Source organism: Eptatretus burgeri, chromosome 4, assembly GCF_056783735.1.
Source record: "Eptatretus burgeri isolate ZD-2024b chromosome 4, Ebu_testis_v1, whole genome shotgun sequence".
In the NCBI taxonomy this organism is placed as follows: Eukaryota; Metazoa; Chordata; class Myxini; order Myxiniformes; family Myxinidae; genus Eptatretus; species Eptatretus burgeri.
The window spans coordinates 80836646-80963620 of NC_140964.1; the positions used below are offsets into that span (position 1 = coordinate 80836646).

Below are 126975 nucleotides of genomic sequence, written 5' to 3' on the forward strand. Positions count from 1 at the left end.
TGTTGTGGCATGGTTTTGATTTTCGAAGTTTTTTTTATTGCCAGAACGCCGTGTTATTTTCCAAAGAAAATCAATTGCTTCCCACTGGTGGGACACCAAGCATTTGGATCTAATTTCGTATTCGGAATTGAATACAAGTTGGGATGAACATGGTGCTTTTTCTAACCCGTTGCGACGTGTTGTTGCAGTGCAAACTGGAACTGCGAGATGTGAGTCAAGCTATCGATCACGGCACGGCCTTCGGAAGGATCGCATTCGCCTGCCCTCGAGTACAGGTAGGACATCCTTGGTTCGACTGAGGTTTTATTTAAATATATAGAAAAATGTATGATGAAATCATTTTCAGTATAACTTGGTGTAACAGCACAAGTAACAAAGCTTTAACCTGTTTCTTGCTCTGTAAAATGAATTGAGGTGCAATTACCACTTTTTGGTCTCTGTTAATGGTAGTAACACGGATTGGGTAAAGTCATTTCAGCGTTAACCAGCCACTTCCATACACCGGTCCTGTCATTATGAATAAATCACAATGATGTCACTCGTCTAGTTAGGGTTTTTTTAGTTTCTAGTTTCTTTTTTTTATGGTTTATTATCAATTTGACTTGCATAAGATGCCAAGTGTTGTGTTGTACATTCTGTGGAAACATCTGCTAGGGTACCCTGTGTACAAACAGATGTGAAAAGGCAGTGGGTGCAGTTTTTACGTCTGTAATGAACGAACTTCACAACCCCATCACCATCCTCCTTGAGCTGTGATATTGTAGCAGCCTTCAACAGAAATGTACCAAACAAGATAGTGCTGTTGCTGTCGTGGAAGTTGATCCATGGCCTCTCGTATGCTCTTCTCCAACCAACCAATCCGTAATACAGGCAAAGGTTAGCAGGGCCTGATCGATTCCCATGAATACATGCTTGGAGTAAAGTCTGCAATGATAAAAAAATATCCATACACACAATGCATGTTAATGAATTCCCATCGGTGTTTCCAGTTGTCCAAACCTCTGGTTAGCTTCTCTGGAATTGGAATTCCAGATAAGGTTTTGTCATTGTGCACTGTTCGTCTCCTATTTCGACTTCTCCGGCCAAACCCTTGGGCTGATCCGGCTGAAATTTGGCAGCAACGTTCCACTCCTGACTGGTAACGGGGATTGTAAAGCTCATTCCAGTCACGTGACTTTAAGTAGGTCAAAATGGCGAACTTTGTAAATTCCTTCAAAAATCTTCTTCTCCAGACCCACCAGTCAGAATGCTACGAAATGTTGGTTATAACATTCGGCCAGGGCCCAGATAAACTTCAGGGCCAGAGCTCTCATCTATGTCTCACGTTTTCCTAACCTCTACTTTTTGATCCTGACCATGTTCATCGGCAGGTTTTCCACAATAAGTAATACAGTACTACGAGCCTTTTATTGCCTTCATCTTCTCTGATCATTTCAGCTTTGCATGCCCTTCTAAAAATGTGGTCCCCAAAGCAGACCCAAGAGAGGCGAAGGTTGACGGGTAATTTGACCATTATCCGGTTCTAATGCAATTCCTGCTCACATCTCGAATGCTGTAATTTCGCAAGAGAAAGAATCATTATGATGATCATGTTGGCCAAGCTAACAATCAACAATGATGAACTTCTACAAACACTCTGCATATAAACACTCTGCAAACACTCTGCATTTGCTCTGCATAAAAAGGTACAAAAACATATCCCTGCAACGACAGACCAATCAGCCTTCGACCAATCATCAGCAAGGTTATGGAATCCATCATCGCTTCAGACACTAAATCCTTCCTCTTCTCCAATGGCTTGATTTCTGATAATTTGGTTTCAGACCAGGTCACTCTACCCTCGATATGCTGCTTCTGCACTCCAAACAATGGATGGAGGTCCTCAATGTCGGACATGAAATCAGAGCCATCTCCCGAGACATATCACGTGCTTTCAACACGGTTTCGCACCCTGCCCTGCTCACAAAACTCTCTTCCTATGGTATCCAAGGCCATCTCCACTCATGGCTCGCAGACTTCCTCTCCTGTCGCAGCCAACGTGTGACCCTAAATGGAGTTCTGTCATCCCCTCTTCCTGTCCAGGCTGGAGTTCCGCAAGATAGCGTTCTGGCCCCTGTTCTTTTTCTGGTTTTCATCAATGATCTCTCCGACTGGAAAATCCTCTTTATCTCGTTGCTGATGACTCCACCCTCTGCTGTACCATCCGTCATCCCTCAGACCAGAAAGCAGCAGCTTCTTCGCTCTCTACAGATCTCGATAAAATCACAAACTGGTCCAACACGTGGAACATGTCTTTTAATCCTGACAAATCTCACACTCTCAGTGTGTCTCTCCAAAAGGATCGTCTGGAACACCCCCCCCCCCCACCCCATCTACTTTCTCAACAATCGCCTTGAAGAAGTCCTTTCATTCAAGTTTCTGGGTCTCACTAACTGCCATGATCTTTCCTGGGAAAACCACGCATTTCCAACCTGGCCTCCAAAGCCAGTCACCGACTGGGCATCCTCCATCGTGCAAAGTCCTTCCTCAGCCCACCTGAGCTCCTGACCACATACAAAGCTTTCGTCTGCAGCCTGATGAAGGACTTCTCCCCTCTGGGCTGGTGCTCCTGCCTCTCACCTTTATCGGCTTCACGCTGTAGAAACCAAGGCATTTAGGATCATTGGTATCTCCCTCAGTGAGGCTGAGTCTTGGGGTCTCTCACTCTCTCACCGCAGGCAGGTTGGTGGTCTTTCTGTCTCCCACCATCACCTCTCCAGTCTCGCCCCCCTGCTCTTTTTCTGCAATATGTCCCCCCCCCCATATTTCTGCAGGGCGATCAAGGTCTGCCAACAACCCCCTTCTGGTAAAACTACCAAAATCACGAATCACTGCTCAACTTAACTCTTTCATTCCTCTTTTTCCCCACCTTTGGAATAAACTCCCTCACCCTCTTCAATCCCCTACTTCCCTCCAGGTCTTCAAAACAGCTGTTCACCACTGTCTCTTATTTTCCCCCATTCAAAACCACGATCTTTTCTACCCCCATTAATCCACCCCAAACCAACCTCCTTCAAATTCCCTGCCTTCCTTCCCAAAAGTTCCCTGTCATATAAGGTCCTGAAAGTCCCTGTCATGTCCATCTTGTGTACCCCGTGTTCCTCACCCCACCCCATCCCTCTCCCTTCCACAGATCTCCTAATGTCTCTGTTCCCCACTGTTTTGTCCTTCCCTCTCCCACCCCTCTTGTCTCCTGCACTCCTTGTAGTGCGTTGTGTGCTAGCTCTCATACGAGCCTCGACAATGGAAACAAAAAATTAAAAAAAACTCCACAGCTTTGCTGGCCAACACAGAAGCCAAGCTCTTCTCTTCTGTTGTTTCCGGTGTATTGATGAGTTGTGTTTTCTGATGTATTGATAAGTAGTTGTCAAATTAATGTTGTATTTATTGCCAGAGAAGAAATAGTACACTGTATATCGATTGGCCATTTACCTTTGCTTATTCAATTATTATCTCTTCTAGCTCCCAACCATCCAGGAGACAATGGAGAACCAACAGCAAACTGTGTTGACCCCTCTGTTGAGCCTTGACACGCCTGGCAAGGCAACAGTTGAGGTGGTCATTGTGGCAGATCCTGTAAGTACAAGGAAGTAGTATATGGCCAGAGCTGGTGTGGAAATGGTAGTTTTTTTAATGAAGTACAAAAATATAGCGGAATGTTACACCCACCCCCCACCCTCCCTGCTCCATCGTTCTTCCCTTTTTTATTCATGACATGCCAGCAGCTCTCTGATGCAATCCGGCATAACTGTTGCTCCCCTCAAAGCTCTCGTTGCTTTGGGGAAATAAAGCACACTCATCTCCACACCCTCAGACTCGGGCGTTCTCGTCCCTCCTGCCGTTCCTCCAAACAGCTGCCTCTCCTCTCGGGGGTAATTCTTGCTCTCTCGGCTTTCATGTCTCTTTCAGAGCAGCTATGACAGTCAACTGCCTCTCTGTGTCGTCTGCACTGCCAATTGACAACCGCGCGCGCGATAACCACCGATCTGGCCTCGTGCGGGCTGCATGAGCTCCCGTGGTGAGGCAATTGCTGACTTCCTGAATGCCGTTTCATCCCGACAATCACCTTCTGTGATGACGCTAATGGCTGGCTTTCTTGATGCAGATTCACCACACCTGCACATTCTCATGACTTGAGCTGCAAAGCTCCCGTATGCGCTTTGTAAAGACATGCAAGCAGAGTAAAATAACATTAAAAACACACAGCCAGGTGCTTGAATAGGGGAGGACAACAGTCGAATAAGAAAAAAGCAAACACCTCACTGTACATACGTAACGCATATCTAGGACACAATTAGTACTTCATGCCGATCGAAACAAATGCTAAGAAATATGTCTATCGTTCTACTAAACAGTTTTATTAACCCCTAAAGATAATTCCCACAACAATACATTTTAATTATTTTTCCCCAAATATATGTTGTTCGTCTTTCGGCTGCTCCCGTTAGGGGTCGTCACAGCGGATCATCCTTTATGATCCACATACTGATTTGGCACAGGTTTTACGCCGGATTCCCTTCCTGACGCAACCCTGGTCGCCTCTTACGACACAGGGATAAGGATTGGGTTTCACCATGATTCTGGGCTGCCCTACACCCTCTCATACCGTGGCCCAGCGCAGAGCTCCCGTCCTCAAGCGATCCTCCAACCCAAGCCTCCGAGTAGCCGGATTACAGGCGCACGCCACTTCGCCCGGTTTTTCCCCAAATATATCTCCTCTTTTAATTATATAATCAGTGATTTTGTATTTTGAGTTGCTGAAAACTTAAGTCTCATTATTATTTTTGTCTTCTACCCAACATTTTATCTAAATATTGTTCCAGCCGTCAGACCTATCACAGTGACCGGGTTCGAATCTGACGTGTCACGTCAAAGCGACCACAACAGTCGACCACTTCGAGACTTCCCTGCCAGATCTGCATCTGAAATGTCACGTTACCATGAAGATTTGGAGTCCCAAAGCAGTTCAGTGTTGTGCCAATAAGGCGTCACGTGACTGGACCTAATTTAGGCCAAGCAATCTAAGTCATGTGACGCAGTTGTTTAAGTTGTGTGGAGACTGTAACCAATTATTTCCCTTAACAGGTCTGTCAAACCACCAAATGAAGCAGCCACCACAGCCAGAATTCAGACCTTGTTTGTTTAATGAGCAGGAAAAGACGGCACGGGAAAGGAAACAAAAGAAGCGATACACAGTAATCGACAATAAAACAAGCATCTGAATCCACAACCGAACATGCGCACCCATGGTAGCAAACAAACGAACAGGATATCTTAATTGAATTATGAAATTCTCCTGACTTGGACCACACCACGACGGCATCATACCTGCCAACCCCGAAGGGCATCCAGCAGTTCATATGAGGCAAAGTCAAAAGCTGTCATCAAGCAGATGAAAAGCGAAGCTACTGACCTGGTTTCACCTTTCTTCGGGCTCATCAGGGCAACATATCGCTGTTCCATCCATTTGGTGACTTTTGAACACAGTGCTTCAGACAGCGCAAGAAGGACCGAAAGGATGCCGTGCTGCACGTCGAGGAAGGACCAAAAGGATGCCGCATGGCATGTCAAGGAAGGACCCAAGGGGGCTGCGTGAAAAGCAATGGTAACGTCGAAGCTCGATGCTGCACCTTGCCACCAGCCACGCTTCCAACGTTCAATGGCTTGGATCGGATCACAGGACCATCCAAGAGGAGAGCAAGCGGATCGAGAGACATGCAGCCATGGTGGAGAGCAAAATGGGGCTATAAACTCCCGGACCAGAGTCCAGAACAGTGTGCGTCTGGGAATGAAGAGGTCGAATGAGCTGGTGTCTGCATAATGAACGGAGGACTGGTGAACAAGCAAGAGTGAGCGAAGTTCAGTGTCAGGTAGACGGACCATTGGCGGAGAGTTCCTGGGCACGTCTTCCAGACATACTGACTTACGCAATCTTTCTGTTCTATCTCTGTTCTACCTCATCCCCTTTAGGCGCACGAGCATCAACGCAAAACGCCAACTGTCCTTTTCAGTGTTTACTGATTGTCGTACCTCATGCCATTTAATCCAACGCCACACACATTCACTCTTTCACCTCTCAAGACACTTTACATTACACCTTATTTTTCCCTCTCCCCACCATTATTTAGACCAACCTAAGCCGGCCGGCTTACGTGCGGGTGAGATAGAGGTCGCAAGCATGCCCCGTCTTCTTCTCTCCTCTCTCTCTGCCCCTCTTTCTCCTGGATTCCCAGAATTACTGTGGCGTCCGTTCGTATTTGTGACAAGTGATTGATGAGGGGCTTATATGCATAGTATAATGATTTCTCAATTGTGATACTGCTTGTACATACAAGCTCTTTGTTAATCATTATAAGCATTTTCCAAACTGTCTGGTTGTCAGCTTCTATTGATTAAGCATCGTGTGTAGTAACAGGGAGATCGTCCCCACCGTTCCGACATGGGTTGTCATAAGCCGGTGTGTCGACCTACTGTAACCCTCGGCCGTATTTTGATTGAGGTGACATGTCAGGAAGCTCAGTCTTTATTTGGGGTGATTTAATTTGCAAGGAAAGTAAAGTGGGATTTGGACGCTGGGTCCTACCTAAATTATGCATCTCAGATGACATCTGTGGTTACTCAGCAACTCATCGTGCTGCAGAGTCATCCGCAGTTCGTCTGCTTCAGGGTCGTCGGCCGGCAAGTGCATCCGAGCACTCTCCTTGCGATCCTTTCCGGAGACAAATCCGTTACAATAACTTCAAGTCTGGTGTCGTCATCCCGGCAATGATCAGAAACTTCAATGGTGAAAATAAAATTTTATTTCCATCAATTTTGTTTTGCACTTTTAAATTGCCTTTCCAGCTGAAAACCCATTATTAAAAACTCTGTTCTGTGCAATAACATGTGATACCAAACTTTAAATGTTGGTGTCTATTTCTATAATTTCAGCTGGAGAGGCCATGTCATCATTTAGTTTTGTCAAAGTCACATTACTTGGTGAGAGCAGGTGTCAGAGGCTTGCTGATTATGCATAAGAGGTGTGGTCTGGGTCATGTGATTACTTCAAATCATATGCCTTGTCGTTGTCGTTGGAATGAATCAATGGACTGAATGCCTTTTGCATGCATGTTTTTATTTCTCATTATTCATTCAAATTGGTTTGTGCTGTACATATTTATTTTGTTCTTGACCGTGCAGGATGGCCATGAGATTTGCTTTGTTGGGGATGAGAGCTTTCGACAGCTGTCTTACCCTGATCCCACTGCTGATCACATGCTCAATGAGGTATGACTTGTGTTTGGGAAACAATTTTAAAAGCTTCTTGTTACCCTTTCACCATGGAGGGGGAGGGGAGAGGGAGGATAGCAGGTCGTGCGACTGCACTTGAGAGTTGAACCATTAAATGCTGTTCTGTGGGAATTGTTTTAAGTAGGCCAAATATGTCCCTGTGACTCTGCCTTTGAGGTCGTTTCATTTAAGAGTGATTGGCCTTGGGCAAATGATGTTTGTGTTGATTTGTGAATTTTAATTTGAACATTTGCTTCGATAAATTGCTGTGATTTGCACGAGGTAGTGAGATTAGATGGAGTTCTTTTGCCAAACAACATACTGTTATGGCCACTGGTACAGAGTGTATTATGAGGGGGTTAATTCTCGTTTCTCCACCGAAGAACCGGACCTGGGGCCACCGCTCACAATTAATTGTGTGGTGCAGTGGGTTGCTTAACAACTACGAACGCTAATCAGTTAACCATGAGCTCCAGTGTCCACCGTCTAATTTACCGTTGAACTAGAGGTCACGTGGCCTCCTGACCGGGGAATGCGCCCTCGGCGATGCACCAATCTAATCTTGATTAGATCTTAAGTAGGGTGGCTGAGCGTTTACCGCTGGTGTACACTGACTATGCCGGGTTAATTAGTTTGGGAATTACCTCCCAGTCCATCTGGGTTCGGATAATGCTGGATCAATCGAAGGAAATGACAATCACGGACAGGTAGAAACGTCAATGAGGAATTTGTTATTAAGAAAAATAAACAAACTAAATAACTTTTTATTTCCTTGTGGTGTAAATGGATAAATTAAAGTCAATCAAAATAATCTCAAACAAGTATTTCAACAAGCAGTTATAGAGAAATGGACAAAGAGCAGATGCTTATCACTATGCCTTACTTAACAATTAAACACTAGACAAGGGTACCCAGCAGATCATTCAGGGGGAAAAGAAATCCGGTCTCGGCTTACCAAGGCAGAAGTCATCGTGCATCTAATGAAATAACCCAAAATGTGAGCGTGCCTTGGTCCACTGCCAGCGCCCTGCCTCGCCGTGCACCCAGCCGCAAACAGTCTCGAACACCAATCAATGTCACATCTTCACCCCCAGGAACCAGGGACGCCAAGAATCGGGCACGCCAAGAGCCAGCTTCCGAACAGAACCAGCAGGAATGGTCCAAATGTCACCAACCGTCAGGAGCTATGAGGAGCTGTAACCAACGGTCATGAGCTGTAAGGAACTGTCAGGAGCTATCACAAATTGTCAGGAGCTGTAAGGAACTGTCACCAACTGTCAGGAGCTGTAAGGAACCGTCAGGAACTGTCATCAACTGTCATGAAGGCGGACCTCCCATCCTTTTTATAGGCCACCAGTGTGGGCGAAACCTCAAGCAGACTTCAGCCAAATCCAGTTTGCCGATTGGCGCATCGCTGCACATGACCTCCAACCGTCAACCCCCACGATCATTCCTTCTCCACCATCGAATAAGAAGCAACTCCAAATTAACACAGGCCTGGCTCACGATGCCATGTTCGGCGCGCTGGACGAACGCCAGACAGCAGCCATTTGCCGGAATTACCGAGCAAAAACGTGAAGCGCTCACAAAACATCAACAGCAACCATCACTTCCCCGTTCAGCCCGACATGAGCAAGAGCCAGTCAGCATCCATAGAGCTGCCGAACGGGGCGTCAAACGTCGATGGAAAGTGATGGATGTCAAACGTCGATGAAAGAGGTGGATGTCCAACGTCATTGGGAAAAGGTGGATGCCGGAGGTAAATGATCCACAGCCATGCTTGACCGTCAGAATAACTGTACAGAAACAGCGTGTGGTGTGTTTCATAAAATGTTCTGTAAGTCCAAAGCGTAAATAAATCGTCTATTTCCAAGCCAATGTGTCTTGGTGGAAAGGGGTAAAATGAGTCTGTTGGCCTAACGGCTATCTCTCGCGTGCATGAACGGTGAATATCACTCATGCGGAAAATGAAAACCGGCATAAAATCATACGTCATGAACGTGTCGTAAAGAAAGAAAAGCAACCTATTCTTTGCCCTTCTCCAACACATCAAAGAGTTAGAATCCCACCAGACAAGGGGATGGGTCTATTTTGAACATGCATTTCTGGAAATAACTGTCTGAGGGCCTGGATGTTGTGTGCATTAGTCGGATCCGATTCTGAAATCCATAACAATACTGCATATCATCAAAGTCGCTATTTAAGGTACAGAATATAAACGGGCCTCTTACCCCTCCGTACGAAGCAGCACTCACTGGACTTTGTTTCTTTCTCACCTGAGAAGGTAGAGAAAGTTCTGTCCAGCTTCGAGCCTACATCGTTAATGGGCCCAGATGACATCAGTGCCAATGTTCTCAAATCCTGCTCTGCAGTTCTTGCTTCTCCTTTGTCTTCCCTAATCAGTCTGTCCTTTAGCCTTTAGCTGCTCTCATCTGTCTGGAATTCAGATAACATTTTTTGTCTCTTTGGTAACATTATGACGATGGCCTTTCATTCATTAATGACCTTCATTGATGACTTTATTAATTACATGAATAATGATTTCCTTCATGATTTTAATAATAATCCTTCATTAATGTCTAATGACTTTATTAAATACTTCATTAATGACCACTTGGTGGCCTCTCCTTCATTAAATCTACTCCTCCTTCATTGATGACAACAATTAGTCCCTCAGAATCCACTACTCCTTCATTAATGACCACAATTATTCCCTCAAAACTTACTAACTCATCATTAATGACCCCAATTATCGCCTTAGAATCCACCGCTTCATTAATGACCATAATTGTTTGCTTAAAATCCACTAATCTTTCATTAACGATCCCAATAACCTCAATTATTCCAGAAACATCTGCTAATCCTTAATTAACTACAATGGGCACTTTATAGAGAGCACACCTCCGCCAGGCTAAACAGTTTACGTTTTGTATCCCACTGATGGGTTGGATCTGGATCTGGATCTGGACTTGAACCAAAATCAAATTGGCTTGTTCTTGTCACATACACAACTCATCCACCTAGCTTTGTCACAACTCGTCCAACACGTTTTGAAATATCATGCTATATATCGTTTTGGGCCCATCTCTCAATGGTGAAGAACCACTTAAGACATTAAAAAAAAAATTCTCGTATCCCGCTCCGAATTTGGATCGTCACCAAAATCAAAACGATTCATTTTTGTCACACACCCATCCTGTTCACTAATTTTCGTCCGAATCCGTTCATAACTTTCAGATATCGTGTTGCATATCGTTTTTAGCCCCATCACTCAATGGTGAAGAATCACTTTAAAAATTCTTGGATCTGGATCCTGATCTTCCCCAAAATCGAATCAATTCTTTAAGGCAGCGATACAATAAAGGTTTTAAGGCAGCGATTCTTAACCAGGGGTAAATCTACCCCTCAGGGGTAAAAATAAATAAATAAATAAAAATCCCATGGTTGGGGGTAAATATAGCAAAACTGTATTTTCTCTTTTTTTCAATATTTTTACGTAAGTATTTATAAATTATTTTAAAATTAATTTTTTTATTTACTTTTCTTTTCTTTTTAGAATTTGGCAATGTCAAAGAAACCTACTTTCCTGTAGTCATACGTACAATATGGCTTTAACTTCACTGTTGTGAATGGTATGCAAAAATCTCCGTGTCTGATATACTCAAAAGTTATTGGAAACGGTTTATTGAAGCCTTCAATACCCATCGTATATTGAAAGGTTCAATATACAAACATCGTCTGAAGACTGCTCATCCTGCCCATGCAGCTGATGACCATGCTGCATCTGAGGTGAAGAGAACTCGGTTTTAGAGCTTCAGGAACACTGCCCAATCTTGGGTTCGTATCTGAGAAGAAACCTATGCTGGAAACTTCCTATCACATTGCACTGAGGATAGCAAAAGCAAAGAAACCCCACGATATTGCTGAGACGTTGATTAAACCTTGTGCCTTGGACGTGGTGGGACTTGTATGTGGGAAAGAGGCAAAGCAGAAGATCTGAGACATCCTCCTCTCTTACGACACTATTCACCTCCGCTTTGCCAAAATGTTTCAAGATACTAGTCATCAAGTTGTCGACCAGATTAAATTGAGTCCAGCAAAAATTTCCATGCAACTTGATGAATCGTGTGATGTTTCCAATTTTGCACTTCTTGTATTCGTCCGTTACATCCATGAAAAAGAGCTGAAGGAGGATTTTCTCTTCTGTGAGGCTCGCAAAAAGATCACAAAGGCAGTTGACATCACGCAGAAGGTCGACGACTTCTTTGAAAGGAACAATCTCACATGGGACGTCGTCGGTTCAATTTGTATCAATAGAGCCCCAGCCATGATGGGAGTTAGGTCAGGCTTCACTGCACTTGCAAAACAAATGGCACCCCATGTGATATCAACTCGTGTTCTTCGCAGACATGCTTTGGCTGCAAAACCCCTTCCTGAGAATCTGCAACTGGTTTTGCAGAAAGTTACTGAGGCTGTTAATTTCATTTGTGCCCGAGCATTGAATCACCGCTTGTTCAAAGCTTTCTGTGATGAGATTGGCTCTGAACACTCCATTCTCATGCTTCACACTGAAGTCAGGTGGCTTTCTTATGGACTTGCTGTCAACCGCGTGTTCAAGCTCCGTACTGAAATGGAACTTTTCCTTCGTGACCGGAATTCAAAGCTATGTGAGAACTTTGCTGACCCAGTGTTCATTGCTTCTTTAGGATACCTTTCAGATATGTTTGGGCTACTCAACCAACTCAACGAACAAATGCAGGGCAAATCAGTAATCATTGTTGAAGCAGGTGAAAAGTTGAAGGTATTCCAAACCAAGCTGGACTTGTGGGCACACGACAAGTTCGCTAAAGTAATTTTCCAAACTTTGATGAGATTATCGGCAAAGAACCTGGACTGTTACCTGAGATCATTGAGGACATCACTGCACATTTGAAAACCTCGAAAGATCACTTCACTGACTACTTTGCAACAGACATGATTTCTCCAGAGAGCTGGGTATTGAGACCGTTCACCACTGATCTGACTGAAATGAATGATGACAACTCAGCGAAAGAAGAGCTGATTGATCTTCAAAACTCTACTGGTCTGAAAGACGAATTTGAAAGAGTGGGAGTGGATTTTTGGACGAAACTGACAGATTCATTCCCACTTCTCACTCAGCGTGCCTTCCAAGTAGTCGTTCCTTTCGTCACCACGTATCTATGAGACCGGATTCTCAACCCTGGTAGCAATGAAGACAAAGGCCAGGAACTGCCTGAAAGCAGACGATGACAAGCGAGTAGCATCGTCATCAACAACTCCTCGATTAGGTAAACTGATTGAGGCGAAGCAGCAACAATGTTCCCACTGATACTCCTGTTGTTGGTGTTTTTGATACGGTGGTGGTGGTGATTGATCAAAAAGAGAAGAAAACAATACATTGCACTCGTATCACAGTGTATTATTGTACAATACTTGGATAATAAATGCTTTGCTTTTCTCTTTTTATTTTTTTCGTGCCAAAATTGCATTGGCCAGTCGATGAATTTAAATGGCTGGTCATGTTGAGCCTACGGGGTAAATTGCGGAAGAAAAGTTAAGAATCCGTTTTAAAGGTCGTGCGAAAAAAAAATTTGGGGAAGTTTACCGCCGTTGATGCAGCGTTTTTGACACCACCTTATTTAACACATTACAGTAGTTATCCGTGCCAGAGCCTGGTGTTGGCGCAGTGGTTAGGGCAGCGGCTTGGGATCCAAAAGGACCTGAGTTCAAGCCCCGTTGGGCCACTGAATTAATACACCAGGGGGTTGACTCAGCCTGTCATCCTTCCGAGGTCGGCAAAATGAGTACCAGTGTACTGGGCCGGTGTATACCCCGGTTAAAATAGGTGTACCATATCCCTGTGTCGTAAGAGGTGACCAGCGTTGCGTCAGGAAGGGCATCCGGCGTAAAACATGTGCCAAATCACAATGCGGATCATACGGATGATTCGCTGTGGCGACCCCTAAAGGGAGCAGCCAAAAGAAGAAGAAGAAGAAGAAAAAGAGTAGTTATCTGTGCCTATAGTTTGTGTCCTTTAAGCAAGTTTACTGTTTGGAATGATTTTAAATTTTGTTTCACTGCCAGACAGGCAGACACCTGCACAATCTAGAGCCAAAGTACTGCTAAACTACAGGTTCGTTTTCCGATTTGTGTTCAAAGCATAACGTTCACTGAAATCAAGTTGTTCCTCAATCATAAACAGATGTTTGTAGACAAGACAGACAAACAAAGTGAACCAATTGTTTAACCTTGCTTTTCACTTCACGTGTCTGGGGTAATGACCCAATTATTCCCTTCGAATCTACTACTCCATCTTTCATGACCTCAGTTGTTTCCACGTACTTGTGAGGTCTGTCGGGGAACGGTTTTGGCCGAAGTCTTTTCACGAACTGGCTCGCCAGGCCTGTTGTTCAACTGAAGGTGATTTACATAGGAATTTGTAATTTGTTCATGCTGCCGGTGGTAACTTGCCTACTCTTCACGTAAGACACCATTGGATCTTTAACATCTACCAACTAATACTCGCAGACTGTGCTTTTAGATGTAAAAGAACAAATACGAGACACCTGCATGGCTCAACATTAACTGCTATCTGACTGTCCAGGCAATTTTGGCCGTCGGACAAGTGAAAACCTCAATAACTTATAAGAAAGACAGGTCAGTTTTATCACTCACAAGTTTGACAGAACCTGACATATCTTAACCTCGAACGTAGTTGTTCTTTTCATTTAAAGCCACAGTGATTACCAGTGACTAAACGGATCTTTCTAGACCTTACCTAAGGATGGAAAAGTGGAAAATGAAAAAGTAATCTCACACACTTTTAAAAAGTAAAATTAAAAACAGCATTATAAAATCCACGCGTTGTATCAAAATGCTTCCAAACAGCCTCGGTTCATCTCATCATGGTGTGGGCAGGAACCATGCACAGTATTATGTGATTGCATTTTTATTAGCTTGATGTAAATCAACGTTTTCTGTTTTGTGAAAAGATCACATATTTGAAGGTAGAAATCCACTAACTGGGAGAAACCTGACTTGCCTGCTTTATGAGTTTAAATTTGGAAAGTGGGACTTTGGTGTCGGTAAGTACTGTTGGCTACCTTGACTTGTTCAGGTGTTTACCAAAGGACATGAGGCTTTTGGCAAGACTTGGTAATACCAAATGACTCGATTCAAATCCTTTCCTGTAATTCACAGGCGATGGAGGCTGACAAAAGTGACGAGTGGTTTTTGCAGACAGGTAAACAAAAGCAACAGGTGTGAAACGACGCAGAAAACTGAAAAACCTCCGCCTCGGCTTGCATTTTCAGGATCACGTCACCAAACCATTTCCTTTGTATGTGAATATGCTTTTGTGCTTTGTGGCTTCTCTACATTAAACATCACAGAGCTTCTGAAACCGAACGATTTGCAGTTTAATTTTCACGGTTCGATTTGTTTAAATTGTGTTGGGGTCCATCTATTTAATTACGTATTCATATAGGAGAAGGAGGAGATCATTCTAGAAATCTGAAAGGAAAATAAGGTGGAATGATGGGAAAGTGAGAGGGTTAGTGGTATGGGGAGAAGGATGGGAGGAGATATGGGTAAATGGAGTTGAATGAGTCCAAAAATGGTACCATTGTGCTTATGTATAAATATATGACATGGATATCATTAAGTGTTTCTCAAACAATAACGAGTTACACAATTTGATGTCGGTTCTGATGCGAATAAGCAGATTCTGAGCAATGCAGCAAAACACTGAGCCGGTTTAAAATGGATGCAGAACCTTCAGACTTTAGACACTTTGACACAACGTCTGAAAGAAGTTTCTAACTTTCTTCCTGTGTGTAAACTATCAGGTTGGCTTGTATAAAAATTTGGGATATTTTAAATTACCCAGTGGTGGGCAGATGAACCGTCTGTCGGTGTTGGTTCATTTGCTCCACGATGCATGGGACATCTCCAGGATGCGTCAGTCGCATTGCCCCCTATATGTATTACATATGTACTGTATATGTCATATATGGAAGTGGCAAGGAGATGTTCAAGATCCGGGGAAGTACAGTGGCATTACGCTCCTTAGTCATGTCACAAAAGTGCTGGAGAGGATTCTGGACAGGAGGATAAGGAAGAGTGTGGAAATGGAAATCGGAGAACAGCAGCAGGGGTTTAAAAAGGGTAGGAGGAGGATGATGGATGAGATGTTCATGCTGAGACAGCTGGTGGAGAAGAGGTTGGAGGTGCAAGGTGAAATGGCATTGGGATTTGTGGATCTGGAGAAGGCCTACAACACTGTCCCAAGAGAGATGGTGATGACACTGAGACGGATGGGAGTGCTGGAAGCAGAAGTTAGGTTGGTGGAAGGGATATACAAGGGAACGAAGGGAAGACTTTTGGTTGATCTTGGGATGTCTGAGGATTTCAGAGTGAACATTGGTTTGAGGCAGGGAAGCGCTCTCAGCCCACTCATGTTTATCATGGTGATGGAGCTGGTGAGCAGGAAGGTGAGCTTGAAGATTAGTATGGGGCTGAGGTGGGGCGGGTTGCTAAGCAACCACGAGCACCAAATGGTACTGCCAATCCGGCAGGGTTAAACTACTTCGCGTGATACCTTACGTGTGGACGGCCGCACCAAGGGTGGTCTTGTGCCCTTGATGCGTACCCTAATGAACTCACCGGATCAGGTGCAGCCAAGTGAAGCTGCGAGTACACACCAGCTAACAAGAGCCAATCAGTTCCCAGCTCGCTGCGTGTGGACGATGCTGGACCAATAGAGGAAAAGACAGGATGAACTGGGTCCATTCACAATGAGAGCAATTTATTTATAAAGTGAGGAAAGGCATGTGGAACAATAAAAGGTTTTATTACAAAAGCAAGATGTACAGCAAGGGAAAGCAAGGATTGATGAGGTGCGGCAAAATAAATGCAAGTATTTACAACAGAGGACAGTGCAGAGTCACCCGATACTAAACTTCTACAGGCTTATTTTGTACTACCATGACAGGTGCCATCAGACGCATACCTGAGGAAATTGGAAAGAAAACAGAGATGAGAAAAGAACGAAGTGTTTGCCTCCTCTTTTTGTACCGGCGAGGCCGATGGGCCCATGCTTCCCAGTTGCTTAGGAGGAGGGGGGGAGGAAAACCAAGGGTGTCTAAGGTGTGTGGTTAGAGGAGGTGCAATGAGGTGTGCAGTGATTGGCAGATGCGGAGAGGAAGATGTAAAGATGTAGGTCAGGGGGTTTTGAAATGGAGGAAAGAACTTGTGAGGAATAGTCTTAACGTGAATGTTAAGAGGTCTGTACGTGTAAATGTTTATGGTGTAAGGCGGCGTTCCGTCGTGTCTGGCTTCCTTGCTCGTCCAGCGCTCCGCTCCATGGACTCCAAGAACAAAGCGTGGGCCAAATGACAAGAGAAGAGCGGGCGGGCCATACGAGAGAAGAACGAGCTGGTCAGACAAGAGAAGAGCTTTCTTTTATACTTCCCCAGTGGGGACGGCGCTTGAGAGCGGAGCAGGCGGAGTGATGGGTGTTTCCCCACACCCTCAAATGGCGCGTGGACTCGAACCACTGTGTTGTCCGCCCCAGGAGGATTTCGCGCCGGAAATGGCCTCACTTGCTCTGAACTCTGTCACGTGATGTAGCTCCTCGAATAACATGGAGCGAGTGCATTTGCCGGTGCTCTCCGACCACAAACATGTGTTGGACACCAAATTGGTGCTGCAGTTGAGCGGAACGCGGGGTCTATCCCCACGATGTTGAACTGCGCACAGTGCACACTCGTGCCCCGAGCTAAACACCGGAATGTCCAGCCCAGAGCATCTATAAAGGTATGGGCCGCTGCCTTGTCTCCCGCTGGTCTAGAGGGAGGTGGTGAACATCGGTGGTTGAGCGATGGCGGTGGTGGTGTAGCGCAGAAATTTTAGTGCGGCGGGTTTGTGATGGTGATGGCGGTTGTTGAGATTGTGGTGTCAATGGTGAGTGTAGGCGACTTTGAGCTGTGGTCCGATGATGTGGGGATTTTTAGGAAGGCGTTGTGGTGGTTTGAGAAATGTTGTAACATTTGGGTTCAAGTATGGCTAAAGTCTGAGGTGAGCATCAGTTTGAGAATGGCTTGAGGTTTGAATGCGTTTCGGCACTGCATGTAAATGAGCTGTTTGCATGCAGACGTGCGTGAAGGAGAGGTTGTGTGTGTGCGAAGTAAAGTAGAATAGATTAAAGAGTAAAGTAGACAAAGGATGAGAACAAAGACCTGCCGAAAAGTCCAACACAAAGCATTTTGTACCATCAACCCACGAGACATAGGGAAGGGCTATCTAAAACGAGTACTAATGAAATAACTGTCTCGGGACCGCTATGTTGTGGGCTATTGCCTAAAGGGGAGTGCCGGCTTCGCAGAACCGCACCAATATCAAGGAAGTTGAAAGGGAAGGTTTTGATGTTGTGTGTAACGTCGGCCTACTTTTACAGTCTGGAGACGGTGGCACTGACAGAGACAACAACAGAGGCTGCAGGTTTGCGAGAACAACTAGGTCAGGAGGATTGCGGGAGTGAGGAGGGTGGATGAACTGAGGGAGGGGATTGGTGTGCAAATGAGCTTGACGGGAAGATTGGTGATATGCCGGCTGAGATGGGCTGGACACTTGGTGCGGATGGGGGAAGAGAGAATGGCAAAAAGAGCGGATAGGTTGAAGAAGCAACGAGCAAGGAATCCAGACACGACGGAACACCGCCTTACACCATAAACATTTACACGTACAGACCTCTTAACACTCACATTAAGTCTATTCCTCACAAGTTCTTTCTTCTATTTCAAAACCCCCTGACCTACATCTTTACATCTTCCTCCCCGCATCTGCCAATCACTGCACACCTCATCGCAGCTCCTCTAATCACACACCTTAGACACCCTTGGTTTTCCTCCCCCTCCTCCTAAGCGACTGGGAAGCGTGGGCCCATTGGCCTCGCCGGTACAGAGGAGGAAAAGAGGTAACCCTGGTTGAGATTGGAGGATGTGATGAGGGATATCAGTAAGGTTTGGGTGGTTGGAGAGTGGAGAGAGTTGGCTGAGGACAGAGGGTGGTGGAGGAATATTGTGGTCACGGCAGGGCAGAAGCTTGGTGCCATCAGACCTCACCCCTTGTAAAGGGAAGAGGAGGAGAAGAAGAATGTCAAAGACCCACTATCACACAACAGATGACCTGAAGAAGGGTGGACGGAATGCATTTTCAACCCTCTCCCAAAACAAAACGATGTTGTGTTCAATATCACAGAAAACATAGAAGTGCATTAAACTGTGCTATTAAAATGATGCTGCACACACTGACATTCTTGACACTTAAAATGCCATTATGGGTATGCAAATGTGATGGCATCTTAATAAAATGCAGCTATATAGGTGTCTACATACGTTCCGTACATACAGTGTGGTGCATAAGTTCGAGTCTAGTCGGAAATTTATTAATCCAGCTCTTCCTTGCGCAGCTCTTCCTCTGACCACGTTGATTACAACTCTTCCCAATCCTTTTGTGGAAAGCAGTGTAGTGAGAGGACTGTGGTCAGTGCGTAAAGTGAAATGTCTACCCCAGAGATAAGTCCTCCACTTCTCTGTCGCCCACACACATCCAAGTGCTTCCGTTTCCCCCGTGGAATATTTTCTTTCTGATTCGGTCAGCATTTGGGATGCAAATGCGATAGTTTTCTCCGTTTTGTCAGCATGAATTTGGATCAGGACCGCTCCAAGGTCATAATCGGAGATGTTAGTTGTCACTATGGTGTGTAGCTCTGGATCAAAGAGAGCGAGAGCTGGACTACTGACAATCAGTTCTTTAACCGAATCGAAACTTTGCTGTGCTGTGACTGACCAGGAGAAGGTGTATGGTCCCTGCAGTAATTCTCTCAGGGGTTCAATGACCGATGCATAGTTGGGGTTGAACTTCGCACACCATGACGTGAGCCCGAGTAAAGAGCGCACGTCTTTCGGTGTGGGTGCTTCCGACACCGCAACAACATGGGCAGGGTCAGGTTTCAATCCTGTGTGTGAGGTTTCAGTCCAGAAACCCACTCTGATGATTCGATTGGCCCAATTACATCCAGTTTAACGAGCTTTTTCAGTTCCTGTGAAACAGAATCTCTCACAGACAAAGGTAAACGGAACAGCTTTTGCTGGACTGGAGTCACATTGGGTCGCATTTTAACGTGATGAATAAATCCCTTTGCTCAGCCCAGGGTGCCCTCCATGCTGTCACCTGTAACATTTGTGACTGGAATTTGATTTGCAGTGCTTTGGGTGGTAGAAGTGATACGACCATTCAGTCGTTGCATGTCGAGTGCAGCAACCAGGTCTCTGCCCAGAATGGCAGTGCCGCTCCGGACTATATATAAAATTCAGCGGGCGTACAGTAATTCTGGAAAGTCACATCCGCATGCAGGCATCCACGCACAGGTATCGGATTTTTCAGATAGCTAACCAGGTGTAGTTTTGGCTCAGTCAGTGACACATTGTTGAAACATTGCAGGTAGACGGATTCGGAGAGTATTGACATGGCCGAGCCTGTATCTAACAGTAATTCAACGTCCATCGGCTCTCCCCCGGCAGCAGTTACTTGTACAGCGCACGTTATCTTATCAGAATCTCGAGCCCTATTGTCTCCACTCAACACATTCACGTCAGGGACAGTCACTTCGTGAACCTGTTTGGAGCCCCGGCATACTTTAGCAAGGTGTCCTCTCTTTTTGCAACTGTTGTACTGGGCGTCCTTTGTAGTTGGCTGTGTGATTTACAGATCCACATCTATAACACGTTTCCCTTTGAGCCGGTTGAGATCGCTCATCTGACATCCCTCTCACAACGAGTCTCAAGGGTCTCTTGCTGCTCAGCGAATCCTGTGTCTGAACAGGGTGTATGGCCTGTATGTTGCTAGCAGTGCCTTGGCCTATGATCAGAGCCTCTGCCATTGCCGACACAATCTGTCTAGCCATGGTTATAGCTTTCTGTAACATCAGTTCCATTTCTCGCAGTAAACGTTCTCTAATACGAGGCGAGTTCATTTTCTCGACGAGATGGTCCCGGATCATTTCGTCGGCCAGCTCTCCAAACTCGCATGTGATGACAATCTCCCTTAATGAAGCAATATATTTTTATTTTGGATACGTAGTCAAGGAACTCAGGAAATTTGGAAGGAGGAAGGATTGGGGTGAGGTGGTGGTTGGGGAGGGGTAAACGAGGGTACAAAAGATCATGGTTTTAGATTGGGGATGATCTGAGATGGTGGCAAACAGCTGTTTTGAAGACCTGGAGGGAAGAGTGGGATTGAAGAGAATGTGGAAGCTGGTTCCACAGGTGGGAGAAAAGAGCAACGAATGTGTAGAGGTGAGCAGTTATCCTGGATTTTGGCAGTTTAACAGAAGGGGATTGATGGTGGACCACGTGTGCACAGCAGAAACCTGGGGGTGGGGGGGGGGGGGACTTGGTATCCATGGCGTCAAGTTAATCAAGGTGTGAGGCAAGGGAGCCAACCCAGAGGGGAGTGCAGTACTCCCTAAAGCTACGGATGAAGACCTTGTCGGTGGATAGGATTCAGGTGTGCCAAGAAAGGACTTTGTACAATGGAGATTTGACCAGATTGTCATCTTTTTTCAAGGTCTGAACAAAGGGAAGAGGCTTCAGCATTCTTGTCTGAAGAATGAGGGATGTCATGGCAGAGGGTGTGGAGTCGTCAGGAAATAGATAAACAGGATTTTCCAGTGAGTCAGCAAGATCGTTGATGAAGATCAGGAATCGGACTGGGCCCAGAACACTGCCTTGGGGCACTCCAGCCTTGACAGGAAGAGGAGATGAAAGGATTCAGTTGAGTCCCACACATTGGCAAAGAGAGTAGAGGGAATCAGGGAGCCATGTGTGGAGTTGGCCTTGGATTCCTTAGGCAGAGAGTTTGGAGAGCAAGGCAGGATGCCAGACCGTATTAACAGCACGAGATGTGTCCAGAGAGACAGCCTTGGTCTCATGTCTAATCTTGAGGGCTCCCATCCATTGTATGGAGAGTAGAAGCAGCATGTCCAAGGTTGAGTGACCGGGTCTGAATCCAAATCAATGATCTGAGATGAGGCTGTTGGAGAAAACGAATGATTTCATCTCAACCTGCGATAATGGATTCCATGACCTTGCTGATGATTGGGAGTAAGCTAATAGGTCTGCAGTTGAGGGGATCTGTGTTTCCACCTTTTTTATGGAGTGCAGTGATGTTGGCTGATTTCCAAGTAGATTGTAGATGACCTATGGTAAATGACAGGGTGAAATGGGCTGAGCAGCAGCCCTTTTTTTATTATGTAGTACAACAGCAGGAAAGAGAAACGGAGCAGGATTTTCGGATGAACGAGTTGATGCCGTCCAGAGTCAATGGTTGAAAGAACCTTGTCCACCTTCTCAGGTGCAAAAGACACGGAGTCCAGGAGCAGTTGGTGACGACAAGGAAGGATGCACACCATGAGTGAGGGGTTGGGGACGCAAAATTTGGAAGCAAACACAGAATTGAGGCGTTCGGCCTTTTCACGAGCGGAATCGGCTGTGATGCCATTTGAAGTGAGGGGAGGGATGGAAGAGGAGCGCACACCAGAGACAGACTCGACAAGGCACCGGTAAGTTTTAGAGGAGGGAGACAAGTTTGAAAGTTGGTCGGGAATGCTTCTGGAGTACTTCAGTGGCACCAAACTTTCGGAATTTTGTTTTTAACGATCGTTAAGATAATTGTTTTACTAATATTGAAGTTAACTGCGCGGGGTATCATGTTCTATGAACTCTCGTTGGTTTTGGAACACACCCCAGTGGTCACGTGACTGACTAAACGCGTCACGTGCTGCTTCCTTGCTTGATTAGCATCTATCTATAATTCCAGCAATGTGTGTGCGTGCGTGTGTCTGTGTCTGTGACCGCTGTTTCTCGACAACTCCTGGTCCGATCTAATTGAAACTTGCCAGGAATATTGCTGGGGACCTGTGGATGTGCCTTTTCACGAGCGGAATCGGCTGTGATGCCATTTGAAGTGAGGAGAAGGATGGAAGAGGAGTGCACACCAGAGACAGACAAGACAAGGCATCGGTAAGTTTTAGAGGAGGGAGACAAGTTTGAAAGTTGGTCGGGAATGCTTCTGGAGTACTTCAGTAGCACCAAACTTTCGGAATTTTTTTTTTAACGATCGTTAAGATAATTATTTTACTAATATTGAAGTTAACTGCGCGGGGTATCGTGTTCTATGATTTCTCCAGTTGGTTTTGGAACAGACCGCAGTGGTCACGTGACTGACTAAACGCGTCACGTGCTGCTTTCTTGCTTGATTAGTATCTATTTATAATTCCAGCTGTGTGTGTGTGTGTGTGTGTGTGTGTGTGTGTGTGTGTGTGTGTGTGTGTGTGTGTGTGTGTGTGTGTGTGTGTGTATGTGTGTGTGTCACCGTGACCGCTGTTTCTCGACAACCACTGGTCCGATCTAATTGAAACTTGCCAGGTAAATTGCTGGGGCCCTGAGTATGTGCCTTTTCAAGGTTTGATATTAATCAGACAAGTGGTTCCCAAGTTATGGCCATTTATTTACCAAACCAATGACAAGACACGTTGCTGCGTGGGCGTGGCCGATGGGGAAGAGAACCTCAGCCGCGTTCCCCATTACGGGTTACAACGTACGGGCTTCCGGATAGTGATGACTTACTGTATTCTCATAATTTCTCGATTTCTTATGCGCATTTATAGATAAACACAATGCCCCAATCCAGTTGTCGTTTACGAGAGCGAAGGAACAGCCTGTGTGGTTGTTTCAAGGTTTTTTTTTTTAATTTTTTTTTTTTTTTTTTTTTGCACGTACGGCCACGCACTTACGGGCACGTACTAATTAAAAAAAAGAAAAAGAGAGCACGGATAACTATCGGTTGGCAACCATTACGCAGGTTTTGATGGGCCTCCTCCTTCGTTGAAGTTCCTTATAAGGGACATTTATTATTATCTCAATTCATTGTCGAGAACTATTATAACCTCTTGGTCGGAAATAAAATTGTGGCACGTGTTTAATATAGATCCTAGTAGATTTATGGGAAATAAAATTGTGGCACGTTTTTAATCTAGATCCTAGTAGATTTAGGGGAAATAAAATTGTGGCACGTTTTTAATCTAGATCCTAGTAGATTTAGGGGAAATAAAATTGTGGCACGTGTTTAACCGAGATTTTAGTAGATTTTAGGGGAAAATATTCAACTCTCTGGGACCACTGTACAGGAACTTCCTTTAGCAAACTGTATCAGTGCGAGCTCACGCAGCAATGGCGTGGAGTTTGTGTCTTTCTTTGGTAAATGGTACCCTTCCGTCCTTACTCCTGCCGCTCGTACTTCACAAAGTGAGCCAACCGATACATCACGTGTCCGTACGCGGTGTGCGTGCTCTCCGCCGGTGCCCGGTTAAGATACATTGGCCGAGCAAGGGCGTCACAGAAACGGTGATGAAAACGGAACCGCCGAGACGCGGCGACGTTGAGGGAGGAGTGAAGGATGCATTTGGGGGCGGAGTTAGAGGCGGGTCGAAGCAAACGTCACGCCAGAGTTCAAGCGCGAGACTGGCTCAAGGGAAGGGGCGTGCGGTGGATTGGGGACACGTGGTCGGCATGGAGACTCAAGCAAGCAGCGCGGGAGAGGGAAGGGATCCTTTGTTCAACTTCGCCTCCTCTCCAGAGAAGCGTTTGGGGTGAGGAAAAGTAAATATATTTATTTATATGTATATGTATGTATGTATGTATATATGTATATGTATATGTATATGTATATATATATATATATATATATATATATATATATATATATATATATATATATATATATATATATATATATATACATATTGTTGTGGTTACCAAATTCGCAAACCACCATTCAGGTCCCTTAGGTGAGGTATCTCGGTAAGTGCATGTGTAGTTAGGCCCAAACCCGTTGTCTAGTGGGAATACATGTCATTTATACGTGCTGCGACTCTTCAGGATAGCCGTTTTTCTTTTACTATCTTTATTTTGGACCAATCGCCACCATCACAACCACAACAACAACCACCGACCACAACCACCGCTTCACCACAACCGCCACGACCTTTACCGTCACAACTCGCCACCATCGCATCGCCGTCGTCTCGCGCCACTCATGGGCACCGATGCTGGACTCGTGTCGGGCGCACGTTGAACAGCGTGTACAAAATCACGGATTTTCTGCTTCAAAAACGGATCCAAAACGACACACGCCCACTTTTTGCCGTCCAATCGGTGAGCGAGGGGCGAATTGGCCCCGCCCCCAGGGCGATCGATATATGCAAATTTGTGGATCAAAAAGCCTTCACGCCCACTTTTTCTCGGGCCAATGGGGAGCGAGTTGAAAGGTCAAAGGGAGGGGGTCAAAGGCGAAGTTACGGGGGGATAAAAGGACGGTGTTCGTCAGTCAAAGGGGTAGTAAAAGTCGGAACGAGGAAGGAAGGAGTCAGAACAAGTAGTAAAGGTCGGAACGAGGCGAAGGAGTCGGAACAGAGAGTCAAGACTTCGCGGGCGGTGGAGCTGCTCGTCGTGTGCGTTAAAAGTCGGAACGGAGGGGACGAGCTGTGGAGAGGCGGCGAGTCGGACGAAGGGTGCTCGCGTCGTGCAAGGAGCTGCGCGCCCGAGGGAGGCCGGCAGCGCGACCTGGCCGAGGTGGAGACGCTCGTCGCACATAATAAAGATCCTCTCTGCCCCGAGCATCAGCAACCCCCCTCCTGTTTCCCCCCGCGCTGAGATAGTGCGACCAAGGGGGCCCCGTTCCCACCCCCTGCCAGGCACTGTCCACGAGGCCCGCGGGTTGCGGGGCCATCGCCGCTCCGCGTCTCATCACCAGACGGGTAGGCCCGACCAGGTCTCGGCCCCAGGCCTACCTCATTCTTGAGGGTATTTCTTTTCCTTGGTTTTGGGTATGTGTTGTCGGCGCCGTCTGTGAAGTAGAATTGTATAAGTGTTGCCGTGTGCTCGGTAGTCGGAATTAGCTCTGCACTGTGTTTTCACTTTTATGTTTGCTTTTTGTGTAAATGGAATTGTGTTTTCTTTTTTGTGTGCATTTGGTGGAATTGTATTTGTGTGCTTCCCGTGTGCCGAGAATAAACGTGCTTTATTGTTGAACTGTTCTCCCGCTTCGCTTCGTCTTTTTCCCCATTGAACCCCCATCTTGCTTCACGTAAAGGGTTGGTAGTGGGCTGAATACGCCCGATAATTAATCGAACCGTCGAGGTCGACGATAACACCGCTCGGTTATTCTGATAGTACGGAACGGGTCGCTTAAGTAGCCCGTGTCCGAAGTCGACCTGCGGCGAGGTGCGATCGCCCGGTCTACCCTCCGCGTGGGTACTTAGGTAGTTCGAATTTGGCGAGCAACCCTATCCCACGCGGGGGCTGATTGGCTCGATCGCGGTGAGACCGAAAGGTCCACCCGTGACTGGTTCCCGGCGTTAGTCCGAGAGGGTCACGACTGGATTGTCCGTCCGGTGGGCGACGTGCCGCGATTCGAGTTACGTGGCCGTCGCACGCCGGCGGGCGCGAAATCCGCAACACTGGTGTCAGGAGTGGGATACAAATCCATCGCCCTCCTCGAGGCACTGGTATCGGAGAGCGGGACAACAGGCTCTCCTGTCTCCGGCTAAATTCACGGGAATCGGTCCAGGGGTGAGAGAAGCGACCCCCGATTCCCTCCAAATTACGAGCGAGCAAATTAACCCTTCACGAGAAGCAAGATGGCGTCTCAAGGCGAGCGGGAGCCGGGGGTATTAGAAATGTATATGTGTAATAATGTAGAGTCCATGGTCCAGGATGGAATCCCCGAGCAGGAAATGTTGATTGTGCAGGAACACGGACTCGCCCAACTGAACCCAGGGCCCGAGGTGGGTGCGGCAGCGGCCGCGGTGTATGACACCTCCCCCCCCTCTCCACCAAGACCCTTCCCCAACCCTTGCCGAAACGGCTCAGCTGAGTGCATCCAACATGGCCCAGCTATGCGCCATGCTGGCGGCAATGAACGAAAAGATGAATGCGAAAATGATCGAAAAAATGGATGCAAACACAAATGAAATGAAAAACGAAATGAAAGGCATGAACGAGAAGATGGATACAAATACAAATGAAATGAAAAACGAAATGAACAAGCAAATAAACGGAATGGAAGCAAACATGAAAGAAGAAATGAAAGAGCTGCGGGGTGAGACGCAGAACATGGGCCGATGCCTGCAGGCGGGCATGAAGGCCGTGACCAGGGAGCTGGGAATGGCGACTTCACGTGTGGGAGCAAACGAGCTGGGTGGGGGTGCAACGGCTGACAGGCCCGCGGTGGAGGCGGGTGAAAAAATAATTCGTGGAACGTGTTGGGCGAGGGTCGTGACGATGACCGAAAGGGAAAAATTAAATGGGGAGACCAAAACGTGTGAGACGAGACACGAGGTGACGACAAAGGAAATAATAATAGTTGAGACAAGGGAGGTAAAGGGTGAAGAGTTGGCAGTGACGGTAGCCGGGAAGGGAACGACAGAGGAGAGACTGCACGGTGAGGACGGGGTAAGTGACGCACACACACACACGGAGGTAGTGGAGGATAATGGGGGTGAGCTCGCGGAGCGTGTTGGGACCCGGTGCGAGCAGCTGGATGACCTCCTCCAGGAACAAGGGGAGGGAGTATGCCCCCTTGAGGCGAGTCACGACCAGGTGAGTTCGGTCGTGTTTTGCGAGGTTGAGGGGACGAGTGCTGTGGACGGGTGCACGGAGAGCTTGGGGGGTATAGAGGCCCCGGAGACCCTTGTGGGGACACGAATCCCCAGTGTGGTTGTCCCTGTGTGTGTGGTGCAAGGTGTGAGTGCGGCACCGTGTGTAGAAGCGACCCCGTGTGTGGAAGCGACCCCGTGTGTGAGTGGTGTGGTGGCGATGGTGCCGGAGTACGTGCTTCCCAGCACGCCGTGTGTGGATGAGGCACCGCGGGTGAGTGCCCCCACGTGTGTGGATGAGGCACCGCGGTTAAGTGCCCCCGCGTGTATGAGTGAGGCACGGTGTGTGGATGAGGCACAGCGGTTGAGTGCCCTCACGTGTGTGGGTGAGGCACCGCGGGTGAGTGCCCCCGCGCGAGTGAATGCAGCACCACGTGTGAGTAGTATGGTTTGTGTGAGTAGTGAGGCACGCGTGAGTGAACGGCCGTGTGCAAGGTCGCTGTGTGCCAGGGAGACCGTGTGTGTGAGAGAGCGGTATGAGAGGGAGATGTCGGTTGGCATGCGGGAGCACGCAGCCGCGTCTCCCCGTGTGAATGTGATGGTGTGGACTGTGTGCGTCGTAACACGCAGGTATGCGTGGGTGGAATGGAGACGGAGACGGCGACATGGGAGAAACGAAAGCCGAGTAGCGGCTGTAGTTGTTTCGCGGACCGTGCCGGGTTCACCCAGCAGTGAGCACGCGGTTCGTGCTGTGCAACGCACGAGACCACCACGTGCTCGCTTGCGAGAGTGAAGTCCCGGTCCGGAAACGCACGCGGTGGATTTGCCGATCCCGCGGACGGACAAAGTTTAGGCAGGTAAATGGATTTGGACCGGATGGGTTCTCCACGCGATCGTGTGTGTTAAGCTCCAACGGGCAAAGCACATGTGTTCGCGTGGGGAACCCCTCGAGACGTGTGGCTTGTGTTTTTTTTTTTATATGCGCACGGTGACGTCATGGCTGCACGTGGGGTTGGAATCCGGCAGGAGGGGTATCTCTGCCGGATGGTCCCGTCCAAGGAGGGACGAGGAACACGTGCAGCTGCATGACGTCACGGGCAGGTGCAAAGTGCGCGAGCTCTGAGTTGCCGCGCAGGTGCTGCGCATGGGAAAAAAAAAAAAAAAAAAAAAGCAAGCCTCACTTTCGGGTGTACAGGATTCCTGGGAAAGGGGTGAAAGACCCCCTTACCAGGGGCACAGGATGGAAACGAGTTAGGGGGAAGGGTTAGCTTAGCTAGACCGACTTCATGGGGCAGGGGTAAGTCCTCATGGAGTCCGTGGAATGGATTAGTTAGAGGGATTGTAGCCAGATTTAGGTTGGGAAATAAAATGGGATTATTTAGGAGACAGAGACAGACTTTGAATGTGTAGAGGGGACGTAGCTTAGCTACGTAGGTTAAAAGGGAACGTGCTGTAGTTTAAGGGACGACGTGGGAGCACGAGTTAGTTAGGGGAGGTAGTTAGAAGGATGGCAGAATTCAGCGGTGTGTGTGTTGAAGAGTTGGTGAGTTGTGAGGTGAGTACATGGTGAGTGAGTGAGGCCAGCGGGTCTGTGTGTGTGGAGTGAATGGGGAATGCATGGTGCGATGAGTGATTGGGGGGAGGAGTGACTCCCACCCAAGGGACCCCGGGGTCAGTGTAGAGTGAGTTAGCTGGGTTAGTCAAATTGAAAAATGGAGGTCGTTTTGTTGTTGGTGGGAAAGTAGGCTCGAGACCCATTTGGAGGGGTGCAGGAGCCCTGTTGACGGGCTTGGGAGCGTGGCTGCGAAAGGTGAGTATCGCTGAGTGGGTACCCCGGGCACCAGGCTAGTCGGCCGCGGTAGGCCAAGGGCCCATGGGGGGCCGGGATAGAGTAGTGGGCACGGGTGCGCCTGCTTGGTGCGGGGGCCCGGGGCGCCATTAGCCGCGTGGGCAGTGCAGTGGGCACGGGTGACCCTCGGAAAGGGGCCCGGGAGGGCGGCCTGCCACGTGTGCGTTTCAGGGGAGGTGCCATGGGGGCACTGCCCGGTGTTAGGGAGCTGGTAGGCTCGGAGGCAGTGTAGTGCCCGGGGGTGCCATAGCGGGAGATTCGGCAGAGGGTCGTGCCTGCCAAAAGGAGCCACGTGTCCCAGCCAGGAGACCGTGTGAGGGCACGGAGAGAAAATTGGGGGCGAGGCCCGAAATTGTAAGGACACCAACACAGGCGACGGGAATCTGGGTTTATAGAACCAATAGTTTAAGCGAGAGGCGCTTGTTGAAAGCCCCGGGGTAGTTTAGCAGTTAAATGGATAGGGTAGATTAGGAGATGTACCCCTCCGCACCATCCATCCCCTCGCTGTCGTTGTGGGCCGCTGGACCCACTTTGGGTTAGATCGCCGAACTCTGGGGAGGCCATTCTGAGGCTTCGTTGGGCCTCGACACAGGACGTTAGCTCTCCCTTATTCCCCTCCGGGAAGGGAACGTAGGGGTTGGGAGTAGGCTCGGTGACAGGATAGGTTAGCCGAACAAGGACGATAAAGGGGGTTAGGGGACGATTTATAGTGGGGGAGTAAAAATAAAAACAACAAAAAAATTAAGGGGGCTAAATTGGTTTTTCACAAATTAAGGGAGTGGGTATGTACAGTGACAGGCAAAGGCGATAGGTTGGGAGGGAGACAGGTAGGTAGGTCCGAGCCCGCCTTCCAAGTGGCCAGCACCACCGCACTCCCTCCACCAACCTCCACTGAACGGCAAAGGCTGGCCAGCTTCATCTGCTGGCTGTGTTACTTCAAGGCCTGTGCCGGCCCACTTGATCGGCAGCTGTTGTGTTGCTGCAAGGCCTGTGCCGGCCACTTCGTCTGCAGCTGTGGTACTTCAAGGCCTGTGCCGGCCAGTTCATCTGCCCGCTATGTTTGCCTGCAGCGGCCTTCTTCTGCGGGCTGTGTTTGCCTGATCACCTTTGCCATGCCATGCCCACTGCCCACGTTCACCAGCCCCGTTCAATTTTGCTTTGCCCCCCCTGTTCATTTCCATGTGCGCCAGGATCCGCAAGGCAACAGTTTGCAAGCTGCGAGAACTGCCCTGTTGGCAGCTACAACACGGGCCTGCAGTGGCGGCCCGTGCACCGTGTTTGTGTTCATGCATCCATTCGTTGTGCTCATTGCGTGTGCCACTTGAGCTGGCACGGAGACTACGTTTGTGCGGCCCATGCACCGTTGTGGTTCACTGCGTTCAGCTCAAAAGGGAAGGCCTTGGACTGCGTGTGAGCAGCCAGCCACGTTCCCTGTCACCTGCATTGTTTGAGTCAGAGACTGCATGTGGGCAGCCTGGCTCCCTGCTAACTGCTTTCTTTTGCAGAGTTCAATGATCCTGGGCCATGGTTTAGTGTAAGATTTGTAAGTTAAGGTAAGATGTACTGTAAATATGAGTGCGCCCCCCCGGCATGTCTGTCTTAGCGCCGGCAATTTTATTTAAGTCGTCCGTGTGAGTGAGTTTGTTTAGGTAGTTACGCAGCCCTCAGGTTATTTATTTTGGGGACACGAATACCATGAATGTCGCACTCAGGGATCCGTAGGTAAAATGTACTAGGGGAAAACTACACATGATGGCACACGAAAATTTGACGACTCGGGACGAGTCTGTAAAAAGGGAAGGGGGTAGTGTTGTGGTTACCAAATTCGCAAACCACCATTCAGGTCCCTTAGGTGAGGTATCTCGGTAAGTGCATGTGTAGTTAGGCCCAAACCCGTTGTCTAGTGGGAATACATGTCATTTATACGTGCTGCGACTCTTCAGGATAGCCGTTTTTCTTTTACTATCTTTATTTTGGACCAATCGCCACCATCACAACCACAACAACAACCACCGACCACAACCACCGCTTCACCACAACCGCCACGACCTTTACCGTCACAACTCGCCACCATCGCATCGCCGTCGTCTCGCGCCACTCATGGGCACCGATGCTGGACTCGTGTAGGGCGCACGTTGAACAGCGTGTACAAAATCACGGATTTTCTGCTTCAAAAACGGATCCAAAACGACACACGCCCACTTTTTGCCGTCCAATCGGTGAGCGAGGGGCGACTGGCCCGCCCCCAGGGCGATCGATATATGCAAATTTGTGGATCAAAAAGCCTTCACGCCCACTTTTTCTCGGGCCAATGGGGAGCGAGGTGAAAGGTCAAAGGGAGGGGGTCAAAGGCGAAGTTACGGGGGGATAAAAGGACGGTGTTCGTCAGTCGTAAAAGTCGGAACGAGGAAGGAAGGAGTCGGAACAAGTAGTAAAGGTCGGAACGAGGCGAAGGAGTCGGAACAGAGAGTCAAGACTTCGCGGGCGGTGGAGCTGCTCGTCGTGTGCGTTAAAAGTCGGAACGGAGGGGACGAGCTGTGGAGAGGCGGCGAGTCGGACGAAGGGTGCTCGCGTCGTGCAAGGAGCTGCGCGCCCGAGGGAGGCCGGCAGCGCGACCTGGCCGAGGTGGAGACGCTCGTCGCACATAATAAAGATCCTCTATGCCCCGAGCATCAGCAACCCCCCTCCTGTTTCCCCCCGCGCTGAGATAGTGCGACCAAGGGGGCCCCGTTCCCACCCCCTGCCAGGCACTGTCCACGAGGCCCGCGGGTTGCGGGGCCATCGCCGCTCCGCGTCTCATCACCAGACGGGTAGGCCCGACCAGGTCTCGGCCCCAGGCCTACCTCATTCTTGAGGGTATTTCTTTTCCTTGGTTTTGGGTATGTGTTGTCGGCGCCGTCTGTGAAGTAGAATTGTATAAGTGTTGCCGTGTGCTCGGTAGTCGGAATTAGCTCTGCACTGTGTTTTCACTTTTATGTTTGCTTTTTGTGTAAATGGAATTGTGTTTTCTTTTTTTGTGTGCATTTGGTGGAATTGTATTTGTGTGCTTCCCGTGTGCCGAGAATAAACGTGCTTTATTGTTGAACTGTTCTCCCGCTTCGCTTCGTCTTTTTCCCCATTGAACCCCCATCTTGCTTCACGTAAAGGGTTGGTAGTGGGCTGAATACGCCCGATAATTAATCGAACCGTCGAGGTCGACGATAACACCGCTCGGTTATTCTGATAGTACGGAACGGGTCGCTTAAGTAGCCCGTGTCCGAAGTCGACCTGCGGCGAGGTGCGATCGCCCGGTCTACCCTCCGCGTGGGTACTTAGGTAGTTCGAATTTGGCGAGCAACCCTATCCCACGCGGGGGCTGATTGGCTCGATCGCGGTGAGACCGAAAGGTCCACCCGTGACTGGTTCCCGGCGTTAGTCCGAGAGGGTCACGACTGGATTGTCCGTCCGGTGGGCGACGTGCCGCGATTCGAGTTACGTGGCCGTCGCACGCCGGCGGGCGCGAAATCCGCAACAATATATATACATATACATATATATATATATATATATATATATATATATATATATATATATATATATATACATATATATACATATATATATATATATACATATATACATATATACATATATACATATATACATACATCATGTGAATGTAGGTTGGAGGGGAATGTAAATTGAGTGAAGGGGAGGGAGTGGTGAAGGAGTGATATTGCTGTGGCATGGCTGGAAAAAAATAGGTAACCCCTCCCCAGGGTAGAACAATGCACAACCATATTTTTTTGGTTTATTAGGATGTCTGAAGTAGGAAATGGATGGTTGTGAAAAAAATATATTGGGGATAGCATGTATTTTTGGTGGAATTTGTAATTACTAGTGCGGGCCTGTAGGTGCGTACCCGAAGGTGAGTGCCAGTATGTGCAGCCCTCTCTCGCCCCCCTCTCTCGCCCCCCTCTCTCGCCCCCCTCTCTCGCCCCCCTCTCTCGCCCCCCTCTCTCGCCCCCTCTCTCGCCCCCTCTCTCGCCCCCTCTCTCGCCCCCTCTCTCGCCCCCCTCTCTCGCCCCCTCTCTCGCCCCCTCTCTCGCCCCCCTCTCTCGCCCCCTCTCTCGCCCCCTCTCTCGCCCCCTCTCTCGCCCCCCTCTCTCGCCCCCTCTCTCGCCCCCTCTCTCGCCCCCTAGTCTCGCCCCCCTAGTCTCGCCCCCTAGTCTCGCCCCTAGTCTCGCCCCCTAGTCTCGCCCCCTAGTCTCGCCCCCTAGTCTCGCCCCCTAGTCTCGCCCCCCTAGTCTCGCCCCCTAGTCTCGCCCCCCTAGTCTCGCCCCCTAGTCTCGCCCCTAGTCTCGCCCCCTAGTCTCGCCCCCTAGTCTCGCCCCCTAGTCTCGCCCCCTAGTCTCGCCCCTAGTCTCGCCCTTCCTGTCTCCCCCTCCTCTCGCGCCCCCACTCTCATCCCCCCTCTCCCGTCCCCCTCTCTCGCAGATATTGGTCGACAGATAAATGGCCGTAACTTGGGAACCGCTCGTCCGATTAATATCAAACCTCGAAAAGGCACATCCGCGGGACCCCGGCAATATTCCTGGCAAGTTTCAATCAGATCGGACCGTCAATCGTGCAAAAATAAATAAATAAACATTAATTGTGACGTCATTCGTGATGTCATAGCACCGTGTCTTGTCATTGGTTGACAGATAAATGGCTGTAACTTGGGAACTGCTCGTCCGATTAACATCAAACCTCGAAAAGGCACATCCGCGGGGCCCCGGCAATATTCCTGGCAAGTTTCAATCAGATCGGACGGGCGGTCGCAGACACACACACACACACACACACACACACACACACACACACACACACACACACACACACACACACACACACACACACACACACACACACACACACACACACACACACAGCTGGAATTATAGATAGATAGTGCCTGAAATTTTTGTGCGTTTCGGAAAATCATAAAAATGACTTAAATCGTCAATTATCAACCAATCTTCATAATTAAAATGTCATTTTGTACAGAATCAAGAGTATGTTGCTTTCAGATGATCTCAGTTGCTAAATCTGAATCTTTAAGTTTTCAAAACTGAAAAAAACGTGATTTTACTCACTAATTTTATTCTAAAATGCTATCTTACATTTTGTTGTAATCTAATATTTTTTGCTTTTACACTGAATCTCGCAAATATATTTAACAAAACATTCTGTATAAAATGGTCCTGAATATGAAATTCACAAAGAGATTTAATCAAGATCATCACTGTCCAAGTCACTCATCTGCAGCAACAGGGGCTTCACGTTTGTTGTCACATTCCATACCGAGACATGAACAGAAGTCAGTGCAAGGCAATCCTAATGCCAAACAGTGGCACTTCTGTGAAGTCTTGCATTCAGCATCCATACAGTACTTGCGAGTTATGTCTCGGACTTCAATGGGTGCAGCCTCTTTCACATAGTAAACAGGTTGCATGGAAGATGTGTCCTCATCCCATCTCCAGCCATTACCAATTGGGCTCAACTGTTGTGGTTTTGAAACTTCACATTGCATCCATATAGTTAACTGGTACTTGGCACGCAACACATGTTGAAGGAAAGCATCCTCAGTTGGAGGAAATGCTGATGCAGGTTTGTCACTCTTGCAAGCAAATTCATACCGTAACTCATCTAAGGTTGTACATAAGTTGCGATTGGATTTCTTTTTGTTTCCATACAATGCTAATGTGTACCGACGAGCATCCTGTAGGTTTTCTGTCAAATCAGGAGTTGTGCTCAGAGCAGGAAGATCCTCTGCGTATTGAACTAGCTTACTGAAGGCTATCAACTTGCCAATCTTGTAGAGACTACTGGTGCTATCACACCCAGTAAGGGCGTGTGCAGATGGTCAGGCACGTACTACATTTTCTCCTACATTTTGACAGATACTATGAACCGGTATAAATCTTTCCCTATTTGTTGTTTGTCCAGTGTGTCCAGAATGCATGTATGTTAACTTTGGCAGTTTGCCTTCATTTAAATAGTAAACCAGCAAGACTAGGACATCTGTATCATCTGACTTCACTATCAGCCTTTCATGAGATGATGCTCGGTCAACGGCACGAAGAAGCATCCGAGTGTCTGCTTCTTCTTGTGTGCTGAAGAGCCGGAGAAGATTTCTTTTACCATTTGAGTCAATGGTTATATTACAACTGTCTCAGCTTCTGGAAATCCACCTGCAAGAGTTATACTCTGGCCATTGATCAGTCCAGGTGGGTCATCTAGTAATGACTGTGATATGAATGCTGCAAGGTTTGCCTTGTTAGCAGAATTCTTTAGGAAATTCCTGTAATGTGGCACAACTCTGTCTGGAGCAATTACATGACTTGCAACTGCAGAAGTGCCACCTCTGCGTTGTCTTTCTTGATATTTGACACAATGGTGGACATAATAACGATCAAACACAAGGACTACAGATTTGATGTTCCATGAATTATTGAGCAGGGCAACAATTTTGTGTAAGATAAGCTGTGCAATATCCCTGAAAGTGTTGAACTGTGTTTCATGTATCCCTTGGAGAAGTGCCATCCCATCATATATACAAATCCCTTGACCATCAAATGGTGGAAGCTCAAGGATTTCCTCTGTTGTTGATTCCAGTTTACTGGTGAGATCTGCTTTAACACACTTCCTCATGTTGCCATCATCTTAGAACAAGGCAGGTGGGATGACTGCAAGCTCATGCTGTAAGACTGTTTCCATGTTCACATTTTGCTGTTTTGACACAGCCAGAAGCCTTCTAAATAACACTTCTGAATCAATCATCAACTTCTTGGTGTCCTTATCTATGTTAATGGACTTCTTCATGTCTGCAAAGGTCACAATCTTCTTTCCTGTTTCTGGCTCCCAGAATGAAACAGATTTAGATACTGGTGCCAGCCTCTTTTCCATGAACTCTGTGTGCTTTTGACGACCCTCGTCAAGAAATCCAGTGGGACTCTTGGCTACTTCTGGGGACGCAACCTGACCTGTGATGATGTTTACCAGTTCTGAAGGCACAGTCTCTATATCAAATGGGTTCTGACTGTTGGTAATCACATTAACCACATTCTGCACATCAGATTCATCCCTTGCTTTTCCGGCTCTTTCCCAGTTCCTCCTGTGTTCTCTTTCTCTCCGTCTTATCATGGCATAGCACTTGAAAGGCATTGGCATATTCGCTTGTGATATGTCTGGTCATCAACCAACAGGTCATCGCTCCCTTCCAAAGTGTAAGGCCAATAATGCAACCTTCGCTTTTGCCTTCTCGGTTAATTGTCTGCTCTTGTGCTTGGTCGGTGCTGACAGCATTAAATCGGTACATGTCAGACCTTCTGACGACTAGGCCACCTTCACACATATGCCGATAGACGTGTGGATGTTTCACCTCAAGACGTTTCATATCTGCCACATACGTCGGGACATACTTTGCATAATTGTGCCTGCCTGCAGCCCCAAACCAAACAATTGCTTCACACATCGCATTTAAATGAAGTTCCATCAAGCCATCCTTCTCTGCTATGAATCGACGCAACAAGACTTCAGCACCCTCCATAAAATCAGCCCAATATGTTAACGTGGCAGCTGATTCTTCTCTACCAACAGCTAAGAATTCTGCAATAACTTCTGCAACCTCTGGCAACTGACTGTTCATCAGTTCTCTGGCAATATCAATTGCAACTGCATTGTCTTTGACACCACATGCATGTTTGTAGATCAAAGAACTTCTCTTCAGTGTCAGCATTGCGAAGCGATCGACCAGATTGTTCTAACCACATAACCATTGAACTGAAGAAAGTTTGGAAGAGTGCCTCATACACAATTTTGATGCCCCGTATGCCACGTGATACTTGTGTACCCTGCAACATTTGTCTTGCTGTTGCCTCAGCATACACAGATGACTCGGTTAGTAAAGCCATAAGACCACCATCACCAAACAGTTTGCTGAAACTAGCAAGTAAAGCCATTGTTGTATGCATCCCACCAACACGCATTGTCACCTTTCCATCTAAGTATGCTGGTTTGTTCCATAGGATCTCCTGTGCCTTGCTATATTTATCCATATCAGCAGTTACCAAGATGTGATTTTTGTCCAATATGTTCAGATACATCAATGAGTTTGCATAAGATAGTGTAAATGGTTGAGAGGTCTGATGGAGGAGCTCTTAGGAAGGGCATGTATCTAACAGTAGTCACTGGCATGGTATTCTCACAGATGATGGAGCTAAACCCAGTCCAGGCTGGTATTGACTGTTCTGCATCTCTTTCCTGTAGACGAGCTAGTTGCCATAGGAGGTCTTCCTGATTTGCTTCTCTGTAACTGTCCGCATTCCGGCGAACATCGGTAACTGTTACGTGGGCCTCTGATGGCTCAGGTCTGCGTGCAGGTTTTACATACCTAAAAACAGTAAAGACAAGCATGCAACCCACCACCATGTTCTACAAGATCACGAGATGTTAGGAAAGCATTACATTCATTACCACATGAAATGATAAATACATTGGTGGAGAAACCAACACCTTGCACTACTTGGTTAAATGGCATTAAGAAAAGCATTGCACTAACACATTCTAAGATTATGTCACTCTATTGTTATAATAACCAAGCAAAATGATGTAAATTTAGCACCCCCAGCAACACACTGCTGGATGTTTATGGATGAAATACATATTGTTACCTTCGTATGTCATCATTGAGTGTTAGTGCATCGGCAGAAGAGAGTGACTTTTCCTTGACTCGTTTTACTTGACATTTTGAAGCATCTATTGGGCAGCGCTTGTACAGGACTGCAGCCATAGCATGGGTTGTGGATTTGCCGTCAAGGGTCTCTTCATTTTGGTCAAAATTATCAATGGCAGCATCCACCATAATAAGGTCATTCACACTTTGAAGTCCACTTGGAATGTACACGTCTGTCCCTTTTTGGTCAAGTGCAACTGACTTAAGAAACCTCCATACTTCGTCGTAGGACACAGAGTAGCCCAAGTCACGAAGATGATCAACCAGTTTCTTACTCCCAAACAAATGATGCACAGAGATTCCTAAACCAAGACTTATTGGTGTCCGTATTCGCCGACTCTGAGCTACGATATTTTGGCATATAGCAATGATCTTCAGCTCCCAAGTTTGAGAGTCACCATTGGCAAAGCAAGACACAGAGTCAAATGCTTGTTTGCTCACACACCATGATAGAAAATCATACAGACAATCTGGCACAAATTTCCCACACTCCTCTAGCTCCAGATCAAAACTAGATATGTAGTTGTCACTGTCAGTTATATTACTCATATGGCTTCTCAGGATTGCTGCTGCCATATGCAAGATCTGATATTCATCAAGCTGATCTTTTGCTGAATGTAAATCAGAAAACTCAATGTCTTCATCAGTTTCCATGTGTGATGCTTGTTGGAATGCATCACCAATTGTCATGTTTCCTGAACAGACCAAGTCTGATTGTCCACGGCGTTGCACGGAGATTAGTCTGTTTCCATAATAATTTTTTAGCTTTGTCTTTAACTTCCAGGACGAATATTGTTGTGCATCAGTCACCCCTATGTCAACCAAAGTTTGGACATACTTTTCTTTTAGGAGAGAGACAGAGACAGACAGAGACAGACAGAGACAGACAGAGACACAGACTTGTCACAGTCAATTTTTGGGATAGCACTGATTTCTCAAGCTCATTCTGAACAACGTGGAATGCTTTCTCGTGACGAGTCTGTTCTTTGTCAGATGTGGCTGCCTTCGAACACGCTGCTTCAATGTTGCGATCACTGATATAATGTCCGTAACAACTCCGATGATACTTTGCATCAAAGGCAAAGAGGTCTGAATGTGTAAGCATTCGAGTATGAATCTCTTCATCATTTCGTTTGGCAGCTGCTTCCAGAACTCTCTGTCTGGTGGATTTACCACTTCCAGTTGTAATTGGAGTCAATTTTTCTGATTTCTTGTCTCCTTTGCCACAAACAAAACATTGAGTACGGATATTGAAATTGGAGGAATGTGATCTACTGCTGTGCCGCAATGAGGGACTACGTGTAGATGGACCTGCGGCATCATCATACATGTAATTGTTTGAGGAACTTGGATATTTTGCGTGGCAAAGTTTGTGGAAGCTCACATGAATCTCGCTGGAGAGAATTTGGTCTTCTAAGGGTGAAAATAATTCATAGACATCATCTTTGCGTTTCTTACAAACATTCATGATAGTCCTAAGGCCATCTTGGGGTGGATTCTTGACAACAGCACCTCCTCTTGTAAGGGATTTGAAGCACAATATACATTGTTTAGTGTTCAAACGAGGTTTCTTATCAGGAGGTTCACCATCCATTATGCTTTTCTTGTACTGCATTCAATGATGAAAGTTTCTCTGCCCTACAAAGACGAAGAAGGAATGGTAAAATAACAGGGACTAAAAACATGTTCCTTGGAATTGGATTTGACACATACACACTCTTATATATTTTTTTTAGGCAAAACAATACTGTTACAACTTAAGTATGTACTGCCCTTTCAGATTTCCTACAAAATGACACCTTATTTGTGCAAATCGGTTGAAAATTTCAGGTTTAACAGTCATTTTCGTGACTTCGCAACATTCGCCAAATTATTGGAGACTACTAACACAAATCGTGACCAAAATACATGCTATCCCCAAGATATTTTTTCACAACCATCCATTTCCTACTTCAGACATCCCAATAAACCAAAAAATTATGGTTGTGGTTTGTTCTACCTTGGGGAAGGGTTACACTGCTTTTTAGAGCCCTTATGGGGAATGGCCACAGCACTATGAATTGAGCTGAGTCTGTCAGGAATGACTATGGATGGTTGGATGGATGGATGGAGGAACATTGAAAAAGCTTGTTTGAGAGCTGCTCAGATATTCTCCCAGTTTATGAATACAGTACCAACTGGAGGTGCACTCGGTAGAGCACGTACCTCCACCAGGATGAAAAATTTACCTTTTGTATCCACTGATAGGCTGGAACTGGATTCGGACCTGAACTAAAATCGAATCTGCTTGTTCTTGAAATCGAATCCACCAAGTCCTCCTCCCCCCCCCCCTCTTCCAAAATCCCTCCCAACAACAAACTTCATCCTCACCTCCTCTCCACACAGGACTTGCTACAACAAAGGAAAGCAAAGTGAACAGAGGAAGAAGCAAAATCAGAAATCCAAATTGCAGAGATAAATGAATTGAAAACCACTTCCCGGTCGGTGGCTGTGGAACTTGCGTGTTCGTGTGGTTGAGTAGGAGTCGGCTCTCGGTGCACCACTTCACAGGGTCTTGGGGTCACCCCAAGACTCCAACCCAGTGCCACTGGACTGAACCATGCCCGTCCCTCTGAACTGCACTTCTGGTCCAACTTCAGTCTCTTCCTTGGCTCTGCTTCCACCCCCAATCGCCTTCCGCTATTAAATGGACGGATCGAAGCACACCTTTCCCAATATAACAAATGAATCTTATCACTCTGCGTACTCCCTCCTTGCAAGGACTAGTGTTTGCTTACAGGGCAATGCAGGATAATCTTACATTGAATTGACAGGAAGTGGGGAGGAAGGGGATCTAGATCCGTTGGACATGTTCAATCCTAATCTACATCTGCTGTAAACTGACACACGCAAACTCATTCACAATGTACAATGTGCAGATAATGACAGTATTTACATGAGCACAAACATGCAAAGGGCACTTCATCATCAAACATCATTGCACTTCCACTTGTAAGAATTACTGTTTTACTAACAATTGGATAAAGCAACAGCTTGTGGGATTTAAACTGAGGATCCCAGCATTGTAAACTAAGTGGTCACAGAGGAACAACAAATGGGTCAAATCATCTTTAAAATGTCATCGTGGCTTTATGACCTGCACCACCGAAGGTGGACGGAGGTTATGTATGCACCCCTGTTTGTTTGTCTGTGAGCAGGATATCTCAAAAAAGTTGTGGACAGATTCGGGCGAAACTAGGCGGACAGGTTGGGTGTGTGACAAGGACCAATGGATTCGATTTTGGTGAAGGTCTGAATCCTGATACTACAATATTTAAAAAAAGTGATTCTTCATAATTGAGGGATAGGGCCAAAAATGATATGTAGCATGATATTAAAAAAAAGTTGTGGAGGAGTTGTGACAAAACTTGGTGGATGAGTTGGTTCGGTCACAAGAACAAGCCGATTCGATTTTGATTCAAGTCCGGATCCAGCTGTGGTCGATATCAGTGGGATGTAAACTGTTCAGCCTGGTGGAGGTATACGATCTACCGAGTGCCGTTGGAGCTTCCTTTTATTTTTATTCATTTTGAGGGATGTGGCCAGCAGTGCTTAAAGGTGGCATTTGGTGGTGGTCCCAGGTTGGGCCGAATAACCTGGTGGTGGGTCATCTCTTTGCACCACTGTCATCCTTTGGAGATGGTTTATCTGTATGGTACTCATTCCAGAATTTTAATTCTGGTCCAATGAAGGAGCAGCGAGACAAGTCTCGGTACGTATTGTAGCCTGTATGTGTTTCCAAACACCAAGTGCAATACCTCTCTTGCTCTACTTCTCGCAGTTCCTACTCTCCTGTGCTGTTTGTTACATTATTGACAATAAGGAATGTGGAACTGTCTGATAAATTGTTTGGACCTTGTTTATTCTATGTCCTGACATACAAGTTTGGTGCAATATTCAATTTATTTGTTTGCAGTTGACATGTAGATGGTGAAGGTCTGATCAACTGATATGTGGGTCTTGATATGTTTCAAATGTGCTGGCAGGTGGCTCATGATGTTGACACGATCACGCACGAAGCGGGACAAAAGTGGTTGCGTGGTGTTGGAAGGCCGCCGCTTAGTGGCCGATGCTTTGCAAGCTGGTGCCACACTTGAGTCCCTGTTCTACACGGAGCCATCAGCCCTTGATGGGCTCCCATTGACCGACTTGCCTCCAGCTGTGTTTAACCGCATGCGGAGTGCGCAGCTGCAACGCTGGTCAGATGTGGTTGCCTCTCAGGGGATCATTGGTATGTCGAGGTTGTACAGCCCAATTCCAAAGTTATTTTTATTGTGTCCTTGTCTTGGGTCATTTCCTCATTCCTTTGTTACCTCCGCCACAGAAGGTGGACGGAGAATGTTTTCACCCCTGTCTGTCTGTCTGTCTGTCTGTCTGTCTCTCTGTCTGTCTGTGAACAGGATATCTCAAAAAGTTATTGACTGATTTGGACGTAACTCGGTGGACAGGTTGGGTGTGCGATAAGGACGAATAAATTCGATTTTGATGAAGATCGGGATCTTGATCTGGACCCGATAATTTTTCAAGTGATTCTTCAACATTGAGTTATTGGGCTAAAAAGATATATATATATATATATATATATATATATATATATATATATATATATATATATATATATATATATATATATATATATATGTATATATATATATCAAAAAGTTGTGACAAAACTTGGTGGATGAGTTGGGTGGGTGACAAGAACAAACCGATTCGATTTTGGTTTCGGCTCCAGATCCGGATCCGGCCTGTTATTGGGATACAAAGCGTGAACTGTTCAGCCTGGTGGAGGTATACGCTCCGCCAAGTGTCGTTATAGTTTAAGACTGTGGTCACATGAGATGTGTGACATGTAGTTCCACCATTCTGAGGAATATGAATGTCATATCGGCGTGTTTTGTCAGTATAACAGTAGATGTCTTCAAAATGTCCTTGGACCTGACAGCATTGAACTCTTCATCTCAAACACCACATCTGTCTTTCCCAGATGCCAAATAGGGCTACCCATGCCACAAACATCGTTGCCTCCATACTTGACTGTGGGCTCAACAAATCGAGGTATAACGTCTCCGTTGGATCTTCTACCACACCAAGTGTGACCTGCAGTTATGGATTGATGAAACTTGAACTCGGTTGAGTCGAGAACATGCTGTCCTTATTTGAAGGTCTTGCCAAGCATCTCCTTTGACCAGTCTTGTAAAATTGTTTAATTATATCTGATGTTATGGAGCAGCTGCTCACCTGCTACACACCTTCTGGACACGTTGATGGAAATGACCATGGACCATTCTTTGACCGATTTTCTGTTACGTGGGTGATGTCTGCAAGAGAATGTTGATGGTGTTACAGTTATGGTTTGGAGGTGATGAATACAGATTTATTCTTGGAGTTGTGAGCCTTTCAGGTCATGGGCCTATGACACGCCCTTCGTCGTGTTAAACTTCACACTAATATTGACCTCACAACCACAGTGAAGCACTAGATCTCTGGCAATCTGTAATTCCCTTTGGCCATACTTTATGACCATGTTACGGTTGTGGAAATTCGCATTACACCATAAAGGGTCCTCAGGTGAAATATATCAGTATGTTCATGTGTCGTTAGCCCAAACCCGTTGTATAGAGGGAATATATTTGATCCATTCGGGCTGTGATTCTTCAGTAAGTCGTTTTTCTTTTGCTGTCATTAATTTGGTGCAAGAACAACAACGAACATCGCCACAACCAACATCTCAACGATCACGCCATTCACTACACGACGCCAACAATCATGCCATTCACACCACGACGCCACCTTCCACAACTACGCTACCCCATCTTCGCCACTCGCCATTCGACGAGCACCGTGCGGTCACGATCTCCGCGGGATGGATGGGAGGGGCGGAGTGGCAGCGCCGGCCGGGGTGCGAAAGGGCATCTCCCGCCCGACTCTTCCTTCCCTCGTCGTACGGCGCGTGGGGAAGAAAACCAACAACACCTGTGGGATTTTCCCTCCTGCTTTTCCCGTGCTTTGGCATGGGGGAGGTGCGATTTGAGCTGGAGGTCAAAGGTGAAAAAAGGTGGGGGCCTGATTTTGGGGGAATAATTCCTTGGCCCCGAGCCAAAACTGACTTTCTTCATCCCCTGCACGGTGCGGGCAGGGGGGAACGAGAGGGCACGCCCCTTTTTGGGAAGCTTCTAGAAGGGAGGTGGAGCCAGAAACCGGGCGGTGCGAAGGGCGGAGCCCCGCGCTACAAAAGGGGCGGACGAGGAGGGTTCGTGTTCGTCTTCTCGTTCGGGTCGTGAGCTTGTTGCTCCTGCCGAGCCCTCAATCCTCGCGCGAGCCCTGGAATCCCGTGAGCGAGCGCGGAGATAGCGCCGGAAAACCCCGTCCGTTCCCCAAAACCCCGTCCGTGCATTCGAGCGGACCACACGTGCAGCGCGAGGCACGAGCTCGCGGACCACGCCGGAGGAGCTCGGAGTTGCAGTCACGAGAGAAGGACTCCTACACACTAAGGGAAGTCTCGACTTCCATTTCTTTTGGGTTCTGTGTAAACGTATGTGTGGCGCCAGTCCATCAAGTAGAATTGTTTAAGTGTCCCTGTGTAATAATTATATTCGGTTGTAGCTCTGCATTGTGTCCTTGCTTTTATTGTGATTCCTGGCTTGACTGTAATATACGTGCTTGTGTGTGTGAAATAAAAGTTTGCTTGTCCAATTGTTCCCCGTTTCGCTGCGTCCTTTCCTTTGTTTGAATCTCCATCTTGCATCACGTAAGGGATTAATAGTGGGTTTAAAACACCCGGTAACTAATCTGAACCGTCAAGGTCGACGATAACTACGCTCGGTTATCCCTGTAGTACGGAATGAGCCGCTTAAGCGGTTCGTGTCCGGAGTCGACCTGTGGCGTGGTACAACTCCTCGGTACGCTATCCGCGCGGGTACTTAGGTAAATCGACCATTCGGCGATCGGACCCTATTTCGCACGGGTAGAATGCGGACTGAGTTGTGGTGAGGTTAAACCCCCACCCGTGACTGGCTCCTGGCGGTAGTTCCCGGAGGGTCACGACTGAATTGCACGTTCGGTGGGCGAAGCGGCCGCCATTCGAGTCAAGCGGCCGATCACACGCCGGACGGGCAAATTCGCAACAACCGTTTGGAATACAGCTATTTGACAGTTATCCTTATAGGAGATGTCTGCAAGGTCCTCAAGTATTCGTGGCATGTCGTCTTCTCTACTCGGTACACGTTTCAACATTTCATGGTCACACCTAGGTTTGTAGTAGTTTTATGTGCTTTATAATTGTGAGTCTGGAAAGGATATTTGGGATGTAGAAAAAGCTTGTATTTTGCATGACATGAAAGATATTGGTATCGGCAGACGATTAAACACGGTAAAAGATTTGATCCTGGGGCTCAGCGTCATGAGACGAGTCACCCAGATGGAAAAGACAGAGGCTCACCACTCGTTTTCTGTACACATCGAGAGTGTTATTGGCAGAAGCTCGATACGATGAGAGTCTATTCTACTATTGACTCATTTGGTTCAGTTAAAGATTTGAAAAGGAATTCTGACTCATTTTGAATTGAAAATGAAAAACTATTGTTGTACTTTTGTTTGCTGCAAATGTCGTGGCTCGTTATAATGAGACTAGTGTTTTCAAACGTTCGTTGTAACTGAACTAAAGATGCACAACAGGAGGAGGTATTTCACAATCGAAGCACAGGGCCAATTCTAAAATCGCATTTCTCGGATTTGATCCGTCTTGTCGGTATTTGTCCCCGCTGTTCCACTTCGAAGCTCGAACAATCCCAACTCCTCCACCCACCAACTCAAATTCTCCCAATACCGGAGAATCCTGTTATGTGGTCATTCGATGATCATGCATGTAAAGAAACTTTCCATTTTGCAGGGATTGTCAAACTCCCCAAACGTTTGAGTGTGGAGCGACTTCGCCAGCGTTGCCAGGATAACAGGATGGGTCTCAGCCTGGTGTGTGATAACATCCGTGACCCGGGTAACTTGGGCTCTATCATCCGTACGGCAGCTGCTGCTGGTTGTTCGCAGGTTTTGCTTACCAAAGGTGAGACGTTTGTACATGCGATACCTTTATGACACAGGTAACAGCTCATTGCTGCTGTTTGCTCATGTAATCGGTACATTATGATTGCATCCAGTTCTGCCACTTGGAAAACTGTGCACCGTTCTGTGTGGGTTTTCTAAAGTTTTCCAAAATCAACCCAACTCGTCAGTTATTGACAAACTCCTTCTGATGAATGTTCGTGACTTGTTGCTCTTGCTGGTGTCCAAAACAATTTGTCAGTTGTCCACTCTGATTGATCTCCATGCGTGTGTCCCTACACTCTGTACAGGATGTGCTGATGCTTGGGAAACAAAGGTTCTGCGAGCAGGCGCCGGGGCGCACTTTCGCATTTTCTTGCGCCAGAGCTTGACCTGGCCAGAAGTGGCCGTTGCACTTTCCCCACTCTCAGTCGTCCACGTGGCAGATACCACTGTTGTTGGAGAACAAGGGTGAGGTGTTCTTAAGGTGTAAGGTTTGACTTTTTGAAACTAAATGTTGGACTTCCTTGAGGCCTGAATGACTGTCACTGCCTTACCATGCTGTTGTTTTTTTTTTGTTTGTTTTTGTGATCAGGCTCAGAGGTTCAGATCGAGTGCTCGCAATCTCAGAAAATCTTAACAACTCCTCTGATGGTCAGAGTGGTGATGACACAGATGAGAGCGAGCCCAATACATTGTTTCTTAACAGAAAAATGTACCACCAGGTGATTACTCAGCACCTTCTGTGACGAGAATGATGTAGAATGCCGATGGTTTATTATCCCATATAGTGTTCTCTCGGAACCTGACATTTCATATTTGCTTCACTGGATCTGAACTTGTGCTTACTGTGAAACCAAACCGATAATTGCATTCATATATTGCTACAACAGGAGAGAACCTTCAATTGTTTTTTAACCTCCGCCATCTTCGAAGATGGATGGAGGTTACTGTTTTCACCCATTTCTGTTTGTTTGTTTGTTAACAGTATGACGGATTTCGACGAAACTTGGTGGGGGGTTAGGTATGGTCCAAGGATCATGCCATTCAATTTTGGACTTGGTCTCCCCCCCCCCCCCCAAAAAAAAAAATTGTTAGAGAAATTTTTTTTTTTTTGCATTTCTACATGTTTTAAGTGATTTCCAACCCCCCCCCCCCCAAAAAGAAATTGTTTGAGAAAAAAAAATTATTTTTTGCACTTTTACATGTTTTTAGTGATTTCCAACCCCCCCCAAAAAAATTGTTACCCCCCCCCCCAAAATATTTTTTTTTTGCATTTCTACATGTTTTAAGTGATTTCCAACCCCCCCCCCCAAAAAAAAATTGTAAGAGAAAAAAAATTTTTGCAACTTTTTTCAACAAAATTTCGATTTTTTTTTTTTTGCATTTTTACATGTTTTAAGTGATTTCCAACCACCTGCCCCCCCCCCCCAAACAGTTGGAGAAAAGAACTATAACTCTGTCAGCACTGTTGACATCATATTTAATGAATAAGATGTAAGGTTCACTTGAGTGACCCAGCAGTATTGGTGGCGGAGGTTTTGCACTCTCCCGAGTGCTCCCCCTCTAGTTTTTTAATGGGATGGCAGAATAGCCCAGAGGTATACATACCCTCTGACATGTCTAGCCTGGGTTTGAATCCCAACCCAGCTATAAACTGTCATCCTAGTGTTTTGTTGGGGTGAGGCATCAATGTGTGTGCCGTTCTCAGACGGATAGTAAACTGGGTGTCCCATGTGCTAGAATTAATAGGTGGGCTTCAAAGATCCCGACGGGATCTTTCACGAAGTGGAGGCAAATTGTTTCCACCACTCTGAAGAAATGATAAATTCTTGCTTTGACCTGCAGTGGCACTGTATCCGGTCTCCTTGGGTAAAATTGAGGCGGCCACTTCGGGTGGGTGCCTGGAATGTCCTATCCCTAAGAGATAGGGATGGGCCAGGCATCTGCCTGGGGGATGGCCAGACCGAGGCTCCTGGAGTACCGGCAGAAAGCAGTGACTTGCTGTTGCGCATGCCCCCAATGTATGTATGTATGTATGTATGTATGTATGTATGTATACCCCTCTCCTTCGCCTTATCTCCCCCACCTTTATCAGTTTTAATTTTCTCAATTTGGTCCCCATTCTCATCCCCCTCCTCACCATGCATATCTAAGAAGTCAGAAAAAAAACATTTAAAAACTAGAACAGCACTCGGTGGAGCGCATACCTCTGCCAAGCTGAACAGTTTATGTTTTTGCATTCCATTGATCTGCATCTGGAGCTTAACTAAAATTTAATCGGCTTGTTCTTGTCACTTACTCAACTCATCCACCAACTTTTGTCATAATCCATCTACAACTTTTGTAAATATCATGTTGTATATCGTTTTTTGGCCCTATCACTCAATGGTGGAGAATCTCTTTAAAATTTTCGATCCAGATCCAGATCTTCCCCAAAATCAAAACAATTCGTCCTTGTCATACACCAACCTGTTCACCAAATTTTGTCTAAATCCGTCCACAAATTTTTGAGATATCCTGCTCACAGACAGAAAACCAAACAAGGGGTCCAAAGTAGTGTTTAGGGTGTAAAGGTTTTCAGGAGTGTCAGAGATCTATGAGGTCTAAAGAAGATAAATATGGTCAATTGCTCAAAAGGGTCTAAAAGGTCAAAGGGCTTTAAAGGTCTGAATGTCTAAAATGTATGTTTCAATAGTCTGAAATTAATGGACGTTGCCATGGTCCAATAATAAGTAATTAATAGACGTACTCACAGTCTAACTCGCGTTCAAACAGTACGTAATGAGACATACTCACATGGGTCAACCAATGCTTCACCTTAACGAGAGTTTGCCATCCACCTTTGTTTATATATAGATATATATGTAGTTGATTGATTGAAAATTGACCTTTGACCTCAAAAACAATAGGCTTCCAGCTTGCCACTACCTCTTCCAGGTGGTTAAGTTTCGTAAAGGTGGGAGGAGTAAAAATGTGACCTGTAGGCGATTGACAAAGATCGACGGGTGAAAACATAACCTCCGTCCAACTTTGGTGTTGGAGATAAAAATGGAATAACCATGGCAGGATGGAATCCCCAAAAAACAACCAAACAAGGTGGGAAGGAATGATAAGGTAGGGATGGCTCAACAATACAACACCACAATCCTTTTATGGAATGCCATCACGACATGCTTTGACATTTTTGGCAGAGTTGGTGATAGTAACAATTGTATGAAGACGTCTAAGTTGGAGGTGGTTGTAGATTTATAGTGTGGGCTGGTGTAATTGTGTATTTTAATTGTTGTGGGATTGAGATGGAAAAATGTTAAAGTATGTCGTGATGGCATTCCGTAAAAGGATTGTGGTGTTGTATTGTTGAGCCATCCCTACCGTCATTCCTTCCCACCTTATTTGGTTGTTTTTTGGGGATTCCATCCAAATATGTTTTTCTTTTTGTTTTAATGCTTGCTTTTTTAAATTGTTTAATTCGATTGTCCCGATCTGGTTGCCAATGATGTCAGCATCCAGTAAATTATTTTTTGGGTGTCTACATGGGGCGCGGACCTCCGCCCCACTGAACGACATATCTCGTATCTCACTCTTCCTTAGTTCCCTCAATATCCTGCCCAATATTCCTGTCCCTTGTTTCTCCACTCCGACATTCTGCTACCCCATTGTCGTTCACTTTTGGAGTCATTTATTTATTTTCTATACCAACATGGCAGCATTTTTCTTTTCCCACTTTCCTTTCTCTGCTCATTCCCTTCCATTCTTTCCCCATACTCTATCATCTCAATCTTCCTTCCATTCTCTCCCAAACCCCACTCAGCTCCTTTCTTTCTGCAATCGTCATACATTCTCTTCTTTTCCTCAATTCGCTACCAAGCTATGGGTACACAATAAAGAGATAACTCCATGACTATCCTCCTCCCTTCTGTTCATTTTATCAATGTTGGCATTTACAATTTCCTCCCCCTTACCCTGCGTATGTGTAATAAGTAGATGATAATATGGGGTCCCATGATCACATCTATTTACATAAGGAGCTACTGCACGACTTGCTTGAACAAAAGCACGCATACGGTACATGGAAAGGTGGCTTTAGAATTCTCTTTTCAATAACCGGTATGACCCCCTGTAAACCTCAATGAAAGCATCAGAAGACTGTTCTGGGCCCTTTTCCTTTATAAATTACGCATTTTGTCATGCCTTCCAATCCACGACAGAGATTTTATGGCAGACTGTAAGTTTTGCAGGAGACTGAGTTTCATGGGAGAGTTTCTCACTCTGTGCATGCGTAAATGGTGTTCAACAGGTTGTGATGTATTGTGGTTGTATTATTAAAATATATATATATATATATATATATATATATATATATATATATATATATATATATATATGTTGTAATGATATGGATGCGATATCCAAGAGACATTGTTGCTTCCTTGTAGTGGAATCATTGTAATTTCTTCAGCCATTATTGTGCTCTGCTGGATGACATTTATGAACAACTCGGCAATTTTGTGATCTCTCGATTTGGGAGTTTTGTGTGTATTTGATTGTGTACAAAATGTTTTCCCGTGCCACCCTGACTTCATATGGAGATGGAGTGTTACTGTACTCGAGCTAAATAGAAAGCTGATCGACAAAATGGCAATGAAAAGGAAATCTATTTGCATGTAATTTGGCCAATGTGGTTATATAATGAAGACCCCCCTCATTTATCTCTGGAAATTATTTTGCTGTTGTGAGTGATGCTGAAGTTGCTGGAAATTGGCAAAATTGAGGATTGCTGTTGAGCGCTCTGCGGTCAGGGCTTTGTCAGCTCTGCTCGACTTGTATACTAAAAGGTAATGTTTCAATGTTAAAATAATGATTTTGACAGGTTCCTGCTATTTACTGATTTTCCTAAACTCCACCCAACCTCGCTTTTCCTTTGTGAGCCATGGGCATGCAGATCTGGAGCATTGATTATTGGTGGGGAGACGCATGGCATCAGTCCAGAAGCTTTGCAATTGATGGAAAAGACCAACGGATGCAGGTTGTACATGCCCATGGATGCAGATGTGGAAAGTCTTAATGCCGCTGTCGCCACTGGTATACTGCTTTTTGAAGCCCAGAGGCAGCTGCTGAACCAAAGTGCCGAAAATTCATAAAGCATGGATTGCACCCAGGACGATTGGCAGGTGTAGTGCCCTGAGAAGGGCGGGTTCATGGCTCTTGGAAGTACGCCATTCCTTTGCAACAGGTTTGAATGATCGTTTTTCCTTTGTGCCTCAACGGCTTTTGAATGACCATTCTGTACCTGTTTTCAATTTTACAAATGTTAAATTGACAACAATATTGTCTCCTGGTGATCAAATGTCGACAAACCGTGGGGTGAGTATGCTATCTCTGAGTTGTCATGTCAGTCCAATACCTCATTGAAAGTTATCTCTGTATACTCACTCTCCCAATGGTTTATTGAATATATTGTGATTGTTCCGTCATTGTTTGTGTCATTTATTTCCATTAATTGAGATTTAAATCGGGTTCAGCAAAGTTCAGCCAAAGGCTTTTTTTGGAATTGCTCAAGACAAAGCTTTAATATTACAATTTGCCGATGGCAGGTTGAAATTCGTACTCTCCTGGGAAAGTAATGGCAACCGACAGAGTGCATTTCAGGTTAATTCTTAGATGTTATATTTGCTAAATTACCAAGGTGGCATTATCTGTAAATAGGATTTGGGTGGGTGGGTTTAAGTGGATCCTGCCATCACCACGGAAAGTTGAGGTTTGAGTTCCTTTTTATTAAAAAATAAATAAATACAGAAGGTAAGGCTCATTGACAATGGTATAGGAGGTTGATACCAATGGAGGAGCAGAGCGAAACGGGTGGACAAAGAATGTACAAACACATTGAGAAAGGGGTTCAGGGGTTCAGTGAGGGTAGAAGTCGGGAGTGAGTACTGCATACCGTAGATGAAACCACGAGGTGGCGATGGGCATCCGTCTTTAAAAACTAGAGGGAAGATCATAACAAATACAATGCTGTTCCGTTGATGAGAGTAAAATAGGAGGAAGGAATGAAGATGAGTAATCCAGCCTAGACTTGTGGAGGGCACCACACGTGGGTTTCTGGAATAGAACATGCAGCCTGGGAGGTTTGGCGGTTGTGATGCTATCGATAGACAAAAGGAAGAAAAGGCGAGTGGAACAAGTTTTAAAGTTCACAAACCTGCCAGCAGTGGGTGAGAAGCAGACCCTGGGACTCGGCCTCTTGCGAGAGTTTCCAAAAATTCAACAATATTTGGACTCGACCATTTCCATAGAAGCAAGATGACAAGATCAGCTGCACTCACCCAAAGTAGGGAAGCCATAATGATTCATATTGCGCATCCCACTTGATTATAAAATGGATCACGTCCTATGTTCCATCTTGTACTCGAGTCATGCATTTACTATGTACAAGCTCAAGACCAGTTATCTGGAATGTCTGTTGAAATCCTCGAGCCGGCGTGTAGTTTACGCCTGCATGACTCAGACCCATGACCTCGTTTTACATTAAATGCGTTCAGACAGCGATAGAGTAGTGATAATGAATGTTGATCGACAGTTGTTTGGTATATTTCGGCAAGTAGTGATGGGAGATTAAAAAAAAGGTTTCTTTTGATTTGTTTGAAAAACAGGTGAGTACTGTACTTTATTTCTGTATTGGACAAACTGTCCTTTCATTTTAAAAACATTTCTTTGGTGCTCTGTGTTTTCTCGAACAGCTCTAAACACAGACGGCTAAAAACCCGAACTGGTTCGAACCTAGCATTGTCCCTCAGTGTGTACCATATCAGGATATGAGGGCAACTTCTCTGCTTCATATGTGTGGGCACAATACATTTTTGGTACATAGTAACAGGTGGACTGGTTTAATTTGATTGCTAAATTTCGATTAAAACTAGCAAAGTACCCGCCCATAGGCGGGTGCAGTTATGTGTTGAATGGCGTTGGTCCCGTCTCGATCGGATGAAATTGAGAAATTGACGTTATCCGGTGACCTTGACTCCGTGACCTTTGACCTTGACCTTGATCCCCTTATGTCCGTTCCCAAGGATCACATATGCCAAGTTTCATCTCATTCCATCCAACGGTTCGGCCACCTATAAAGGACGAACAAACATACATCCAAACATATTCTGTTTTTTTAGTATAGTAGATAACCGATTTATGGCTCCGGTAATCAAACGTGTTGCCCTTGAGTCAAGCTCAAGCTATGTACCTTATCTTTCCCAACGATATATTAACTTGTGGATTGTGAGAGGTCCTTCATCGTGATGATCCAGTGATTCGTCTCTCACGGTGAGAAAGACTATCACTTTCGAGTGCTAGACTTCAACATATGACGAAGTGATGGCGGAATGGCTTAGGGGGAATGGAAGAATTTTACAACCGTTTGTACAAGATTTCCCAAACAGCAAACTTTCCTTGCATTGATTTGTTGTATTTAAAAAAATAAATAAATCTATCCACTGAAAATAAATCCTTTCCATCTGTTAATCGTTAATCTGGCATGATTACATGGGGGCCTATAGGACATGTTAGACGAGAGGTATGCACACACTCCTCTGAGCTATCTACCTGAGTTGGTTTGAATCTCGACCCAGCTATAAACTGTCATCCCAGTGTTTCACAGGCAGGGTGATTCTTCACTGTGTGCAGTCCCTCAGATGGGTGTTAAACTGGCATCCCATCTGCCAGCATTAGTTGGTGGACATTAAAGATCCCACAGTGTCCTTTGAAAAGAGGAGGTGAGCTATCGTGGCATCCTGAACAAATTAGAATTTCCTACAATTTCTGCCGTTGAGCATCTTGTCCACCCGTTTTAGTCAAGAAATGCTTCTGGATTTGTTGTGCGTGGTACGCTTTGGAACGGGGGGAAGTACTGTACGTGCCATTATTGTTTTTAGATCCTTGTGGAGGATCTCAAAGTCTTACTCACGTTGTTGTTCTTGTGGACTTTTTTGTTTCATTTGTTTCACAACCTACAGTTTTCATCGAAACTTCCTGAAACTTGGCGTATATATGTAAAAATACCCTGCGCAGACAGTAACCATCTCTGATTTTGAAAATTCCTCATAGAAAAAAAGTTATGACGTCAAAATATCTCCGCTAATGGAAATCGCCTAAAAAATTATCTCAAACTCGGCAAGCTTTTTGAATTCTGTTTGCGGGAATCGAACAGGGCATTAGGAGAGATGAATTACCGCGCATATGATACATCACTATGACGTCATATCAATTTTTATGACGTCATTCCTATTTTTTGACATTTTTTTTTTTTGTTTCACAACCCAGAGTTTTCATCGGATCTTTGTGAAACTTGCCATGTATATGCAGAAAGCCCACGCGCAGGCAGTAAACATCTCCGATTTTGGAAATTCTTCCGAGAAAAAAAGTTGACGTCATGATATCGCCGCTAATGGAAATCACCTATACCATTATCTCCGAAACTAGGCAAGCTGTTTGAATTTTGTTTGCGGGAATCAAGCCGGGCATTAGTACAGATAATTTATCGCAAACCGGATACATCACAATGACGTCGTATTTCTTTTTATGACGTCATCATTAAGAGGACGAGGATCTTAGCTTATTCGAGCTTGTTTAGGTTATTTCTCGGGAATAAACTCGAGTAGTTCCTGGTGTCTGGCTGTCTGTTAACAGTTGACTAAAACGTCTTCTTCTCACAAACTACCCAACCGATTATGGACCAAATTTGGTATGACGCATCAGGACAGGAAGGTCTCTTGGGGTTGTGCTCCCCATCCGGATCCACCCATTTGGAGGGGGTTAAGGGGGGAGGGGGAGTTGCCCCAAATATTGGTATTTCATTTGAAAATCTTCTCAGAAACCGCCAGACTTATCCAGACCAAACTCGCCATGAGGCATCGGGGCCATGCCCTAACTTTAAGTTGTTCTCCTCATGGCGTCTTCCCTGGAAAAGGGGCCGCATGCCCCTTCCCCAACATCATTTTCACTAAAACATCTTCTCTAAAACGACCTGAGCGATACGTGTCAAATCCCCCTTTCACCCCACTCCCCCTAATCCCTCATTTTCATCCCGCCTGTTGGGGAAATCACTCACCATCAGTCCCCCACGGGGATATTTTTTTTATTATGACCTTCGCATTCTGCGAAAGATTATGTTTTGGTCGCTGTGTATTTATTTATTTGTGAATATGTGTGTTTGTTTGTTATTCGCATAACTCAGAAAGTATTAAACTGAATTGCATGAAATTTGGTGGGATGATTCGTGAGTATCCAAGGCCGATTTGATTAGATTTTGGGAGTGATCGGGTTAAAGGTCAAGGTCATGAAAAGGTCAAAAACTCTTTTGAGCATAACTTCCTTCATAATACAGCTATCGACATGCAACCACCGCCATATTGTTCCATGACGAGATACCTTTCGGATATGTAGTGTCGGATTTGACGTAACGTCATCGGAAGTGCGTCTAAATGACGTCACAAGATGACGTAAATTTTCAATCTCATCAGTTTTGATCATACCGTTTTGTAGGACTTACCTAAAGGACGTCACACACCAAATTTGACTTCGATCGGACTGACCGTTATGACGTCATTGACGTTTGAACATGACGTTTTTCAATTGTGGCTAAAATGTCCTGATAATTTACATTCAAATATCTATATAATTTATAAAGCAAAGTCTCCCAAATCCAGGCATTAGGATCAGTACCAAAATATCTGTTTATTGATGTACAGGTTTTGCCAATTAACTCTGTAGTCAAGGTCAAACTCAAGGTCAAAATATACTTGTAGGCATAGCTTCAGATCTAATAGAGCTATTGACATGAAACCAACGTTAAAACGTTCAGTGAACTACGAGCTTTCAGAATGGTAGTCCCCGATTGTCCCCGGAAGTGCGTCAAAATATGACGTCATTTTTCAACTTTTTAATTTTTCAGTTTTATCATTCCATTTTGTTGGACTGCCTTCAAGGAGGTTACACACCAAATTTGACGTCAATCGGACTGACGGTTGTGACGTCATGGACGTTTTAAAATGACGTTTTTCAAATGTGCCCGGAAAACAGTTGCGGCGGCGAAGGTATGCGCTCTACCGAGTGCCCGTTCTAGTTATCTCTGCTACCAAAGATGGCCAGAAGTTGTTTTTCGGATGAAGTTTTGTGGACAGGACACTGATTCGATTTTGGTGAAGATCCGGATCCGGATCCTCGAATTTTTAAAGTGATTCTTCACCATTGAGAGGTCGGCCCAAAAATTATATGTAGCACGATATCTCAAAAAGTTATGGACGGATTTGGACAAAACTTGGTGGACAGGTTGAGTGTGTGACAAGGAAGAATTTATCAGGTTTTGGGGAAGATCTGGATCCAGATCCAGCCAATCAGTGGTTTACAAAACATAAACTGTTCAGCCTGGCAGAGGCATATTCTCCACTGAGTTCTGTTCTAGTTGGTAATATAATCATATGTGAGTGTGGGACGTTCAAAATGTTATTCCAATGAAATTCAATAATCCCAAAAAATGGCAAAGTTTAAATTTTTTTGCATATATAATTAGGAAATAATTTTTTTCTTTGTAATCATACAGTATATATTTGATGATAACACAAAGTTGTTTCTTGAATTCGAGCATCAAGTTTTGAGAACCTTTTGAAAGCCATATATACAACAGGCTTGTCATATTAGCCTTTTAATCCTAAAAGCTGCATTATAACCACTGTTTATTTCAGCATGTGTTGTATAATATTATTATCTATTTTTTTTTTCTCACATTGCCATTATGGAGTCGTCGTAGCTTTCATTCCTTTCTGTAATTACAGTTTAATAAAGCTGAGTAAATGACACTCCACTTGAAATTATTGCCCAGGGCACACAGTGTCATTTTAATACTCTCCATTCTCACTGGAATGCCAAAACATTAACATTTAAAATATCTCAACATTTAAAATAAGCAAATCCACATTAAAATTCCAACTGTAGGTACAATTGTGCACGAAAGTACATCCTGTCATGTTTTGTAAATAACCTCGTCATGGTAATACAGCATTAGTTCAAACACCACAGGTGGAAAAGGAAAACGTCAAAAAGAACCCAGAGTTGACGTCTGATCCATGAGGCAATGCTGGTGGCAGGACATACACAATCGCTCTCCCCTCCCCTCCAGGTACACAAACGCTCTCCCCTCCCCTACAGGTACACAATCGCTGTCCCTTCCCCTCCAGGTACACAATCGCTCTCCCCTCCACTCCAGGTACACAATCGCTCTCCCCTCCACTCCAGGTACACAATCTCTCTCCCTCCACTCCAGGTACACAATCTCTCTCCCTCCACTCCAGGTACACAATCGCTCTCCCCTCCACTCCAGGTACACAATCGCTGTCCCTTCCCCTCCGGGTACACAATCGCTCCCCTCCCCTCCAGGTACACATCTCTCTCACCTCCACTCCAGGTACACAATCGCCCAATCCTCCACTCCAGGTACACAAACGCTCTCCCCTCCCCTCCAGGTACACAAACGCTCTCCCCTCCCCTCCAGGTACACAATCGCTGTCCCTTCCCCTCCAGGTACACAATCGCTCTCTCCTCCACTCCAGGTACACAAACGCTCTCCCTCCCCTCCAGGTACACAATCGCTGTCCCTTCCCCTCCAGGTACACAATCACTCTCCCCTCCACTCCAGGTACACAATCGCTCTCCCCTCCACTCCAGGTACACAATCGCTTCCCCCTCCCGTCCAGGTGTGCAATTTCTCTCCCGTTTCCTCCAGGAACACAATCGCTCTCTCTCCCTCTAACCACCTCCCCCCTTCCTTCTCCACCAATTGCCTAATGTGACATTTTAACCCAAACGAAGCCACCACCGAGCTAATTTCTCCAGTTCCAGACCAGATGAGCAACATTTTCTTTGCACCAGCATTTTGGCTTGTTTTGCTGCAGGATGTTTATTATGTAAGGCAAAGCAACCTGTCAGGTCATTTTGTTATAATTGATGAACCTCACTGGCATTTAGAAAATTTAACCCTTTGGTTCTCTGATATGTTCTGTAGCAGCCAATCACACGAACGAAAGCCGTTTGTGTAAGGGAGGTACACAGGTGTACCGGAGATGTGTCCCCTGATTTGAGCATATTGATGAAAGTAATTAAACCTTTAATCAAATAAGCATCCGTGATCTGCTGCTCTCCTGATAAAATACACCCTGTCGTAACATCGTCGTTAAAAGTGTTAAAATGTTGAACGTTTAAATTCAAATTGTAGTTTTGTAATGTGCCACAACATTTCATACCTTTTACCAACTTGAAATGTATCACCAGTATCAAATTAGTTTCGATGATGTACTTTGTAGATAAAATTATTTGATAATCTTGGTTAAAAACGGACCAAAATTAAGTTATTGGTGGTATGGGGTTAATGGTCCCTTTATAATCTGTCATCCTTTATTGTTATTGTCAGGTCAGGCCAGATCAGATTTGTGACTTGTTACAGGTATCATGTAAACCTGTACTAACCTGTTCGATGGTCGGCTTCTCTGCGACTAAATTGTCTCCCCCACCAAGTTTCTTGGTGAGGAGGGTGTTTGGATATGGACACCCAGCAGGATTAAAAACAAAAGATGTCAAAGGGCGGAGGAGCTCCTTGTGAGCCAACGGCCATCCATATCTAGTACCCAACTGTGTCTGCGGACGTCCCCCTGCAGTTGGGTAACTTTTTTGAGGAGGTTGGTGGCAGGATTTGCACTCTGGCCACCGTAAAACCCTTCATTCCGCAAAACATAAGAAAACCGGAAAGAAAATTGAAAACCCATTCCGTGGAAGTACTTCCTGTGCAGCTGCCCTCCGCCGGGCAGCTCACCGGAAGACGGGATTGGGGCAAATTCTTAAGGATCCCCACTCTTTGATGATAGGAAAACCACAGGGTAACATTCCCGGGTCAGATTGTGGGAGAGTGTGTCGGGGTGGTGCTGAGGTGTTTGTGGTCTCATTGGGTTTACCTGAGGCGGTCCCTTCGGGTGGGTGCCTGGAATGTCCTATCCCTAAGAGAGGATGATCACCTGTCTGTTATCATCTGAGCTCAAGCGTTTGGACATTGCAGCACTCTCTGATGTTCAGATACCAAATAGTGGCGAGATCATGGCGGGTGGTTACACCTACGATTGGTCTGGTCACTCTGATGGTTATCATGCCCAAGGAGTTGCTGCAGCTGTGTCCAATAAGCTGACTACAATGATAATTGAGTTAACACCGGTCAACGAGCGTATTATGAGACGAAGGATTCATCACTCCTTGCGTGTCGTTTCCCAGGTTTCTGTATATGCTCCGACTGAGGCGAGTGATCTCACCGTGAAGGATGCATTCTATGCCACGCTCGAGTCTGTGGTTGATTCGTGCCCCAGGTAAGATACTCTTCTCGTCTTGGGGGATTTCAATACATTGACTGGAACTGATAGGGATGGTTATGAGGTGTGTGTTGGACCCCATGGGTCTGGAACTGTGAACCAGAATAGCACTAAGTTCCTTGACTCTGCAAGAAATCATGGACTTAGGGTAGCTGGTTCATGGTTTCAGCGCCCACAAGCTCATCGATGGACTTGGTATTCCAACGCTGGTGGTGTGGCAAAGGAGGTTGACCATGTGCTCGTTGATGGTTGCTGGAGGATGATCCAGAACTGCAGGGTCCACCGGAGTGCTTAATTTCTCAATACCGACCACAGGTTAGTTGCAGCAACTCTGAAGTTACAGCTTAAATCCGGGAGAATGGTACCATCCCAGCCGAGGCTGGATGTTGGCAAGCTCAAGGATGAGAGGGTAGCTGAGGAGTTTGCGAACAGGCTCAGTGGGGATTTGGGGAGTCTGGGTGCTTTGGAGGATCCTGAAGAGTTGTGGAGTGCCTTCAAGACCACCATCCTTGATGTTGCCTGCGGATGTCTTGGAATTCACCGGAGGGCGAAGAAGAATTTTATCTCTCAAGGGACACTGGATACCATTGACCAGAGTCGCATGGTCAGGCTGAATGGTAGAGCTAAGCTGTTCAGGGAGTTGAGGCATAAAACTGAATATTTTTTTCTGAGGGTTGACAAGGAGGCCCATGTGCAAGTAATCTGTGAGGGTGGGAGAGCAATGTCTGTGGTCAAGTGATTCTCAAACTGCTTACAGGGGAATTCGAGCTTTGCATTCCTCAAAGCCTGTCCCTCGGTGTACCGCAGTTTCAGCAGAGGGTGGAGGGCTCTTGACAGAGGAGTCCGAAGTGAAGGCCCGCTGGGCCGGTTACTTTGAGCGGTTGTACCAGGCTGATCCCCCAGATGTTGAGTTGGATGTCAGGGGTGTTACAATCCCTATTGCAAACCCTCTAATCAACTGTGATCCACTTTTGTTTGTGAAAGCTGTGGTGAACCAGTTGAAATGGAGTAAAGCTCCTGGGATCTGTGGCATCCATGCTGAACTTCTCAAGGCTGGTGGAAATGATGCATTTGTGTCGTTGTATGCAGTTCTGTGCTCTGCCTGGAACACAGGCATCATGCTAACTGACTGGAAGGGGGACCTTGTTGTCCCATTCTGGAAAGGGAAGGGTGATCGCCAGGATTGCAACAACTACCGAGAGGTGATGTTGCTCTCAGTGCCGGGCAAGGTCTTTGCTCAGATAATTACTGATAGGGTTCACCACCATCTGCTTGAGCACCAGCGTTCAGAGCAGTCAGGCTTTACACCAAAGAGGTCAACGATTGACCGTATCTTGCTCTTCGGGTCCTCACCGAATGCAAATGCGAGTTTCGGCAGGGGCTGCTTTCAGCCTATGTTGATCCCTGTAAAGCATTGGATTCAGTGAATCGGGATGCTCTCTGGAGGATTCTTGGTCTTCTTGGGGTTGCAACCAAAACTGATCAATCTGATGTCTGAACTATGCTCTGGTACTGAGAGTGCTGTGAAATGTGGTGATAACATCTCTGACTTATTTCCAGTTTTTACTGGAGTTTGTCAGGGGCGTGTGCTTGCCCGCACACTTTTCAGCACTTTTATGAATTGGATTCTGGGGAGGATGTCGGAGAGATCAAGCTGTGGTGCGTAGTTTGTGAATGTCAATATCTCTGACCTTGATTTTGCAGATGATGCAGTCATCTTTGCGGAGACTCTGGATATCCTTTTGGGAGCCCTCGAGGTGGTGAATGAGGAGTCTGAGCTGCTGGGATTGCGGGTTTCCTGGGTCAAAACTGAGATCCAGGCTTTCAATGACATCTTGGATGTTGCTGTCCAGTCTGTACCTGTTTGTGGTGAGGATGTTGAGGTGACTGAGAGATTCACTTACCTTGGCAGTGATGTTCATGTCTCTGCTGGCTGTGAGCCAGAGGTCAATAGACGTCTGGGTTGGGCTTGGGGAGTCATGAATTCACTGCTGGATCATGGAGTGTGGCGCTGTCAGTACCTGTGCGGGAGGACAAAAGTCTGAGTCTTCAGGTCCTTGGTACTTCCAGTCTTGCTCTACAGATGTGAGACTTGGACTCTGACCAGGGATCTGAGATGGAGACTTGATTCCTTTGGTACCAGGTCTCTTTGGAGAAACGTTGGCTATCACTCGTTGGACTTTGTGTCCAACGAGCAGTTGCTGAGAGAGACTCAAATGAGAGTTGTGACCTGCATAGTCCGTGAGCATCACCTGCGGCTGTATGGACAGGTCGCTCATTTTCCTGATACTGATCCTGCTTACCAGATTCTCTCAGCGAGGGAGCCTCGTGAGTGGAGGCCACCAATGGGCCGACCATGTACCTCGTGGTTGCAGCAGGTTGATCAGCATCTCAAGGAGATGGGGATGGGCCAGGCATCTGTCTGGGGGTTGCCAGACAGAGGCGCCTGGAGTACTGGCGGAAAGTAGACACAGCGACGTGCTGCTCTGGCGCATGCTCCCATACCTGACCTGCCTTTAGCATTGAACATTCCTGATCCTCAACAGCAAAGCTCAAACTATTATTGATGGCAATGTTTGGGTGGCTATTCAAATCGAGCCATCAAAACCTGTGCCCATAAAGCTGGGCCATTTTGTACGTGACCTTGTGTATTGCAGTAATAATGCACCTGTTCATTTAATTTGCAATGTAATGAATGGGCAGTTGGATGTCGCAGCTCCCTTGCGGGGTTCTTCGCAGCACAGGAGCACAGCGAGACTTGAGGCCCTGCACTTCAGAGGAAAGTTAGGTGATAAGCAAGTTCTTTCAGTCCGGTCCATGGTGTAATCTTTCAGTATGGTTTATGGTGTAATTGATTGTGATCCTGTCTATCACCCGCTGTATAGCACACTAATATTCACACTGTGTATTCGTCTTGACAATAACAACAATTTGCTGTGGTTCTATAAATTAAACAAATAAATAAAAGCCTGGTGTTGGCTTCGTGGTTCAGGTGGCTGGCTTGGGATCTTAGTGTCCTGAGTTTGAGCACCGTTTTCCACTGAATTAACACCAGGTGGGGTTGACTAAGCCTGTCATCCTTCCGAGGTCGGTGAAATGAGTATCAGTGTACTGGTAGAAGGGTGCAGCATCAGCGGCATAGTCATACCCCAACAAAATGATAGCTGCCATACGCAAGAAGAAGAAGAAGAATAATAAGAAGAAATGCATCTTCAGTGACATTGGGGCAGAAAAGAAAAAATTGTCAAAATGATTAGTTGTAATTATCCGTGGTAACTGACCGACAAATGCCAGACTAAATGACTATTTGTTTTCACTCCTGTCTCTGTCTGTCTGTGACTAGGATATTTCAAAATAATTAGATTTTTGGTGAAGTTCCGGATCCGGATACGAGAAGTTTTTTTTTTTTTTTTTTTAATGTTTTAAGTGATTTGTCACCATTAATAGATCGGGCCAAAAACGATATACTTGTAGCACGATAATCTCAAAGTTGTGGACGAACTGTGACAAAACTGGGTGGATGACAAGAACAAGCGGATTAGATTTTGGTTCGGTTCCAGATTCAGGTCAGGCCTATCGGTGGGGCACAAAACGTAAACAATTCAGCCTGGCCGAAGTAGCGCTCTACCGAGTGCCGTTCTAATTACCTCTGTTTTGACTGGTGGTTTAAAGCAATGTTAAAAGGTTTAATTTTTCTCCATAGAAATAGTCCAATTATTTATTTTCATGAATTACTGCACACACAAGGGTATAATGATACCACCCCAATTAAAGAAATGCTCAGTCATGAGGATCTTGTTATTGGACACATATTTAAAGGTCTTGCCTTAACATTTTCGTACACGGCTGCTGGTCTGTGGAATGAACCATGTTGAACTTATCATAAGTTTTAGGAAAGCTCAAGCGCCAGGCTGTTATAACTACTCCATCACTGGATGTGTAACTGCAGATTGTTTTGATCTCCGATCGATGAGAACTAAAAACTTGACTTGCACTGTGAGCATTCCCACAAGGTTCACCCTTAATCTGGTTCCTGGTTCGATTCCGGGAATGCTCATGTTGGAGTTCAAATGTAACACACAAGTGCACAGAGATGCGCACCTTATTCTTGGAGCAAATGGCACCAATTATGTTTATCAAAAGTCTAATTATTTAACAAACCTTCAAATGCAGTCTGACCAATCGATATCTAGCTTTATCTTTCTTGCCTGCAATTGGCAAACGTCATGTACTGGCAGGCTTTAAATAATCGCCATTCAATTGGAAGAGGAAAAAAATACAAATTTACATACAAAATATGATTGCTTTATCTTAAGGTATCCGCTCGGGATAACCTTGGAATGTCGTGGTTTACACTCTGCCATGACGGATGTTTTCGCACGTTGTGAAAGAGAATGGTGAAGAAATTATTTGAACAACCACAACCAATCACAACACACTAATCTAGCAATCCCCACACCACGGTACAGGCACTCTTTACAAAAACGACATTCGAAAAACGGATAATGAGTAAAGCATCGATGCACTTCACCTCCACAATGTGTGCAAGGTTGTGGGCCTTGAAGTGCTTGTTGACAAAGAAAAAAAAAAAAAAAAGGATCGATCGAAGGCAATGGAAGAGGGAGATCGAATAAAAACACATCGTCGACGGTGACCTGTTGGTTTGGGAACGACGAGGACATGATTATGTCTATCGGAAGCCTGTTGAATGGTTGATGGAGGAGGAAGAATGAGATGTGGCATTGATTCGGCCCTTTGCTCACCCAGCACTAGCAGGCTTGCCCTGAAACTTCATTAATTGTGGAGTTGCATTGTTTCTGCGTTGCCTGCTGCTCTGACAAAGCCGAAGACCTAGAACTTGGCTCGACCTTCAAGCCCGAGCTTGCCAGAACGCTCTCGCATTGTTCCGAAGGATTATTGATCGAGCCCACAGATATCGAGGCATCCACTGCAGGCTCTACATTTTGAAGCACGCATCCCATTTCCTTTGAAAGGCCATGGTTGTCACTCTCTGCTGGAGTGGGGGAAAATGTGTCGTCTGGTTTCGCATTCTTCACTTGTGCTTCGCACTCGTTGCCTTCACTGAACATCTCATTTTCTACGGCTGTTTCTTCCTCAGCAGGTTGATGCGTCGCACATTTAGCTGAGTTATCGAGGTCTGATTTCAGCCCATTGGTTGGCAACTCATTTGGTGCTACTTTTCTGCTGCTCTCCTGGTCGTGCTCCACCGTTGCAGTGCTTCCTTCCATTGCAAGTTTCTCTTCCTGTTCTTGTTTTTCCTTCTGCAGCATGTCCTGCAGGGGGGAAGAAAGTACATTCAACAATTCCAGCAATTAAAGAAACAGGAAACAATCAGAATTAATTTATCAGGAGATATCATTTGGTGAGCATTCACACATTCCAAAACAGAACTCAGGCAGCCAAAGTAACAGAGATCAGTTTGAGCCAACCCATAAGCCTTTGGTGCATTTTGACCCAACCTGGAAGGTTTTGGTGAAATTTGACCCAACCTGTGAGGTTTTGGTGCACTTTGACCCAACCTGTAAGGTTTTGGTGCACTTTGACCCAACCTGTAAGGTTTTGGTGCACTGTGACCCAACCTGTAAGGTTTTGGTGCACTTTGACCCAACCTGTAAGGTTTTGGTGCACTTTGACCCAACCTGTAAGGTTTTGGTGCACTTTGACCCAACCTGTAAGGTTTTGGTGCACTTTGACCCAACCTGTAAGGTTTTGGTGCACTTTGACCCAACCTGTAAGGTTTTGGTGCACTTTGACCCAACCTGTAAGGTTTTAGTGCACTTTGACCCAACCTGTAAGGTTTTGGTGCACTTTGACCCAACCTGTAAGGTTTTAGTGCACTTTGACCCAACCTGTAAGGTTTTGGTGCACTTTGACCCAACCTGTAAGGTTTTGGTGCACTTTGACCCAACCTGTAAGGTTTTGGTGCACTTTGACCCAACCTGTAAGGTTTTGGTGCACTTTGACCCAACCTGTAAGGTTTTGGTGCACTTTGACCCAACCTGTGAGGTTTTGGTGCACTTTGACCCAACCTGTAAGGTTTTGGTGCACTTTGACCCAACCTGTAAGGTTTTGGTGCACTTTGACTCAACCTGTCAGGTTTTGGTGCACTTTTACTCAACCTGTAAGGATTTGGTGCACTTTGACTCAACCTGTCAGGTTTTGGTGCACTTTTACTCAACCTGTAAGGATTTGGTGCACTTGATCCAACCTGCAAGGTTTTGGTGCACTTTGACCCAACCTGTAAGGTTCTGGGGCACTTTGACCCAACCTGTAAGGTTTTGGTGCACTTTGACCCAACCTGTAAAGTTTTGGTGCACTTTGACCCAACCAACCAACCCAACCCAACTTTGAGCCTGTGCACTTTGAGCATTGAACTGTAAGGTTCCGGGGCACTTTGACCCAACCTGAAAGATTTTAGTGCACTTTGACCCAAGCTGTAAGGTTTTGGTGCACTTTGAGCCAACCTGTAACGTTTTAGTGCACTTTGACCCAACCTGTCAGGTCTTACTGGACTTTGACCCAACCTGTAAGGTTTTAGTGCACTTTGACCCAACCTGTAAGGTTTTAGTGCACCTTGACCCAACCTGTGAGGTTGTAGTGCACTTTGACCCAACCTGAAAGGTTTTGTTGCACTTTTACTCAACCTGTAAGCTTTTGGTGCACTTGACCCATCCTGCAAGGTTTTAGTGCACTTGACCCAACCTGAAAGGTTTTGTTGCACTTTTACTCAACCTGTAAGCTTTTGGTGCACTTGACCCATCCTGCAAGGTTTTAGTGCAATTGACCCAACCTGCAAGGTTTTAGTGCACTTGACCCATCCTGCAAGGTTTTTGTGCACTTTGACCCAACCTGTAAGGTTTTGGTGCACTTTGAGCCAACCTGTAACGTTTTAGTGCACTTTGACCCAACCTGTCAGGTTTTACTGCACTTTGACCCAACCTGTAAGGTTTTAGTGCACTTTGACCCAACCTGTAAGGTTTTAGTGCACCTTGACCCAACCTGTGAGGTTTTAGTGCACTTTCACCCAACCTGTAAGGTTTTGGTGCACTTTGACCCAACCTCTGAGGTTTTGGTGCACTTTTACTCAATCTGTCAGGTTTTGGTGCACTTTTACTCAACCTGTAAGGATTTGGTGCACTTGATCGAACCTGCAAGGTTTTGGTGCACTTTGACCCAACCTGTAAGGTTCTGGGGCACTTTGACCCAACCTGTAATGTTTTAGTGCACTTTGACCCAACCTGTAAGGTTTTAGTGCACTTTGACCCAACCTGTAATGTTTTGGTGCACTTTGACCCAACCTGTAAGGTTTTGGTGCACTTTGACCCAACCTGTAAGGTTTTGGTGCACTTTGACTCAACCTGCGAGGTTTTGTTACGCTTTTACTCAACCTGTGAGGTTTTGGTGCACTTTTACTCAACCTGTTAGGTTTTGGTGCACTTGACCCAACCTGCAAGGTTTTCGTGCACTTGATCCACCCTCTTCGGTTTTCGTGCACTTTGACCAAACCTGTAAGGTTTTGGTGCACTTTGACCAAACCTGAAAGCTTTTGGTGCACTTTGACCCAACCTGAAAGGTTTCAGCGCACTTGACCCAACCTGTAAGGTTTTGGTGCACTTTTACTCAACCTGTAAGGTTTTAGTGCACTTGACCCATCCTGCAAGGTTTTAGTGCACTTGACCCAACCTGAAAGCTTTTGTTGCACTTTTACTCAACCTGTAAGCTTTTGGTGCACTTGACCCATCCTGCAAGGTTTTAGTGCACTTGACCCAACCTGCAAGGTTTTAGTGCACTTGACCCATCCTGCAAGGTTTTTGTGCACTTTGACCCAACCTGTAAGGTTTTGGTGCACTTTGAGCCAATCTGTAACGTTTTAGTGCACTTTGACCCAACCTGTCAGGTTTTACTGCACTTTGACCCAACCTGTAAGGTTTTAGTGCACTTTGACCCAACCTGTAAGGTTTTAGTGCACCTTGACCCAACCTGTGAGGTTTTAGTGCACTTTCACCCAACCTGTGAGGTTTTAGTGCACTTTCACCCAACCTGTAAGGTTTTGGTGCACTTTGACCCAACCTCTGAGGTTTTGGTGCACTTTTACTCAATCTGTCAGGTTTTGGTGCACTTTTACTCAACCTGTAAGGATTTGGTGCACTTGATCGAACCTGCAAGGTTTTGGTGCACTTTGACCCAACCTGTAAGGTTCTGGGGCACTTTGACCCAACCTGTAAGGTTTTAGTGCACTTTGACCCAACCTGTAAGGTTTTAGTGCACTTTGACCCAACCTGTAAGGTTTTGGTGCACTTTGACCCAACCTGTAAGGTTTTGGTGCACTTTGACTCAACCTGCGAGGTTTTGTTACGCTTTTACTGAACCTGTGAGGTTTTGGTGCACTTTTACTCAACCTGTTAGGTTTTGGTGCACTTTGACCCAACCTGTAAGGTTTTGGTGCACTTTGACTCAACCTGCGAGGTTTTGTTACGCTTTTACTGAACCTGTGAGGTTTTGGTGCACTTTTACTCAACCTGTTAGGTTTTGGTGCACTTGACCCAACCTGCAAGGTTTTCGTGCACTTGATCCACCCTCTTCGGTTTTCGTGCACTTTGACCAAACCTGTAAGGTTTTGGTGCACTTTGACCAAACCTGAAAACTTTTGGTGCACTTTGACCCAACCTGAAAGGTTTCAGCGCACTTGACCCAACCTGTAAGGTTTTAGTGCACTTTTACACAATCTGTTAGGTTTTGGTGCACTTTGACCCAACCTGTAAGGTTTTGGTGCACTTTGACCAAACCTGTCAGGTTTTGGTGCACTTTGACCCAACCTGTCAGGTTTTAGTGCACTTTGACCCAACCTGTAAGGTTTTGGTGCACTTTGACACAACCTGTAAGGTTTTCGTGCACTTTGACCCAACCTGTATAGTTTTGGTGCACATTGATCCAACCTGTAAGGTTTTCGTGCACTTTGACCCAACCTGTAAGGTTTGGTACACTTTGACCCAACCTGAAAGGTTTTGGTGCACTTTGACCCAACCTGTAAGGTTTTGGTGCACTTTGACCCAACCTCTGAGGTTTTAGTGCACTTTGACCAAACCTGTAAGGTTTAAGTGCACTTTGACCAAACCTGGAAGGTTTTAGTGCACTTTGACCAAACCTATAAGGTTTTGGTGCACTTTTACTCAACCTGAAAGGATTTGGTGTATTTTGACCCAACCTAAAAGGTTTTGGTGCACTTTTACTCAATCTGTCAGGTTTTAGTGCACTTTGACCCAACCTGAAAGGTTTTGGTTCACTTTGACCCAACCTGTAAGGTTTTGTTGCACTTTGACACAACCTGTAAGGTTTTGGAACACTTTGACCCAACCTGTAAGGTTTTCGTACACTTTGACCCAACCTGTAAGGTTTTCGTGCACTTTGACCAAACCTGGAAGCTTTTGGTCCACTTTTACTCAACCTGTCAGGTTTTCGTACACTTTGACCCAACCTGTAAGGTTTTGGTACACTTTGACCCAACCTGAAAGGTTTTGGTACACTTTGCCCCAACCTGTAAGGTTTTCGTGCACTTTGACCAAACCTGAAAACTTTTGGTCCATTTTTACTCAACCTGTCAGGTTTTAATGCACTTTGACCCAACCTGAAAGGTTTTGGTGCACTTTGACCCAATCTTTCAGGTTTTGGTGCACTTTGACTCAGCCTTTAAGGTTTTGGTGCACTTTGACTCAGCCTTTAAGGTTTTGGTGCACTTTGACTCAACCTGTTAGGTTTGAGTGCACTTGACCCAACCTGCTAGGTTTTCGTGCACTTTGACCCAACCTGTTCGCTTCTGGGGCACTTTGACCCAACCTGTGAGGTTTTGGTGCACTTTGACCCAGCCTGTGAGGTTTTGGTGCACTTTGACCCAGCCTGGAAGGTTTTGGTGCACTTTGACCCAGCCTGGAAGGTTTTAGTGCACTTGACCCAACCTGGAAGGTTTTAGTGCACTTTGACCCAACCTGGAAGGTTTTAGTGCACTTGATCCAACCTTTCAGGTTTCAGTGCACTTTGACCAAACATGTCAGCTTTTGGTGCACTTTTACTCAACCTGCAAGGTTTTAGTGCACTTTGACCCAACCTGTTAGGTGTTAGTGCACTTTTATTCAACCTGTATGATTTTGTTGCACTTTTCCTCAAGCTGTAAGGTTTTAGTGCACGTTGACCAAACCTGAAAGGTTTTGGTGGACTTTGACCCAACCTGTAAGGTTTTGGTGCACTTTGACCCAAACTGTAAGGTTTTTGTGCACGGGACCCAACCTGTTCGGTTTCAGTGCAATTGACCCAACCTGCAAGGTTTTAGTGCACTTTGACCCAACCTGTTAGGTTCTGGGGCACTTTAACCCAACCTGTAAGGTTTTGGTGCACTTTGACTCAACCTGAAAGGTTTGGTGCACTTTGACTCAACCTGTAAGGTTTTGGTGCACTTTTACCCAACCTATAAGGTTTTAGTGCACTTTGACCCAACCTGTAAGGTTTTAGTGCACTTTGACCCAACCTGAAAGGTTTTGGTGCACTTTGACTCAACCTGAAGGGTTTTGGTGCACTTTGACCCAACCTGTCAGGTTTTGGTGCACTTTGACCCAACCTGTCAGGTTTTGGTGCACTTTGACCCAACCTGTCAGGTTTTGGTGCACTTTGACCCAACCTGTCAGGTTTTACTGCACTTTGACCCAACCTGAAAGGTTTTAGTGCACTTTGACCCAACCTATATAAGGTTTTGGTGCACTTTGACCCAACCTGCAAGGTTTTGGTGCACTTTGACCCAACCTGTAAGGTTTTGGTGCACTTTGACCCAACCTGTGAGGTTTTGTTGCACTTTGACACAACCTGTTAGGTTTTAGTGCACTTTGACCCAACCTGAAAGGTTTTGGTGCACTTTGACCCAACCTCTGAGGTTTTGGTGCACTTTGACCCAGCCTGGAAGGTTTTGGTGCACTTTGACCCAACCTGAAACGTTTTAGTGCACTTTGACCCAACCTGTAAGGTTTTAGTGCACTTTGACCCAACCTGAAAGGTTTTAGTGCACTTGACCCAACATGTAAGGTTTTCGTGCACTTGACCCATCCTGCATGGTTTTAGTGCATTTTCACCCAACCTGTAAGGATTTGGTGCACTTTGGCCCAACCTGTAAGGTTTTGGTGCACTTTGATCCAACCTGCAAGGTTCCAGGGCACTTTGACCCAACCTGTAAGATTTTAGTACACTTTGACCCAACCTGTAACGTTTTAGTGCACTTTGACCCAACCTGTAAGGTTTTAGTGCACTTTGACCCATCCTGCAAGGTTTTTGTGCACTTGACCCAACCTGTAAGGTTTTCGTGCACTTGACCCAACCTGCGAGGTTTCAGTGCACTTGACCCATCCTGCAAGGTTTTAGTGCACTTTCACCCAACCTGCAAGGTTTTGGTGCACTTTGACCCAACCTGTGAGGTTTTGGTGCACTTTTACTCAACCTGTCAGGTTTTGGTGCACTTTTACTCAACCTGTAAGGATTTGGTGCACTTGCTCCAACCTGCAAGGTTTTGGTGCACTTTGACCCAACCTGGAAGGTTCTGGGGCACTTTGACCCAACCTGTAAGGTTTTAGTGCACTTTGACCCAACCTGTAAGGTTTTGGTGCACTTTGACCCAACCTGTAAGGTTTTGGTGCACTTTGACCCAACCTGTAAGGTTTTGGTACACTTGATCCAACCTTTCAGGTTTTAGTGCACTTTGACCAAACATGTCAGCTTTTGGTGCACTTTTACTCAACCTGCAAGGTTTTAGTGCACTTTGACCCAACCTGTGAGGTTTTGGTGCACTTTGACCCAGCCTGTGAGGTTTTGGTGCACTTTGACCCAGCCTGGAAGGTTTTAGTGCACTTGACCCAACCGATAAGGTTTTGGTGCACTTTGGCTCAACCTAGAAGGTTTTGGTGCACTTTGACCCAACCTGTAAGGTTTCAGTGCACTTTGACCCAACCTGTGAGGTGCTGGGGCACTTTGACCCAACCTGTGAGGTGCTGGGGCACTTTGACCCAACCTCTTAGGTTCTGGGGCACTTGGACCCAACCTGTTAGGTTCTGGGGCACTTTGACCCAACCTGTGAGGTTTTGTTGCACTTTGACACAACCTGTTAGGTTTTAGTGCACTTTGACCCAACCTGCGAGGTTTTGGTGCACTTTGACCCAAACTCTAAGGTTTTGGTGCACTTTGACCCAACCTCTGAGGTTTTGGTGCACTTTGACCCAGCCTGGAAGATTTTGGTGCACTTTGACCCAACCAGTAACGTTTTAGTGCACTTTGACCCAACCTGTCAGGTTTTAGTGCACTTTGACCCAACCTGTAAGGTTTTAGTGCACTTTGACCCAACCTGAAAGGTTTTAGTGCACTTGACCCAACCTGGAAGGTGTCAGGTTTTAGTGCACTTTGACCCAACCTGGAAGGTTTTCGTGCACCTTGACCCAACCTGTGAGGTTTTGTTGCACTTTTACTCAACCTGTAAGCTTTTGCTGCACTTTTACTCAACCTGTAAGCTTTTGGTGCACTTGACCCATCCTGCAAGGTTTTTGTGCACTTGACCCAACCTGCAAGGTTTTCGTGCACTTGACCCATCCTGCATGGTTTTAGTGCATTTTTCACCCAACCTGTAAGGTTTTACTGCACTTTCACCCAACCTGTCAGGTTTTAGTGCACTTTGACCCAACCTGTGAGGTTGTAGTGCACTTCCAACCTGTAAGGTGTCAGGTTTTAGTGCACTTTGACCCAACCTGGAAGGTTTTCGTGCACCTTGACCCAACCTGTGAGGTTTTAGTGCACTTTGACCCAACCTGAAAGGTTTTGTTGCACTTTGACTCAACCTATAAGCTTTTGGTGCACTTTTCCTCAACCTGTAAGCTTTTGGTGCACTTGACCCATCCTGCAAGGTTTTAATGCACTTGACCCAACCTGCAAGGTTTTAGTGCACTTGACCCATCCTGCAAGGTTTTTGTGCACTTGACCCAACCTGTAAGGTTTTCGTGCACTTGACCCAACCTGCGAGGTTTCAGTGCACTTGACCTATCCTGCAAGGTTTTAGTGCACTTTTACCCAACCTGTAAGGTTTTGGTGCACTTTGACCCAACCTGTGAGGTTTTGGTGCACTTTTACTCAACCTGTAAGGATTTGGTGCACTTGATCCAACCTGCAAGGTTTTGGTGCACTTTGACCCAACCTGTAAGGTTCTGGGGCACTTTGACCCAACCTGAAAGGTTTTGGTGCACTTTGACCGAACCTGTAAGGTTTTGGTGCACTTTGACCCAACCTGTAAGATTTTGGTGCACTTTGACCCAACCTGTAAGGTTTTGGTACACTTGATCCAACCTTTCAGGTTTTAGTGCACTTTGACCAAACATGTCAGCTTTTGGTGCACTTTTACTCAACCTGCAAGGTTTTAGTGCACTTTGACCCAACCTGTTAGGTGTTAGTGCACTTTGACCTAACCTGTAAGGTTTTGGTGCACTTTGACTCAACCTGCAATGTTTTAGTGCACTTTGACCCAACCTGTAAGGTTCCGGGGCACTTTGACCCAACCTGTAAGGTTTTGGTGCACTTTGACCCAACCTGTGATGTTTTGTTGCACTTTGACCCAACCTGTTAGGTTTGAGTGCACTTTGACCCAACCTGTAAGGTTTTGGTGCACTTTGACCCAACCTGTAAGGTTTTGGTGCACTTGATCCAACCTTTCAGGTTTTAGTGCACTTTGACCCAACCTGTAAGGTTTTGGTGCACTTTGACCCAACCTGTAAGGTTTTGGTGCACTTTGACCCAACCTGTAAGGTTTTGGTGCACTTTGACCCAACCTGTGAGGTTTTGTTGCACTTTGACCCAACCTGTTAGGTTTTAGTGAACTTTGACCCAACCTGTAAGGTTCCGGGGCACTTTGACCCAACCTGTAAGGTTTTGGTGCACTTTGACCCAACCTGTGAGGTTTTGTTGCACTTTGACCCAACCTGTTAGGTTTTAGTGCACTTTGACCCAACCTGTAAGGTTTTGGTGCACTTTGACCCAACCTGTAAGGTTTTGGTGCACTTGATCCAACCTTTCAGGTTTTAGTGCACTTTGACCCAACCTGTAAGGTTTTGGTGCACTTTGATCCAACCTGTAAGGTTCCGGGGCACTTTGACCCAACCTGTAAAGTTTTGGTGCACTTTGAGCCAACCTGTAACGTTTTAGTGCACTTTGACCCAACATGTCAGGTTTTAGTGCACTTTGACCCAACCTGTAAGGTTCCGGGGCACTTTGACCCAACCTGTAAGGTTCTGGGGCACTTTGACCCAACCTGAAAGGTTTTAGTGCACTTTGACCCAACCTGTAAGGTTTTAGTGCACTTTGACCCAACCTGTAAGGTTTTGGTGCACTTTGACCCAACCTGTAAGGTTTTGGTGCACTTTGACCCAACCTGTAAGGTTTTGGTGTACTTTGACTCAACCTGCGAGGTTTTGTTACGCTTTTACTCAACCTGTGAGGTTTTGGTGCACTTTTACTCAACCTGTAAGGATTTGGTGCACTTGATCCAACCTGCAAGGTTTTGGTGCACTTTGACCCAACCTGTAAGGTTCTGGGGCACTTTGACCCAACCTGAAAGGTTTTGGTGCACTTTGACCGAACCTGTAAGGTTTTGGTGCACTTTGACCCAACCTGTAAGGTTTTGGTGCACTTTGACCCAACCTGTAAGGTTTTGGTACACTTGATCCAACCTTTCAGGTTTTAGTGCACTTTGACCAAACATGTCAGCTTTTGGTGCACTTTTCCTCAACCTGCAAGGTTTTAGTGCACTTTGACCCAACCTGTTAGGTGTTAGTGCACTTTGACCTAACCTGTAAGGTTTTGGTGCACTTTGACTCAACCTGCAATGTTTTAGTGCACTTTGACCCAACCTGTAAGGTTCCGGGGCACTTTGACCCAACCTGTAAGGTTTTGGTGCACTTTGACCCAACCTGTAAGGTTTTGGTGCACTTGATCCAACCTTTCAGGTTTTAGTGCACTTTGACCCAACCTGTAAGGTTTTGGTGCACTTTGACCCAACCTGTAAGGTTTTGGTGCACTTTGACCCAACCTGTAAGGTTTTGGTGCACTTTGACCCAACCTGTGAGGTTTTGTTGCACTTTGACCCAACCTGTAAGGTTTTAGTGCACTTTGACCCAACCTGAAAGGTTTTAGTGCACTTGACCCAACCTGTAAGGTGTCAGGTTTTAGTGCACTTTGACCCAACCTGGAAGGTTTTCGTGCACCTTGACCCAACCTGTGAGGTTTTGTTGCACTTTTACTCAACCTGTAAGCTTTTGCTGCACTTTTACTCAACCTGTAAGCTTTTGGTGCACTTGACCCATCCTGCAAGGTTTTTGTGCACTTGACCCAACCTGCAAGGTTTTCGTGCACTTGACCCATCCTGCATGGTTTTAGTGCATTTTCACCCAACCTGTAAGGTTTTACTGCACTTTCACCCAACCTGTAAGGTTTTAGTGCACTTTGACCCAACCTGAAAGGTTTTAGTGCACTTGACCCAACCAGTAAGGTGTCAGGTTTTAGTGCACTTTGACCCAACCTGGAAGGTTTTCGTGCACCTTGACCCAACCTGTGAGGTTTTGGTGCACTTTGACCCAACCTGTAAGGTTTTGTTGCACTTTGACTCAACCTATAAGCTTTTGGTGCACTTTTCCTCAACCTGTAAGCTTTTGGTGCACTTGACCCATCCTGCAAGGTTTTAATGCACTTGACCCAACCTGCAAGGTTTTAGTGCACTTGACCCATCCTGCAAGGTTTTTGTGCACTTGACCCAACCTGTAAGGTTTTCGTGCACTTGACCCAACCTGCGAGGTTTCAGTGCACTTGACCTATCCTGCAAGGTTTTAGTGCACTTTTACCCAACCTGTAAGGTTTTGGTGCACTTTGACCCAACCTGTGAGGTTTTGGTGCACTTTTACTCAACCTGTAAGGATTTGGTGCACTTGATCCAACCTGCAAGGTTTTGGTGCACTTTGACCCAACCTGTAAGGTTCTGGGGCACTTTGACCCAACCTGTGAGGTTTTAGTGCACGTTGACCCAACCTGAAAGGTTTTGGTGCACTTTGACCGAACCTGTAAGGTTTTGGTGCACTTTGACCCAACCTGTAAGGTTTTGGTGCACTTTGACCCAACCTGTAAGGTTTTGGTACACTTGTCCAACCTTTCAGGTTTTCGTGCACTTTGACCAAACATGTCAGCTTTTGGTGCACTTTTACTCAACCTGCAAGGTTTTAGTGCACTTTGACCCAACCTGTGAGGTGTTAGTGCACTTTGACCTAACCTGTAAGGTTTTGGTGCACTTTGACTCAACCTGCAATGTTTTAGTGCACTTTGACCCAACCTGTAAGGTTCCGGGGCACTTTGACCCAACCTGTAAGGTTTTGGTGCACTTTGACCCAACCTGTGATGTTTTGTTGCACTTTGACCCAACCTGTTAGGTTTGAGTGCACTTTGACCCAACCTGTAAGGTTTTGGTGCACTTTGACCCAACCTGTAAGGTTTTGGTGCACTTGATCCAACCTTTCAGGTTTTAGTGCACTTTGACCCAACCTGTAAGGTTTTGGTGCACTTTGACCCAACCTGTAAGGTTTTGGTGCACTTTGACCCAACCTGTGAGGTTTTGTTGCACTTTGACCCAACCTGTTAGGTTTTAGTGAACTTTGACCCAACCTGTAAGGTTCCGGGGCACTTTGACCCAACCTGTAAGGTTTTGGTGCACTTTGACCCAACCTGTGAGGTTTTGTTGCACTTTGACCCAACCTGTTAGGTTTTAGTGCACTTTGACCCAACCTGTAAGGTTTTGGTGCACTTTGACCCAACCTGTAAGGTTTTGGTGCACTTTGATCCAACCTGTAAGGTTCCGGGGCACTTTGACCCAACCTGTAAAGTTTTGGTGCACTTTGACCCAACCTGTAAAGTTTTGGTGCACTTTGAGCCAACCTGTAACGTTTTAGTGCACTTTGACCCAACATGTCAGGTTTTAGTGCACTTTGACCCAACCTGTAAGGTTCCGGGGCACTTTGACCCAACCTGTAAGGTTCTGGGGCACTTTGACCCAACCTGAAAGGTTTTAGTGCACTTTGACCCAACCTGTAAGGTTTTAGTGCACTTTGACCCAACCTGTAAGGTTTTAGTGCACTTTGACCCAACCTGTAAGGTTTTGGTGCACTTTGACCCAACCTGTAAGGTTTTGGTGCACTTTGACCCAACCTGTAAGGTTTTGGTGCACTTTGACCCAACCTGTAAGGTTTTGGTGCACTTTGACTCAACCTGCGAGGTTTTGTTACGCTTTTACTCAACCTGTGAGGTTTTGGTGCACTTTTACTCAACCTGTAAGGATTTGGTGCACTTGATCCAACCTGCAAGGTTTTGGTGCACTTTGACCCAACCTATAAGGTTCTGGGGCACTTTGACTCAACCTGAAAGGTTTTGGTGCACTTTGACCGAACCTGTAAGGTTTTGGTGCACTTTGACCCAACCTGTAAGGTTTTGGTGCACTTTGACCCAACCTGTAAGGTTTTGGTACACTTGATCCAACCTTTCAGGTTTTAGTGCACTTTGACCAAACATGTCAGCTTTTGGTGCACTTTTCCTCAACCTGCAAGGTTTTAGTGCACTTTGACCCAACCTGTGAGGTGTTAGTGCACTTTGACCGAACCTGTAAGGTTTTGGTGCACTTTGACTCAACCTGCAATGTTTTAGTGCACTTTGACCCAACCTGTAAGGTTCCGGGGCACTTTGACCCAACCTGTAAGGTTTTGGTGCACTTTGACCCAACCTGTGATGTTTTGTTGCACTTTGACCCAACCTGTTAGGTTTTAGTGCACTTTGACCCAACCTGTAAGGTTTTGGTGCACTTTGACCCAACCTGTAAGGTTTTGGTGCACTTGATCCAACCTTTCAGGTTTTAGTGCACTTTGACCCAACCTGTAAGGTTTTGGTGCACTTTGACCCAACCTGTAAGGTTTTGGTGCACTTGATCCAACCTTTCAGGTTTTAGTGCACTTTGACCCAACCTGTAAGGTTTTGGTGCACTTTGACCCAACCTCTGAGGTTTTGGTGCACTTTGACCCAGCCTGGAAGGTTTTGGTGCACTTTGACCCAACCTGAAACGTTTTAGTGCACTTTGACCCAAACTGTAAGGTTTTAGTGCACTTTGACCCAACCTGAAAGGTTTTAGTGCACTTGACCCAACATGTAAGGTTTTCGTGCACTTGACCCATCCTGCATGGTTTTAGTGCATTTTCACCCAACCTGTAAGGATTTGGTGCACTTTGGCCCAACCTGTAAGGTTTTGGTGCACTTTGATCCAACCTGCAAGGTTCCAGGGCACTTTGACCCAACCTGTAAGATTTTAGTACACTTTGACCCAACCTGTAACGTTTTAGTGCACTTTGACCCAACCTGTAAGGTTTTAGTGCACTTTGACCCATCCTGCAAGGTTTTTGTGCACTTGACCCAACCTGTAAGGTTTTCGTGCACTTGACCCAACCTGCGAGGTTTCAGTGCACTTGACCCATCCTGTAAGCTTTTGGTGCACTTTGACCCAACCTGGAAGGTTTTCGTGCACCTTGACCCAACCTGTGAGGTTTTGGTGCAATTTTACTCAACCTGTCAGGTTTTGGTGCACTTTTACTCAACCTGTAAGGATTTGGTGCACTTGATCCAACCTGCAAGGTTTTGGTGCACTTTGACCCAACCTGTAAGGTTCTGGGGCACTTTGACCCAACCTGCATGGTTTTAGTGCACTTTCACCCAACCTGTAAGGTTTTGGTGCACTTTGACCCAACCTGTGACGTTTTGGTGCAATTTTACTCAACTTGTCAGGTTTTGGTGCACTTGATCCAACCTTTCAGGTTTTAGTGCACTTTGACCAAACATGTCAGCTTTTGGTGCACTTTTACTCAACCTGCAAGGTTTTAGTGCACTTTGACCCAACCTGTGAGGTTTTGGTGCACTTTGACCCAGCCTGTGAGGTTTTGGTGCACTTTGACCCAGCCTGGAAGGTTTTAGTGCACTTGACCCAACCGATAAGGTTTTGGTGCACTTTGGCTCAACCTAGAAGGTTTTGGTGCACTTTGACCCAACCTGTAAGGTTTCAGTGCACTTTGACCCAACCTGTGAGGTGCTGGGGCACTTTGACCCAACCTGTGAGGTGCTGGGGCACTTTGACCCAACCTCTTAGGTTCTGGGGCACTTGGACCCAACCTGTTAGGTTCTGGGGCACTTTGACCCAACCTCTGAGGTTTTGGTGCACTTTGACCCAGCCTGGAAGATTTTGGTGCACTTTGACCCAACCAGTAACGTTTTAGTGCACTTTGACCCAACCTGTCAGGTTTTAGTGCACTTTGACCCAACCTGTAAGGTTTTAGTGCACTTTGACCCAACCTGAAAGGTTTTAGTGCACTTGACCCAACCTGTAAGGTGTCAGGTTTTAGTGCACTTTGACCCAACCTGGAAGGTTTTCGTGCACCTTGACCCAACCTGTGAGGTTTTGTTGCACTTTTACTCAACCTGTAAGCTTTTGCTGCACTTTTACTCAACCTGTAAGCTTTTGGTGCACTTGACCCATCCTGCAAGGTTTTTGTGCACTTGACCCAACCTGCAAGGTTTTCGTGCACTTGACCCATCCTGCATGGTTTTAGTGCATTTTCACCCAACCTGTAAGGTTTTACTGCACTTTCACCCAACCTGTCAGGTTTTAGTGCACTTTGACCCAACCTGTGAGGTTTTAGTGCACTTGACCCAACCAGTAAGGTGTCAGGTTTTAGTGCACTTTGACCCAACCTGGAAGGTTTTCGTGCACCTTGACCCAACCTGTGAGGTTTTGGTGCACTTTGACCCAACCTGTAAGGTTTTAGTGCACTTTGACCCAACCTGTAAGGTTTTAGTGCACTTTTCCTCAACCTGTAAGCTTTTGGTGCACTTGACCCATCCTGCAAGGTTTTAATGCACTTGACCCAACCTGCAAGGTTTTAGTGCACTTGACCCATCCTGCAAGGTTTTCGTGCACTTGACCCAACCTGCGAGGTTTCAGTGCACTTGACCTATCCTGCAAGGTTTTAGTGCACTTTTACCCAACCTGTAAGGTTTTGGTGCACTTTGACCCAACCTGTGAGGTTTTGGTGCACTTTTACTCAACCTGTAAGGATTTGGTGCACTTGATCCAACCTGCAAGGTTTTGGTGCACTTTGACCCAACCTGTAAGGTTCTGGGGCACTTTGACCCAACCTGAAAGGTTTTGGTGCACTTTGACCGAACCTGTAAGGTTTTGGTGCACTTTTCCTCAACCTGTAAGCTTTTGGTGCACTTGACCCATCCTGCAAGGTTTTAATGCACTTGACCCAACCTGCAAGGTTTTAGTGCACTTGACCCATCCTGCAAGGTTTTTGTGCACTTGACCCAACCTGTAAGGTTTTCGTGCACTTGACCCAACCTGCGAGGTTTCAGTGCACTTGACCTATCCTGCAAGGTTTTAGTGCACTTTTACCCAACCTGTAAGGTTTTGGTGCACTTTGACCCAACCTGTGAGGTTTTGGTGCACTTTTACTCAACCTGTAAGGATTTGGTGCACTTGATCCAACCTGCAAGGTTTTGGTGCACTTTGACCCAACCTGTAAGGTTCCGGGGCACTTTGACCCAACCTGTAAGGTTTTGGTGCACTTTGACCCAACCTGTGATGTTTTGTTGCACTTTGACCCAACCTGTTAGGTTTGAGTGCACTTTGACCCAACCTGTAAGGTTTTGGTGCACTTTGACCCAACCTGTAAGGTTTTGGTGCACTTGATCCAACCTTTCAGGTTTTAGTGCACTTTGACCCAACCTGTAAGGTTTTGGTGCACTTTGACCCAACCTGTAAGGTTTTGGTGCACTTTGACCCAACCTGTAAGGTTTTGGTGCACTTTGACCCAACCTGTGAGGTTTTGTTGCACTTTGACCCAACCTGTTAGGTTTTAGTGAACTTTGACCCAACCTGTAAGGTTCCGGGGCACTTTGACCCAACCTGTAAGGTTTTGGTGCACTTTGACCCAACCTGTGAGGTTTTGTTGCACTTTGACCCAACCTGTTAGGTTTTAGTGCACTTTGACCCAACCTGTAAGGTTTTGGTGCACTTTGACCCAACCTGTAAGGTTTTGGTGCACTTGATCCAACCTTTCAGGTTTTAGTGCACTTTGACCCAACCTGTAAGGTTTTGGTGCACTTTGATCCAACCTGTAAGGTTCCGGGGCACTTTGACCCAACCTGTAAAGTTTTGGTGCACTTTGAGCCAACCTGTAACGTTTTAGTGCACTTTGACCCAACATGTCAGGTTTTAGTGCACTTTGACCCAACCTGTAAGGTTCCGGGGCACTTTGACCCAACCTGTAAGGTTCTGGGGCACTTTGACCCAACCTGAAAGGTTTTAGTGCACTTTGACCCAACCTGTAAGGTTTTAGTGCACTTTGACCCAACCTGTAAGGTTTTAGTGCACTTTGACCCAACCTGTAAGGTTTTGGTGCACTTTGACCCAACCTGTAAGGTTTTGGTGCACTTTGACCCAACCTGTAAGGTTTTGGTGCACTTTGACTCAACCTGCGAGGTTTTGTTACGCTTTTACTCAACCTGTGAGGTTTTGGTGCACTTTTACTCAACCTGTAAGGATTTGGTGCACTTGATCCAACCTGCAAGGTTTTGGTGCACTTTGACCCAACCTGTAAGGTTCTGGGGCACTTTGACCCAACCTGAAAGGTTTTGGTGCACTTTGACCGAACCTGTAAGGTTTTGGTGCACTTTGACCCAACCTGTAAGGTTTTGGTGCACTTTGACCCAACCTGTAAGGTTTTGGTACACTTGATCCAACCTTTCAGGTTTTAGTGCACTTTGACCAAACATGTCAGCTTTTGGTGCACTTTTCCTCAACCTGCAAGGTTTTAGTGCACTTTGACCCAACCTGTTAGGTGTTAGTGCACTTTGACCTAACCTGTAAGGTTTTGGTGCACTTTGACCCAACCTGTAAGGTTTTGGTGCACTTGATCCAACCTTTCAGGTTTTAGTGCACTTTGACCCAACCTGTAAGGTTTTGGTGCACTTTGACCCAACCTGTAAGGTTTTGGTGCACTTTGACCCAACCTGTAAGGTTTTGGTGCACTTTGACCCAACCTGTGAGGTTTTGTTGCACTTTGACCCAACCTGTAAGGTTTTAGTGCACTTTGACCCAACCTGAAAGGTTTTAGTGCACTTGACCCAACCTGTAAGGTGTCAGGTTTTAGTGCACTTTGACCCAACCTGGAAGGTTTTCGTGCACCTTGACCCAACCTGTGAGGTTTTGTTGCACTTTTACTCAACCTGTAAGCTTTTGCTGCACTTTTACTCAACCTGTAAGCTTTTGGTGCACTTGACCCATCCTGCAAGGTTTTTGTGCACTTGACCCAACCTACAAGGTTTTCGTGCACTTGACCCATCCTGCATGGTTTTAGTGCATTTTCACCCAACCTGTAAGGTTTTACTGCACTTTCACCCAACCTGTCAGGTTTTAGTGCACTTTGACCCAACCTGTGAGGTTTTAGTGCACTTCCAACCTGTAAGGTGTCAGGTTTTAGTACACTTTGACCCAACCTGGAAGGTTTTCGTGCACCTTGACCCAACCTGTGAGGTTTTAGTGCACTTTGACCCAACCTGAAAGGTTTTGTTGCACTTTGACTCAACCTATAAGCTTTTGGTGCACTTTTCCTCAACCTGTAAGCTTTTGGTGCACTTGACCCATCCTGCAAGGTTTTAATGCACTTGACCCAACCTGCAAGGTTTTAGTGCACTTGACCCATCCTGCAAGGTTTTTGTGCACTTGACCCAACCTGTAAGGTTTTCGTGCACTTGACCCAACCTGCGAGGTTTCAGTGCACTTGACCTATCCTGCAAGGTTTTAGTGCACTTTTACCCAACCTGTAAGGTTTTGGTGCACTTTGACCCAACCTGTGAGGTTTTGGTGCACTTTTACTCAACCTGTAAGGATTTGGTGCACTTGATCCAACCTGCAAGGTTTTGGTGCACTTTGACCCAACCTGTAAGGTTCTGGGGCACTTTGACCCAACCTGAAAGGTTTTGGTGCACTTTGACCGAACCTGTAAGGTTTTGGTGCACTTTGACCCAACCTGTAAGGTTTTGGTGCACTTTGACCCAACCTGGAAGGTTTTGGTACACTTGTCCAACCTTTCAGGTTTTAGTGCACTTTGACCAAACATGTCAGCTTTTGGTGCACTTTTACTCAACCTGCAAGGTTTTAGTGCACTTTGACCCAACCTGTGAGGTGTTAGTGCACTTTGACCTAACCTGTAAGGTTTTGGTGCACTTTGACTCAACCTGTAAGTTTTAGTGCACTTTGACCCAACCTGTAAGGTTCCGGGGCACTTTGACCCAACCTGTAAGGTTTTGGTGCACTTTGACCCAACCTGTGATGTTTTGTTGCACTTTGACCCAACCTGTTAGGTTTGAGTGCACTTTGACCCAACCTGTAAGGTTTTGGTGCACTTTGACCCAACCTGTAAGGTTTTGGTGCACTTGATCCAACCTTTCAGGTTTTAGTGCACTTTGACCCAACCTGTAAGGTTTTGGTGCACTTTGACCCAACCTGTAAGGTTTTGGTGCACTTTGACCCAACCTGTGAGGTTTTGTTGCACTTTGACCCAACCTGTTAGGTTTTAGTGAACTTTGACCCAACCTGTAAGGTTCCGGGGCACTTTGACCCAACCTGTAAGGTTTTGGTGCACTTTGACCCAACCTGTGAGGTTTTGTTGCACTTTGACCCAACCTGTTAGGTTTTAGTGCACTTTGACCCAACCTGTAAGGTTTTGGTGCACTTTGACCCAACCTGTAAGGTTTTGGTGCACTTTGATCCAACCTGTAAGGTTCCGGGGCACTTTGACCCAACCTGTAAAGTTTTGGTGCACTTTGAGCCAACCTGTAACGTTTTAGTGCACTTTGACCCAACATGTCAGGTTTTAGTGCACTTTGACCCAACCTGTAAGGTTCCGGGGCACTTTGACCCAACCTGTAAGGTTCTGGGGCACTTTGACCCAACCTGAAAGGTTTTAGTGCACTTTGACCCAACCTGTAAGGTTTTAGTGCACTTTGACCCAACCTGTAAGGTTTTAGTGCACTTTGACCCAACCTGTAAGGTTTTGGTGCACTTTGACCCAACCTGTAAGGTTTTGGTGCACTTTGACCCAACCTGTAAGGTTTTGGTGCACTTTGACCCAACCTGTGAGGGTTTGTTGCACTTTTACTCAACCTGTAAGGTTTTGGTGCACTTGACCCAACCTGCAAGGTTTTGGTGCACTTGATCCAACCTGCAAGGTTTTGGTGCACTTTGACCCAACCTGTAAGGTTTTAGTGCACTTTGACCCAACCTGTAAGGTTTTGGTGCACTTTGACCCAACCTGTAAGGTTTTGGTGCACTTTGACCCAACCTGTAAGGTTTTGGTGCACTTGACCCAACCTGCAAGGTTTTAGTGCACCTTGACCAAACCTGTGAGGTTTTAGTGCACTTTGACCCAACCTGAAAGGTTTTAGTGCACCTTGACCAAACCTGTGAGGTTTTAGTGCACTTTGACCCAACCTGAAAGGTTTTGTTGCACTTTGACCCAACCTGTAAGGTTTTAGTGCACTTTGACCCAACCTGTAAGGTTTTGGTGCACTTTGACCCAACCTGTAAGGTTTTGGTGCACTTTGACCCAACCTGTAAGGTTTTGGTGCACTTTGACCCAACCTGTAAGGTTTTGGTGCACTTTGACTCAACCTGTGAGGTTTTGGTGCACTTTTACTCAACCTGTTAGGTTTTGGTGCACTTGACCCAACCTGCAAGGTTTTGGTGCACTTTGACCCAACCTGTAAGGTTTTGGTGCACTTTGACCCAACCTGTAAGGTTTTGGTGCACTTGATCCAACCTTTCAGGTTTTAGTGCACTTTGACCCAACCTGTAAGGTTTTGGTGCACTTTGATCCAACCTGTAAGGTTCCGGGGCACTTTGACCCAACTTGTAAGATTTTAGTGCACTTTGACCCAACCTGTAAGGTTTTGGTGCACTTTGAGCCAACCTTTAACGTTTTAGTGCACTTTGACCCAACCTGTGAGGTTTTGTTGCACTTTGACCCAACCTGTTAGGTTTTAGTGCACTTTGACCCAACCTGTTAGGTTTTAGTGCACTTTGACCCAACCTGTAAGGTTTTGGTGCACTTTGACCCAACCTGTAAGGTTTTGGTGCACTTGATCCAACCTTTCAGGTTTTAGTGCACTTTGACCCAACCTGTAAGGTTTTGGTGCACTTTGATCCAACCTGTAACGTTTTAGTGCACTTTGACCCAACATGTCAGGTTTTAGTGCACTTTGACCCAACCTGTAAGGTTCCGGGGCACTTTGACCCAACCTGTAAGGTTCTGGGGCACTTTGACCCAACCTGAAAGGTTATAGTGCACTTTGACCCAACCTGTAAGGTTTTAGTGCACTTTGACCCAACCTGTAAGGTTTTAGTGCACTTTGACCCAACCTGTAAGGTTTTAGTGCACTTTGACCCAACCTGTAAGGTTTTGGTGCACTTTGACCCAACCTGTAAGGTTTTGGTGCACTTTGACCCAACCTGTAAGGTTTTGGTGCACTTTGACTCAACCTGCGAGGTTTTGTTACGCTTTTACTCAACCTGTGAGGTTTTGGTGCACTTTTACTCATCCTGTTAGGTTTTGGTGCACTTGACCCAACCTGTTAGGTTTTAGTGAACTTTGACCCAACCTGTAAGGTTCCGGGGCACTTTGACCCAACCTGTAAGGTTTTGGTGCACTTTGACCCAACCTGTGAGGTTTTGTTGCACTTTGACCCAACCTGTTAGGTTTTAGTGCACTTTGACCCAACCTGTAAGGTTTTGGTGCACTTTGACCCAACCTGTAAGGTTTTGGTGCACTTGATCCAACCTTTCAGGTTTTAGTGCACTTTGACCCAACCTGTAAGGTTTTGGTGCACTTTGATCCAACCTGTAAGGTTCCGGGGCACTTTGACCCAACTTGTAAGATTTTAGTGCACTTTGACCCAACCTGTAAGGTTTTGGTGCACTTTGAGCCAACCTTTAACGTTTTAGTGCACTTTGACCCAACCTGTAAGGTTTTACTGCACTTTGACCCAACCTGTAAGGTTTTAGTGCACTTTGACCCAACCTGTAAGGGTTTAGTGCACCTTGACCCAACCTGTGAGGTTTTAGTGCACTTTGACCCAACCTGAAAGGTTTTGTTGCACTTTTACTCAACCTGTAAGCTTTTGGTGCACTTGACCCATCCTGCAAGGTTTTAGTGCACTTGACCCAACCTGAAAGGTTTTGTTGCACTTTTACTCAACCTGTAAGCTTTTGGTGCACTTGACCCATCCTGCAAGGTTTTAGTGCAATTGACCAAACCTGCAAGGTTTTAGTGCACTTGACCCATCCTGCAAGGTTTTTGTGCACTTTGAGCCAACCTGTAACGTTTTGGTGCACTTTGAGCCAATCTGTAACGTTTTAGTGCACTTTGACCCAACCTGTCAGGTTTTACTGCACTTTGACCCAACCTGTAAGGTTTTAGTGCACCTTGACCCAACCTGTGAGGTTTTAGTGCACCTTCACCAAACCTGTAAGGTTTTGGTGCACGTTGACCCAACCTCTGAGGTTTTGGTGCACTTTTACTCAATCTGTCAGGTTTTGGTGCACTTTTACTCAACCTGTAATTATTTGGTGCACTTGATCCAACCTGCAAGGTTTTGGTGCACTTTGACCCAACCTGTAAGGTTCTGGGGCACTTTGACCCAACCTGTAAGGTTTTAGTGCACTTTGACCCAACCTGTAAGGTTTTGGTGCACTTTGACCCAACCTGTAAGGTTTTGGTGCACTTTGACCCAACCTGTAAGGTTTTGGTGCACTTTGACCCAACCTGTAAGGTTTTGGTGCACTTTGACTCAACCTGCAAGGTTTTGTTACGCTTTTACTCAACCTGTGAGGTTTTGGTGCACTTTTACTCAACCTGTTAGGTTTTGGTGCACTTGACCCAACCTGCAAGGTTTTGGTGCACTTTGACCCAACCTGTAAGGTTTTGGTGCACTTAACCCAACCTGTTAGGTTTGAGTGCACTTGACCCAACCTGCAAGGTTTTCGTGCACTTTGACCCAACCTGTTCGGTTCTGGGGCACTTTGACCCAACCTGTGAGGTTTTGGTGATCTTTGACCCAGCCTGTGAGGTTTTGGTGCACTTTGACCCAGCCTGGAAGGTTTTGGTGCACTTTGACCCAACCTGGAAGGTTTTAGTGCACTTGACCCAACCTGGAAGGTTTTAGTGCACTTTGACCCAACCTGAAAGGTTTTGGTGCACTTAACCCAACCTGTTAGGTTTGAGTGCACTTGACCCAACCTGCAAGGTTTTCGTGCACTTTGACCCAACCTGTTCGGTTCTGGGGCACTTTGACCCAACCTGTGAGGTTTTGGTGATCTTTGACCCAGCCTGTGAGGTTTTGGTGCACTTTGACCCAGCCTGGAAGGTTTTGGTGCACTTTGACCCAACCTGGAAGGTTTTAGTGCACTTTGACCCAACCTGTAAGGTTTTGGTGCACTTTGACCCAACCTGTAAGGTTTTGGTGCACTTTGACCCAACCTGTAAGGTTTTGGTGCACTTTGACCCAACCTGTAAGGTTTTGGTGCACTTTGACCCAACCTGTAAGGTTTTGGTGCACTTTGACCCAACCTGTAAGGTTTTGGTGCACTTTGACCCAACCTGTAAGGTTTTGGTGCACTTTGACCCAACCTGTAAGGTTTTGGTGCACTTTGACCCAACCTGTAAGGTTTTGGTGCACTTTGACCCAACCTGTAAGGTTTTAGTGCACTTTGACCCAACCTGTAAGGTTTTGGTGCACTTTGACCCAACCTGTAAGGTTTTGGTGCACTTTGACCCAACCTGTAAGGTTTTGGTGCACTTTGACCAAACCTGTAAGGTTTTGGTGCACTTTGACCCAACCTGTGAGGTTTTGGTGCACTTTGACCCAACCTGTAAGGTTTTGGTGCACTTTGACCCAACCTGTAAGGTTTTGGTGCACTTTGACCCAACCTGTAAGGTTTTGGTGCACTTTGACCCAACCTGTAAGGTTTTGGTGCACTTTGACCCAACCTGTAAGGTTTTGGTGCACTTTGACCCAACCTGTAAGGTTTTGGTGCACTTTGACCCAACCTGTGAGGTTTTGGTGCACTTTGACTCAACCTGTCAGGTTTTGGTGCACTTTTACTCAACCTGTAAGGATTTGGTGCACTTGATCCAACCTGCAAGGTTTTGGTGCACTTTGACCCAACCTGTAAGGTTCTGGGGCACTTTGACCCAACCTGTAAGGTTTTAGTGCACTTTGACCCAACCTGTTAGGTTTTAGTGCACTTTGACCCAACCTGTAAGGTTTTAGTGCACTTTGACCCAACCTGTAAGGTTTTAGTGCACCTTGACCCAACCTGTGAGGTTTTAGTGCACTTTCACCCAACCTGTGAGGTTTTAGTGCACTTTCACCCAACCTGTAAGGTTTTGGTGCACTTTGACCCAACCTCTGAGGTTTTGGTGCACTTTGACTCAACCTGCGAGGTTTTGTTACGCTTTTACTGAACCTGTGAGGTTTTGGTGCACTTTTACTCAACCTGTTAGGTTTTGGTGCACTTGACCCAACCTGCAAGGTTTTCGTGCACTTGATCCACCCTCTTCGGTTTTCGTGCACTTTGACCAAACCTGTAAGGTTTTGGTGCACTTTGACCAAACCTGAAAGCTTTTGGTGCACTTTGACCCAACCTGAAAGGTTTCAGCGCACTTGACCCAACCTGTAAGGTTTTAGTGCACTTTTACACAATCTGTTAGGTTTTGGTGCACTTTGACCCAACCTGTAAGGTTTTGGTGCACTTTGACCAAACCTGTCAGGTTTTGGTGCACTTTGACCCAACCTGTCAGGTTTTAGTGCACTTTGACCCAACCTGTAAGGTTTTGGTGCACTTTGACCCAACCTGTAAGGTTTTAGTGCACTTTGACCCAACCTGTAAGGTTTTAGTGCACCTTGACCCAACCTGTGAGGTTTTAGTGCACTTTCACCCAACCTGTGAGGTTTTGGTGCACTTTGACCCAACCTGTCAGGTTTTAGTGCACTTTGACCCAACCTGTAAGGTTTTGGTGCACTTTGACCCAACCTGTAAGGTTTTAGTGCACTTTGACCCAACCTGTAAGGTTTTAGTGCACCTTGACCCAACCTGTGAGGTTTTAGTGCACTTTCACCCAACCTGTAAGGTTTTGGTGCACTTTGACCCAACCTCTGAGGTTTTGGTGCACTTTTACTCAATCTGTCAGGTTTTGGTGCACTTTTACTCAACCTGTAAGGATTTGGTGCACTTGATCGAACCTGCAAGGTTTTGGTGCACTTTGACCCAACCTGTAAGGTTCTGGGGCACTTTGACCCAACCTGTAAGGTTTTAGTGCACTTTGACCCAACCTGTAAGGTTTTAGTGCACTTTGACCCAACCTGCAAGGTTTTGGTGCACTTTGACCCAACCTGTAAGGTTTTGGTGCACTTTGACTCAACCTGCGAGGTTTTGTTACGCTTTTACTGAACCTGTGAGGTTTTGGTGCACTTTTACTCAACCTGTTAGGTTTTGGTGCACTTGACCCAACCTGCAAGGTTTTCGTGCACTTGATCCACCCTCTTCGGTTTTCGTGCACTTTGACCAAACCTGTAAGGTTTTGGTGCACTTTGACCAAACCTGAAAGCTTTTGGTGCACTTTGACCCAACCTGAAAGGTTTCAGCGCACTTGACCCAACCTGTAAGGTTTTAGTGCACTTTTACACAATCTGTTAGGTTTTGGTGCACTTTGACCCAACCTGAAAGGTTTCAGCGCACTTGACCCAACCTGTAAGGTTTTAGTGCACTTTTACACAATCTGTTAGGTTTTGGTGCACTTTGACCCAACCTGTAAGGTTTTGGTGCACTTTGACCAAACCTGTCAGGTTTTGGTGCACTTTGACCCAACCTGTCAGGTTTTAGTGCACTTTGACCCAACCTGTAAGGTTTTGGTGCACTTTGACACAACCTGTAAGGTTTTCGTGCACTTTGACCCAACCTGTATAGTTTTGGTGCACATTGATCCAACCTGTAAGGTTTTCGTGCACTTTGACCCAACCTGTAAGGTTTGGTACACTTTGACCCAACCTGAAAGGTTTTGGTGCACTTTGACCCAACCTGTAAGGTTTTGGTGCACTTTGACCCAACCTCTGAGGTTTTAGTGCACTTTGACCAAACCTGTAAGGTTTAAGTGCACTTTGACCAAACCTGGAAGGTTTTAGTGCACTTTGACCAAACCTATAAGGTTTTGGTGCACTTTTACTCAACCTGAAAGGATTTGGTGTATTTTGACCCAACCTGAAAGGTTTTGGTGCACTTTTACTCAATCTGTCAGGTTTTAGTGCACTTTGACCCAACCTGTAAGGTTTTGGTTCACTTTGACCCAACCTGTAAGGTTTTGTTGCACTTTGACACAACCTGTAAGGTTTTGGAACACTTTGACCCAACCTGTAAGGTTTTCGTACACTTTGACCCAACCTGTAAGGTTTTCGTGCACTTTGACCAAACCTGGAAGCTTTTGGTCCACTTTTACTCAACCTGTCAGGTTTTCGTACACTTTGACCCAACCTGTAAGGTTTTGGTACACTTTGACCCAACCTGAAAGGTTTTGGTACACTTTGCCCCAACCTGTAAGGTTTTCGTGCACTTTGACCAAACCTGAAAACTTTTGGTCCATTTTTACTCAACCTGTCAGGTTTTAATGCACTTTGAACCAACCTGAAAGGTTTTGGTGCACTTTGACCCAATCTTTCAGGTTTTGGTGCACTTTGACTCAGCCTTTAAGGTTTTGGTGCACTTTGACTCAGCCTTTAAGGTTTTGGTGCACTTTGACTCAACCTGTTAGGTTTGAGTGCACTTGACCCAACCTGCTAGGTTTTCGTGCACTTTGACCCAACCTGTTCGCTTCTGGGGCACTTTGACCCAACCTGTGAGGTTTTGGTGCACTTTTACTCAACCTGTAAGGATTTGGTGCACTTGATCCAACCTGTAAGGTTTTAGTGCACTTTTACACAATCTGTTAGGTTTTGGTGCACTTTGACCCAACCTGGAACGTTTTGGTGCACTTTGACCAAACCTGTCAGGTTTTGGTGCACTTTGACCCAACCTGTCAGGTTTTAGTGCACTTTGACCCAACCTGTAAGGTTTTGGTGCACTTTGACACAACCTGTAAGGTTTTCGTGCACTTTGACCCAACTTGTATAGTTTTGGTGAACATTGATCCAACCTGTAAGGTTTTGGTGCACTTTGACCCAACCTCTGAGGTTTTAGTGCACTTTGACCAAACCTGTAAGGTTTAAGTGCACTTTGACCAAACCTGGAAGGTTTTAGTGCACTTTGACCCAACCTGAAAGGTTTTGGTGCACTTTGACCCAATCTTTAAGGTTTTGGTGCACTTTGACTCAGCCTTTAAGGTTTTGGTGCACTTTGACTCAGCCTTTAAGGTTTTGGTGCACTTTGACTCAACCTGTTAGGTTTGAGTGCACTTGACCCAACCTGCTAGGTTTTCGTGCACTTTGACCCAACCTGTGAGGTTCTGGGGAACTTTGACCCAACCTGTGAGGTTTTGGTGCACTTTGACCCAACCTGTGAGGTTTTGGTGCACTTTGACCCAGCCTGGAAGGTTTTAGTGCACTTGACCCAACCTGGAAGGTTTTCGTGCACTTTGACCCAACCTGTAAGGTTTTGGTACACTTGATCCAACCTTTCAGGTTTCAGTGCACTTTGACCAAACATGTCAGCTTTTGGTGCACTTTTACTCAACCTGCAAGGTTTTAGTGCACTTTGACCCAACCTGTTAGGTGTTAGTGCACTTTTATTCAACCTGTACGATTTTGTTGCACTTTTCCTCAAGCTGTAAGGTTTTAGTGCACTTTGACCAAACCTGAAAGGTTTTGGTGGACTTTGACCCAACCTGTAAGGTTTAGGTGCACTTTGACCCAAACTGTAAGGTTTTGGTGCACTTTGACTCAACCTGTACGGTTTGGTGCACTTTGACTCAACCTGTAAGGTTTTGGTCCACTTTTACCCAACGTATAAGGTTTTAGTGCACTTTGACCCAACCTGTAAGGTTTTAGTGCACTTTGACTCAACCTGTAAGGTTTTGGTGCACTTTGACTCAACCTGTAGGGTTTTGGTGCACTTTGACCCAACCTGTCAGGTTTTACTGCACTTTGACCCAACCTGTAAGGTTTTAGTGCACTTTGACCCAACCTGAAAGGTTTTAGTGCACTTTGACCCAACCTATATAAGGTTTTGGTGCACTTTGACCCAACCTGTAAGGTTTTGGTGCACTTTGACCCAACCTGTAAGGTTTTGGTGCACTTTGACCCAACCTGTGAGGTTTTGTTGCACTTTGACACAACCTGTTAGGTTTTAGTGCACTTTGACCCAACCTGAAAGGTTTTGGTGCACTTTGACCCAACCTCTGAGGTTTTGGTGCACTTTGACCCAGCCTGGAAGGTTTTGGTGCACTTTGACCCAACCTGAAACGTTTTAGTGCACTTTGACCCAACCTGTAAGGTTTTAGTGCACTTTGACCCAACCTGAAAGGTTTTAGTGCACTTGACCCAACATGTAAGGTTTTCGTGCACTTGACCCATCCTGCATGGTTTTAGTGCATTTTCACCCAACCTGTAAGGATTTGGTGCACTTTGGCCCAACCTGTAAGGTTTTGGTGCACTTTGATCCAACCTGTAAGGTTCCAGGGCACTTTGACCCAACCTGTCAGGTTTTACTGCACTTTCACCCAACCTGTCAGGTTTTATTGCACTTTGACCCAATCTGTAAGGTTTTTGTGCACTTCCAACCTGTAAGGTGTCAGGTTTTAGTGCACTTTGACCCAACCTGAAAGGTTTTGTTGCACTTTTACTCAACCTATAAGCTTTTGGTGCACTTTTCCTCAACCTGTAAGCTTTTGGTGCACTTGACCCATCCTGCAAGGTTTTAGTGCACTTGACCCATCCTGCAAGGTTTTTGTGCACTTGACCCAACCTGTAAGGTTTTCGTGCACTTGACCCAACCTGCGAGGTTTCAGTGCACTTGACCCATCCTGCAAGGTTTTAGTGCACTTTCACCCAACCTGCAAGGTTTTGGTGCACTTTGACCCAACCTGTGAGGTTTTGGTGCACTTTTACTCAACCTGTCAGGTTTTGGTGCACTTTTACTCAACCTGTAAGGATTTGGTGCACTTGCTCCAACCTGCAAGGTTTTGGTGCACTTTGACCCAACCTGGAAGGTTCTGGGGCACTTTGACCCAACCTGTAAGGTTTTAGTGCACTTTGACCCAACCTGTAAGGTTTTGGTGCACTTTGACCCAACCTGTAAGGTTTTGGTGCACTTTGACCCAACCTGTAAGGTTTTAGTGCACTTTGACCCAACCTGTAAGGTTTTGGTACACTTGATCCAACCTTTCAGGTTTTAGTGCACTTTGACCAAACATGTCAGCTTTTGGTGCACTTTTACTCAACCTGCAAGGTTTTAGTGCACTTTGACCCAACCTGTTCGGTGTTAGTGCACTTTGACCTAACCTGTAAGGTTTTGGTGCACTTTGACTCAACCTGCAATGTTTTAGTGCACTTTGACCCAACCTGTAAGGTTTTAGTGCACTTGACCCAACCTGTAAGGTGTCAGGTTTTAGTGCACTTTGACCCAACCTGGAAGGTTTTTGTGCACCTTGACCCAACCTGTGAGGTTTTAGTGCACTTTGACCTAACCTGAAAGGTTTTGTTGCACTTTTACTCAACCTGAAAGCTTTTGCTGCACTTTTACTCAACCTGTAAGCTTTTGGTGCACTTGACCCATCCTGCAAGGTTTTTGTGCACTTGACCCAACCTGTAAGGTTTTCGTGCACTTGACCCATCCTGCATGGTTTTAGTGCACTTTCACCCAACCTGTAAGGTTTTGGTGCACTTTGACCCAACCTGTGACGTTTTGGTGCAATTTTACTCAACCTGTCAGGTTTTGGTGCACTTTTACTCAACCTGTAAGGATTTGGTGCACTTGATCCAACCTGCAAGGTTTTGGTGCACTTTGACCCAACCTGTAAGGTTCTGGGGCACTTTGACCCAACCTGTGAGGTTTTAGTGCACGTTGACCCAACCTGTAAGGTTTTAGTGCACTTTGACCCAACCTGTAAGGTTTTGGTGCACTTTGATCCAACCTGTAAGGTTTTGGTGCACTTGACCCAACCGATAAGGTTTTGGAGCACTTTGGCTCAACCTGGAAGGTTTTGGTGCACTTTGACCCAACCTGTGAAGTTTTGGTGCACTTTGACCCAACCTGTAAGTTTCAGTGCACTTTCACCCGACCTGTGAGGTGCTGGGGCACTTTGACCCAACCTGTGAGGTGCTGGGGCACTTTGACCCAACCTGTTAGGTTCTGGGGCACTTGGACCCAACCTGTTAGGTTCTGGGGCACTTTGACCCAACCTGTGAGGTTTTGTTGCACTTTGACACAACCTGTTAGGTTTTGGTGCACTTGACCCAACCAATAAGGTTTTGGTGCACTTTGGCTCAACCTGGAAGGTTTTGGTGCACTTTGACCCAACCTGTAAAGTTTTGGTGCACTTTGACCCAACCTGTAAGGTTTCAGTGCACTTTGACCCAACCTGTGAGGTGCTGGGGCACTTTGACCCAACCTGTGAGGTGCTGGGGCACTTTGACCCAACCTCTTAGGTTCTGGGGCACTTGGACCCAACCTGTTAGGTTCTGGGGCACTTTGACCCAACCTGTGAGGTTTTGTTGCACTTTGACACAACCTGTTAGGTTTTAGTGCACTTTGACCCAACCTGCGAGGTTTTGGTGCACTTTGACCCAACCTCTAAGGTTTTGGTGCACTTTGACCCAACCTCTGAGGTTTTGGTGCACTTTGACCCAGCCTGGAAGGTTTTGGTGCACTTTGACCCAACCTGTAACGTTTTAGTGCACTTTGACCCAACCTGTCAGGTTTTAGTGCACTTTGACCCAACCTGTAAGGTTTTAGTGCACTTTGACCCAACCTGTAAGGTTTTAGTGCACTTTGACCCAACCTGAAAGGTTTTAGTGCACTTGACCCAACCTGTAAGGTGTCAGGTTTTAGTGCACTTTGACCCAACCTGTGAGGTTTTGTTGCACTTTTACTCAACCTGTAAGCTTTTGCTGCACTTTTACTCAACCTGTAAGCTTTTGGTGCACTTGACCCATCCTGCAAGGTTTTTGTGCACTTGACCCAACCTGCAAGGTTTTCGTGCACTTGACCCATCCTGCATGGTTTTAGTGCATTTTCACCCAACCTGTAAGGTTTTACTGCACTTTCACCCAACCTGTCAGGTTTTAGTGCACTTTGACCCAACCTGTGAGGTTTTAGTGCACTTTGACCCAACCTGAAAGGTTTTGTTGCACTTTTACTCAACCTATAAGCTTTTGGTGCACTTTTCCTCAACCTGTAAGCTTTTGGTGCACTTGACCCATCCTGCAAGGTTTTAATGCACTTGACCCAACCTGCAAGGTTTTAGTGCACTTGACCCATCCTGCAAGGTTTTTGTGCACTTGACCCAACCTGTAAGGTTTTCGTGCACTTGACCCAACCTGCGAGGTTTCAGTGCACTTGACCTATCCTGCAAGGTTTTAGTGCACTTTGACCCAACCTGTGAGGTTTTGGTGCACTTTTACTCAACCTGTCAGGTTTTGGTGCACTTTTACTCAACCTGTAAGGATTTGGTGCACTTGATCCAACCTGCAAGGTTTTGGTGCACTTTGACCCAACCTGTAAGGTTCTGGGGCACTTTGACCCAACCTGAAAGGTTTTGGTGCACTTTGACCCAACCTGTAAGGTTTTGGTGCACTTTGACCCAACCTGTAAGGTTTTGGTACACTTGATCCAACCTTTCAGGTTTTAGTGCACTTTGACCAAACATGTCAGCTTTTGGTGCACTTTTACTCAACCTGCAAGGTTTTAGTGCACTTTTACCCAACCTGTTAGGTGTTAGTGCACTTTGACCTAACCTGTAAGGTTTTGGTGCACTTTGACTCAACCTGCAATGTTTTAGTGCACTTTGACCCAACCTGTAAGGTTCCGGGGCACTTTGACCCAACCTGAAAGGTTTTGGTGCACTTTGACCCAACCTGTGAGGTTTTGTTGCACTTTGACCCAACCTGTTAGGTTTTAGTGCACTTTGACCCAACCTGAAAGGTTTTGGTGCACTTTGACCCAACCTGTAAGGTTTTGGTGCACTTGATCCAACCGTTCAGGTTTTAGTGCACTTTGACCCAACCTGTAAGGTTTTGGTGCACTTTGACCCAACCTGTAAGGTTTTGGTGCACTTTGACCCAACCTGTAAGGTTTTGTTGCACTTTGACCCAACCTGTGAGGTTTTGTTGCACTTTGACCCAACCTGTTAGGTTTTAGTGAACTTTGACCCAACTTGTAAGGTTCCGGGGCACTTTGACCCAACCTGTAAGGTTTTGGTGCACTTTGACCCAACCTGTGAGGTTTTGTTGCACTTTGACCCAACCTGTTAGGTTTTAGTGCACTTTGACCCAACCTGTAAGGTTTTGGTGCACTTTGACCCAACCTGTAAGGTTTTGGTGCACTTGATCCAACCTTTCAGGTTTTAGTGCACTTTGACCTAACCTGTAAGGTTTTGGTGCACTTTGATCCAACCTGTAAAGTTCCGGGGCACTTTGACCCAACCTGTAAAGTTTTGGTGCACTTTGAGCCAACCTGCAACGTTTTAGTGCACTTTGACCCAACATGTCAGGTTTTAGTGCACTTTGACCCAACCTGTAAGGTTCCGGGGCACTTTGACCCAACCTGTAAGGTTCTGGGGCACTTTGACCCAACCTGAAAGGTTTTAGTGCACTTTGACCCAACCTGTAAGGTTTTAGTGCACTTTGACCCAACCTGTAAGGTTTTGGTGCACTTTGACCCAACCTGTAAGGTTTTGGTGCACTTTGACCCAACCTGTAAGGTTTTGGTGCACTTTGACTCAACCTGCGAGGTTTTGTTACGCTTTTACTCAACCTGTGAGGTTTTGGTGCACTTTTACTCAACCTGTTAGGTTTTGGTGCACTTGACCCAACCTGTTAGGTTTTAGTGAACTTTGACCCAACCTGTAAGGTTCCGGGGCACTTTGACCCAACCTGTAAGGTTTTGGTGCACTTTGACCCAACCTGTGAGGTTTTGTTGCACTTTGACCCAACCTGTAAGGTTTTAGTGCACTTTGACCCAACCTGAAAGGTTTTGTTGCACTTTTACTCAACCTATAAGCTTTTGGTGCACTTTTCCTCAACCTGTAAGCTTTTGGTGCACTTGACCCATCCTGCAAGGTTTTAATGCACTTGACCCAACCTGCAAGGTTTTAGTGCACTTGACCCATCCTGCAAGGTTTTTGTGCACTTGACCCAACCTGTAAGGTTTTCGTGCACTTGACCCAACCTGCGAGGTTTCAGTGCACTTGACCTATCCTGCAAGGTTTTAGTGCACTTTGACCCAACCTGTGAGGTTTTGGTGCACTTTTACTCAACCTGTAAGGATTTGGTGCACTTGATCCAACCTGCAAGGTTTTGGTGCACTTTGACCCAACCTGTAAGGTTCTGGGGCACTTTGACCCAACCTGAAAGGTTTTGGTGCACTTTGACCGAACCTGTAAGGTTTTGGTGCACTTTGACCCAACCTGTAAGGTTTTGGTGCACTTTGACCCAACCTGTAAGGTTTTGGTACACTTGATCCAACCTTTCAGGTTTTAGTGCACTTTGACCAAACATGTCAGCTTTTGGTGCACTTTTACTCAACCTGCAAGGTTTTAGTGCACTTTGACCCAACCTGTTAGGTGTTAGTGCACTTTGACCTAACCTGTAAGGTTTTGGTGCACTTTGACTCAACCTGCAATGTTTTAGTGCACTTTGACCCAACCTGTAAGGTTCCGGGGCACTTTGACCCAACCTGAAAGGTTTTGGTGCACTTTGACCCAACCTGTGAGGTTTTGTTGCACTTTGACCCAACCTGTTAGGTTTTAGTGCACTTTGACCCAACCTGTAAGGTTTTGGTGCACTTTGACCCAACCTGTAAGGTTTTGGTGCACTTGATCCAACCGTTCAGGTTTTAGTGCACTTTGACCCAACCTGTAAGGTTTTGGTGCACTTTGACCCAACCTGTAAGGTTTTGGTGCACTTTGACCCAACCTGTAAGGTTTTGTTGCACTTTGACCCAACCTGTGAGGTTTTGTTGCACTTTGACCCAACCTGTTAGGTTTTAGTGAACTTTGACCCAACCTGAGGTTTTAGTGCACCTTCACCCAACCTGTAAGGTTTTGGTGCACTTTGACCCAACCTGTAAGGTTTTGGTGCACTTTGACCCAACCTGTAAGGTTTTAGTGCACTTTGACCCAACCTGTAAGGTTTTGGTGCACTTTGACTCAACCTGCAAGGTTTTGTTCCGCTTTTACTCAACCTGTGAGGTTTTGGTGCACTTTTACTCAACCTGTAAGGTTTTAGTGCACTTTGACCCAACCTGCAAGGTTTTGGTGCACTTTGACCCAACCTGTAAGGTTTTGGTGCACTTAACCCAACCTGTAAGGTTTTAGTGCACTTTGACCCAACCTGTAAGGTTTTAGTGCACTTTGACCCAACCTGTAAGGTTTTAGTGCACTTTGACCCAACCTGTAAGGTTTTGGTGCACTTTGACCCAACCTGTAAGGTTTTGGTGCACTTTGACCCAACCTGTAAGGTTTTGGTGCACTTTGACTCAACCTGCGAGGTTTTGTTACGCTTTTACTCAACCTGTGAGGTTTTGGTGCACTTTGACCCAACCTGTAAGGTTTTGGTGCACTTTGACCCAACCTGTAAGGTTTTAGTGCACTTTGACCCAACCTGTAAGGTTTTGGTGCACTTTGACTCAACCTGCAAGGTTTTGTTACGCTTTTACTCAACCTGTGAGGTTTTGGTGCACTTTTACTCAACCTGTAATTATTTGGTGCACTTGATCCAACCTGCAAGGTTTTGGTGCACTTTGACCCAACCTGTAAGGTTCTGGGGCACTTTGACCCAACCTGTAAGGTTTTAGTGCACTTTGACCCAACCTGTAAGGTTTTAGTGCACTTTGACCCAACCTGTAAGGTTTTAGTGCACTTTGACCCAACCTGTAAGGTTTTGGTGCACTTTGACCCAACCTGTAAGGTTTTGGTGCAGTTTGACCCAACCTGTAAGGTTTTAGTGCACTTTGACCCAACCTGTAAGGTTTTAGTGCACTTTGACCCAACCTGTAAGGTTTTGGTGCACTTTGACACAACCTGTAAGGTTTTCGTGCACTTTGACCCAACCTGTATAGTTTTGGTGCACATTGATCCAACCTGTAAGGTTTTCGTGCACTTTGACCCAACCTGTAAGGTTTGGTACACTTTGACCCAACCTGAAAGGTTTTGGTGCACTTTGACCCAACCTGTAAGGTTTTGGTGCACTTTGACCCAACCTGTAAGGTTTTAGTGCACTTTTACCAAACCTGTAAGGTTTAAGTGCACTTTGACCAAACCTGGAAGGTTTTAGTGCACTTTGACCAAACCTATAAGGTTTTGGTGCACTTTTACTCAACCTGAAAGGATTTGGTGTATTTTGACCCAACCTGAAAGGTTTTGGTGCACTTTTACTCAATCTGTCAGGTTTTAGTGCACTTTGACCCAACCTGTAAGGTTTTGGTTCACTTTGACCCAACCTGGAAGGTTTTAGTGCACTTTGACCCAACCTGTAAGGTTTTGGTACACTTGATCCAACCTTTCAGGTTTTAGTGCACTTTGACCAAACATGTCAGCTTTTGGTGCACTTTTACTCAACCTGCAAGGTTTTAGTGCACTTTGACCCAACCTGTTTGGTGTTAGTGCACTTTGACCTAACCTGTAAGGTTTTGGTGCACTTTGACTCAACCTGCAATGTTCTGGTGCGCTTTCACTGAACCTGTAAGCTTTTGCTGCACTTTTATTCAACCTGTACGATTTTGTTGCACTTTTCCTCAAGCTGTAAGGTTTTAGTGCACTTTGACCAAACCTGAAAGGTTTTGGTGGACTTTGACCCAACCTGTAAGGTTTTGGTGCACTTTGACCCAACCTGTAAGGTTTTTGTGCACGGGACCCAACCTGTTCGGTTTCAGTGCAATTGACCCAACCTGCAAGGTTTTAGTGCACTTTGACCCAACCTGTTAGGTTCTGGGGCACTTTAACCCAACCTGTAAGGTTTTGGTGCACTTTGACACAACCTGTTAGGTTTTAGTGCACTTTGACCTAACCTGAGAGGTTTTGGTGCACTTTGACCCAGCCTGGAAGGTTTTGGTGCACTTTGACCCAACCTGAAACGTTTTAGTGCACTTTTACCCAACCTGTCAGGTTTTAGTGCACTTTGACCCAACCTGTCAGGTTTTAGTGCACTTTGACCCAACCTGTAAGGTTTTAGTGCACTTTGACCCAACCTGTAAGGTTTTAGTGCACTTTGACCCAACCTGTAAGGTTTTAGTGCACTTTGACCCAACCTGTAAGGTTTTAGTGCACTTTGACCCAACCTGCAAGGTTTTAGTGCACTTTGACCCAACCTGTAAGGTTTTAGTGCACTTTGACCCAACCTGTAAGGTTTTAGTGCACTTTGACCCAACCTGTAAGGTTTTAGTGCACTTTGACCCAACCTGTAAGGTTTTAGTGCACTTGACCCAACCTGTAAGGTGTCAGGTTTTAGTGCACTTTGACCAAACCTGGAAGGTTTTCGTGCAACTTGACCCAACCTGTGAGGTTTTAGTGCACTTTGACCTAACCTGAAAGGTTTTGTTGCACTTTTACTCAACCTGTAAGCTTTTGCTGCACTTTTACTCAACCTGTAAGCTTTTGGTGCACTTTGACCCAACCTGTTAGGTTTGAGTGCACTTGACCCAACCTGTAAGGTTCTGGGGCACTTTGACCCAACCTGTAAGGTTTTAGTGCACTTTGACCCAACCTGTAAGGTTTTAGTGCACTTTGACCCAACCTGTAAGGTTTTAGTGCACTTTGACCCAACCTGTAAGGTTTTGGTGCACTTTGACCCAACCTGTAAGGTTTTGGTGCACTTTGACCCAACCTGTAAGGTTTTGGTGCACTTTGACTCAACCTGCGAGGTTTTGTTACGCTTTTACTCAACCTGTGAGGTTTTGGTGCACTTTTACTCAACCTGTTAGGTTTTGGTGCACTTGACCCAACCTGCAAGGTTTTGGTGCACTTTGACCCAACCTGTCAGGTTTTAGTGCACTTTGACCCAACCTGTAAGGTTTTCGTGCACTTTGACCCAACCTGTATAGTTTTGGTGCACATTGATCCAACCTGTAAGGTTTTCGTGCACTTTGACCCAACCTGTAAGGTTTGGTACACTTTGACCCAACCTGAAAGGTTTTGGTGCACTTTGACCCAACCTGTAAGGTTTTGGTGCACTTTGACCCAACCTCTGAGGTTTTAGTGCACTTTGACCAAACCTGTAAGGTTTAAGTGCACTTTGACCAAACCTGGAAGGTTTTAGTGCACTTTGACCAAACCTATAAGGTTTTGGTGCACTTTTACTCAACCTGAAAGGATTTGGTGTATTTTGACCCAACCTGAAAGGTTTTGGTGCACTTTTACTCAATCTGTCAGGTTTTAGTGCACTTTGACCCAACCTGTAAGGTTTTGGTTCACTTTGAACCAACCTGGAAGGTTTTAGTGCACTTTGACCCAACCTGTAAGGTTTTGGTACACTTGATCCAACCTTCAGGTTTTCGTGCACTTTGACCAAACATGTCAGCTTTTGGTGCACTTTTACTCAACCTGCAAGGTTTTAGTGCACTTTGACCCAACCTGTTTGGTGTTAGTGCACTTTGACCTAACCTGTAAGGTTTTGGTGCACTTTGACTCAACCTGCAATGGTTTGGTGCGCTTTCACTGAACCTGTAAGCTTTTGCTGCACTTTTATTCAACCTGTACGATTTTGTTGCACTTTTCCTCAAGCTGTAAGGTTTTAGTGCACTTTGACCAAACCTGAAAGGTTTTGGTGGACTTTGACCCAACCTGTAAGGTTTTGGTGCACTTTGACCCAACCTGTAAGGTTTTTGTGCACGGGACCCAACCTGTTCGGTTTCAGTGCAATTGACCCAACCTGCAAGGTTTTAGTGCACTTTGACCCAACCTGTTAGGTTTTGGTGCACTTTGACCCAACCTGTAAGGTTTTGGTGCACTTTGACCCAACCTGTAAGGTTTTGGTGCACTTTGACTCAACCTGCAAGGTTTTGTTACGCTTTTACTCAACCTGTGAGGTTTTGGTGCACTTTTACTCAACCTGTTAGGTTTTGGTGCACTTGACCCAACCTGCAAGGTTTTGGTGCACTTTGACCCAACCTGTAAGGTTTTGGTGCACTTAACCCAACCTGTTAGGTTTGAGTGCACTTGACCCAACCTGCAAGGTTTTCGTGCACTTTGACCCAACCTGTTCGGTTCTGGGGCACTTTGACCCAACCTGTGAGGTTTTGGTGATCTTTGACCCAGCCTGTGAGGTTTTGTTGCACTTTGACCCAGCCTGGAAGGTTTTGGTGCACTTTGACACAACCTGGAAGGTTTTAGTGCACTTTGACCCAACCTGCAAGGTTTTAGTGCACCTTGACCAAACCTGTGAGGTTTTAGTGCACTTTGACCCAACCTGAAAGGTTTTGTTGCACTTTTACTCAACCTGTAAGCTTTTGGTGCACTTGACCCATCCTGCAAGGTTTTAGTGCACTTGACCCAACCTGAAAGGTTTTGTTGCACTTTTACTCAACCTGTAAGCTTTTGGTGCACTTGACCCATCCTGCAAGGTTTTAGTGCACTTGACCCATCCTGCAAGGTTTTTGTGCACTTTGACCCAACCTGTAAGGTTTTGGTGCACTTTGAGCCAACCTGTAACGTTTTAGTGCACTTTGACCCAACCTGTCAGGTTTTACTGCACTTTGACCCAACCTGTAAGGTTTTAGTGCACCTTGACCCAACCTGTGAGGTTTTAGTGCACCTTCACCAAACCTGTAAGGTTTTGGTGCACGTTGACCCAACCTCTGAGGTTTTGGTGCACTTTTACTCAATCTGTCAGGTTTTGGTGCACTTTTACTCAACCTGTAATTATTTGGTGCACTTGATCCAACCTGCAAGGTTTTGGTGCACTTTGACCCAACCTGTAAGGTTTTAGTGCACTTTGACCCAACCTGTAAGGTTTTAGTGCACTTTGACCCAACCTGTAAGGTTTTAGTGCACTTTGACCCAACCTGTAAGGTTTTAGTGCACTTTGACCCAACCTGTAAGGTTTTGGTGCACTTTGACCCAACCTGTAAGGTTTTGGTGCACTTTGACCCAACCTGTAAGGTTTTGGTGCACTTTGACTCAACCTGCGAGGTTTTGTTACGCTTTTACTCAACCTGTGAGGTTTTGGTGCACTTTTACTCAACCTGTTAGGTTTTGGTGCACTTGACCCAACCTGCAAGGTTTTGGTGCACTTTGACCCAACCTGTCAGGTTTTAGTGCACTTTGACCCAACCTGTAAGGTTTTGGTGCACTTTGACACAACCTGTAAGGTTTTCGTGCACTTTGACCCAACCTGTATAGTTTTGGTGCACATTGATCCAACCTGTAAGGTTTTCGTGCACTTTGACCCAACCTGTAAGGTTTGGTACACTTTGACCCAACCTGAAAGGTTTTGGTGCACTTTGACCCAACCTGTAAGGTTTTGGTGCACTTTGACCCAACCTGTAAGGTTTTAGTGCACTTTTACCAAACCTGTAAGGTTTAAGTGCACTTTGACCAAACCTGGAAGGTTTTAGTGCACTTTGACCAAACCTATAAGGTTTTGGTGCACTTTTACTCAACCTGAAAGGATTTGGTGTATTTTGACCCAACCTGAAAGGTTTTGGTGCACTTTTACTCAATCTGTCAGGTTTTAGTGCACTTTGACCCAACCTGTAAGGTTTTGGTTCACTTTGACCCAACCTGGAAGGTTTTAGTGCACTTTGACCCAACCTGTAAGGTTTTGGTACACTTGATCCAACCTTTCAGGTTTTAGTGCACTTTGACCAAACATGTCAGCTTTTGGTGCACTTTTACTCAACCTGCAAGGTTTTAGTGCACTTTGACCCAACCTGTTTGGTGTTAGTGCACTTTGACCTAACCTGTAAGGTTTTGGTGCACTTTGACTCAACCTGCAATGTTCTGGTGCGCTTTCACTGAACCTGTAAGCTTTTGCTGCACTTTTATTCAACCTGTACGATTTTGTTGCACTTTTCCTCAAGCTGTAAGGTTTTAGTGCACTTTGACCAAACCTGAAAGGTTTTGGTGGACTTTGACCCAACCTGTAAGGTTTTGGTGCACTTTGACCCAACCTGTAAGGTTTTTGTGCACGGGACCCAACCTGTTCGGTTTCAGTGCAATTGACCCAACCTGCAAGGTTTTAGTGCACTTTGACCCAACCTGTTAGGTTCTGGGGCACTTTAACCCAACCTGTAAGGTTTTGGTGCACTTTGACACAACCTGTTAGGTTTTAGTGCACTTTGACCCAACCTGAGAGGTTTTGGTGCACTTTGACCCAACCTCTGAGGTTTTGGTGCACTTTGACCCAGCCTGGAAGGTTTTGGTGCACTTTGACCCAACCTGAAACGTTTTAGTGCACTTTGACCCAACCTGTCAGGTTTTAGTGCACTTTGACCCAACCTGTAAGGTTTTAGTGCACTTTGACCCAACCTGTAAGGTTTTAGTGCACTTTGACCCAACCTGTAAGGTTTTAGTGCACTTTGACCCAACCTGCAAGGTTTTAGTGCACTTTGACCCAACCTGTAAGGTTTTAGTGCACTTTGACCCAACCTGTAAGGTTTTAGTGCACTTTGACCCAACCTGTAAGGTTTTAGTGCACTTGACCCAACCTGTAAGGTGTCAGGTTTTAGTGCACTTTGACCCTACCTGGAAGGTTTTCGTGCACCTTGACCCAACCTGTGAGGTTTTAGTGCACTTTGACCTAACCTAAAAGGTTTTGTTGCACTTTTACTCAACCTGTAAGCTTTTGCTGCACTTTTACTCAACCTGTAAGGTTTTGGTGCACTTGACCCAACCTGTTAGGTTTGAGTGCACTTGACCCAACCTGTAAGGTTCTGGGGCACTTTGACCCAACCTGTAAGGTTTTAGTGCACTTTGACCCAACCTGTAAGGTTTTAGTGCACTTTGACCCAACCTGTAAGGTTTTAGTGCACTTTGACCCAACCTGTTAGGTTTTGGTGCACTTTGACCCAACCTGTAAGGTTTTGGTGCACTTTGACTCAACCTGCGAGGTTTTGTTACGCTTTTACTCAACCTGTGAGGTTTTGGTGCACTTTTACTCAACCTGTTAGGTTTTGGTGCACTTGACCCAACCTGCAAGGTTTTGGTGCACTTTGACCCAACCTGTCAGGTTTTAGTGCACTTTGACCCAACCTGTAAGGTTTTGGTGCACTTTGACACAACCTGTAAGGTTTTCGTGCTTTTTGACCCAACCTCTGAGGTTTTAGTGCACTTTGACCAAACCTGTAAGGTTTAAGTGCACTTTGACCAAACCTGTAAGGTTTTAGTGCACTTTGACCCAACCTGTAAGGTTTTAGTGCACTTGACCCAACCTGTAAGGTGTCAGGTTTTAGTGCACTTTGACCCAACCTGGAAGGTTTTCGTGCACCTTGACCCAACCTGTGAGGTTTTAGTGCACTTTGACCTAACCTAAAAGGTTTTGTTGCACTTTTACTCAACCTGTAAGCTTTTGCTGCACTTTTACTCAACCTGTAAGGTTTTGGTGCACTTGACCCAACCTGTTAGGTTTGAGTGCACTTGACCCAACCTGCAAGGTTTTCGTGCACTTTGACCCAACCTGTTCGGTTCTGGGGCACTTTGACCCAACCTGTGAGGTTTTGGTGCACTTTGACCCAGCCTGTGAGGTTTTGGTGCACTTTGACCCAGCCTGGAAGGTTTTAGTGCACTTGACCCAACCTGGAAGGTTTTAGTGCACTTTGACCCAACCTGCAAGGTTTTCGTGCACTTTGACCCAACCTGTATAGTTTTGGTGCACATTGATCCAACCTGTAAGGTTTTGGTGCACTTTGACCCAACCTGTAAGGTTTTGGTACACTTTGACCCAACCTGAAAGGTTTTGGTGCACTTTGACCCAACCTGTAAGGTTTTGGTGCACTTTGACCCAACCTGTAAGGTTTTGGTGCACTTTGACCCAACCTCTGAGGTTTTGGTGCACTTTGACCCAGCCTGTAAGGCTTTGGTGCACTTTGACCCAACCTGTGAGGTTTTGGTGCACTTGACCCAACCTGCAAGGTTTTCGTGCACTTGACCCAACCTCTTCGGTTTTCGTGCACTTTGACCCAACCTGTAAGGTTTTTGTGCACTTTCACTTGACCTGTAAGGTTTTCGTGCACTTTGACCCAACTGTAAGGTTTTGGTGCACTTGGACCCAACTGTAAGGGTTTGGTGCACTTTGACCAAACCTGAAAGCTTTTGGTGCATTTTGACCAAACCTGAAAGCTTTTGGTGCACTTTGACCCAACCTGTCAGGTTTTGGTGCACTTTTACTCAACCTGTAAGGTTTTAGTGCACTTTTACTCAACCTTTAAGGTTTTAGTGCACTTTGACACAATCTGTTAGGTTTTGGTGCACTTTCACACAACCTGTAAGGTTTTGGTGCACTTGATCCAACCTGATATGTTTTAGTGCACTTTGACCAATCCTGTTAGGTTTTAGTGCACTTTGATCCAACCTGTTAGGTTTTAGTGCACTTTGTTCCAACCTGTTAGGTTTTGGTGCACTTTGACCCAACCTGTCAGGTTTTAGTGCACTTTGTTCCAACCTGTTAGGTTTTGGTGCACTTTGACCCAACCTGTAAGGTCTTGGTGCACTTTGACCCAACCTGTAAGGTTTTCATGCACTTTCACCCAACCTGTAAGGTTCTGGGGCACTTTGACTCAACCTGTCAGGTTTTGGTGCACTTTGATCCAACCTGTAAGGTTCCGGGGCACTTTGACCCAACCTGTAAGGTTTTGGTGCACTTTAACCCAACCTGTAAGGTTTTAGTGCACTTTGACCCAACCTGTGAGGTTTTAGTCATTTTTCTGATGACTGTTGTTTCTGAGAGAATGAAGAACGATGGATTCTTACTCATGAAGGCTCGTGTCGATCTGCATCAGTCAACGAGTAGATCTGCGTTGAAGTGTGCAAACCCATGTCAGTTGCCATACTTTGATCAAAGTTTGAATCCATCCATTGTCGTCGAGAGAGTTTGATAAATTTCAATTTTCCTTCAGTCCTGAGCAGAGCGGAGCATCTGCCCAAAAACTGAGCCGTTCTGCAGATGGAATTTAATCTCTCAAATGTGTCATACTTCTTGATACAGGGTATGACTTCTTCATGAAAGCTAAACAAGCATATTGGGAACCATTTGAATTTAGTTTGTGAAGTCTTTTGGCTCTTCCACAAGCAATTCCTGAAACATTGAGCAATAACTGCCTCTTCAGTCCTTGTCTTTCACATTTCCTGAATCCAAATTTTTCTCGATCTAAAAATTCGAAATCAGATGCTGTGATTATATTCAATAACATACAAGTCGAACAGCATGAGCCATCGCACAACTCACAAACAAAACGCAGAGCAAAACAAGGAGGTAACTGAAAACACACTGGGCAACATGACACCTCATTTTATAACTGGTATTTGTAGATTGTCAGGTATGAATGACGCTGAATCTCACGTCAACAACACCGCTGTTACGGCTGGAGCGGCGGCCACCAATGTGGAAAACATGAAAAAAGTGCCAGAAATATGCCGGTCTTAGTTAGTCCTTCACATTCGAGCCTATGACCATCAAAACAACGGGGGTCGACGGCCACTCAATGTCCCGCATCATTAATGACATTTGTGGGAGGGTCGCCACAACCGCTGGTGATGGGAGACAACTGGCATGGTTCAAGCAACGGTTGTGCTTGGCTGTCCATCGTGGAAACGCCATTAGCATTTTGGCTTCAGCACCGGGAACAAGTCCTGGCTCCTGATATTTATCTTTTGACTTAAAAAAAAGATTAATTTTTTTTCTTTTACAATCAAATACATTTTATTACTGATATTTTAATTCATTCTTTTGCCGAATAAAACCACTTTTTATGACATGCAACAACATCAAAAAAGAATGATAGTGTGGATGGGGCTTAATGCGTTTACTCACACTACATACCTGCATGACCTGCTGTGTATCTCGCAAGAAAATTACAAGCACCGTGATGTTATCGCTGGAGCCAGCATCACGTGCTGAAGCGACCAATCGATGGGCGACCATGTTCGGGTCGCCATCATTTTCACGCAAGTGTTCTCCAACAATACGCACCGCCTCGTCTGCATGCACCGTGTCATAGAAGCCATCACAGGCAAGAAGCAGGTAATCCTCTGAACCATCCAATGAGAAGGACGCGCAGTCGGCCTCGCCTGAGATGTATGGTTTGTGTTCTGCATCACCTGTGACAACAAAATGAGCTCAGTTGGACTGTCACAATGCTTTAAGGAAAATATATTTGGACAAGAGTTTGAAGAACTTAAATGCAGGATGCTGGCAGAAGCACCATAAAAGCCTGCAGAAATTATATCAGGTTTAAACTTATTTCCTTGCAAAGAAAATCTTATGCTCTCAGTCTCACAATATCCTTCCATAAAGATTGGCTTGTAAATTCCCCACATGGCAACCGTTGGGAGAGACCCAGTCTTGGAAATGTTAGGATTCATTATGAGCCACAGCCTATGTTGATAAAACCATAAACACCGTGGTAGTCTCGAAGGAGCAGTTTATTTTGATCCGTCATCAGCTTATTAAGGTCAAGAAAACCTACATCCAAAGTCCCATTGATTAGCACACGTGCGCGCGCGCACACACACACACACACACACACACACACACACACACACACACACACACACACACACACACACACACACACACACACACACACACACACACACACACACACACACACACACACACACACACACACACACACACACACACACACACTATATGGATCATGGAAAGTCATGGAATTTCACTGATGCTCATGTAAATTGAGAGCAAATGTGCTTTCTGTTATTTTCAGAATAAAACAAATGTGTACGAATGAGTTATGTTCCTGAGAATCGTTCATAAGTCTTTCGTCCTTGGAACGCAATTTCCCATCGACACATCACAAAACTGCAGCTCAGGACAACTGAACCAATGTTCTCACGGAACGACAGCCGTTTCTCTTGCAGTAAAACGACCCGTCACCCTCAACATCAGGGATGTTCCCATTTTTCAATCAGAGTTGTGAAATGAGAATGTTATTTGTTAAATCATGACTGCCTCTCGGCCTCCACTTCAGCTGCATTCTGTATATATTCACATGTCCAATCATGAATATCACAGAAAACATTTCATACATTATTAGACGATGAAATGTGTTTAATTTTTAAGTCTGTGCGTTCGTCCTTGCGTGATAGGTTTTCGTATTATAATTAATTTGTCCAATTATGATGTTAATTAACTTTGTACAATTATGTGTAATGATGTAAATATAAACGGGTGAAATTATGGGGTCAAGTGGTCAGAGGTCCCATTCTGTAGAATTTCTGTTACTGCTCTAACTTGTGAATAGGGCTTTATCCCAAACTTGGTATAAGTATATATTGTGATGCAAAGATGAACCGGTTAGATTTCGGCGTCAGACGCCACGTCAGGTGAAATGTGATAAACAGCTGATGGGATTCAAATCAAACTTGGTACAAGTATGTATCATGATGTCATAATGTGCGAGGAGACATATCCGTCAACATCGACGAGGAGTGCCATTCTAGCTATTTCCTTTTTCAGAAGGGCTCACGTCCACACTGATTGCCTGACGGTTTCAATCAGAAGCTCAGCTTGAAGGCAGTTTGTCTTGCTTGAGTGATTTTGCTTTGTTCCATCTCACTGTCAAGCATGACCCTTTGAGTATCACCTGTGGCCAGGTTTATATATTTGGCCTGTTTTGTTCTTCACAGGCTTTCTGTATCCAGCTCACCACATTGTCATGTTAAAAGTTACTGAATCTGTTATTCAAATGAAGCAGGACAGTGGTCAAATTAAAATCCTTGATAATTTGCATAATCTTTCTGATGTGTTTTGAGGTGTGGTTGTAGGGGGGGAGGGGTGAGTAAAATAGGCCTGTGTGGGGTCATGGAAATGTCATGGAATTTCAGATTCCAAAAATGGCGCGCGCGCGCACACACACACACACACACACACACACACACACACACACACACACACACACACACACACACACACACACACACACACACACACACACACACACACACACACACACACACACACACTTCGTTAAACTTTTAGAATGGCTCTTGTATTCTGCCCCAAAGGTTTCTAATTCAAAAACAACAGAGACAACATGAGGAAGGATGATTCGGCATCATCTAAATAGGAGTCATGTTCGCAAGTGTCACGTGGATGTGGTTGGGGGGATGCGAGAGGGAGTTCAGAGCCCATCATTTTTCCAAAACAAAAACAAAAGAAATAATAAAGAGGAAGTGTTCAAGTCATCCGTTTCATGCGACGCCTTTTCTGTGTCCACTAATGCATGTTTACAGAAATTGCCCATGCTCTCCCAAGATGGATGGCCCAATGTCAAACACTTTATGAAGCTCTTTTGTGTCACATAAAATGTACCCACTTCAGTGCTCGAAGTAGCAAAAATATAATGGATCGTTTGTATCGTTTCATGCTTCCAAATTCTATCACCTTAACCTCCTCCTGGACAGCTCTTAATGTCTTCACTTGTTGGAACGTGTGCGGCCTTCTCAGCCTCGAGCAAGTTGGTACTCAAACTAATACCGCTCACACACAACTTTGACCCAATTTTTCCCTTTTGTTTTGTTTTCTCTCTCATTCCCATTTCATCTAAACTTTATTCCTTCCTCTATCTACACTATGTTGCTGCCATCATAATTTTTTTAATTTAATGCCACAACTGAGCTTTCTCCGTTGTGTCAATCTCACCAATCTACAAACAGCAAGCTAACTTTTTCTCATTTCGACACTATTCTCTGAGGCTTCAACAATCAAACAGATATTTCCTGTTCTTGCATTTTCATTCATCCCAACAACTTTTACTTCCCTTCCAGACGTCTCTCCTTCATGTTCAACTATCTTCTGTATTGATCCTTCTAATGCCCCTTGCAGGATTCCCGGCTTACAAAATAACTTTCACTTTCTAGTTAAACCTTCAACCAAGCATCAGCATGTCTCCAATACACTTCGTCTTTATATTTACTTTATCACACACTTTATACAGCGTTAGTCACCATCAAGTGAATACAAAGAGCTAACTCTGCCATTCAAATGATTCACCAAATCCAAATTCCCATCCTCTCATTCTTTTACCCAATCATGTAAATGATAATTAATCTTGAGGGCTCAAGTAGTGTAGAAATTAGAGTTCTTGACTTTTTGAACCCTAATATCGAACCACTGATTCTCCCCACCCCCGGCTACTCCCTCCCCAACGATGTAGTCATATAACCTTCAGAACTGCATAGCCCTATTGTAAATTAAATACTAGCAAAATAAAAAAAAGATTACACAGCCAAATTGTCATAAAGCATCTTCATTGTTCCCCCCAAAAATATATACATATTTAAAGACAAAGCGAGACAGACAGAACAAACATTGTTTTGAAAGAACAATCAAACATTGCAGACCCTCCTGAGGACTTGTTTTGTGTGGTTTTATAGCAACGGATTTTACTCGCATTCTAATTGTACCGTACTTACTTTATAGACTTACTCGCATTCCAATTGTACATACTTTATAGACGTACTCGCATTCGAATTGTACCGTACTTACTTTATAGACGTACTCGCATTCCAATTGTACATACTTTATAGACGTACTCGGTCGAAAAAAAGAGAATGTGTTAAAATTGTGGTTGACGTTAGCACATTATGTGATGACAAACAAACAGACAGACAAACAGACCCAAATGCAATATTCTCTCCTCTGGCAAGGGTAATCATGTCACAAAAAGTGTAAATATCTCACCATTAAATAAGAACCAGTTGGTGTCAAAGCCACCCAATGCTCGCCTGTTTATACATTTATCGTTTTTAAAAGACGAGTCGAATAATTAATATTTTTTATAAAGCATTGCAGTGAAGTATAATTATAAAGCAATATATGTATTTGTATATTGTAATCAGTAACAAGAGCGCAAGTGAGCACAATATACGCTCTAACAAGAAGGTATATACAGAATTGTGCTACTACATGGAAAACAGCATCCTGGTTGCCATGGCAACCACTATAGATGACGAACGTATGTCATGACACACCGTCTCCACAGTCTGTACCTATGTACCAAATATGAAACGTGAAAGTTGAAAACTTTGGGAGTTAGAGTGTGGACAGGAACGGATGGAAAACAGCATCCTGGTTGCCATGACAACGACTTTAGATGACGAACGCATGTCACGACACACCGTCTCCACAGTCTGTACCTATGTACCAAATATGAAACGTAAAAGTTGAAAACTTTGGGAGTTAGAGTGGGGACAGGAACGAACGGAAACAGCATCCTGGTTGCCATGGCAACCACTTTAGATGACGAACGTATGTCGTGACACAACAGCTCCACAGTCTGTACCTATGCACCGAATATAAAACGTGAAAGTTGAAAACTTTGGGAGTTAGAGTGCGGAGAGGAACGGACAGACAGACAGACGGACGGACGACCGTTATCACATAATATGCCCCGATATATATAAATATACATATATATATATATATATATATATATATATATATATATATATATATATATATATATATATATATATATATATATATATATATATATATATATATATATATATATATATATGGCATATAAAAAAATAGTGTGGTAGATAAAAAACATTAGAAAGGAAACTCGAGGGGGAGCACTCGGGAGAGTGCAAAACCTCCGCCGCCAATACTGCTGGGTCACTCAAATGAACTTATATCTTATTCATTAAATATGATGTCAACGGTGCTGACAGAGTTATAGTTCTTTTCTCCAACATTTTTTTTTTGGGGGGGGGGGGGGGTTGGAAATCACTTAAAACATGTAGAAATGCAAAAAAAAGAAATCGAAATTTTGTTGAAAAAAAAGTTGCAAATTTTTTTTATCTCGAACATTTTTTTGGGGGGGGGGGTTGGAAATCACTTAAAACATGCAGAAATGCAAAAAAAAATTCTCCAGCAATTTTTTTTTTGGGGGGGGACCAAGTCCAAAATCTAATGGCATGATCCTTGGACCATACCTAACCCCCTCACCAAGTTTCGTCGAAATCCGTCGAGGAGTTTTTCCGTAATACTGTTCACAAACAAACAAACAGAAAGGGGTGAAAACAGTAACCTCCGATCTTTGATGGCGGAGGTTAAAAATAACTTGCATCAAAGAATTTAACATTTTCACGCTCACGCCGGGGGTATCGCTATAGCTCTCTGTTCTTCGAACAGGCGAGTTAAAAATGCCTACTACTAAATATTGTTATCTCCACCACCGAAGGTGAAGAGGTTATGTTTTCACCCCTCTCTGTCTGTCTGTCCGTTTGTCCGTCTGTGTGCAGAATATCTCAAAAAGTTGTGGACGGATCCGGATGAAATTTGGTCGGCAGGTTGGGTGTGTGACTAGGATGAAGTGATTAGATTTTTGTGAAGATCCGGATCTGGATCTGACTACTACAATTTTAAAGTGCTTCTTCACCATTGAGAGATCGGGCCAAAAACGATATCGAGCACAATATATCAAAAAATTGTCGACGGATTCGGATGAAACTTGGTGGACAGGTTGGGTGTGCGGCAAGGACGAATTGATCCAATTTAGGTGAAGATCCGAATCCAGATCTGGATATGAGAATTATTTCATTTTAAAAGTGATTCTTCACCATTGAGAGATAGGGCTCAAAAACGATATAGTGCTGTATATCATGATATTTCAATAAGATAGTGGGCCAGATATGTTCTCGTGGATCAGGCATTACGTGGCGGAGGTATGCGCTCTACTGGGTGCCCTTCCAGTGACACACGTGTTGTGATCAGTATATTCTTTCAAAGAATGATTCATCGGAATTGTGTGTATAGTTTCTGAGAAGAAAGCAAATACCTATTTTGAGGGGAAACCCCTCGTAGACACCCTTTAGGGCAATTTATTTAAGACCGTGAACAAACTTTGGTACATCAAGAATGATCATCAAGTACATCAGGTACATCAAGAATGTGGTCGTTTCATCGAAATTGTGCATGTAGTTTCAGAGAAGAAAGCAAATACCTGTTTTGAGGGGTCAAACCTAGACCCATTTCAACCCCCAAGTAGACCCCATCCATCACGTCAGGTCATGTCAGGTCAGGTCAGATATGGGAACATGTGCCAGAACAGCGCGTCACTGCGTCCACTTTCTGCCGGTACTCCAGGGGCCTCCGTCTGGTCATCCCCATCTCCTTGAGATGCCGATCAACATGCTGCAACCACGAGGAACGTGGTCAGCCCATTGGCCTCCTCCACTCATGAGGCTCCTTCACTGAGAGAATCTGGTGAGCAGAATCAGCGTCAGGAAAATGAGCCACATTTCCATACAGCCGCAGCTGATGCTTACAGAATATGCAGGTAACTAATCTCATTTGAGTCTCTCAGCAACTGCTCATTGGACACAAAGTCTGACCAGCGATAGCCAGGGATTCTCCGAAGAGACCTGGTGCCAAATAAATTAAATCAACGTCGAAGATCTCTGGTCAGAATCCAAGTCTCACATCCATAGAGCAGGACTGGAGGCACCAAGGGCCTGAAGACTTGGACTTTCGTCCTCCTGCACAGGTAGTGACAGCGCCACACCACATGATCCAGTGAATTCATGACTCCTCAGGCCCGACCCAGGTATTTATTGACGTCTGGCTCACAGCCAGCAGAGACATGAATATCACTGCCAAGGAAAGTGACTCTCTCCTTGATCTCAACATCCTCACCACAAACGGGTACAGACAAGATAGCAGCATTCAATATGTCATTGCAAGCCTGGATCTTAGTTTTGACCCAGGAAACCCGTAATCCCAGCAGCTCCGACTCCTCATTCAGCACCTCGAGGGCCCCCAAAAGGATATCCAGAGTCTCCGCAAAGATGACTGCATCATTTGTGAAATCAAGGTCAGAGATCTTGACATTCCCAAACGATGCACCGCAGCTTGATCTCTCCGACATCCTCCCCAGAATCCAGTCCATACAAGTGCTGAAAAGTGTGGGGGCCAATACACACCCCGAAGAACTTCAGTATCAACTGGAAATAAGTCGGAGATGGTACCACCACATTTCACAGCACTCTCAGTACCAGAGTAGAGGTCAGACATCAGATTGATCAGTTTTGGTGGCACCCCACGAAGGCCAAGAATCCTCCAGAGGGCATTCATTGAATCGAACGCTTTACAGAGATCAACATAGGCTGCAAGCAGCCCCTGCCGAAACTCTCCTCTGTGTTCGGTGAGGAGCCGAAAGGCAAGGATGCGGTCAATCGTTGACCTCTTTGGTGTAAAGCCTGATTGCTCTGGACGCTGGTGCTCATGCAGATGGTGGCGAACCCTATCAATAATTATCTGAGCATAGACTTTTCCTGGCACTGAGGGCAGCGTCACTCCTCGGTAGTTGTTGCAGTCCTGGCAATCACTTTTTCCTTTCCAGAGGGACAACAAGGCCCCTCTTCCAATCAGTTGGGATGATGCCTGTGTTCCAGGCAGAGCACAGAACCGCATGCAATGACACGAATGCAGCATTTCCACCAGCCTTGAGAAGTTCAGCATGGATGCCACAGATCCCTGGAGGTTTACCCCATTTCAACTGGTTCACCGCAGCCCGTGTTTCCACAAATTAAGGTGGATCACAGTTGATTCAAGGGTCAGCAATAGCGATGGTAACACTACAGACATCCAACTCAACAGCTGGTGGATCAGCCTGGTACAACCGCTCAAAGTAACCGGCCCAACGGGCCTTCACTTCAGACTCCTCTGTCAAGAACCCTCCACCCTCCGCTCTGACTGCAGTACACCGAGGGACAGGCATGGAGGAACGCCATGCACAAATTCCCCTATAGCAGGACGAGAATCACATGACCACAGGTGATGCTCTACCCCTCACAGATTCCTCGCACATCGGCCTCCTTCTCCACCCTCAGCACACGTACAGTTCTACGCCTCAACTCCCTGAACATCTCAGCTCTGCCATTAAGCCTGGCTCTGTGACTCTTGTCAATGCTATCCAGTGTCCCTTGAGAGACAAAATTCTTCTTTGCCTTACGGTGAGTTCTAAAACATCCACCGGCAAAATCAAGGATGGTGGGCTCGAATGTCTCTGCACAACTCTTCACGGTTCTCCAAAGCAATTCGACCCCCCAAATCCCCACTCAGCCTGTTCGCAAATTTCTCAGCTACCCTCTCATCCTTGAGCTTGCCATCATCCAGCCGAGGCTGGGATGGTACCATTCTCCAGATTTGAGCTGCAACTTCAGAGTTGCTACTACAAGCTTGTGGTTGGTATTGAAGAACTGCATACTCCGATAGACCCTGCAGTTCTGGATTATCCTCCAGCGACCATTCACAAAGCACATGGTCAATCTCCTTTGCCACACCACCAGCGTTTAGAATACCAAGTCCAGCGATGAGCTTGTGGGTGATGAAACCATGAACCGGCCACCCAAAGTCCATGACTTCTTGCAAAGTCAAGGAACTTAGTGCTACTTTGGTTCACAGTTCCAGACCCATGGGGACCAACACATGTCTCATAACCATCCCTATCAGTTCCAGTCGATGCATTGAAATCCCACAAGACTAGAAAAGTATATTGCCTTGGGCACTGATCAACCACAGACTCGAGTGTGGCATAGAATGCATTGTTCCTGGTGAGATCACTCACCTCAGTCGGAACACATACAGAGACCAGAGAAACGACACCCAAGGAGTGATGAATCCTTCGTCTCCTCACTCGTTGATCGGTGTTACTTCAATTATCATTGGAGTCAGCTTATTGGACACAGCTGCAGCAACTCCTTGGGCATGGTAACCATCAGAGCGACCAGACCAATAGTGGGTGTTACCATCACCATGTTACTATCCGGTGTCCGAACCTCAGAGAGAGCTGCAATCCCGATGTCCAAACGCTTGAGCTCAGATGATAACAGAGACAGGTGATCATCGTCTTTTCAGGATAGGACATTCCAGGCACCCACCCGAAGGGACTGCCTCGGGTTAATCCAAGGAGACCGCCGTCTGATTGACAACACCTCATCACTACCCCGACACACACGACCACAATCTGACCCAGGAAGATTACCCTGTGGTTTTCCTCCTGTTACCCATCTGCAGGAGGATGTCCACAGACACAGTTGGGCACTAGATATGGATGGCCATTGGCTCACAAGGAGCTCCTCCGCCCTTTGTTTTTAATCCTGCTGGGTGTCCATATCCAAACACCCTCCTCACCAGGAAACCTGGTGGGGGAGATGGTTTAGTCGCCGACAACCCAACCATGGAACAGGTTAGTACAGGTTTACATGGTACCTGTAGCAAGTCACAGATCTAATCTGGCCTGACCTGACATCCATCCATTTGGACCATACTCTGTACAGTGTCAATACTGCTGCAGCAGTCTCCTGCGCAATTGGGCACAATCCTGGATGGGTCACCACTCTGACACAGGATACTCGAATGGCTCAATTATCCCAAAAGGTGGTACTCATTTTGTCGACCTCAGAAGGATGACAGGCTATCAACCTCACAAGGTGTTAATTCAACAGCCAAGCGGGATTTGAACTCAGGACCTTAGGATCCCAAGCCCACCACCCTTGCCACTAAGCCAACACGAGGCATCACCTTAGACCCCAATTCTTTTTAATGCCACGAAGAACTTGAATTGCAAAATACCGAATATAATTTTAGCAAGTTTGGTTACAATCCCATCAGCAGTTTCGGAGAAAATGTTGCAAGTGTTTAAGGATGGACTAACGGATGGACGATGCGCTATCCTATAAGCTCCCCAGAACTAGTTCCAAGTGAGATGAAAATTTATCAAGTTGACTTACAACAACTGGAGGCTGACAGGATGGCCGAGCGGTACTCACATTTGCCTCAAAGCTGTCGAGCCTGGGTTTGAATCCCAACCCAGCTATAAACTGTTATCCCAGTGTTTCACAGGCAGGGTAATTCATCAATGTGTGTTCCATCCCTTGGATGGATGTTAAACTGGGAGCACTGTCTTCCGGCATTAGTTAGTGGATGTTAAATATCTCATGGTGTCCTTTGAGAAGAGTAAGCAAGCTATTGCCGGCACCATGAACAAATTACAAATTCCTGCCCTCACCAGCAGAGGGAATTGCATCAGCGGCACAGTGTCTGCTCTCAGCCAATGATGCTACCCCACAGCCTCGTACTGCATATGAACAATGAACAACAACAATAACTGTCAGTCTTGAAGAATTACATTTACCTGATTATCTTTCTCTAGTCCTGGAACAAACTTAGATGAAAGATTAAACGAGTATTTAACCTTGGAGCAGACCCAAAAATAATGTTGATGAAGTTTGCATGATACACAATATCAATTATGGTAATAGTCAAACGTTGGATGAAAACATGAAGCCGATAGAGAACTAATTTATCCTTGATACAGAATTAAAAGAAAAGGTGGATAGGTTTGTTGTAAAAAACAGAAAAAAAAAATAATGAGTGCAAAGTTAAGACTTGGACTTTGGAATCCAAAAAAACTTTTAAGCTCTGATGATGTCATTGATGCAAATGTTTCGACTGCGGAGGAAACAAAAATGTGCTCAGCTGATGAATTACACAAACCAATAAGTGCAAAGCTTAAAAGACCTACAGAATTGGAGTTTATAAAATATTGACCTGAGAACCAAATTCAAAGTCGGTGACATTGTTAGAACTTGGAGATTGAAATCACATCTTGTAAAAGGTTCCACCAAAAGATGGACGAGCGAGCTTTTTTAATTTGTTGATATTTAGACACAGCTCCCCGGACTTATAAACTTTACGATTTGCACTAAGAAATTTTAGGCTCATTTTACACACACGAACTCCAGAAAATAAAATTCGGCTTAAAAATAAAATAAATTTTGAATGAATTTGTCTTTAAAATAAATTATCTGTGTTTTGTATTTGGGTATATTTGAGATGTCATGACTATGCAGGCTATGTAGCCTTTTAGATTTGATAGTCGGTTAAATTTGAATAATCATGATCATATTGTGTTTGGAAAAAGGAAGAAGGGGAGGGGAGAGGGGTGAAGCGGTTCAATATCATGGGTCAAAAGGTCAAGTGGATCCAAACTCTGATTTCAATGCAACTGGCACAGAAAATTCACAGCAAACTATATTAACTGCTCACCAATGGCTCTCGACACAGAGAGGGTACCATTCACCCTCCATGCCCCAAACCAGATGACGCAGCCACCCAAGGCCTCAATACGTTTCTTCTCATCCTGCAGAGAGGGTGAGAGGGACATGCCAAACATGATTACTGATGAGATCAGAAATTGGGATTACACCAAACATCAAACAGTTCATCACTCATATGAAGTTGCTGTGTTCACCATGCCCGAGATAGGACATACCCAAACCCATCCATCGAAAAGGAAGCTATGTTTTGTCTCTGGAATACCAATTATGTGCCAAGTGATGTTTAGGTTATAACACAAAGGAGCTTGTGACTGCATTCCTTATAGATGTTAGTTGTAGACCAAGATGTGACTTTATGGTCTTTCGAGTGAGGCCAGTTAAGCAAATAAGCCTGGTGTTGGCTTAGTGGTTAGGTGGCGGCTTGGGATCCTAGGGTCCTGAGTTCAAGCCCCGTTGGCCGCTGAATTAAAATACACCAGGAGGTTGACTCAGCCTGTCATCCTTCCGAGGTCGGCAAAATGAGCACCAGTGTACTGGTCAGGGGGACACTGCATCAGCGGCATAGCCGCGTCCCAACCAATGATGCAACCAGCAGCCACAGACTGCACTCGATAGAGAGAGCGTTAAGCAAATGGGACTTATCTGGGATGGTGGTAATGTTTCGATATGTGGGCCACATGTATCTACTAAATCAGTAGATTAATTCCATTTCAGCCTCAATCAAGCAACCATAATGCATAAGATGGAATCATCCACAAAGTGGAACGACGCCAGACAGTTGTCCAGGGAAACAGAAAGAGGAGTGATCCAAGGATGCTGCCATGAGTAATGTCAGTATTAGTAAAGAGTTTGGATCAAAAAAAAGATGTCAATGACAGCAACATGTTGCTTGCAAAACTCGACAGATATTTGAAGGTCAGGCCCCACATATTATTGCGAAAGTGTCTTGCAACACTTTACCGAAACACAGGGGATATGTGTATGGAGACGAGCTCGAAGCTGCTTGAGGTTCAGAGCTTCTATATATTGCTGTGAAAGGACTTAGTGTAGTAGATCATTCAGTGCAGAGCGATCAAGACTGATGGTCTATGATCAAGGAATTGTAAAATAAAAATGACTTCATGTTCGTTACCTTCAGAGATTTGATGGCATTGCTTGTAATGGAAAGAAGGTGCACCAATCTGTAATTTCAAGGATCAGTTATTTTTTGAGTGTTTGTCAATCATGGCAGTGTCTGCCTTTGTTCAAGCAAATGAAGACATTATGTAAAGAAATACCTGTTGAAGAGAACAAACAGGAGATTCCAGTTCAATAGGAAGTGTACAGTCTGGCTCAGAGATTTTTTCACCATTTTTGGAGAAATGCTGCTTAGAAAGGCACGACAGGACAGGAAGAGTTGGGTGTAGAACCAGGCTTTTGAAGTGAATACAGACTCAAACTGAACTCTAGTGTTTTTGGTAACCTCATCTATATTTCGACAATTTTTCACCGGAAAAACAGGAAGTTTCTCCAAAGGTGCGTGCATGTCCATGTGATGACTGACATTTCGTTTTCGCTGCCGATCGTATTTTCAGGGAATATTTTCAAAGATTTTTCAACAAGGTGGAGTGACTTTATGCCTGGTGTTGACTTAATGGTGGGGGTGGTGGGCTTGGGACCCTAGGATCCCGAGTTTAAATCCTGCTCGGCTGTTGAATTAATACCAGGTGGGGTTGACTCTGCCTGTCATCCTTCCGAGGTCAGCAAAATGAGTGCCAGCTTGCTGGTATCCTGCATCGGAGTGGCGACCCGTCCAGGATTGTGCCGAATAGCCAAGGAGACTACTTAGGCAGCACCAACGCTCTGCACAGAGTGTGGTTACAATGGATGGATGGATCGGGTGACTTTCAAACGGAACTTCACTTTGACTGGGCTTTCCAGAGATAGAAGGATTTCTAGTGCCTGGCAGCAATCGAGATGGAGATTCACAGCGACGCTCATCCGAAGCACCTGCAATTGACGTGAGCGAAGCATTGGCTCGATCATGCTCCGGGTAGAGATACCACAGACGGTATTCCTTGTGCATTGAATTGGAGTGTAATTTTTTTTTTAATACTTCTCTTAATTACGCAGTGCGAATTAAGTCTGTGGAGAATCACACACACATTCAGACAATCCAGTGAATATTTTCGTAATGCAACCTGATGTTGACTTTGTTTTTGTAATTCACTAAATTCAATTTATTCTTTTCTGCGTCAGATTCCGCTCTCCGGTTAAAGTCACCAATTCCATGAATTGTCTGTTTTCCGCTCTCACGGAAAATCACAAGCTCTAATCACTACAAATGTCTCATCTTGGGAATGGAAAAACAAAACAAAGGAAATTGAAAGGAATTTGACAATCTCACCTCACGGTCAGGTTTGTGAGGCATCATAAGTTCCACAGCATTTCCACAGCGTACCAATGTCACCTGTGAGTCACCAAGCCAGGCAACATGCAGAGTCTTCCCACGCATGAGTGTTACCACGCCTGTGGATCCACAGCGAAGACTCTAGGGATTGCACAGGCAGTGCTCAGTTAAAATAAAATAAAAAGTTAGAAAAGATAATGGAAACGATAATAATGGCATGGGGCAGTGTTCAAGCCAACATTTTAAAGCATCCTATTTGGACATGTATTTCTACCTTCAGGCATCATCAGCAAGATGGAAATCAGCTTTAAATTGCAAGACTTTTGGCAAGGACTATTCGGACACGGAGTGTCACGGACAAAGACACACAGATCTTGCTGAGGTACGAACAAGAACTTGGGGTGCCATGTGGAGACCAGTGGAGGGAGGGAACTCTAAGAGAAGGAAACCAGCAGAGGGAAATAAATGGAAGTGAAGGGAGCAAAGAAAGAGGCTCATATAACTTTCAGAAAAAAAATATCATGTTACATGAATTAATAAATACGAGTCATCCCAAAAGTTCCGTCAGTTCACTTGTATCTTAAATAGGAATCGTGTAATCACCATCATGAACATTGCTCAACACAGAGCATCGGTGCTGCCAAAGCAGTTTCTTTGACTCGGGTTATAATCCTGGATGGGTCACCACTAAAATGATCCTGGATGGACTGAAAACAACACCTGACAAAGGGCAGATGAGCTCCCTTTTGGAGCCAACGGCCATCCAGTACAAAGATGGTGTCTCCTAAAAAACACCCTTTGGAGTAGGAAAATTAATTTTTCCACCTGGCCTAGTTACCCCCATCTGCACAGTGGTCCTGTGAAAAAGTTTACCTTGTTTTGGGACTAGGTGAAGGTTTTGCCGGTTTTTCCTCTTCTTCTCTTCCTCGACAGCCCTTCACATTTAGTGGCTCTCAACCTTGTTTAAGGCAAATTTAAAATAAAAAAACTCTGACACAGGAAATCAAGGCACGAATTTGGTAAGGGTTCCAGCGATAGCTTGCCAGGGTGCCAGCGATAACTCGTCCACTCTTCGGAAAGGACACCATGGGATTTTTAACGTCCACCAACTAATGCCAGCAGGCAGGATGCCCATTGCCCAGTTTAACATCCATCCGAGGGATGACACACATTGATTAATCACCCTGCCTGTGAAGCACTGGGATGACAGTTTATAGCTGGGTCAGGATTCAAACCCAGGATTGGCAGCTTAGAGGTGCATGTACATACCTCTAAAGCCATCCTGCCAGCCCTAATAGTATAACTGACAAACCTTATTTATGTTACAATATTCTCCATGATTGCCATCTTCTTTGATACACTTCATCCAATGATCAAACCAACATTCTGATCCGACCACGGATGACATCCTGATGAAGTGTTTTTTAACGAGGTAGATGTGCCATGTTAACCTTTTCAGGGGATGTAAAATGTCTTCCCTGAAGCTCGGTGGATTAATTTACTTTGTGAAATTTATTGGTGAATTTGTTGTGCCTCATTGAAACACCCCTTTTGAAGATAATCAGTTAACTCGGGTCTTAAGCCACCATTTTGTTTGGCCTGCTCAACAATGCCTCGACTTGGAACAGGCCGCAATGATTTCTTAACGATAAAGTGCTGAATTTTTTTTTCTCACTTTCCTCCCTCATATTATCGAATGCCTGTTCATCATAGCTACAAATCGTTGGATACATCACTTTTGTAAGTGCTATAGTTTTCAAATTAGGAGCTTGGAGCGATTTCATGCATTATACGATACGATTTTCCACGATGACCTCTCATGGACATGTGGCAGTAAAAGAGCAGAGAAGAGGAAAATATTTTGTAAATACATTTTATTTCTCTGTTGATGCTGGGGCTGTACTCTGCTGTGAAAATGGAAATTAATATCTCAGCATTCGCTTCCCATGAACTGCAGACAGGATGTCCATTCCTGACCATGACCACAGCTTTCCGTGGGGAGGGAAGAAAGGACTGAGAGCCACAAGCGGGACGGTGTGAGCGCGAACTTGATTCAATGGGTTCAGTCTCCAAGGGTTGCTTTATGAAAGATCGACTGCTCGAGACAATTTAGTAAGTATCCAGGCGTTATTATAAACCGAAAGGGAGATAGTTTGATCGGTGTGCGTACCATCCTCGGTGATTTTTGGCCAATGATTGAGTTGTTGCTGAGTAGGCTGCAGTTGACAGCAGCCTCGTGGGGTTTTGGGATAGCCCACGGCCCTGTTGGATATGATGTAAAGTTGTATCACTGCATAACATCCAGGTTAAAATGGCACTGTTTATATTGCTGTTCATCTCTTGGTTGGTGTTTGAGTTGATGGTTTTCATGGGAGACTTATTACTGTCGTTTCATTTCAGGGCTTGCCTCAGCATGCTGGGTTGTGAATGGGTGAAGCCACTGTCTTCATTATTGTTAAATGGTGGCAAGTTTTGGGAAATAAATCTCGTTCCATTTGAGAATTTTGATTGGTCCTGCCTGCCTCTTTCATGAGAGCGACCCACCTCACTCGGTTACAGACACATTAAAGTGTACAAGTCTGGAGACGGCGATGGTTCACGAGCAATGTACATGGTTCGCCTTTTTAATTTTTTGACCTTCGAGGGGACGCCACGGGAAAACTGGCGGGAATCGGGAAAAACGTAAATGATGAAAGTTGTCGTACTCGAAGAGCACTACTTGCATACCAACTTTCATTCGAAACAGTTGAAAACCCTAGGAGCTCGATGCCCAATTTATTGATTTTTTTTGACATTTTCTAAGTTCGTGACCTTGTGACCTTGACTTTGGAATGAAAATGAAAAAAATCGAGTTCCGTGGGGCTATGCAGGTGCCATTGGGCTAACCAAAACCGAAACCCCTGCCAGATTCGACAAACTGCCTCGGAGACGATGCAACTTGAAATTGGCTACCCCCTAAAAACACGTTTTTTGGGCGTGGTTCCGCCCATAATGGGCGCAGCATGCCCATTCTCAGGAAAACACAACTAGATCATGATATAAACCTCCCACCAAAATTTTATTAGGATCGGATCAAAACCCACGGAGCTATGCTCGGGACAGACAGACAGACAGACAGACAGACAGACAGACAGACAGACAAGCCGGTAGGTGGACATGGGTAGTCGATCAAGTCGAATTTAGTCATTTTTCAGCCGTTACTAGCCAACAAAAGCGTCCATAGCAACGGTTCTTTCTCACACATAACGAGGACATACCATGAACCTACCATACCAGTTTCATGAATATCTGACTCATAGTCTCTGAGATATAACGAACTTCGTTTTTTTATTGTTTTCGACCAGGGTTCATTCAAAGTCTATCTTCTCCGACAGTTTTCATAGGATCGGCTGGAAATTTTTGACAATATGGCTGAATGTACTGCCCAGTCGCTCGTGGCCCGATTTTTGAAAAAATTAATTTTTGAGATTTTTTTGAAAATGTCAAAGGTCCGTTGCTAGGCAACAGATGGGTCTATAGCAACAGTTCTCATTTGCACACAACTAGGTCATGGTATGAACCTACCAACCAAGTTTCATCGAAATCGCCATTGTATTAACGGAGCACTGGACCGAACAGACATACATACAGACAGACAGACAAACATATCGACGGAAATACTGATAATAAAGGTAGACTAGATTGACTACCCAACAGACAGACACACACCCATAACGAATATAGCGGTCACTTACTGACTCGTGAACCAATAATTGAAATATGATTTTGGCTTTGAGGATCAGATCTCGTGAACTAAATAAGTGTCGAAATCTGGAGTGAAATCTGAAAATGTTGAGGAATTAGACATTTTTGTTTTTCCAGGTGTGTCCCATCACCAATCAGCTTGCTATCACTTGCCAAGCCAGCCGTTCCTTATCAACCGTTATTATGGAGTGCTTGCTTGAATGCTTAAGCCACTTGGTGGGTGCTCTACAAGCTGCTAGGTTGTTCATTTGCAAGTCATGGTGATACATGGAAAAAGTACCCACACTGTCACTCTGCACTGTCCCTCTGCTAAACACGACCAAAAATACATCGATCAACGGGCAAAGTTCAGACCCCACCTGCCTGTGCTGGGCCCTACGGTGTTGTGCGGTACATCGGGCAGTGCCTCACCCGCTGGAAATGTTGTGTAATTTTATTTCTACACAACAGTCCCTAAAAGCTGCTTGGATGTTCATTTTCAAGCCACGGCGATAAACGGCAAAAGTACCCACAACCTCACGCTGCACCGTCCCTCTGCTAAATACAACTAAAAATACATCGATCAACATAGAAAGTCCAGGCCACACCTGCCAGCGCTGGGCCCAGTGGTATCGTGCGGTGCCTCAGGCAGTGACACGTCAAAATTGATCTCATCAAATGCGCCTGCTGAAAATGTTGTGCAATTTATTTTTACATGACATTTCCCCTTTTTGTGTGATCTGCTTTCATTATACAACCCATCACTCTAACATAGATAGATACAGTATATATATATATATATATATTTATATTTATATATATATATATATTTAAATATTTCATTTAATCATCTATCTTCAACCGTTTCATTCGAGTGCTTGCTTGAGTGCTTAAGCCACTTGGCAAGTGCTCCACAAGCTTTGATCTCAACAAGCTTCCATGGCGATACTGCAGCTCAGTTCTCCGTGGGGCCATCCACAGAGTTAGGCATGCAAAATAAATTAGAGGATTAGAATGAGTAACGCAACGGAACAAGTAAACGAGTTCAAGAGAGAATTGAAAAATGTTTTTTAGCAGCGTCTCACGAAGCGAACGCTGCTCATAGAGAGCTCGGCGTTGTTGTTGTTGTTGTTCTTCTTCTTCTTCTTCTTCTTCTTGTGAAGACAAAACCTTAATCTCCAGGACTCAGCTCTTGTATATACAAGATCTGGATCTCCTGAAATACTGAGCACATGTACACATCCTCACAAAGACGGTGCCTTTTGAGAGTGTCTATCATGAACTTTTAAATATATTCGGACATTTGCTTTTGAAGTTTTGAAAAGTTCACGTTACTATTTAAAGATTATTCCATTTAATGTATTGTAATTTCGTAAATACATTATTTATTTCGTAAATACACGATATATCATAAATACGTAAATACAGTACGATGGGTTTCGCTATTGGCTTAATCAAAGCACGTGACGAAATATTGGGAATTGTTTTTTTTTTTTTTTAGCCAACAAAACCTTTAGGACGCTGCTCTTGGACACATTTGTCCTTGTTAGTGGCTAAAAAGCAATGAATCCCCACACCACGGCAGGATGGCCGAGGGGTACGCACACTCGCTCTAAGCTGTTTTCGCCTGGGTTCGAATTCTTTCACCTTTTGTGTGAACTGCTTTCATTTAGGATGTTATTTCATTTCATAAGGAGCTTGGAGCTGTTATCTTTGATATAAAAGCGAATGAGATGATGTTTGTTTGTTTGTGACGCTACTCCTCCGAGTTCCCAAGGTTAATCACCACAAAACTTTATAGGATCTCATTTTCTACCTCGATGCATCCAACTTGGGGTTTTAAACAGTAATATTTCTCACAATTCATAGCTTATAAACACACGGCCTTCAAAGCCAGTCGCCGACTGGGCATCCTACATCATTCAGAGTCCTTCCTTGGCATACCTGAGCTCCTGACCACATACAGCTTTCATCCACAGTCTGATGGAGGACTGCTCCCTCCTCAGGGGTGGGGCTTCTGCCTCACACCTAGCTCGACTTCACGTTGTGGAAACCAAGG

The 126975-nt window shown here is 45.4% G+C and overlaps 4 protein-coding genes across 5 annotated transcripts in view; 3 read left to right on the forward strand and 1 right to left on the reverse strand.

Moving 5' to 3' along the window:
* GLOD4 (glyoxalase domain containing 4) overlaps positions 1-14731 on the forward strand; it is a 24307-nt gene extending 9576 nt beyond the window's left edge. For both annotated transcript variants that reach the window (XM_085878948.1, XM_085878949.1), the window contains exons 6-9: positions 189-275; positions 3502-3615; positions 7219-7305; positions 14530-14731. In XM_085878948.1, the coding sequence (XP_085735074.1) occupies positions 189-275; positions 3502-3615; positions 7219-7305; positions 14530-14595 (354 nt within the window). In that variant the 3' untranslated portion in view covers positions 14596-14731. The remainder of the gene's footprint in view (positions 1-188; positions 276-3501; positions 3616-7218; positions 7306-14529) is intronic.
* Positions 14732-23563: 8832 nt separating this feature from the next.
* On the forward strand, positions 23564-51209 carry MRM3 (mitochondrial rRNA methyltransferase 3). Its single transcript, XM_085878947.1, has 6 exons — positions 23564-24040; positions 41679-41923; positions 45584-45754; positions 46044-46203; positions 46328-46457; positions 50664-51209. The coding sequence occupies exons 1-6, from the start codon at positions 23622-23624 to the stop codon at positions 50874-50876; spliced, it is 1338 nt and encodes a 445-aa protein (XP_085735073.1). The 5' UTR covers positions 23564-23621; the 3' UTR covers positions 50877-51209.
* Positions 24215-27932, forward strand: LOC147028503 (uncharacterized). Its single transcript, XM_085878944.1, has 2 exons — positions 24215-24794; positions 24835-27932. Exon 2 carries the CDS (start codon positions 26262-26264, stop codon positions 27837-27839), a length of 1578 nt encoding a protein of 525 aa, XP_085735070.1. The 5' UTR covers positions 24215-24794; positions 24835-26261; the 3' UTR covers positions 27840-27932.
* A 2522-nt stretch (positions 51210-53731) lies between the features above and the next one.
* On the reverse strand, positions 53732-121313 carry LOC147028504 (uncharacterized). Its single transcript, XM_085878950.1, has 4 exons — positions 121191-121313; positions 118794-118887; positions 107532-107809; positions 53732-64426 (listed from the first exon to the last, which is right to left on the reverse strand). The coding sequence occupies exons 1-4, from the start codon at positions 121296-121298 to the stop codon at positions 63902-63904; spliced, it is 1005 nt and encodes a 334-aa protein (XP_085735076.1). The 5' UTR covers positions 121299-121313; the 3' UTR covers positions 53732-63901.
* Positions 121314-126975: the final 5662 nt, after the last annotated feature.

Coding starts and splice junctions, on each gene's coding strand:
- LOC147028503 (XM_085878944.1), top strand. CDS start 26,262: ATGACACCTCCCCCCCCTCTCCACCAAGACCCTTCCCCAACCCTTGCC.
- MRM3 (XM_085878947.1), top strand. CDS start 23,622: ATGGCGTGGAGTTTGTGTCTTTCTTTGGTAAATGGTACCCTTCCGTCC. Junction 24,041..41,678: donor TCTCCAGAGAAGCGTTTGGG/GTGAGGAAAAGT, acceptor ATGTGCTGGCAG/GTGGCTCATGATGTTGACAC. Junction 45,755..46,043: donor GCAGGTTTTGCTTACCAAAG/GTGAGACGTTTG, acceptor CACTCTGTACAG/GATGTGCTGATGCTTGGGAA.
- LOC147028504 (XM_085878950.1), bottom strand. CDS start 121,298: ATGCGTGGGAAGACTCTGCATGTTGCCTGGCTTGGTGACTCACAGGTG. Junction 118,888..121,190: donor CTCACAAACCTGACCGTGAG/GTGAGATTGTCA, acceptor CCCTCTCTGCAG/GATGAGAAGAAACGTATTGA. Junction 64,427..107,531: donor ATACACAGCAGGTCATGCAG/GTATGTAGTGTG, acceptor TCCCCCCTGCAG/GACATGCTGCAGAAGGAAAA.